Raw genomic sequence first — 126,608 nt, forward strand, 5'->3', positions numbered from 1 at the left:
ATTATCATCACTGTCCCCGATTGGGCTCACAATCTAGAATTCCTATCAGTATGTCTTTGGAATGTGGGAGGAAACCGGAGTGCCCGGAGGAAACCCACGCAAACACGGAGAGAACATACAAACTCTTTGCAGATGTTGTCCTGGGTGGGATTAGAACCCAGGACCCCAGCGCTGCAAGGCTGTAGTGCTAACCACTGCGCCACCGTGCTGCCCTCATTACAGCACATGAAGAAAAAAAGGCGATATAGTATCACTCTGCACAGTAACAGGACCGCCCCCCCATTTAAAACAGTATACTCAAAAAATAAAATAAATACATCACTGCAGTAATAATATCCCTTAATTAGCCCCTATGGTAATAATAATATCCCCCATCCTGGCCCTGTGTATCTCATTCCTGGCTCCGGCCATATGTTCTCCCATCCTGCCCTCATGAGTATCCATTCTACCCCATATGATCTCCCCATCCTGCCCCATCTGTCTCAATCATATCCATCCTGCCCCATGTCTCCAATCATGCCCCGTATTTACATTCTGCCCATGCCTCCAGTCCTGCCCCCAGTGTGTCCAGCATATTGCCACCAGTGTGTCCAGCAGTCTACCCCAGTATGTCCAGCATTGCCCCCAGTGTGTCCTGTCCAGCAATATGCCCCAGTATGTCCAATATTGCCCACAGTGAATACACACCGCTCACTACACATCCTGTTGACTAGGAGATTGCAACGAACCCCAGTTAGGGGCAGATCTCCTGACCGGCCATTTGCAAAAAGTCTGTACGGAGGGGGTGTAAGCGCTAGGCATGCGTCAGCTCACCGGCAGCATAAAAGAGTTGCATCGCTTTGGGACAGGAGGCTAGGATTAGGGCAAGTGATATCTAAGGAGGATTGTGATGGAAATATACATCATATAGATCTCACTTGCATATATACTCTTATATATACACTCATATATCCACAGCTAATATATACACTATAATCAATTGCTTAAAATGGCTGACATAAACTGATATAAGCCAGACAGATTGTTGGGGGATTTCCAGCCAAAAGCGGAACAGCACCAGATGTATTAAGTGATGATCAGATGTTTCAACTTTGTCCTAGATGCAGACAGTTACACTGTAGTTGCTTAATCAGCATTCATATGTGCATTAATCACAATATTCCATATATATTTAGGTAACCAATAACAGAGGGGATTGACAATATGGTAATTAACTAACCACCCCTTTTTATATGCAATTATAAATCCATGTATGTACAATCAATCAGTATTGGTGGAATGTTATTGTCACAATGGTGTGCAGTCTTATTCTTGAGCGCTCAAAATACTCAGTCTAATTGGGAACAGCCGCAGCACACACAGGGATAGATTTATCCAAACCAAATTTCCATAACACCCCAATGTTAACCAAATTAGTGTTTTCTATTAAAAACCACCCCGCTTCCCACACATTTTTCCCTCAGTCCCACTGTGTTCATTTTATGTATTAACCTTTTATGTTACACAAACTCCTTTGAAAAGTCCAAATAGAGGACAACCAATGCGTTTCCCTGGTCCAATATGGAACTTAGCTCCTCATTATTCCAACTAGATCATAATTTTCCTACTAAAATATTAATTCTAATTGCTCCATTTTGTAGGTAAGGCTTTGAGCATTTTTGTACATGCACTTTATATATTTTCTGTACCTATCCTGACTCCTACCCTCATAGTTAAAAAAAAACCAAACAACTTCCTAAATGCACCACTAGGAGGAGCTCATTACACGCAGACTTCTACTGAACATTTCCTCAGTGAGCTCCCCCTAGTGGTGGCTGCTGATCACACAATTCTGATTATTCTCTGCACCGTCATTTGAGAACAAAGCGCTAGAGACAAAGTGACATGACCGATATAGAAGAACAAAACCAAAAAAAAAAACAAAAAAAAAAACAAAAAAAAAAAAAACACACTTTCAGTTTTTATAGAAATATGTATTTTTGAGCACAGAACAATCCCGTCATTAGCATGGAAACAAGAGATACTATAGCAGCTACTTGGAATATTATTTTAAAAAGAGGATATCCATGATTTATGTATATATTAAAAAAAAAATTACATTTGTCAATAATTAGTACATTTCTGTCCTTGGGCTTTGTCGGATTTTGCAGTTTACTTAAAGAGCTGCAATACCAGGCACAACCAGTGGGCAGAAGTGGCGTTGTTTCTCAAGAAAAAAAATAAACTTATGGACCTCCCTTTTAAGTCTCAAGTGTGTAAAATAAAGTGAAGGTGACGCAGGGAAGCAGCGATGGAGGGATGGTGGATGGAATGTGTCTTTGGGTTGCCTGTGTCCTTTACTGCAGAGATGGTGTGAAGGTGGGACGGGGGGGGTCTGGAATGAGGTTGGGGATGATGTGGAAGTGAGGAACAAGGCGGCCGTCGGATCTAACTCTTCACAGTCCGTCTGGTTCCGTTCGCGGTCTTCTCTACGTCTGCTGCGAACAAAAGGAAAAAGATAAACGTTAGTGTGGGCCATTATGAAGGCAGGCACATGATGTACGTTCAGGCATCATCTTGTATCATCAGGAGCGCTCCCTGTTTTGCGCTCTTGAAAATTGACAGTCCAGACAGTCATGTCGATCTCTGTCCACATTGGGTCCAATCGAACCCATCAGTATGTTATTGGAGTATATACGTAGACAATTCTTCAGGTTCTATGTGATGCAGCAGGCTCAGGAGCTGAGCCCGCACCATTCCCAGCAGATGCTGGAGGTGTTACACAGCTGACATGTTCCTGTAACAGCAGTGACTGGAGCCAAGCGCCACTCGCTGCTGTTCACCCACTAAATGCTGCTGTCATTGTCTGACTACAACATTTAAGAGGCGCAATCTGGGGTCATCAGACCACCCGATCACAGAGTGCTCATAGATTTCCATAGCAGCCAGTGGGTTGACTGAAGGTTCCTTCACGCCTGCAATGGTGGCGCTTCACTACAGTCCAGTCTATGGCTGGGCCTAGCAGGAGAGTGCGATTCTCCCTATATAGATGTGATATAAAAAAAAAAAAAAAAAAAAAATTAATAATAATAATAATAATAATATAGTGCAAGCGATCAGACAATCACAGGTTTAAAAAATAAAATTAAAAAAAAAAAACGTTAAAAATAAAACTTGATTCCCTGGTCTTTCCCACCATTAAAAATAAATGAGAAAAAAAAACAAAAACACGCATTTATTATTGCTGCATCCTGAAAAGTCCAGAAAGCAGCAGGTGCACGGGACGTCCGATCTTATTCACTTTGGTATCTTTTCCTTGCAGATTTGAAGCAGTTTCCAATCTACAATAGGTCACTTTTGTTTCACCCAAATGACAGAACAAATGCATCACAACCACCCGCGCCTAGTGTTTTTCCTGCCAACGCTCCAGTATTTGCAGGTTTTTCTGCTGAAAATACTGACTGTGTGCACAGACCCAAAGGGAATCGGTCACCGGGATTTGGCCACCTAATCAGAGAGCAACATAACGTAGGGCCTCAGCGATGTGTCACTTACTGGGCTGCATGCTGCAGCTTTGATATAAATCAGAGTTTTATCAGCAGGAGATCACCACTAAAGGACTAGTAAACCTGCTGCCATGTAGTCCTCCATATTCATGAGCTCTCTAGAACCCCGCCCACACCACTGATTGGCAGCTTTCCACCTATGCATAGGGTACACAGCAGAAAACAGCCAATCAGTGTCGTGGGCGGTGTTATACAGAGCTCAGCATTCAGAGAACTGCTAGATCTGCAGCAGAGAAAACGGGGAGATTATCAAAACTGCCGCAAGCAGCCCAGTAAGTGACACATCGCTGGAATCAGAGTTTCAGCCCCTACATCATGTTGCATTCAAATTATCGGTGACAGATTCACTTTCACATTGAAACTAACTAAGAGATTTGGCTTCAGTCCAGTAAAAAACTAAGCGACCTCCCAGTACTTGCTTCTCTAACTTGTCAAGACTTTCGGTCCTCCAATGTTATACACTGGGAGTACGGGCAGTGGAGGGGGAGGCAGAGTCGGAGTGCCCAGGATGGCGCCGTGTCCAATATAAGCATTGCCACATCGCGTGTCTCTGGACTGCGCCATCAGCAGTAGCTCCTCCAGGACGGACTGCTGCCATGCCGGCTCTATGGGTCTGCCCCAGCGCTGCCAAGCCAGCTCTATGGGTCCGCCCCAGCGCTGCCAAGCCAGCTCTATGGGTCCGCCCCCAGCACCGCCATGCCTGCTCTATGGGTCCGCCCCAGCGCCGCCATGCCTGCTCTATGGGTCCGCCCCCAGCACCGCCATGCCAGCTCTATGGGTCCGCCCCAGCGCCGCCATGCCTGCTCTATGGGTCCGCCCCCAGCGCCACCATGCCTGCTCTATGGGTCCGCCCCCAGCGCTGCCATGCCTGCTCTATGGGTCCGCCCCCAGCGCCACCATGCCAGCTCTATGGGTCCGCCCCCAGCGCCACCATGCCAGCTCTATGGGTCCGCCCCAGCGCCGCCATGCCTGCTCTATGGGTCCGCCCCCAGCGCCACCATGCCTGCTCTATGGGTCCGCCCCAGCGCTGCCATGCCTGCTCTATGGGTCCGCCCCCAGCGCCACCATGCCTGCTCTATGGGTCCACCCCAGCGCTGCCATGCCTGCTCTATGGGTCCGCCCCCAGCGCCACCATGCCAGCTCTATGGGTCCGCCCCAGCGCTGAAGTACATGTACCCGATTTTGCACTAATGGATTATAGAAAAATTATCCAACCTCTTAAAACAGACCCAATATTATTGGCCTAGAGGGAAATAGCTGAACAATGGCGGTGTTGTGCTCCGGCCCCTTAGGTCTGGGTCAGCGCCCGTCCTGACCTGATGGAGGGACATATTGTGTTATGTGGCACCTGTTCTGCTGGTATCACAGCTCGTCATGCTCCTCCTGGGGGATGTCCACCGGCTGATGGCAGGCGGCCGGAGTGAAGAACTCCATGAGGTATTCGCAGCGACTGGGCTCAGAGGTCGACGTGACCACGGTCTCCTTCCCGCAGTACAGCTTCACCTGCAGAGCAGAAACCACATCATTCACGAGTCTCAGGGCGTCCATCACTGGCAGCAAACAGGAGGAGCACAGAGAACAGGTACAAGATGCTACGGCCGCAGTGCCCAGCTTACTAATATATACGGACGGGTCACTACAGAGGGAGGGGCAGACGCCATGTCCCATCATAGCTCCTCCCTTCGGATTCCCCAGTGGTGGGAGGGGCAGACGCCATGTCCCATAGCTCCTCCTCATTCCCCTGTAGTAGGAGGGGCAGACGCCATGTCCCATAGCTCCTCCTCTCATTCCCCTGTGGTGGGAGGGACAGACGCCATGTCCCATAGCTCCTCCTCTCATTCCCCTGTGGTGGGAGGGGTAGACACCATGTCCCATAGCTCCTCCTCTCATTCCCCTGTGGTGGGAGGGGTAGACACCATGTCCCATAGCTCCTCCTCTCATTCTCCTGTGGTGGGAGGGGTAGACACCATGTCCCATAGCTCCTCCTCTCATTCTCCTGTGGTGGGAGGGACAGACACCATGTCCCATAGCTCCTCCTCTCATTCTCCTGTGGTGGGAGGGACAGACACCATGTCCCATAGCTCCTCCTCTCATTCTCCTGTGGTGGGAGGGACAGACACCATGTCCCATAGCTCCTCCTCTCATTCTCCTGTGGTGGGAGGGACAGACACCATGTCCCATAGCTCCTCCTCTCATTCTCCTGTGGTGGGAGGGACAGACACCATGTCCCATAGCTCCTCCTCTCATTCTCCTGTGGTGGGAGGGGTAGACGCCATGTCCCATAGCTCCTCCTCTCATTCTCCTGTGGTGGGAGGGGCAGACGCCATGTCCCATAGCTCCTCCTCTCATTCTCCTGTGGTGGGAGGGGCAGACGCCATGTCCCATAGCTCCTCCTCTCATTCCCCTGTGGTGGGAGGGGTAGACACCATGTCCCATAGCTCCTCCTCTCATTCCCCTGTGGTGGGAGGGGCAGACGCCATGTCCCATAGCTCCTCCTCTCATTCCCCTGTGGTGCGAGGGGCAGACGCCATGTCCCATAGCTCCTCCTTTCATTCCCCTGTGGTGGGAGGGGCAGACGCCATGTCCCATAGCTCCTCCTCTCATTCCCCTGTGGTGGGAGGGGCAGACGCCATGTCCCATAGCTCCTCCTCTCATTCTCCTGTGGTGGGAGGGGCAGACGCCATGTCCCATAGCTCCTCCTCTCATTCCCCTGTGGTGGGAGGGGCAGATGCCATGTCCCATAGCTCCTCCTTTCATTCCCCTGTGGTGGGAGGGGCAGACGCCATGTCCCATAGCTCCTCCTCTCATTCCCCTGTGGTGGGAGGGGCAGACGCCATGTCCCATAGCTCCTCCTCTCATTCCCCTGTGGTGGGAGGGGCAGATGCCATGTCCCATAGCTCCTCCTACTCCATTCTGGGTCACATGTGAAGGGGGGCAAATACTTTCTATCACTCACCTGTGTCGATCGGTTTGGTCCCTGCCAACAGGCTGTGCCTTGTTCATATTTCATTGTACTGAATCGATCATTTTCAGGTCCTGACCAGAATCCCCATGATCTGTGGAAAAGAAGAATCATCAGAAAGACTTGGACCCAATATTTACATAATACTGAGAAAGAAAATTAAAAAAAACAAAACAAAACCTCTCACCCCAAATTAGTCTCCGAGCCTCCACCCTTCGGCTTCTGTGTCACACGACTAAATGGACACAAGCGATAAATATATCTAGAAAAGAAAAATCACAGGAACGTCCTAAAGTACAGTCTGAACACAACCATCCAATATCCAGAGATCCATAATACACGACCACTCAGGAACGTCTCCAGCTATACTTACTCGCTGGTCGATAGCTCGTAGCATTGTCCATAAAGGTAAGAAAACTCCCCGTGTGACCCAAAATTCAAGGAAATCTCCTTCTCCAGATTCCTAAACACAGATGAGCAAGACGGAAAGGTCAAAGCACAACAAGGAACCGAGGTACAAAATACAAGGGGTCATGAGAGGCTCAGGAGCCGGGTTACTGTAATAAGAGGTTACAGGGTAATAAGAGGATCAGGAGCCGGGTTACTGTAATAAGAGGTTACAGGGTAATAAGAGGATCAGGAGCTGGGTTACTGTAATAAGAGGTTACAGGGTAATAAGAGGATCAGGCCCCGGGTTACTGTAATAAGAGGTTACAGGGGTAATAAGAGGATCAGGAGCCGGGTTACTGTAATAAGAGGTTACAGGGTAATAAGAGGATCAGGAGCCGGGTTACTGTAATAAGAGGTTACAGGGTAATAAGAGGCTCAGGAGCCGGGTTACTGTAATAAGAGGTTACAGGGTAATAAGAGGATCAGGAGCCGGGTTACTGTAATAAGAGGTTACAGGGGTAATAAGAGGATCAGGAGCCGGGTTACTGTAATAAGAGGTTACAGGGGTAATAAGAGGGTCAGGAGCCGGGTTACTGTAATAAGAGGTTACAGGGTAATAAGAGGATCAGGAGCCGGGTTACTGTAATAAGAGGTTACAGGGGTAATAAGAGGATCAGGAGCCGGGTTACTGTAATAAGAGGTTACAGGGTAATAAGAGGTTACAGGGGTAATAAGAGGGTCAGGAGCCGGGTTACTGTAATAAGAGGTTACAGGGTAATAAGAGGATCAGGAGCCGGGTTACTGTAATAAGAGGTTACAGGGTAATAAGAGGATCAGGAGCCGGGTTACTGTAATAAGAGGTTACAGGGTAATAAGAGGATCAGGAGCCGGGTTACTGTAATAAGAGGTTACAGGGGTAATAAGAGGATCAGGAGCCGGGTTACTGTAATAAGAGGTTACAGGGGTAATAAGAGGGTCAGGAGCCGGGTTACTGTAATAAGAGGTTACAGGGTAATAAGAGGATCAGGAGCCGGGTTACTGTAATAAGAGGTTACAGGGGTAATAAGAGGATCAGGAGCCGGGTTACTGTAATAAGAGGTTACAGGGTAATAAGAGGTTACAGGGGTAATAAGAGGGTCAGGAGCCGGGTTACTGTAATAAGAGGTTACAGGGTAATAAGAGGATCAGGAGCCGGGTTACTGTAATAAGAGGTTACAGGGTAATAAGAGGATCAGGAGCCGGGTTACTGTAATAAGAGGTTACAGGGGTAATAAGAGGATCAGGAGCCGGGTTACTGTAATAAGAGGTTACAGGGGTAATAAGAGGGTCAGGAGCCGGGTTACTGTAATAAGAGGTTACAGGGTAATAAGAGGATCAGGAGCCGGGTTACTGTAATAAGAGGTTACAGGGGTAATAAGAGGGTCAGGAGCCGGGTTACTGTAATAAGAGGTTACAGGGTAATAAGAGGATCAGGAGCCGGGTTACTGTAATAAGAGGTTACAGGGTAATAAGAGGATCAGGAGCCAGGTTACTGTAATAAGAGGTTACAGGGGTAATAAGAGGATCAGGAGCCGGGTTACTGTAATAAGAGGTTACAGAGTAATAAGAGGATCAGGAGCCGGGTTACTGTAATAAGAGGATACAGGGTAATAAGAGGATCAGGAGCCGGGTTACTGTAATAAGAGGTTACAGGGTAATAAGAGGATCAGGAGCCGGGTTACTGTAATAAGAGGTTACAGGGTAATAAGAGGATCAGGAGCCGGGTTACTGTAATAAGAGGTTACAGGGTAATAAAAGGATCAGGAGCCGGGTTACTGTAATAAGAGGTTACAGGGGTAATAAGAGGATCAGGAGCCGGTTTACTGTAATAAGAGGTTACAGGGTAATAAAAGGATCAGGAGCCGGGTTACTGTAATAAGAGGTTACAGGGGTAATAAGAGGATCAGGAGCCGGGTTACTGTAATAAGAGGTTACAGGGTAATAAGAGGATCAGGAGCCGGGTTACTGTAATAAGAGGTTACAGGGGTAATAAGAGGATCAGGAGCCGGGTTACTATAATAAGAGGTTACAGGGTAATAAGAGGATCAGGAGCCGGGTTACTGTAATAAGAGGTTACAGGGGTAATAAGAGGATCAGGAGCCGGGTTACTGTAATAAGAGGTTACAGGGTAATAAGAGGATCAGGAGCCGGGTTACTGTAATAAGAGGTTACAGGGGTAATAAGAGGATCAGGAGCCGGGTTACTGTAATAAGAGGTTACAGGGTAATAGGAGGATCAGGAGCCGGGTTACTGTAATAAGAGGTTACAGGATAATAAGAGGATCAGGAGCCGGGTTACTGTAATAAGAGGATCAGGAGCCGGGTTACTGTAATAAGAGGATCAGGAGCCAGGTTGCTACAAACCTAATTGTATCCTCGATTTCTCGCAGCGACTTCTCCGCTTCGTCATACTGATTACGAGCCACTTGAGCAGCTGCAATAAAGACAATATTGCGATGATAATGAAGGATGATAGGGGTCGTAGTCATTAGTTGGAGGATGAATTACATCACTCACTGTCTATCAGAGCCTGGGTGGCCTCGTCATATGGGGGCATCTCCACTTCCTCGGTGGGTGACTTGCTTGGTGGAGCCTGTGATAACACAGTGGATCAGACACACGAATCCTTACGTTACACCTTCCCCCTCCCCCACATGCCACGCTGTACTATAATGAAGCCTATAATAAATCCCTTACACAGTAGCTCCCCCTAGTGGTGGCTCTGGGAAGGCAGAATTTTTTATGGACTCACCCTGTGCTCTTCATCAGAGTCGTCATCATCATCATCCTCATCTCCCTCAGCTACGTCATCATCATCCTCATCTTCCTCAGCGGGGATTTCCGGGTGGCTTTCTGTCCCTTCTTCCACTGGGGGCAATGGTGGGGCGTCGTTCTGGCGGACATTAACCACATGAATACCGGCCACGAGCAGCGCCCACAAAGCCTCCTGTCAGCACCAACCTCTGACTTGATTTTCTCTTTAATCTGTGGCCACACGGAGTCCAGGAAGGTGGCGGCGTCCACCGAGTACGACCCTCCGAGGAGATCCTGCAGGAAGGAATGCACGACACCCATGACATAGACCCCCTCACACCCCAGGACATCATGTATGTCACACATCCGAGAAATAGGACCCCAAGTGGCTGTGATAAAGGGGATGATTGCAGACTACCGCTTTCACCACTGCCCCCACTTATGGGGGCTTAGATCCTGTGACGCCCCCTTTACACCGGCTATGAATTGCCCCTCCACCCACGGGCCTCACCAGGGCTTCTTTATCGGACAACGATCCGTCCCCGTCTGAATCCAGCTCCATGTGAGAGAACAGCTCCGGGGTGGAAACCCTATAGACAACAGACATGAGAAGGCATAGCTGTGCATGGGAGCTGTGTACACAAAACGGCAGCAGCGCGGCCCTCTGATCTGCAGTACTCACATGCCGTCCGAGTCCTGGTCCAGCTCGGCGAACACTTCCAGGCAGCGTTTCTTCTCCATCGCGGCCTTCTCAGCGTCCCTCCGCTCTGCAAGAGGCAAACACACGTGTAAATGCCCCAGATCCAGGGCAATATGGCCGCGGGGGGACGGGCGAGCGGCACCTTCCCACTCCTTCTTGTGAGCATCTGTGGCTTCCTTCTCCGGCTTCTCGGCCGCCTCCTTCTCGGCGCGCAGGGCGTCCACCTGAGCCTGCACGCTCTGCCGCTTCTCCACCAGCTCCTGCAGCTGCACCTGGGCGGGAAACAGTCAGCATGGCGATCACAACTCGGGACTAACTATGACACGTACCCTCCTCCCCCTCCAGGAGCGGCCGATCTCCCCTGAACACAGACAGATCAGGCATATCTAAATCCATATGCCCAATCCCCTCGTCCCACCAGGGCTCATGTACAGCCGCGAGCCCCTCAGGGCCATCACCTGCTTCTCTTCTCGGCCTTTTCGGGCCTCCTCGATGAACCTCTGCTTCAGCAGCATGCCCTCCCGGGCCATCTCGGCCTTCTTCTCCAGCTCCTCTCGCTCCTGTTTGCCCATCTCTCTGAGAAAGACCAGAAAGCGAGAAGTGAAAGATCCCCCCAAAGACTACTAGCAATACCTCACCCTCTCCACAGGGGGCGCTGCTCACCGGCACGTGTTCTGGCAGCGCGCTCCGCTGTTATACTCGTCGGTGGTGTCGCAGCAATCTGCGGGGAGAGGAGACGACTGTCAGCTCTGCGGCTCCTCAATTAAAGGGATATGCCCATCTCATTAAGGAACAGCCTCTTTTTTCGCCAGGACCTGTGGCGGTCCGGTCCGACCCATCCCACGAATGAAGGGGATGCAGCACAGTGACCTCTTTACAGTCTTTCCACAATTTCCAGTGTGCTGGGAGTTGTAGTCCCACAAGGGCATGAGGGGCCCGGTTTCTTACCGCAGATGCCGTCGTTGACCCGTGATGCCAGGATGTACTGAGGCTTGAACCCGGCGTTGGTGCAGTGGAATTTGCCATTGGCGCACGCAGCGGTGCCTGATGGGAGGGAGAAGGCCTGGTCAGTAACAGGTTGGAGAGCATTGTGCAGTAATGGCCTCCAGCTCCCCCTAGAGGACGGACAGTGGTAGCACATGATTGGGCGCCGTGTGATGCCACATTTCTCCAGCAGAGGGCGCTCTGTCTCCTCACCGGGCTCGTCGGTTCCATCGGCGCAGTCGCAGTAGTCGTCGTTCACGCGGTCGAAGGGGATGGTCTTGGATCCGTCCAGGCAGGTGAAGGGTTTGGTCTCATCGTAGAAGCTGCGATCTGGGAAAGGAGGAGACGTTACACATCCGCCATGTTCTCAGCCACACGTCCCTTTAAGGCACAGGTCTCCCACGTCATCCATCACTACAGCCGGCACTGAAGTGGTCGCTGAGCCACAGAGCTATGGCTGTGTGGGGGATAATGCTAAGTGGTTTTGGCAGTCAGGAGTCTGGGAAAGCTGGGTGAGATGTAGTGGTGGCCATCCCAGACTGTGCAAATCAGATCAGTGTGACTGAAATTCATTTGCTGCATCCGTTCCTAGCAGACTTGCCATTCAGGAATCTGGGAAAGCTGGGTGGCATTGTAGGTTTCTTTAGATTGGCCACAGCTATTAAATGCCACCCAACTTTCCCAGACTACCAAATGGCACATCTGAGCAAAACTCCAATTGTAATTCATGTGCTGCATCCATAGCTGAGCAGATTTGCCACTCAGCAGTCTGGGAAAGCTGGGTGACACTCTGAAGTTAATAAATATGGATAACCAATGTATTGCAAGCACTACGACTAACGTAATATATTGTCACCCAGCTTTCCCAGACCCCTGAGCAGTAAGTCTGCTCCGCTATGGATGCAGCAGACATATTACAGTAGAATTACACCGATGTGATCGGCTTGGAAAGCTGGGTGACAATGCAGTCACAGCTATGGCCGATGCAGGAGTCGTCACCCAGCTTTTTCAGAATACATAACGGCAAGTCGGCCTAATAAAATATGTTGGATGGTTCTCCTGCAAATGTACTCAGATTTGACACTCAGGAGTCTGGGAAAGCTGGGTGATAACGTGTGACAGCTGTAGTGGAAGCTTTATATTCTCACCCAGCTTTTCCCAGACTGAGGAAGTCACATTAATTCTACTATAACCGAGCAGACTTGTCATTCAGGAGTCTGAGAAAGCGGAGTGGCATTAAAACCAGAGCTGTAAAGTGGAAGCCATGTATTGGTTACTTATGTTTCTGAACTCCGGCCCCCACCAACCACGGCTCTCCCATGTGATGAAACCCAGCTTTCCCAGACTCCTGCACGTCAACTTGCTCAGCTATGGAGGCAGCAGATAAATTACAATAGAACAAATCCAATTTGCTCAGTCTGGGAAAGCTGGGTGACAACAGTCACAATGACCTCTCTTGCAGGAGTCCTCACCCAGCTGCCTTTGATTTCTGCATAATAATAGATGCTTTTTTTAACTGCAAAAGTACTCAAGATTTGCCACTCAGGAGTCTGGGAAAGCTGGGTGACAAGACACGACACAGGACTAGTGGATGCCTTATATGGCCACCCAGCTTTCCCAGACTGAGCAAACAGAACAATCCTCCTGCTGCAGCCACAACAGAGTAGCCTTGTCTTTCAGAAGCCTGAGAGAGCTGGGTGTTATTTCATCACAGCTGGTGGCTAATTATTTGTTACACCTGTTCCTCTAAGGCTCTGCCATGCGATGTCACCCAGCTTTCCCAGACTGCTGAGCGGCCAGCAAGCAGATGAATTACAGAACTTATCTGATTTGCTCAGTCTGGGAAAGCTGGGTGACAACACGGTCACAATTACGCTCTTGTAGGAGTCATCACCCAGCTTTTTCAGACTTCTGAATGGCAAGTAGACATATTTATATCCATTTCTCCCATTTCTGCATATATGAGAATTGCATTTAGGAGTCTTCTATTGCTACCCAGCTTTCCCAGTGTCCTAACGGACAAACCTGCTTAGTTTTCTTATTATACGTACCACCAGAAACACTTCTGGGAAAGCTGAGTGACGACCGATGTGAGCAGTGGTCACTATGGACATCGCAACGACTCCGATCACCCAGCTTTCCCAGCATCTCACAGACATTTATGGCAAAAAAACACAGTATGAGCCTGGACAAGCCATGTGTGGGATGTAGAAAGACATAAATAAGCTTATTTGCCATTCAGGAGTGCGGGAAAGCTGGGTGAGACATTACTGACATATTACCGGCCCATACAGAAAAGTCTAGAATATGAGCAGCGCATTTATTTCTTGGTGCAGTTCACAGGACAGCCAGCAGAGAGCGCTGCACCCTACAGACAAGTGACTGGAATAAGGCACAGACCATTGAATGAAGCTTATAACTAGCAACTGTAGGAAAGGAGCCTGCGTCACAGCGCCACCCGGGGTCCCGGAGGAAGTATTGCATGCTGGTGTATCGCATAGCAGTGACAATGAATGAAGACAGCACTCACTGGACAGGGAGACGCCGCGGGGTCTCTTCACCTCCACCGCCCGGCAACCGAGCCCCGCCAGGAGCACCAGGAAAACAACCACGGGCTGCATCTCCGCACACCAGGAACTCAATATCCGCCTTCTGGAGCCTCTTTGACACCGTCAGTCGGGGGTAAAGTCTAATTGAAGTGACACTTCCGCTGACGTCACTTCCGGACGATGCGAGTGGCCATCTTGGTTGAGGCAGTTGGTTTAATGCTTTTTTTTTAAACGATTTCGAAGAATCATAGACATTAGATAATCAATGACTGTGTTATAAATTATCGTTATTTCTGTCATTTAGAGAAAACAGGAGTCATAACAAGGTGGATATGTCCCTATAGCCGGAAATTGTATGAGAGTACCAAGATGGCGGATAGGGCCCAACCAATGGGGAAGTGTGTCAGTCGTTGTTAGGGAAACAGTTGCTAAGCAGCTGAGTTGTTGCGGACAGAGGAGCAGCTGCTGGAGACGCATCAGAAGGTGAGCACCGAGTCCTGTGCATTGTGTGATACATACAGTAATGGCGCAGGGACGGGGAGATGGCACCAGGGCAAAATATGGGGAGCAGCCGTGTCCTGTGCATTGTGTGATACATACAGTAATGGCGCAGGGACGGGGAGATGGCACCGGGGCAAAATATGGGGAGCAGCCGTGTCCTGTGCATTGTGTGATACATACAGTAATGGCGCAGGGACGGGGAGATGGCATCGGGGCAAAATATGGGGAGCAGTCGAGTCCTGTGCATTGTGTGATACATACAGTAATGGCACAGGGACGGGGAGACGGCACCAGGGCAAAATATGGGGAGCAGTCGAGTCCTGTGCATTGTGTGATACATACAGTAATGGCACAGGGACGGGGAGACGGCACCAGGGAAAAATATGGGGAGCAGTCGTGTCCTGTGCATTGTGTGATACATACAGTAATGGCACAGGGACGGGGAGATGGCACCGGGGCAAAATATGGGGAGCAGTCGTGTCCTGTGCATTGTGTGATACATACAGTAATGGCGCAGGGACGGGGAGATGGCTCCAGGGTAAAATATGGGGAGCAGCCGTGTCCTGTGCATTGGGTGATACATATAGTAATGGCGCTGGGACGGGGAGATGGCACCGGGGCAAAATATGGGGAGCAGCCGTGTCCTGTGCATTGGGTGATACATACAGTAATGGCGCATGGACGGGGAGATGGCACCGGGGCAAAATATGGGGAGCAGCTGTGTCCCCAAGGAGGAGGACTAACGCTCCGGAGATCTCCTCCACGGTCCTGCGTGTTTTATTAGTGCAACGACTACATATTGTCTGAATGTCTGTTTAGAGGGGTTAATAAAATGGCGTTGTCAGTACGCACCACATACATGAGCGTGCACAGGCAAATATACCATATATGACCTATAGGGGGCGACATTACCTAGAGCCTCATATAAATACACCCCCCCAGAGGCCCTGATAAAAGGGACCCTCAACCAGACCATCCTAAATCCAGACCCTCAACCAAAACACCCTAAATCCGGACCCTCAACCAGACCACCCAAAATCCGGACCCTCAACCAGACCTCCCTAAATATCGACCCTCAACCAGACCTCCCTAAATATCGACCCTCAACCAGACCATCCTAAATACAGACCGTCAACCATACCACCCTAAATACAGACCCTCAACCAGGCCACCCTAAATACTGACCCTCAACCAGACCACCCTAAATACTGATCCTCAACCAGACCATCCTAAGTCCGGACCCTCAACCAAACCACCCTAAATACAGATCCTCAACCAGACCACCGTAAATACAGATCCTCAACCAGACCACCCTAAATACAGACCCTCAACCAAACCACCCTAAATCCGGACCATCAACCAAACCACCCTAAATCCGGACCCTCAACCAGACCACTCTAAATCCAGACCCTCAACCAGACCACCCTAAATACAGACCCTCAATCAGACCACCCTAAATACAGACCCTCAACCAGACCACCCTAAATACTGAACCTCAACCAGACCACCCTAAATACAGACCCTCAATCAGACCACCCTAAATCCGGACCCTCAGACTACCCTAAATACAGACCCTAAATCCTGACCCTCAACCAGACCACCCTAAATACAGACCCTCAACCAGACCACCCTAAATACAGACCCTAAATCCGGACCCTCAACCAGACCACCCTAAATACAGACCCTCAACCAGACCACCTCAAATACAGACCTTCAACCAGACCACCCTAAATACAAACCCTCAATCAGACCACCCTAAATCCGGACCCTCAACCAGACTACCCTAAATACAGACCCTCAACCAGACCACCCTAAATACAGACCCTCAACCAAACCACCCTAAATACAGACCCTCAACCAGACCACCCTAAATACAGACCCTCAACCAGAAAATCCTAAATACAGACCCTCAACCAGACCACCTCAAATACAGACCTTCAACCAGACCACCCTAAATACAAACCCTCAATCAGACCACCCTAAATCCGGACCCTCAACCAGACTACCCTAAATACAGACCCTCAACCAGACCACCCTAAATACAGACCCTCAACCAAACCACCCTAAATCCAGACCCTCAACCAGACAATCCTAAATCCGGACCCTCAACCAAACCACCCTAAATCCAGACCCTCAACCAGACCACCCTAAATCCAGACCCTCAACCAAACCACCCTAAATCCGGACCCTCAACAAGACCACCCTAAATCCAGACCCTCAACCAGACCACCCTAAATACCGACCCTCAACCAGACCACCCTAAATACAGACCCTCAACCAGACCATCCTAAATCCGGACCCTCAACCAGACCACCCTAAATACAGACCCTCAATCAGACCATCCTAAATCCGGACCCTCAACCAGACCACCCTAAATACAGACCCCCCCACCAGGCTACCCCTAAATGAATGACCCCAGGCCGGACTGCACCTTAAAAGAAACAAAATAGGAGGGTGTTCCAGCTTCTTAAAAAATTCTTATCAAACTTTACTGATCCACATTGGGAATAAATAAAAAAACTCCTAACCAAAAGTGAACCTCTGGGGGTAAAGTGACGTACGATCTTTATCAAAGCTTCGGTAACGCGTCGCTTTACCCCCAGAGGTTCACTTGTGGTTAGGAGTTTTTTTATTTATTCCCAATGTGGATCAATAAAGTTTGATAAGAATTTTTTAAGAAGCTGGAACACCCTCCTATTTTTTCTATTCGTCTCGTCCTGTCTTCACGAAGTTCCGTGCATCTGTGGGTCTGATGAGCTGGCTGTGGTCTTCTACCATTTTGTTCTTTTACCTAAATAGAGACCCCAGGCCAGACTACCCCTAAATACAGACCTCAGACTGGACTACCCCTAAATACAGACCTCAGACTGGACTACCCCTAAATACAGACCCCAGGCCGGACTACCCCTAAATACAGACCCCAGGCCGGACTACCCTGAAATACAGACCCCAGGCCGGACTACTCCTAAATACAGACCCCAGGCCGGACTACCCCTAAATACAGACCCCAGGCCGGACTACTCCTAAATACAGACCCCAGGCCGGACTACCCCTAAATACAGACCCCAGGCCGGACTACTCCTAAATACAGACCCCAGGCCGGACTACCCCTAAATACAGACCCCAGGCCGGACTACTCCTAAATACAGACCCCAGGCCGGACTACCCCTAAATACAGACCCTAGACCGGACTACCCCTAAATACAGACCCCAGGCCGGACTACCCCTAAACACAGACCCCCACACCGGAATACCCCTAAATACAGACCCCCGACTGAATTTCTTCTAAATACAGACTACAAACTGGACTGCCCTGATATAAAGACCGAGCTGTGAGACGTCAGTACAAGTTTTCCTGCTGCCTGTGCTCCCTCAGCGATGGCTGCCCCTACATGTGTGTGATCTTGCCTCATCTTCTCCCCTCTGCCAGGTAGCCATGCCTAGCACCGCCGCGCTCTCCGGGGTGAAGCCTCCCATTCATGAGCAGATCACGAAGCTGCAGAAGAAGATTCAGCTCCTGGGTAAGAAAGTCTGCGGTGGGCTGCACAACTGCTGGTGACCCGGATTTGGGGGCCGTGAGCAGTGCGGACCCAGTAGCCCCTAAATGTATTTGCCGACGTCGCAGCATCTCGTGGTAATGTAGTGCAGCGGTCGGGCATAATGCACATTGTAATGGACTGTTGGCAGATGGCGACCACAAGGCGTACCAGGAGAGCGCCAGCTCCACCATCCACAAGAACCGGGAGACCATTCAGTTCCTACGGCAGGAGAACAAGAAGCTGCACAAGAAGTTGGCCGACACCCTTGCGGTAAGGTCCAGGAGTGGCGGGCTGATGTGTAGCTCACCGTAAGCCCGATTTCATGAAAAGGCTCTGGGTGTGGTCGCTTGTTATGGAGTTGGCACAGAACGTTCTCAGCACCATCCATTTCCTTGCTCTGCTCCTCAGGGGGACGAGAAGGTGATTAAGGAGGCTTTCCACAGTCACGTGGTGGAGAGGGCGGCCATGAGGAGCAAAAGCGGACAAGTAAGTGATTATGTGGTGATACGTGGCATAGTCCATGGTCACTTAAAGGGACGCTCCAGTGAGTCCCTCAGGAGAAGAAGACATGCCAGACTGCAGTGCTGTATCTGCTGGCTGACATGCCATGGCTGACAACTGCACATCTCTATTGTCCTATTTAATCACACTGTTGTGTATATTATCTGAGCTTTGCTGTTCCAGCTCTTACAAGGTGACCTCCCAGCACTAGGTATCAGCTGTTCTGTGCGGGTGCAGGGTGTCTGACCCTCCCTGATCTGATGTTGATGACCTAGCATAAGTCTTCTGTCAGCCCTCATCCCCTGCACCTCTTCTGATTAGTATACCTGACACAACAATGTGTGTGCGTCTCACTGCAATGATGCCAGACCTACAAATCAGAATCCGGGAAGGAGGAGGATCTCAGGGCTCGTTTTCAGCAGGGAAGGAGGAGGATCGCAGGGCTCCTTTCAGGCAGGGAAGGAGGAGGATCACAGGGCTCCTTTCAGGCAGGGAAGGAGGAGGATCGCAGGGCTCCTTTCAGGCAGGGAAGGAGGAGGATCGCAGGGCTCCTTTCAGGCAGGGAAGGAGGAGGATCGCAGGGCTCCTTTCAGGCAGGGAAGGAGGAGGATCGCAGGGCTCCTTTCAGGCAGGGAAGGAGGAGGATCGCAGGGCTCATTTCAGGCAGGGAAGGAGGAGGATCGCAGGGCTCATTTTCGGCAGGGAAAGAGGAGAATTTCAGGGCTTGTTTCCAACAGGGAAGGAGGAGGATTGCAGGGCCAGTTTCCGGCAGGGATGGAGAAGGATCGCAGGGCTCGTTTCTAGCAGAGAAGGAGGAGGATCGCAGGGCTCATTTCCAGCAGGGAAGGAGGAAGATCGCAGGGTTTGTTTTGGACAGGGAAGGAGGTGGAATGCAAGGCTTGTTTCAGGCAGGGAAGGAGGAGGATCGCAGGGCAGATTCAGGTAGGGAAGGAGGAGGATCGCAGGGCTCATTTCCAGCAGGGGCGGAGGACAATCACAGGGCTCGTTTTCGGCAGAGAAGGAGGAGGATCACAGGGCTCATTTTTGGCAGGGAAGGAGGAGAATTTCAGGGCTTGTTTCCAACAGGGAAGGAAGAGGATTGCATGGCACGTTTTGGGCAGGGAAGGAGGAGGATTTCAGGGCTTATTTCCGGCAGGGAAGGAGGAGGATCGCAGGTCTCGTTTCTGGCAGGGAAGTAGAATTGCAGGGCTTTTTTTTCCATCAGGGAAGGAGGAGGATCTCAGGGCTCGTTTCCGGCAGGGAAGGAGAAGGATCACAGGGTTCGTTTTCGGCAGGGAAGGAGAAGGATCACAGGGCATATTTCCAGCAGGGAAGGAGGAGGATCACAGGGCATATTTCCAGCAGGGAAGGAGGAGGATCACAGGGCATATTTCCAGCAGGGAAGGAGGAGGATCACAGGGCATATTTCCAGCAGGGAAGGAGTAGGATCACAGGGCATATTTCCAGCAGGGAAGGAGGAGAATCGCAGGGCATATTTCCAGCAGGGAAGGAGGAGGATCACAGGGCACATTTCCAGCAGGGAAGGAGGAGGAGGATCGCAGGGCATATTTCCAGCAGGGAAGGAGGAGGATCCCAGGGCACATTTCCAGCAGGGAAGGAGGAGGATCCCAGGGCATATTTCCAGCAGGGAAGGAGGAGGATCCCAGGGCATATTTCCAGCACACAGGGTTCGTTTTCGGCAGGGAAGGAGGAGTATCCCAGGGCATATTTCCAGCAGGGAAGGAGAAGGATCCCAGGGCATATTTCCAGCAGGGAAGGAGAAGGATCACAGGGCATATTTCCAGCAGGGAAGGAGGAGGATCCCAGGGCATATTTCCAGCAGGGAAGGAGGAGGATCACAGGGCACATTTCCAGCAGGGAAGGAGGAGGATCCCAGGGCATATTTCCAGCAGGGAAGGAGGAGGATCACAGGGCACATTTCCAGCAGGGAAGGAGGAGGATCCCAGGGCATATTTCCAGCAGGGAAGGAGGAGGATCACAGGGCACATTTCCAGCAGGGAAGGAGGAGGATCCCAGGGCATATTTCCAGTAGGGAAGGAGGAGTATCCCAGGGCACATTTCCAGCAGGGAAGGAGAAGGATCCCAGGGCATATTTCCAGCAGGGAAGGAGGAGGATCCCAGGGCATATTTCCAGCAGGGAAGGAGTAGGATCACAGGGCACATTTCCAGCAGGAAAGGAGGAGGATCGCAGGGCATATTTCCAGCAGGGAAGGAGGAGGATCACAGAGCACATTTTCAGCAGGGAAGGAGGAGGATCCCAGGGCATATTTCCAGCAGGGAAGGAGGAGGATCACAGGGCATATTTCCAGCAGGGAAGGAGGAGGATCCCAGGGCATATTTCCAGCAGGGAAGGAGGAGGATCACAGGGCATATTTCCAGCAGGGAAGGAGGAGTATCCCAGGGCATATTTCCAGCAGGGAAGGAGAAGGATCACAGGGCATATTTCCAGCAGGGAAGGAGGAGGATCCCAGGGCATATTTCCAGCAGGGAAGGAGGAGGATCCCAGGGCACATTTCCAGCAGGGAAGGAGGAGGATCCCAGGGCATATTTCCAGCAGGGAAGGAGGAGGATCCCAGGGCATATTTCCAGCACACAGGGTTCGTTTTCGGCAGGGAAGGAGGAGTATCCCAGGGCATATTTCCAGCAGGGAAGGAGAAGGATCCCAGGGCATATTTCCAGCAGGGAAGGAGAAGGATCACAGGGCATATTTCCAGCAGGGAAGGAGGAGGATCCCAGGGCATATTTCCAGCAGGGAAGGAGGAGGATCACAGGGCACATTTCCAGCAGGGAAGGAGGAGGATCCCAGGGCATATTTCCAGCAGGGAAGGAGGAGGATCACAGGGCACATTTCCAGCAGGGAAGGAGGAGGATCCCAGGGCATATTTCCAGTAGGGAAGGAGGAGTATCCCAGGGCACATTTCCAGCAGGGAAGGAGAAGGATCCCAGGGCATATTTCCAGCAGGGAAGGAGGAGGATCCCAGGGCATATTTCCAGCAGGGAAGGAGTAGGATCACAGGGCACATTTCCAGCAGGAAAGGAGGAGGATCGCAGGGCATATTTCCAGCAGGGAAGGAGGAGGATCACAGAGCACATTTTCAGCAGGGAAGGAGGAGGATCCCAGGGCATATTTCCAGCAGGGAAGGAGGAGGATCACAGGGCATATTTCCAGCAGGGAAGGAGGAGGATCCCAGGGCATATTTCCAGCAGGGAAGGAGGAGGATCACAGGGCACATTTCCAGCAGGGAAGGAGGAGGATCCCAGGGCATATTTCCAGCAGGGAAGGAGGAGGATCACAGGGCATATTTCCAGCAGGGAAGGAGGAGGATCCCAGGGCATATTTCCAGCAGGGAAGGAGGAGGATCCCAGGGCATATTTCCAGCAGGGAAGGAGGAGGATCACAGGGCATATTTCCAGCAGGGAAGGAGGAGGATCCCAGGGCATATTTCCAGCAGGGAAGGAGGAGGATCACAGGGCATATTTCCAGCAGGGAAGGAGGAGGATCCCAGGGCACATTTCCAGCAGGGAAGGAGGAGGATCCCAGGGCATATTTCCAGCAGGGAAGGAGGAGGATCCCAGGGCATATTTCCAGCAGGGAAGGAGGAGGATCACAGGGCATATTTCCAGCAGGGAAGGAGGAGGATCGCAGGGCATATTTCCAGCAGGGAAGGAGGAGGATCGCAGGGCATATTTCCAGCAGGGAAGGAGGAGGATCCCAGGGCATATTTCCAGCAGGGAAGGAGGAGGATCCCAGGGCATATTTCCAGCAGGGAAGGAGGAGGATCACAGGGCATATTTCCAGCAGGGAAGGAGGAGGATCCCAGGGCATATTTCCAGCAGGGAAGGAGGAGGATCACAGGGCATATTTCCAGCAGGGAAGGAGGAGGATCACAGGGCTCGCTTCCAGCTGCTACTGACAACTAATGCAGCCAACGGACCCGGCTCCTGCAAATTGACTTACCGGTACTCATCTCTGGTCATCAGTATCACGGCCCCTTTAACCACTTGATAGAAGAGGAACAACCAAGTTAGCGGTGATAATAATATAATTGTGTCCCCAGGCTGCCGTCCAGCTGATGGACCAGAAACTCTGCGACAAGATCAAGCGTCTCAACGCCCTGCGCCACCAGACGGACGGACGGAGGAAGCGCTTGGAGGAGCTGCAGACTGTATATAAGCAGAGCTGTGGTGAGGAGGAAGACAAGCCCGAGAAAGATGGCGGAGCGGTACAGGAGGAGCAGGTGATTGCGGCCTAGGGGTCGGCTTGTGGACAAGGCAATGTTGTGGGTGATAGTACACTGCGTCCTTCCATCTGGCTGAGCAACCCAAACACTAAATCATGGGGTCGTTTAGACGCCCTTCATCCTCCCACCAGCATTTCTAAAGGCAATGAGTCTCCATCATTTCTATCCTCCCTGGTCCACCTGGTCAGGCAGATGTTCCCATATCTACATAATCATTTAGGACCATTTTGAGCTTGTGTCAGCAGCCATGTTGCTTTTCAGGAGTGGGAAGGACGTAGGTTAAGGGGGTCAAACAGAATTAAAAAAAAAGACATGGTGGCTTTCTTCCAAAAACAGCCGCTCACCCACCAAGAGGTTGTGTCTGGCATTGTAGCTCAGCCATCTTTACTTCCATGGAGCTGCGCTGCAATACCAGACACAACCCATGGACAGGTGTGGCACTGTTCCTGATTCTGTACCGCCCCTTTAAGCACTGCCTCCATATGATGGCACTATACATCCATATAATCCTGTGTCTTCATCTTCTACTTGTTTCATCCGCAGATTGAAGCCTCAGAACAGGAGGAAACTCCTCAGCAGGTTATTAACTAATTATCTATTAATTGCAAACCTTCTTGTGTCTCCTGTGCCTCTGACGGAGGCCGCTACATAATCCCATCTAATATATGTAGACAGCAGAAACTTGGACCTGACGTCTGAGAATCTTTATCACATCGGAGGATACATTTGAGGCATCTTGGCTGGCTTACATTGGGCTCATCTGCACCTAAATTCTGGCACAGATGGGGACATTTGGTCCATATGAGGCCCCTATATTACTGCCTATGGGTCTGAAAGGAACAAACAAGTCTCTTAGATGGGGTATCCAGGACGTAAATGGGTTGTCCAGACTTGGGGTTCAAGTCTGCAGTCAGGAGCAGCAGGTGCAAGACCGGTATGTGATTTCAGATCCATGCAGTCACGTGCCGACTAGACGTGCCCGGCCTCAAATGAGTGAGGATGGACACGTCTAGTCAGAATGTGACCGGAAGTCTGTGAATCACAAACTTGCGGTCCCATGAGCACCCGCTTCTGGCGCCGGGGAATCCTGACTAAGAGGATTCACAAGCCTGGACAACCCCGTCGATACCAACGAGTTTGCCCAACAGTCTGATATGTATGGTGGTCCTGGACAGATGATTGTCGAGGATATAAAGGATCCGGCGTGTCCCATTTCAGACTGATCCTTTTGTTCACGCAGGGATGTCCGGCAGCGACTCTCTCATGAACACAGGAGCGTACGTCTCCAGTGTATGGGAGAGACAGCCGGGATGTCTGCCAGCCGGTGACCCATCAACAACCATCCAAGGTGTATGAGGGCAGGGTGGGCTTTATCTAGGTTGATGATACCTTATATCAGTACTCAATTTTTTTTTTGCACTTTCATTTTATCCTCTTTTCTTCCAAGAGCCACAGCTTTTTATTTTTCTGTTGACGTTGCCAGTCAGTGATCAGGGAGATGCTTGTAGTCAGACCCCTACCCATATGATATTAAAGGGGGTGTCTTAACTTCATTTTTTCAGGAGCTAACTGCTCCCATACCTCGGCTCCCTGCTTCACCGCGGTACGGTGAATTCCTGACGTTTCACAGTTCATACCAGTAACATGGTGGCACCTCTGGTCCGAAATATGCTCTTTGTAGTTGAGGCAGCCTTGATCCTGCTCGTATTTTATAAGTCCTAAGGACGGGTCATCCCCTCTCCTGAGAACAGGTCATCCCTTCTCCTGAGGATGGGTCATCCCCTCTCCTGAGGACTGGTCATCCTCTCACCTGAGGATGGATCATCTCCTCTCCCGAGGACGGACCATCCCCTCTCCCTCCTGGAGACGGGTCGTCTTTTCTCCCTCCTGAAGATGGCTCGTCCCCCTCCCTGAAGACAGTTTGTCCTCTCTCCCTCCTGAGGACAAGTCATCCCCTCTCCTGAGGACTGGTCATCCTCTCACCTGAGGATGGATCATCTCCTCTCCTGAGGACGGACCGTCCCCTCTCCCTCCTGAAGACGGGTCGTCTTCTCTCCCCCCTGAAGATGGCTCGTCCCCTCTCCCTGAAGACGGTTTGTCCCCTCTTCCTCCTGAGGACGGGTCGTCCCCTCTCCTGAGGACGGGTCGTCCCCTCTCCTGAGGACGGGTCATCCCCTCTCCTGAGGACGGGTCATCCTCTCTCCTGAGGATGGGTCATCTCTCCTGAGGATGGACCATCCCCTCTCCTGAGGACGAGTCATCCCCTCTCTTGAGGACGGGTCGTCCCCTCTCTTGAAGACGGGTCGTCCCCTCTCCTGAGGACGGGTCGTCCCCTCTCCTGAGGACGGGTCGTCCCCTCTCCTGAGGACGGGTCTTCCCCTCTCCTGAGGACGGGTCATCCCCTCTCCTGAGGACTGGTCATCCCTACTCCTGAGGACGGGTCATCCCCTCTCCTTAGGACGGGTCATCCCCTCTCCTGAGGATGGGTCATCCCCTCTCTTGAAGACGGGTCGTCCCCTCTCCTGAGAACGGGTCGTCCCCTCTCCTGAGGACGGGTCATCCCCTCTCCTGAGGACTGGTCATCCCTTCTCCTGAGGACTGGTCATCCCTTCTCCTGAGGACTGGTCATCCCTTCTCCTGAGGACGGGTCATCCCCTCTCCTGAGGACGGGTCATCCCCTCTCCTGAGGACTGGTCATCCCTTCTCCTGAGGACTGGTCATCCCTTCTCCTGAGGACTGGTCATCCCTTCTCCTGAGGACGGGTCATCCCCTCTCCTGAGGATGGGTCGTCCCCTCTCCTGTGGAACAGAATATATTTTCCATTTGGTTGTGTGCCATTTGGGGTGGCAGAACTTATTTTTTGGGATACACCAGGAACCATTACCCCTCCTGTCTCCCTCTATAATTACTCCATTATTCTATACCTTTTAATGGACAGGTTTTAACCCTTTACATGCCCTCTTCCTCCAGTCCCTGCGCCTATTGGAAAATCGTCTGGAAAAAGCACAGCTGAAATTACAGGAATCAGGGCACATATACAGCGTGTACCAGAAGCTGAAGGACCATATGCAGGTGATGTACGGGACCCCCTCTCCTCCCCACCCCATGCCGTGTTATGTCAGAGGGTCCCGAGTTGTACTTTACTTGGCTACCATTTCTGCAGGAGGAAAGCCTGACGTTTCAGTCACAGCTGGATCTACTGGAGGCCGAGATCCTCCGACAGAGGAATGAACTGAAGGAACTCCAGATGATGAACAAAGATGCGGTGATGTCACGGGATATGGCCCGGGTATGTGGGGGGTGGCACGGGTATGTGAGGGTGGCCTGGGTATGTGGGGGTGGCCTGGGTATGTGGGAGGTGGTCCGGGTATGTGGGAGGTGGTCCGGGTATGTGGGAGGTGGTCCGGGTATGTGGGAGGTGGCACAGGTATGTAGGAGGTGGTCCGGATATGTGGGAGTGCCCGGGTATGTGGGAGGTGGCCGGGGTATGTAGGGGTGGTGGCCCGGGTATGTGAGGGTGGCCCGGGTATGTGAGGGTGGCCCGGGTATATGAGGGTGGGCCGGGTATGTGAGGGTGGCCCGGGTATATGAGGGTGGGCCGGGTATGTGAGGATGTCCCGGATATGTGGGGGTTGGACCAGATATGTAAGGGGTTACACAGTAAAATCCCATTTACACAGGCTGATTTCAGCGCATAAACGAGAGCCAGTTGACTGTAAAGAGGCGGATCAGAGCTCGGGTAATGGCCCGTAACGTCACTCTGTCCCCACACAGCATACATATGTTGTCAGCTCATCCCACTACACATGTAAATGGACCATTAATGTGCAAAAGGGGCAGTTAGGAGGTCTCTTATCACTCACCCAGTCCACGAATAGGCAAGTTCCTACCTCTGATGGGCAAACGGCTGTTTAGGGTTCTCCGACACCCACCATTGTTTCGTATTATCCTCCATTACAGACAGAGCTGCAGCAGCAGGAAGAGGAGTTTCACCGCGAGCGCAGGGAGAGGGAGCGGGTCCTTCAGGAGTACAAGCGTCAGGCAGAGGAGAGACGCATGTACGCCGAGCGCGCGGAAAGAAGAGTAAGTAGCCATTAGTGACCAGCAATGGCCCATCTTCTAAACCCACCGATGCTACTGCTAGCTCATCCACTAGGGGCAGCATTGGGCATTACTGCACATAAGCTCCCCCTAGTGGTGGCACCTGACAGTTATAATTTTGGCCATAGATTTTTTTGTAGGATCCGATAACTATCTACACGTTTTTAGGCTCAGCGTGTGACTTTGCCAGGAGAGGACGCTCCTACCGACATCCAACTGGTATCTAACGGACAGGAGGAAGAAAAGGCAATCAGGACCTATCAGGAGGCTTTTCAGAGGATAAAGGAGGCCACGGGGGTGACAGATACACAGGTGAGAGGCCACAAGGTTGGAGATGGATGGCAGGATGGAAGTAGCGAGGCCACCGAGGATGAAGGAACACGAAATCTAACACTCAATATAAGAAATAGTCAGTGTGCAGCATTGTCCACCGGAGCTGAAATCCTGCACAGAACAAGGTCAATCTCTTACTGATCTTTTCCTCGTGGCAGACTTAATCTAAGCCCCCCTAAGCTAGAGTAGATATAAAAGGTTGTTACAATGGCAGGTTTTTGTAATATAATAAAATCATACCCAGAAGAATCATGTCAGAACTTATCCCACCTTTAATGTCGCCCATAATCTACAAATCTGTTGGGAAACAAGATGCATAAATGTGCACACCCTTATACTAATACTTTTTTTCACCATTGAGTATCTGGTAGCATTCAGTCGTTTTGCGTCGGGCATGTACAGATTGAGATCTCGGGAGCCGAGATTTCAATCTGCACCTCCGGCGGCCATATTCCCGAAGTCCACCGCAGGTAAAACAGTGGGAAGTGCGGGAGCTCCGCTGACATTTTCTGAAAGCCCAGGGCAGCATCGCACACCCCCTCCTACCATCCCGAGGCCCGCAGCATCGCCCCACTCCTGCCGCCGCCAGCTTCCTGCAGCAGGAGCTTTACCGCCTGTATTCCCGCTCCACCACAGCCGCCACCTCTCCCCCCCCCCAGTAAGCTACATTCGGATTATAAGACGCTCCCCTATTTTCCTTACAAATTTTATGGGGAAAAGTGCTTATAATCCGAAAAATACGGTAGGTTTTGGTAAAACACAGCCGGACTTGGATAATTTTCTTTGTAAGAAAAGGCTTCTGTCTTGCCACCCTCTGTAACACTATTGGCCAGCACCCCTACATGGTTCCCCTTCCCCCTCCATGCAGGGACGCTGACATACTGCCCTGGTCACGCGGCGTGGTCCCCAGCGTGCTCCCTGTCTCCAGTTGTGTGAAGGCATTTAGAGTGCACTTGCAAGATGGCTCCCATTCAATAACTGGGAGGCATCTTGTTTAAAAGACACCCTCCCCAGTAGGGAGATGTCAAGCAACACAGTGAATCTTTAGTGAGAGAGGTGGTCTCCTAGTGAGTTGTGAGGTTCCGTGGTCCTGGTGTGGTCAGAGTCATGAACCCGAAGTCCTTGTTCCTTGTGTGGCCAGTCTTGAACCTGAAGTCCCTGGTCCTGGTGCGGCCACTCGTGAACCCAAAGTTCCTGGTCCTACATCGACCAGTCAGGAACCCGAAGTCCCTGGTATTGGAGCAGCTAATCTTGAACCCTTAGTCCCTGTTCCTTGTGTGACCAGTCCTGAACTCTTAGGTCCTTGTCCTTGTGCGGCCAGTCCTCCTGAACCCGAAGTCCCTGGTCCTAGTGCAGCCAGAGCCTGAACCTCGTTCCCCAGTCTTTATGAATGAGTATCCGAGACCTGTGTTTCTGAAAGTGTGCCTGAGTACCCCGTATATCTGGACTGCTACAACCGGCCTCCGAAACAGCCCTCTCTGAGACTCTGTGTCAGTAACCGCTCTGCAGAGGATCCTGAGCCTAGTAGTCTGAACAGAGCCTGTGTCAGTGTCAGTAACTGTTCTACAGCCAAGCCTGATTCCACAATAAGGAGCTCCAGTGAACAACAGATGGCCGCTTAGCTACGCCCCTCCTAGGTACGCCCGGCCCCATGGCACAGTAGGTCCGCTAAACCAGAGGTCCCCAACTCCAGTCCTCAAGGCCCACCAACAGGTCATGTTTTCAGGATTTCCTTAGTCTTGCCCAGGTAATAATTGCATCACCTGTGCAATGCAAAGGAAATCCTGAAAACATGACCTGTTGGTGGGCCTTGAGGACTGGAGTTGGGGACCTCTGCGCTAAACCACGTGCGCCACCTGCTTGCGTAACTATTTACTTGACCATGGGCCCCAGTCCTCCTTGCACTCAGAGCTGTGTCAGCAGCTGAGGTACCAGTGAGAGGTTCCATCTGCAGTCACTAGATGCCGATTGGAAGCCCTGACATCAGCTGTGCCAGCTCAAGTTGCTTTACTTATGTTTGTGCCTACTCAACCCGAAACTTATGCCTCTGGAGTGGAACCTGTCCTGACTGATCCACCTTGGCACTGTGGGGATTCAAAGCAGTGCCGTGAGTTCCTAGAGCAGTGCATGCAGCGCTATGAAGTTTTGGGCCATCAGTTTTCTTTTGATCAGGTTAAGTTGGGATTCCTAATGTCCTACCTGGCAGGAGATGCCCCGGCATGGCTCAACCCCTTATAGGAAAGAGGTTCACCCATCACCTCAGACTTGCAGGCCTTCCTGGTGGCCTTCTGGGAGGTCTTCGATGAGCGAAATCTGGAATCTTCTGTACCATCTTGCCTTCCCAGCTTCCAGGAGCAGCCCAGACAGGTGACGCTTTTTAGGAAACCGTCACATCTGGCTCTGCCCTTCCAAAGACCACTAGTTTCTGAACATGTTGAGGCAGCAACCCGTGCCGAATTTGTGAAGGTCAACAGTGTATAGCAGGCTAAGCCAAAGCCGGAACTCAGTAGTGAGAAGGGATTGCGGTATCACTGGAATTTCCTGATTGTCCCGAGAAGTCTAAAAAACTCCAAAGCCTTTGGCTAGTAGGAGAGGCTGTTCTTGGCTGGAGTATTCCCTCTCCACCGATGACTGTGACAATATCCATGGCAAGTGGAGGCTTCGGTTCGGCGGGAAAGTTCGTGCTGCAAACTTTGAAGAGTTGGTGTCAGGTACCTGTCTGACTGCTCCTGAATTCGGTGAGGGTGTTGTCAGATGAAGGACGAGCCCTATCACAAGGCAATCAAGTCATTTCCAAGCAACTAGAGCCCTCGATTGGAGCATTGTATATGGAGAAGCTAGCCTTCCATGTGCTGTCTACTTTTCCCATAGGTGTCCGTTCTAGCTTGGAAACCCCGTGTCCCGTGTGGTGCTTCGTTGGGAACAGTTGAGTCACGAGTAGTCTGGTCCCCATATGTCCAGGTCAATCAGCAGTGTCGCCATCTTCTCCGCCAGGGCTGCTAGTCACCGACTCGCTGTGAGCTGGCGACTCTGAAGGAACGGATGCAGAGGCGATGTCCACACTCAGTCCCAATTCTTCCAGTGATCTGCTCCCAGGAACCTACCTGCCTTGTGGACGCGTCATCTTGGAGACCAGGCTGAAGATGGACTCAGAGAAGGTATCTCTTCAGTTTTAAGATGGTCTGGTGAAGAGAACGTCAATGTGGTGGAATCTTCCAAGTCTCTGCGATCCACCAACCAGGCGGAGGAACTCCAGTTTGTCCTTGAATCTACCAGGGTGGTAGCTGATCAACAAATGGAGAGATATTTCCTAATGCCAAGTTCCTGGTACTACGCCCGCATTGTCCTATGCTGAGGATGACCTAGTCGTGAAGATGGTGAGATGGTCCTGAAGAAAAGTCGTGGGAGTCCGTGAAGAAGTGTCAGCCTCCAAATTCTCTGCAGAGAGTCCTCGGTAGCTTGAAGAAGAGGGAGCGTAAGGGGGGTAGTGTAACGGTATTTGCTGGCATCCTTGCACGGTTCCCCTTCCTCCTCCATGTCGGGACACCAGCATACTCACCGCCCCGGCCGCACGACATGGTCCATGGTGGGCTCCCTGTCTCCAGCTGTATGCACGCAGCACTTCTCGGTAGCGCGCCTGTGCACGCCCCTGCTCTTAAAGGGTCAGCGTGCACATAGTGAAATGCTCCCAGCCACTTTAAACAATGAGATCCCTTTGCTGTGTTGTCAGCTGTTTATGGACTATGGATTTTACTGTAAAATGCAACTGAGAAAATGTCAGGAAAATCCTAGAACAGCGACATTGGGGTAATCAGAATCCCTGTAAACGATGGTGGGCGAGCACTGACTGCTATGTAACATGAGGGTAAATGTGATTGGCTAATTCTGAACACAACCACATCCCCAAGTATAAGAGGGTGCTCACACTTATGCAACCACATCATTTTAAATTTGTTAATTTGTGTTTTCCCCTCAAAATGATTTCAGTTGATTTCTCCATGGATTTGTACAGATTATAGGCGACATTAAAGTTCTGAAGTGATTCTTCTCGGTTGGATTTATTTTTCCGTAAGAAAAGCCTGGCATGTGTAGACTTTTTATAGCCACTGTAAGTGCTGAAAGCTTTGCAATACTTTGTCCTCCTGCAGATAGGGGAGAGGCTCCTGCTGCAGGCCGCTCACAGAACAATGTGGGGAATATATTATCTGATGCACAGATCATGACACAATTTGATGACCGCTTTACAAAATAGACCCCATTAAAGTTAACCGATTCTTCTCTGTATCCCCCACTGATTAGGAAGTGGTGAGACGCTTCATTGCCCAGGGGGAGACCCACAAACACTTGGAGGAGCTGAAGAGCGAGAATGAGCGGACTTTGGTGAGGCTTAAGGAGGAAAAAGAAAGACTGCAGGACGCCTTCCAGGAGCTGAAGTATTCGGGGGAGGCCAAGCTATCTAGGTACCTACACACAAGTTAGACAGGTGCGGCAGTTAAAGGGATATTCCTACCATAGTTAGTGTTGGCATATCTTAGGGGTGTATCAAGAGAATACCCCAATAAAATGCTGTATTTGGGCATTTGTGGTTTATACAAGAGCAAAGACCCAACGTATTCCTGCGTGTCAAATGCTTAGACGTGAGCAATTTGTTTCGCCCATTCTGGTCCTCCTTATGATTGCATGGTGTTATTGACACCTCTGGTGCGTTTGAGGCCCCCACCATGACGTTCCAGGGCCAAAAAGCAGCAAACAATCCCAGTATACCAGGCACAACCTAAAAAAGCAACCTAAAAAAGACTAACGCTTCCTGTTATGTCCATTATCCTCCATATTGGCCCCCATCGCATTCGTTGGTGGGCGGCTGAGGAAAGCTGTGATACTTCAGAGTTGGGGCCCTGATGGTGGCCCCATATTGCTGGAGATGTCTAGAATAGTTTTTAGAAATATATCCAGACCTTACACCCGTTTTACTAGTCCTGTCCCATGTGCCGCAACCGCAGCGGTCAGCAGGTTTTAGAAGAGCTCCAAGCTCATCTACAGAAGGAAGAGAAGAGACGAGACAAGTATAAGGAGGAGCTGGAGAAAATGGCCAAAATCTTGGTGGCAGCAAAGTCTGGGGTGGAGCACCTATCTACCAAAGTGCAGCATGTCAAGGTGGTGAGTACTCAGATATGGAGGGGAGCGAAACCAGCGAATAGAGAATGCAGAATTCATTTGGTATGTTTACCGCTATTATTCTCCTTTATCAGCCCAGAAGCCATTTTCCTGCAAAGGATCTGTCTTCTCAGTCAGATGAGTATGTCCTGGACATCCTGCACACGACCGACCAGAAGCTGCAGAAACTCATGGAGGAGTTAGACGGGCAGAACATTGGAGAGATCATAAGGCAGATGGAGGAGGAGGCGGTAAGACGAAGGGTCTGGAAAAACCAAGATGGATGACATGTGCAAGATCAAAAGAGTCACCTTACACAGTGTTGTTTCCATGTAAAACCTTACTGATATATATACAGTACAGAGCAAAAGTTTGGACACACCTTCTCTTTTAAAGATGTTTCTGTATTTTCATGACTATGAAAATTGTACATTCACACTGAAGGCATCAAAACTATGAATTAACACATGTGGAATTATATACTTAATTTCAGTTGTTTCACACTTTTTTGTTATGTCTTATATTCTAGGTTCTTCAAAGTAGCCACCTTTTGCTTTGATGACTGCTTTGCACACTCTTGGCATTCTCTTGATGAGCTTCAAGAGGTAGTCACCGGGAATGGTTTTCACTTCACAGGTGTGCCCTGTCAGGTTTAATAAGTGGGATTTCTTGCCTTATAAATGGGGTTGAGACCATCAGTTGTGTTGTGTAGAAGTCTGGTGGATACACAGCTGATAGTCCTACCGAATAGACTGTTAGAAATAGTATTATGGCAAGAAAAAAGCAGCTAAGTAAAGAAAAACGAGTGTCCATCATTACTTTAAGAAATGAAGGCCAGTCAGTACGAGAAATTGGGAAAACTTTGAAAGTGTCCCCAAGTGCAGTGGCAAAAACCATCAAGCGCTACAAAGAAACTGGCTCACATGAGGACCGCCCCAGGAAAGGAAGACCAAGAGTCACCTCTGCTTCTGAGGATAAGTTTATCCGAGTCACCAGCCTCAGAAATCGCAGGTTAACAGCAGCTCAGATTAGAGACCAGGTCAATGCCACACAGAGTTCTAGCAGCAGACACATCTCTACAACTGTTAAGAGGCGACTTTGTGCAGCAGGCCTTCATGGTAAAATAGCTGCTAGGAAACCACTGTAAGGACAGGCAACAAGCCGAAGAGACTTCTTTGGGCTAAAGAACACAAAGAATGGACATTAGACCAGTGGAAATCTGTGCTTTGGTCTGATGAGTCCAAATTTGAGATCTTTGGTTCCAACCACCGTGTCTTTGTGTAACGCAGAAAAGGTGAACGGATGGACTCTACATGCCTGGTTACCACCGTGAAGCATGGAGGACGTGTGATGGTGTGGGGGTGCTTTGCTGGTGACACTGTTGGGGATTTATTCAAAATTGAAGGCATACTGAACCAGCATGTCTACCACAGCATCTTGCAGCGGCATGCTATTCCATCCGGTTTGCGTTTAGTTGGACCATCATTTATTTTTCAACAGGACAATGACCCCAAACACACCTCCAGGCTGTGTAAGGGCTATTTGTCCAAGAAGGAGAGTGATGGGGTGCTACTCCAGATGACCTGGCCTCCACAGTCACCAGACCTGAACCCAATCAAGATGGTTTGGGGTGAGCTGGACCGCAGAGTGAAGGCAAAAGGGCCAACAAGTGCTAAGCATCTCTGGGAACTCCTTCAAGATTGTTGGAAGACCATTCCCGGTGACTACCTCTTGAAGCTCATCAAGAGAATACCAAGAGTGTGCAAAGCAGTCATCAAAGCAAAAGGTGGCTACTTTGAAGAACCTAGAATATAATACATATTTTCAGTTGTTTCACACTTTTTTGTTAAGTATATAATTCCACATGTGTTAATTTATAGTTTTGATGTCTTCAGTGTGAATGTACAATTTTCATAGTCATGAAAATACAGAAAGATCTTTAAATGAGAAGGTGTGTCCAAACTTTTGGTCTGTACTGTATATATATATATATATATATATATATATATATATATATATATATATATATATATATATATATATATATACAGTCATGGCCAGAAGTTTTGAGAATGACACCAAAATTATATTTTCACATGATCTGCTGCCCTCTGGTTTTTATTAGTGTTTGTCTGATGTTTCTATCACATACAGAAATATAATTGCAATCATATTATGAGTACCAATAGGTTATATTGACAGTTAGAATGAGTTAATGCAGCAAGTCAATATTTGCAGTGTTGACCCTTCTTCTTCAAGACCTCTGCAATTCTCCCTGGCATGCTCTCAATCAACTTCTGGACCAAATCCTGACTGATAGCAGTCCATTCTTGCATAATCAATGCTTGCATTTTGCCAGAATTTGTTCGTTTTTGTTTGTCCACCCGTCTCTTGATGATTGACCACAAGTTCTCAATGGGATTAAGATCTGGGGAGTTTCCAGGCCATGGACCCAAAATCTCTATGTTTTGTTCCATGAGCCATTTAGTTATCACCTTTGCTTTATGGCAAGGTGCTCCAACATGCTGAAAAAGGCATTGTTGGGCGCCAAACTGCTCTTGGACGGTTGGGAGAAGTTGCTCTTGGAGGACATTCTGGTACCATTCTTTATTCATGGCTGTGTTTTTAGGCAAGACTGTGAGTGAGCCGATTCCCTTGGCTGAGAAGCAACCCCACACATGAATGGTTTCAGGATGCTTTACAGTTGGCATGAGACAAGACTGGTGGTAGCGCTCACCTCTTCTTCTCCGAATAAGCTGTTTTCCAGATGTCCCAAACAATCAAAAAGGTGATTCATCAGAGAAAATGACTTTGCCCCAGTCCTCAGCAGTCCACTCCCTGTACCTTTTGCAGAATATCAGTCGGTCCCTGATGTTTTTTCTGGAGAGAAGTGGCTTCTTTGCTGCCCTCCTTGAAACCAGGCCTTGCTCAAAGAGTCTCCGCCTCACAGTGCGTGCAGAAGCACTCACACCAGCCTGCTGCCATTCCTGAGCAAGCTCGGCACTGTTGGTAGTCCGATCCCGCAGCTGAAACAGTTTTAAGATACAGTCCTGGCGCCTGCTGGTCTTTCTTGGGCGCCCTGGAGCCTTTTTGACAACAGTGGAAGCTCTCTCCTTGAAGTTCTTGATGATGCGATAGATTGTTGACTGAGGTGCAATCTTTGTAGCTGCGATACTCTTCCCTGTTAGGCCATTTTTGTGCAGTGCAATGATGGCTGCACGTGTTTCTTTAGAGATAACCATGGTTAACTGAAGAGAAACAATGATACCAAGCACCAGCCTCCTTTTAAAGTGTCCAGTGATGTCATTCTTACTTAATCATGACTGATTGATCGCCAGCCCTGTCCTCATCAACACCCACACCTGTGTTAATGGATCAATCACTAAAACGATGTTAGCTGCTCCTTTTAAGGCAGGACTGCAATGATGTTGAAATGTGTTTTGGGGGTTAAAGTTCATTTTCTGGGCAAATATTGACTTTGCAAGTACAGTAATTGCTGTTAAGCTGATCACTCTGACATTCAGGAGTATATGCAAATTGCCATTAGAAAAAATGAAGCAGTAGACTTTGGAAAAATTAATATTTGTCTCATTCTCAAAACTTTTGGCCATGACTGTGTGTGTGTATATATATATATATATATATATATATATATATATATATATATATATACATACATACATATATACCTCACTGGTGTGTGTGTATATATATATATATATATATATATATATATATACATATATATAGATTAATAATAATAACAACAATAATAATATATACAACTCAAGACCCGCAGGCTGTGTTTGGTGTTACGGCTCATCTTCTCCATTGAAGGGAATAGGTTTTCTGCATGTCGGGATAAGCTTTATATACCAGGGAGGGTGTGAACACATTACTTCTTGTCTCCAGTTCCAGGCGTCCATCGAGGGTAAACTTCCAGCATTTAACGTTCGCATCCCGTTACCGGCACCGGCCAAGCAGGACACATTTGATGGTAAGCGTGGAACCAACAGCTCTTGATTAGTGAATATTTTTATTTTTGGTGACTCGCTACCTGTTAATATTTGTCTACAGATGACGAGGACAGCGGAGAGGACGAAGGCGATGTGGTGACACGCGCCAGTCTAAAGAAACAGTCCCAACAAATCATAGAGTCTAAGACCAAGAGAAAGGCCCGGCCCAAGAAGAAAAAGGGGAAGCAGTGAGGGATAGCGGTGACACCCCAGTCCTGCTAGAGATACACCTAGGTCTACACTCAACAACCTGATCCACTTTGTACAGCTGTCCGGTTCCCTAGATCTACAATAACCTACCAGTCCTGCTTCATAGATCTGTAATCATCTACCAGTCCTGCTTCATAGATCTGTAATCATCTACCAGTCCTGCTTCATAGATCTGTAATCATCTACCACTACTGCTTCATAGATCTGTAATCATCTACCAGTCCTGCTTCATAGATCTGTAATCATCTACCAGTCCTGCTTCATAGATCTGTAATCATCTACCACTACTGCTTCATAGATCTGTAATCATCTACCAGTCCTGCTTCATAGATCTGTAATCATCTACCAGTCCTGCTTCATAGATCTGTAATCATCTACCAGTCCTGCTTTATAGATCTGTAATCATCTACCACTACTGCTTCATAGATCTGTAATCATCTACCAGTCCTGCTTCATAGATCTGTAATCATCTACCAGTACTGCTTCATAGATCTGTAATCATCTACCAGTCCTGCTTCATAGATCTATAATCATCTACCAGTCCTGCTTCATAGATCTGTAATCATCTACCAGTCCTGCTTTATAGATCTGTAATCATCTACCAGTCCTGCTTCATAGATCTGTAATCATCTACCAGTCCTGCTTTATAGATCTGTAATCATCTACCACTACTGCTTCATAGATCTGTAATCATCTACCAGTCCTGCTTCATAGATCTGTAATCATCTACCAGTCCTGCTTCATAGATCTATAATCATCTACCAGTCCTGCTTCATAGATCTATAATCATCTACCAGTACTGCTTCATAGATCTGTAATCATCTACCAGTACTGCTTCATAGATCTGTAATCATCTACCAGTCCTGCTTCATAGATCTATAATCATCTACCAGTACTGCTTCATAGATCTGTAATCATCTACCACTACTGCTTCATAGATCTGTAATCATCTACCAGTCCTGCTTCATAGATCTGTAATCATCTACCAGTCCTGCTTCATAGATCTGTAATCATCTACCAGTACTGCTTCATAGATCTGTAATCATCTACCAGTCCTGCTTCATAGATCTATAATCATCTACCAGTACTGCTTCATAGATCTGTAATCATCTACCACTACTGCTTCATAGATCTGTAATCATCTACCAGTCCTGCTTCATAGATGCAATTGTCTACCTGTTCTGACTTTGTACATCTACAATCCTCTATCCGCTTATCTACCTGCCTTATTTTATAGGACTAGGCACACACATCTACATGACTTGCTTAGGGTTAGTCATCTACCAGTCCTCCTAGATCTACAATCTACTACTAGTCCTGTTTCCTACATCTACAATCATCCACCTGTCCTTCATAGATTTACAATCATATCCTGCTTCGGAGATCTACAATCATTTACCTGTTCTGATTACTAGATTTACAGTCGTTGACCAGTCCTACTTCATAGATTTACAGTCTGGTCTTCTTCAGATATCTACAATCATCTATCTGTCCTGCATCATAGATTTACAATCGTCTACCTGTCCTGCTTCATAGATCTACAGTCGTCTACTTGTCCTGGTTCATAGATCTACAGTTGTCTACCTGTACTGCTTTATAGATCTACAGTCGTCTACCTGTCCTGCTTCATAGATCTACAGTTGTCTACCTGTACTGCTTTATAGATCTACAATCGTCTACCTGTCCTGCTTCATAGATCTACAGTCGTCGACTTGTCCTGGTTCATAGATCTACAGTTGTCTACCTGTACTGCTTTATAGATCTACAGTCGTCTACCTGTCCTGCTTCATAGATCTACAGTTGTCTACCTGTACTGCTTTATAGATCTACAATCGTCTACCTGTCCTGCTTCATAGATCTACAATCGTCTACCTGTCCTGCTTCATAGATCTACAGTCGTCTACCTGTCCTGCTTCACATATTTAGTCGTCTACCTGTCCTGCTTCATAGATCTACAGTCGTCTACCTGTCCTGCTTCATAGATCTACAGTCATCTACCTGTCCTGCTTCATAGAGCTACAGTCATCTACCTGTCCTGCTTCATAGATCTACAGTCATCTACCTGTCCTGCTTCATAGATCTACAGTCGTCTACCTGTCCTGCTTCATAGATCTACAGTCGTCTACCTGTCCTGCTTCATAGATCTAGTCATCTACCTGTCCTGCTTCATAGATTTAGACATCTACCTGTCCTGCTTCATAGATCTACAATCATCTACCTGTCCTACTTCATAGATCTACAGTCATCTACCTGTCCTGCTTCATAGATCTACAGTCGTCTACCTGTCCTGCTTCATAGATCTACAGTCGTCTACCTGTCCTGCTTCATAGAGCTACAGTTGTCTACCTGTCCTGCTTCATAGAGCTACAGTCGTCTACCTGTCCTGCTTCATAGAGCTACAGTCGTCTACCTGTCCTGCTTCATAGATCTACAGTCGTCTACCTGTCCTGCTTCATAGAGCTACAGTTGTCTACCTGTCCTGCTTCATAGAGCTACAGTTGTCTACCTGTCCTGCTTCATAGAGCTACAGTCGTCTACCTGTCCTGCTTCATAGATCTACAGTCGTCTACCTGTCCTGCTTCATAGATCTACAGTCATCTACCTGTCCTGCTTCATAGATCTAGTCATCTACCTGTCCTGCTTCATAGATCTACAGTCATCTACCTGTCCTGCTTCATAGATTTAGACATCTACCTGTCCTGCTTCATAGATCTACAGTCATCTACCTGTCCTGCTTCACATATATACAGTCGTCTACCTGTCCTGCTTCATATATTTACAGTTGTCTACCTGTCCTGCTTCATAGATGTACAGTCATCTACCTGTCCTGCTTCATAGATCTACAATCGTCTACCTGTCCTGCTTCATAGATCTACAGTCATCTATCTGTCCTGCTTCATAGATCTACAGTCATCTACCTGTCCTGCTTCATAGATGTACAGTCATCTACCTGTCCTGCTTCATTGATCTACAGTCATCTACCTGTACTACTTCATAGATCTACAGTCATCTATCTGTCCTGCTTCATAGATCTACAATCGTCTACCTGTCCTGCTTCATAGATCTACAGTCATCTATCTGTCCTGCTTCATAGATCTACAGTCATCTACCTGTCCTGCTTCATAGATGTACAGTCATCTACCTGTCCTGCTTCATAGATCTACAGTCATCTACCTGTCCTGCTTCATAGATCTACAGTCATCTACCTGTCCTGCTTCATAGATCTACAGTCATCTACCTGTCCTGCTTCATAGATCTACAGTCATCTACCAGTCCTACTTCATAGATCTACAGTCATCTACCTGTCCTGCTTCATAGATCTACAGTCATCTACCTGTCCTGCTTCATAGATCTACAGTCATCTACCTGTCCTACTTCATAGATCTACAGTCATCTACCAGTCCTGCTTCATTGATCTACAGTCATCTACCTGTCCTGCTTCATAGATCTACAGTTATCTACCTGTCCTGCTTCATAGATCTACAGTCATCTACCTGTCCTGCTTCATAGATCTACAGTCATCTACCTGTCCTGCTTCATAGATCTACAGTCATCTACCTGTCCTGCTTCATAGATCTACAGTCGTCTACCTGTCCTGCTTCATAGATCTACAGTCGTCTACCTGTCCTGCTTCATAGATCTACAGTCATCTACCTGTCCTGCTTCATAGATCTACAGTCATCTACCTGTCCTGCTTCATAGATCTACAGTCATCTACCTGTCCTACTTCATAGATCTACAGTCATCTACCAGTCCTGCTTCATTGATCTACAGTCATCTACCTGTCCTGCTTCATAGATCTACATTCATCTACCTGTCCTACTTCATAGATCTACAGTCATCTACCTGTCCTGCTTCATAGATTGTCATCTACCTGTCCTACTTCATAGATTGTCATCTACCTGTCCTACTTCATAGATTGTCATCTACCTGTCCTACTTCATAGATCTACAGTCATCTACCTGTCCTGCTTCATAGATCTACATTCATCTACCTGTCCTACTTCATAGATCTACAGTCATCTACCTGTCCTGCATCTTAGATTTACAAGTCTACATGTGTAGTGTCTTTCAGTCCTCCCCTTGCCGGACCTCACTGTCCGCACCCCATGTCAGCCCCCTTTCCTCTCTGTAAGTGGCGCAGACAGGGGGCAGAGGATCAGACTCTGACTTCTCATGAGGCCGCCAAGATCAGAAGTGTTGTGGGAACAGCTGCTTTGTGACGTTATCCTGAGACACGAGCGACGCTGAAATGTGACCTCTTATGTTTTCCCTATAACAAATAAATAATTCTCTAAAAAACTTGTCTCCCTCCCTGCGTTAATAACCAGAGACCTCCCTCCTGTGTATCGTGTGCCACTACGTATTGGACGTTTCCACCAGATATCGCTTTACGTATTCTCTGATTTGTTACATTTGCAGCCAAGCGAAAGCAAAATAGAAATGTATGTGACATGGTCGTCACCAGACTGAGGATCGTACACAGTGACCGCAGACACAGACCGAGCTCCACAGGTCATGGCAAAGGGCAATTCCCAAAGAAGAACTCTGATACTTCCAGGCCCATTGCTTAGAAGTGGGGATGGTTATTTGCTATCATGTCACCTATGTATTTCACTTCCTAAAGCAGGAGATTGTGCTTCTATGCTGTCCTCCTTTCAGGAGTTAGGAACATGATATTGGAACCAAAGTTACTAGTGATGAGCGAGTATACTCGTTACTCGGGTTTACCCCAGCACGCTCGGGTGACCTCCGAGTATTTGTTAGTGTTCGGAGATTTCGTTTTCATCGCCTCAGCTGAATGATTTACAGCTACTAGACAGGCTGAACACGTGGGGATTCCCTAGCAACCAGGCAACCCCCACATGTACTCAGGCTGGCTAATAGTTGTAAATCATTCAGCTGAGGCGATGAAAACTAAATCTCCGAACACTAACAAATACTCAGAGGACACAAGAGCGTGCTGGGGTAAACCCGAGCAACGAGTACACTCCTCATCACTAATAGTTACCCATTTCTTAAATTATGAAGAACTGCTCTGTGTCACCGGATCACCGAGCTCAAAAGGAACTACACTCATTCCTGCCCTAATTATTCCAACTCCCCTACCATCTCTCGTACACCTTTACAAGAAATGTAGTTACAGCAGTGCGTACCATGTAACCTCTTATTACAATAACCCGGCTCCTGATCCTCTTATTACCCTGTAACATCTTATTACAGTAACCCGGCTCCTGAGCCTCTTATTACCCTGTAACATCTTATTACAGTAACCCGGCTCCTGATCCTCTTATTACCCTATATCCTCTTATTACAGTAACCCGGCTCCTGATCCTCTTATTACCCTGTAACCTCTTATTACAGTAACCCGGCTCCTGATCCTCTTATTACCCTGTAACCTCTTATTACAGTAACCCGGCTCCTGATCCTCTTATTACCCTGTAACCTCTTATTACAGTAACCCGGCTCCTGATCCTCTTATTACCCTGTAACCTCTTATTACAGTAACCCGGCTCCTGATCCTCTTATTACCCTGTAACCTCTTATTACAGTAACCCGGCTCCTGATCCTCTTATTACCCCTGTAACCTCTTATTACAGTAACCCGGCCCCTGATCCTCTTATTACCCTGTAACCTCTTATTACAGTAACCCGACTCCTGATCCTCTTATTACCCTGTAACCTCTTATTACAGTAACCCGACTCCTGATCCTCTTATTACCCCTGTAACCTCTTATTACAGTAACCCGGCTCCTGAGCCTCTTATTACCCTGTAACATCTTATTACAGTAACCCGGCTCCTGATCCTCTTATTACCCTGTAACCTCTTATTACAGTAACCCGGCTCCTGAGCCTCTTATTACCCTGTAACCTCTTATTACAGTAACCCGGCTCCTGATTCTCTTATTACCCTGTAACCTCTAATTACAGTAACCTGGCTCCTGATCCTCTTATTACCCTGTAACCTCTAATTACAGTAACCTGGCTCCTGATCCTCTTATTACCCTGTAACCTCTTATTACAGTAAACCGGCTCCTGATCCTCTTATTACCCTGTAACCTCTTATTACAGTAACCCGGCTCCTGATCCTCTTATTACCCCTGTAACCTCTTCTTACAGTAACCCGGCTCCTGATCCTCTTATTACCCCTGTAACCTCTTATTACAGTAACCCGACTCCTGATCCTCTTATTACCCCTGTAACCTCTTATTACAGTAACCCGGCTCCTGATCCTCTTATTACCCCTGTAACCTCTTATTAAAGTAACCCGGCTCCTGATCCTCTTATTACCCTGTAACCTCTTATTACAGTAACCCGGCTCCTGATCCTCTTATTACCCCTGTAACCTCTTATTACAGTAACCCGGCTCCTGATCCTTTTATTACCCTGTAACCTCCTTACAGTAGCCTGGCTCCTGATTCTCTTATTACCCTGTAACCGCTAATTACAGTAACCCGGCTCCTGATCCTCTTTTTACTCCTGTAACCTCTTATTACAGTTACCCGGCTCCTGATCCTCTTATTACCCGTGTAACCTCTTATTACAGTAACCCGGCTCCTGATCCTCTTATTACCCCTGTAACCTCTTATTACAGTAACCCGACTCCTGATCCTCTTATTACCCCTGTAACCTTTTATTACAGTAACCCGGATCCTGATCCTCTTATTACCCTGTAACCACTTATTACAGTAACCCGACTCCTGATCCTCCTATTACCCCTGGAACCTCTAATTACAGTAACCCGACTCCTGATCCTCTTATTACCCTTTAACCTCTTATTACAGTATCCCGGCTCCTGATCCTTTTATTACCCCTGTAACCTCTTATTACAGTAACCCGGCTCCTGATCCTCTTATTAACCTTTAACCTCTTATTACAGTAACCCGGCTCCTGATCCTCTTATTACCCTTTAACCCCTCTGTGACCTTAGACGTACTATCCCGTCGAGGTGCCCTGGGCTTATCTGACCCTGGACGGGATAGTACGTCATAGCCGATCGGCCGCGCTCACGGGGGGAGCGCGGCCGATCGCGGCCGGGTGTCAGCTGCTTATCGCAGCTGACATCCGGCACTATGTGCCAGGAGCGGTCACGGACCGCCCCCGGCACATTAACCCCTGGCACACCGCGATCAAAGATGATCGCGATGTGCCGGCGGTGCAGGGAAGCACCGCGCAGGGAGGGGGCTCCCTGCGGGCTTCCCTGAGACCCCCGGAGCAACGCGATGTGATCGCGTTGCTGCGAGGGTCTCCTCACCTCCCTCCCTGCTCGAGCCCCGGATCCAAGATGGCCGCGGATCCGGGTCCTGCAGGGAGGGAGGTGGCTTCACAGAGCCTGCTCAGAGCAGGCACTGTGAAGGCTGCAGCGCTGCATGTCAGATCAGTGATCTGACAGAGTGCTGTGCAAACTGTCAGATCACTGATCTGTGATGTCTCCCCCTGGGACAAAGTAAAAAAGTAAAAAAAAAATTTTCCAAATGTGTAAAAAAAATAAAAAAAAATATTCCAAAATAATGAAAAAAAAAATATATATTATTCCCATAAATACATTTCTTCATCTAAATAAAAAAAAAAAAACAATAAAAGTACACATATTTAGTATCGCCGCGTCCGTAACGACCCGACCTATAAAACTGTCCCACTAGTTAACCCCTTCAGTAAACACCGTAAGAAAAAAAAAAAAAAAACGAGGCAAAAAACAACGCTTTATTATCATACCGCCGAACAAAAAGTGGAATAACACGCGATCAAAAGGACAGATATAAATAACCATGGTACCGCTGAAAGCGTCATATTGTCCCGCAAAAAAAGAGCCACCATACAGCATCATCAGCAAAAAAATAAAAAAGTTATAGTCCTGAGAATAAAGCGATGCAAAAATAATTATTTTTTCTGTAAAATAGTTTTTATCGTATAAAAGCACCAAACCATAAAAAAATGATATAAATGAGGTATCGCTGTAATCGTACTGACCCGAAGAATAAAACTGATTCATCAATTTTACCAAACGCGGAACGGTATAAACGCCTCCCCCAATAGAAATTCATGAATAGCTGGCTTTTGGTCATTCTTCCTCACAAAAATCGGAATAAAAAGCGATAAAAAAATGTCACGTGCCCAAAAATGTTTTCAATAAAAACGTCAACTCGTCCCGCAAAAAACAAGACCTTACATGACTCTGTGGACCAAAATATGGAAAAATTATAGCTCTCAAAATGTGGTATTGCAAAAAATATTTTTTGCAATAAAAAGGGTCTTTCAGTGTGTGACGGCTGCCAATCATAAAAATCCGCTAAAAAACTCGCTATAATAGTAAATCAAACCCCCCTTCATCACCCCCTTAGTTAGGGAAAAATAAAAAAAAATGTATTTATTTCCATTTTCCCATTAGGGCTAGGGTTAGGGCTAGGGTTAGGGCTAGGGCTAGGGTTAGGGCTAGGGCTAGGGTTAGGGCTAGGGTTAGGGCTAGGGCTAGGGTTAGGGTTAGGGCTAGGGTTAGGGCTAGGGTTAGGGCTAGGGCTAGGGTTAGGGCTAGGGCTAGGGCTAGGGTTAGGGCTAGGGTTAGGGCTAGGGTTAGGGCTAGGGTTAGGGTTAGGGTTAGGGCTAGGGTTAGGGCTAGGGTTAGGGCTAGGGTTAGGGTTAGGGCTAGGGTTAGGGCTAGGGTTAGGGCTAGGGTTAGGGTTAGGGTTGGGGCTACAGTTAGGGTTGGGGCTAAAGTTAGGGTTAGGGTTTAGATTACATTTACAGTTGGGAATAGGGTTGGGATTAGGGTTAGGGGTGTGTCAGGGTTAGAGGTGTGGTTAGGGTTACCGTTGGAATTAGGGTTAGGGGTGTGTTTAGATTAGGGTTTCAGTTATAATTGGGGGTTTCCACTGTTTCGGCACATCAGGGGCTCTCCAAACACGACATGGCGTCCGATCTCAATTCCAGCCAATTCTGCGTTGAAAAAGTAAAACAGTGCTCCTTCCCTTCCGAGCTCTCCTGTGTGCCCAAACAGGGGTTTACCCCAACATATGGGGTATCAGCGTACTCAGGACAAATTGGACAACAACTTTTGTGGACCAATTTCTCCTGTTACCCTTGGGAAAATACAAAACTGGGGGCTAAAAAATAATTTTTGTGGGAAAACAAAAAGATTTTTTATTTTCACGGCTCTGCGTTATAAACTGTAGTGAAACACTTGGGGGTTCAAAGTTCTCACAACACATCTAGATAAGTTCATTGAGGGGTCTAGTTTCCAATATGGGGTCACTTGTGGGGGGTTTCTACTGTTTAGGTACATTAGGGGCTCTGCAAACGCAATGTGACGCCTGCAGACCAATCCATCTAAGTCTGCATTCCAAATGATGCTCCTTCCCTTCCGAGCCCTCCCATGCGCCCAAACGGTGGTTCCCCCCCACATATCGGGTATCAGCGTACTCAGGACAAATTGGACAACAACATTTAGGGTCCAATTTCTCCTGCTAACCTTGGAAAAATACAAAACTGGGGGCTAAAATATAATTTTTGTGGAAAAATAAATATTTTTTATTTGCATGGCTCTGCGTTATAAACTGTAGTGAAATACTTGGGGGTTCAAAGCTCTCACAACACATCAAGATGAGTTCCTTAGGGGGTCTACTTTCCAAAATGGTGTCACTTGTGGGGGGTTTCTACTGTTTAGGTACATTAGGGGCTCTGCAAACGCAATGTGACGCCTGCAGACCATTCCATCTAAGTCTGCATTCCAAATGGCGCTCCTTCCCTTCCGAACCCTCCCATGCGCCCAAACGGTGGTTCCCCCCCACATATGGGGTATCAGCGTACTCAGGACAAATTGGACAACAACTTTTGGGGTCCAATTTCTCCTGTTACCCTAGGGAAAATACAAAACTGGGGGCTAAAAAATAATTTTTGTGGGAAAAAAATTTTGTTTTATTTTTATGGCTCTGCATTATAAACTTCTGTGAAGCCCTTGGTGGGTCAAAGTGCTCACCACACATCCAGATAAGTTCCTTAGGGGGTCTACTTTCCAAAATGGTGTCACTTGTGGGGGGTTTCAATGTTTAGGCACATCAGTGGCTCTCCAAACGCAACATGGCGTCCCATCTCAATTCCTGACAATTTTGCATTGAAAAGTCAAACGGCGCTCCTTCCCTTCCGAGCTCTCCCATGCGCCCAAACAGTGGTTTACTGCCACATATGGGGTATCAGCGTACTCGGGACAAATTGGACAACAACTTTTGAGGTCCAATTTCTTCTCTTACCCTTGGAAAAATAAAAAATTGGGGGCAAAAATATAATTTTTGTGAAAAAATATGATTTTTTATTTTTACGGTTCTGCATTATAAACTTCTGTGAAGCACTTGGTGGGTCAAAGTGCTCACCACACCTCTAGATAAGTTCCTTAGGGGGTCTACTTTCCAAAATGGTGTCACTTGTGGGGGGTTTCAATGTTTAGGCACATCAGTGGCTCTCCAAACGCAACATGGCGTCCCATCTCAATTTCTGTCAATTTTGCATTGAAAAGTCAAACTGCGCTCCTTCCCTTCCGAGCTCTCCCATGCGCCCAAACAGTGGTTTACTGCCACATATGGGGTATCAGCGTACTCAGGACAAATTGGACAACAACTTTTGAGGTCCAATTTCTTCTCTTACCTTTGGAAAAATAAAAAATTGGGGGCAAAAATATAATTTTTGTGAAAAAATATGATTTTTTATTTTTACGGTTCTGCATTATAAACTTCTGTGAAGCACTTGGTGGGTCAAAGTGCTCACCACACATCCAGATAAGTTCCTTAGGGGGTCTACTTTCCAAAATGGTGTCACTTGTGGGGGGTTTCAATGTTTAGGCACATCAGTGGCTCTCCAAACGCAACATGGCGTCCCATCTCAATTCCTGTCAATTTTGCATTGAAAAGTCAAATAGCGCTCCTTCCCTTCCGAGCTCTCCCATGCGCCCAAACAGTGGTTTACTGCCACATATGGGGTATCAGCGTACTCAGGACAAATTGGACAACAACTTTTTGGGTCCAATTTCTCCTGTTACCCTTGGTAAAATAAAACAAATTGGAGCTGAAGTAAATTTTTTGTGTAAAAAAGTTAAATGTTCATTTTTATTTAAACATTCCAAAAATTCCTATTAAACACCTGAAGGGTTAATAAACTTCTTGAATGTGGTTTTGAGCACCTTGAGGGGTGCAGTTTTTAGAATGGTGTCACACTTGGGCATTTTCTATCATATAGACCCCTCAAAATGACTTCAAATGAGACGTGGTCCCTAAAAAAAAATGGTGTTGTAAAAATGAGAAATTGCTGGTCAACTTTTAACCCTTATAACTCCCTAACAAAAAAAAAAATTGGTTCCAAAATTGTGCTGATGTAAAGGAGACATGTGGGAAATGTTACTTATTAAGTATTTTGTGTGACATATCTCTGTGATTTAATTGCATAAAAATTCAAAGTTTGAAAATTGCGAAATTTTCAAAATTTTCGCCAAATTTCCGTTTTTTTCACAAATAAACGCAGGTACTATCAAAGAAATTTTACCACTATCATGAAGTACAATATGTCACGAGAAAACAATGTCAGAATCACCAGGATCCGTTGAAGCGTTTCGGAGTTATAACCTCATAAAGGGACAGTGGTCAGAATTGTAAAAATTGGCCTGGTCATTAACGTGCAAACCACCCTTGGGGGTAAAGGGGTTACCCTCTTATTACAGTAACCCGGCTCCTGATCCTCTTATTACCCTGTAACCTCTTATTACAGTATCCCGGCTCCTGATCCTCTTATTACCCCTGTAACCTCTTATTACAGTAACCCGACTCCTGATCCTCTTATTACCCTGTAACCTCTTATTACAGTAACCCGGCTCCTGATCCTCTTATTACCCTGTAACCTCTTATTACTGTAACCCGGCTCCTGATCCTCTTATTACCCTGTAACCTCTTATTACAGTAACCTGGCTCCTGATCCTCTCATTACCCTGTAACCTCTTATTACAGTATCCCGGCTCCTGATCCTCTTATTACCCCTGTAACCTCTTATTACAGTAACCCGACTCCTGATCCTCTTATTACCCTGTAACCTCTTATTACAGTAACCCGGCTCCTGATCCTCTTGTTACCCTGTAACCTCTTATTACAGTATCCCGACTCCTGATCCTCTTATTACCCTGTAACCTCTTATTACAGTAACCCGGCTCCTGATCCTCTTATTACCCTGTAACCTCTTATTACAGTAACCCGGCTCCTGATCCTCTTATTACCCTGTAACCTCTTATTACAGTAACCCGGCTCCTGATCCTCTTATTACCCCTGTAACCTCTTATTACAGTAACCCAGCTCCTGATCCTCTTATTACCCTGTAACCTCTTATTACAGTATCCCGACTCCTGATCCTCTTATTACCCTGTAACCTCTTATTACAGTAACCCGGCTCCTGATCCTCTTATTACCCTGTAACCTCTTATTACAGTAACCCGGCTCCTGATCCTCTTATTACCCCTGTAACCTCTTATTACAGTAACCCGGCTCCTGATCCTCTTATTACCCTGTAACTAGTGTTGAGTATTCCGATACCGCAAGTATCGGGTATCAGCCGATACTTGCGGTATCGGAATTCCGATACTGAGATCCGATATTTTTGTGATATCGGGTATCGGTATCAAATCAATAGGGATGTGTAAAATAAAGAATTAAAATAAAAAATATTGATATGCTCACCTCTCCGGCGGCCCCTGGACTTCACACTGCTAATCGGGAGGCTTCTTTGTTTAAAAAGCGCGCCTTTCGGACCTGTGAATGACGTCCCGGCTTCTGATTGGTCGCGTGCCGCCCATGTGACCGGCACGCGACCAATCAGAGGCCGCGACGTCATTCGCAGGTCCTCAATTCCTAGAATTAGCAGTTTTGTGAATGAGAATGACGTCGCGGCTTCTGATTGGTCGCGTGCCGGTCACTTGGGCGGCACGCGACCAATCAGAAGCCGGGACGTCATTCACAGGTCCGAAAGGCGCGCTTTTTAAACAAAGAAGCCTCCCGGTTAGCAGCGTGAAGTCCAAGGGCCGCCGGAGAGGTGAGCATATCAATATTTTTTATTTTAATTCTTTATTTTACACATCCCTATGGATCCCAGGGCCTGAAGGAGAGTTTCCTCTCCTTCAGACCCTGGGAACCATGAGAATACCTTCCGATACTTGATGTCCCATTGACTTGTATTGGTATCGGATATCGGTATCGGTGATATCCGATATTTTTCGGGTATCGGCCGATACTATCCGATACCGATACTTTCAAGTATCGGACGGTATCGCTCAACACTACCTGTAACCTCTTATTACAGTAACCCGGCTCCTGATCCTCTTATTACAGTAACCCGGCTCCTGATCCTCTTATTACAGTAACCCGGCTCCTGATCCTCTTATTACAGTAACCCGGCTCCTGATCCTCTTATTACACTGTAAGCTCTTATTACAGTAACCCGGCTCCTGATCCTCTTATTACCCTGTAAGCTCTTATTACAGTAACCCGGCTCCTGATCCTCTTATTACCCTGTAAGCTCTTATTACAGTAACCCGGCTCCTGATCCTCTTATTACCCTGTAACCTCTTATTACAGTAACCCGGCTCCTGATCCTCTTATTACCCTGTAACCTCTTATTACAGTAACCCGGCTCCTCATCCTCTTATTACCCTGTAACCTCTTATTACAGTAACCCGGCTCCTGATCCTCTTATTACCCTGTAACCTCTTATTACAGTAACCCGGCTCCTCATCCTCTTATTACCCTGTAACCTCTTATTACAGTAACCCGGCTCCTGATCCTCTTATTACCCTGTAACCTCTTATTACAGTAACCCGGCTCCTGATCCTCTTATTACCCTGTAACCTCTTATTACAGTAACCCGGCTCCTGATCCTCTTATTACCCTGTAACCTCTTATTACAGTAACCCGGCTCCTGATCCTCTTATTACCCCTGTAACCTCTTATTATAGTAACCCGGCTCCTGATCCTCTTATTACCCCTGTAACCTCTTATTATAGTAACCCGGCTCCTGATCCTCTTATTACCCTGTAACCTCTTATTACAGTAACCCGGCTCCTGATCCTCTTATTACCCCTGTAACCTCTTATTACAGTAACCCGGCTCCTGATCCTCTTATTACCCTGTAACCTCTTATTACAGTAACCCGGCTCCTGATCCTCTTATTACCTTGTAACCTCTTATTACAGTAACCCGGCTCCTGATCCTCTTATTACCCTGTAACCTCTTTTTACAGTAACCCGGCTCCTCATCCTCTTATTACCCTGTAACCTCTTATTACAGTAACCCGGCTCCTGATTCTCTTATTACCCTGTAACCTCTTATTACAGTAACCCGGCTCCTGATCCTCTTATTACCCTGTAACCTCTTATTACAGTAACCCGGCTCCTGATCCTCTTATTACCCTGTAACCTCTTATTACAGTAACCCGGCTCCTGATCCTCTTATTACCCCTGTAACCTCTTATTATAGTAACCCGGCTCCTGATCCTCTTATTACCCCTGTAACCTCTTATTATAGTAACCCGGCTCCTGATCCTCTTATTACCCTGTAACCTCTTATTACAGTAACCCGGCTCCTGATCCTCTTATTATCCCTGTAACCTCTTATTACAGTAACCCGGCTCCTGATCCTCTTATTACCCTGTAACCTCTTATTACAGTAACCCGGCTCCTGATCCTCTTATTACCCCTGTAACCTCTTATTATAGTAACCCGGCTCCTGATCCTCTTATTACCCCTGTAACCTCTTATTACAGTAACCCGGCTCCTGATCCTCTTATTACCCTGTAACCTCTTATTACAGTAACCCGGCTCCTGATCCTCTTATTACCCTGTAACCTCTTATTACAGTAACCCGGCTCCTGATCCTCTTATTACCCTGTAACCTCTTATTACAGTAACCCGGCTCCTTATCCTCTTATTACCCCTGTACCCTCTTATTACAGTAACCCGGCTCCTGATCCTCTTATTACCCTGTAACCTCTTATTACAGTAACCCGACTCCTGATCCTCTTATTACCCTGTAACCTCTTATTACAGTAACCGGCTCCTGATCCTCTTATTACCCCTGTACCCTCTTATTACAGTAACCCGGCTCCTGATCCTCTTATTACCCTGTAACCTCTTATTACAGTAACCGGGCTCCTGATCCTCTTATTACCCCTGTAACCTCTTATTACAGTAACCCGGCTCCTGATCCTCTTATTACCCTGTAACCTCTTATTACAGTAACCCGGCTCCTGATCCTCTTATTACCCCTGTACCCTCTTATTACAGTAACCTGGCTCCTGATCCTCTTATTACCCTGTAACCTCTTATTACAGTAACCGGGCTCCTGATCCTCTTATTACCCCTGTAACCTCTTATTACAGTAACCCGGCTCCTGATCCTCTTATTACCCTGTAACCTCTTATTACAGTAACCCGGCTCCTGATCCTCTTATTACCCCTGTACCCTCTTATTACAGTAACCCGGCTCCTGATCCCCTTATTACCCTGTACCCTCTTATTACAGTAACCCGGCTCTTGATCCTCTTATTACCCCTGTAACCTCTTATTACAGTAACCCGGCTTCTGATCCTCTTATTACCCCTGTAACCTCTTATTACAGTAACCCGGCTCCTGATCCTCTTATTACCCCTGTAACCTCTTATTACAGTAACCCGGCTTCTGATCCTCTTATTACCCCTGTAACATCTTATTACAGTAACCCGGCTCCTGATCCTCTTATTACCTCAGTAACCTCTTATTACAGTAACCCGGCTCCTGATCCTCTTATTACCCTGTAACCTCTTATTACAGTAACCCGGCTCCTGATCCTCTTATTACCCTGTAACCTCTTATTACAGTAACCCGGCTCCTGATCCTCTTATTACCCTGTAACCTCTTATTACAGTAACCCGGCTCCTGATCCTCTTATTACCCTGTAACCTCTTATTACAGTAACCCGGCTCCTGATCCTCTTATTACCCTGTAACCTCTTATTACAGTAACCCGGCTCCTCATCCTCTTATTACCCTGTAACCTCTTATTACAGTAACCCGGCTCCTGATCCTCTTATTACCCTGTAACCTCTTATTACAGTAACCCGGCTCCTGATCCTCTTATTACCCTGTAACCTCTTATTACAGTAACCCGGCTCCTGATCCTCTTATTACCCTGTAACCTCTTATTACTATAACCCGGCTCCTGAGCCTCTTATTACTTTAGTGATCTATTAAATAATCCAGAGACCGAAAATTTTAATGTAAATCAGTATTTTTTCATTTTGTTAGTTTTGGTTCTGTGGATTGATGAAATCTCATTTGAGTTCATTGTAATCTCTGAGCTTTTGATAACAACAAAAATCTGGCATTGTTTTTGTGGTCTGGGAAAAGGCAAGAGAGGGGTCAGAGGAAGTGACATTCCGCCCCACCACACCACCCTCTCCTGAGTCTGCAATATTCAGAGTAGGGGGAGCAGGATGTAGGAGGACGGCTTCCAGCTAGTGGGATAGAGGGAGGAAGGGAAGAGAAAAAGTGAGACAAGTAAAAAACGGGGATCAAAGGTAACAGGGACATCATCTAAATTTCCTTCCATACACTGGCTCACACAGCTGCGTCTCTGTGGGGTGTAAGAGTGGGGGACACGTTGCCGTCTGTTCCCACCCTTGTCATGGATTTTTATTAACTTCCTTGCAAACTTTTCTAATTCTGGAGGGTGATTTTGGGAATTGAAGTTATGAGGTGAGGAAAGAGTATGTATTATATGCAGGGTTATATACCATATGCATTATTGTGTTTTGTAAGGTACAGAGACTTCTGTGTCTGTTAATGCCTGTATTTATACCCTGCATGGATATGCAACATTCGATGCTCGTTATAGGCATCCTGTAACCCTAGATGTTCCCATAGGCACCCAGTAACCTAACATGTTCCCATAGGCACCCAGTAACCTAACATGTTCCCATAGGCACCCAGTAACCTTACATGTTCCCATAGGCACCCAGTAACCTTAGATGTTTCCATAGGCACCCAGTAACCTTAGATGTTCCCATTGGCACCCAGTAACCTTACATGTTCCCATAGGCACCCAGTAACCTTAGATGTTCCCATAGGCACCCAGTAACCTTACATATTCCCATAGGCACCCAGTAACCTTAGATGTTTCCATAGGCACCCAGTAACCTTAGATGTTCCCATAGGCACCCTATAACTTTACATATTCCCATAGGCACCCAGTAACCTTAGATGTTTCCATAGGCACCCAGTAACCTTAGATGTTCCCATTGGCACCCAGTAACCTTACATATTCCCATAGGCACCCAGTAACCTTAGATGTTCCCATAGGCACCCAGTAACCTTAGATGTTCCCCTAGTCACCCAGTAACCTTAGATGTTCCCATAGGAACCCAGTAACCTTAGATGTTCCCGTAGGTGCCCAGTAACCTTAGATGTTCCCATAGGCACCCAGTAACCTTAGATGTTCCCATAGGCACCCAGTAACCTTAGATGTTCCCCTAGGCACCCAGTAACCTTAGATGTTCCCATAGGCACCCAGTAACCTTAGATGTTCCCGTAGATACCCTTATCCAAAAAGTGACATTTCTCCTTGCGGACATCGACATGCTGTAACCTTAGATATTTCCATAGGTATTATTATTATTATTTATATAGCACCATTAATTCCATGGTGCTGTACATGAGACGGGGTTACATCAAAATACAAATATCACAGTAAACAAAACGAACAATGACAGACTGATACAGAGGGGTGAGGACGCTGCCCTTGCGGGCTTACATTCTACAGGATTATGGGGAAGGAGACAATAGGTCGGAGGTTGCAGAAGCTCCAATGGTGTTGAGTTGGCCGTGTGGTCATTACAGGTTGTAAGCTTCCTTGAAGAGATGGGTTTTCAGGTTCCGTTTGAAGGATCCAAATGTGGTGGATGACCGGACGTGTTGGGGCACAGAATTCCAGAGGATGGGGGATATTCGGGAGAAGTCTTGGAGGCAATTGGAGAGGAGCGAATAAGCGTGGAGGAGAGAAGGAGGTTTTGGGAGGACCGGAGATTACGTGAGGGAAGATATTGAGAGATTAGTTTGGAAATATATGGAGGAGACAGGTTATGGATGGCTTTGTAGGTCAGTGTTAGTAGTTTAAACTGGATACGCTGGGAAATTGGGAGCCAGTGAAGGGATTTGCAAAGAGGGGAAGCGGAGGAGTAACGACGATAGAGATGAATTAGTCAGGCAGCAGAGTTAAGGATGGACTGGAGAGGTGCGAGAGTGTTAGAGTGTAGGCCACAAAGGAGGATGTTTCAGTAGTCAAGGCGGGAGATGATTAGGGCATGCACGATCATTTTGGTAGAGTGAGGGTTGAGGAAAGAATGGATTCTGGAAATATTTTTGAGACGGAGGCGACAGGAGGTGGCGAGAGCTTGGATGTGCGGTTTGAAGGACAGGGCAGAGTCAAGGGTTACTCTGAGGCAGCAGATTACCGGGATGGCGGAAAGTGTGAATTCATTTATTTTGATAAATAGATCAGGTAGGGAAGATCTGTGAGATGGAGGAAAGATGATGAGTTCAGATTTGTCCACATTGAGTTTGAGGAAGCGAGAGGAGAAGAAGGAGGATATGGCTGATAGTCACTGCGGGAGAGCAGAGAGGTGACATCTGGGCCGGTAGATCTGAGTGTCATCAGCATATAGATGGTACTGGAAGCTATAGGACCTTATGAGTTGTCCCAGGTCAAGGATATAGATTGAGAAGAGAAGAGGTCCTAGGACAGAGCCTTGAGGGACTCCAACAGAGAGTGGGCGAGATGAAGAGGTAGTATGGGAGTAGGAAACACTAAATGTGCGGTTGGTGAGGTATGAGGAGATCCTGGATAGGGCGAGGACATTGACACCAAAGGAAGAGAGGATCTGAAGTAGGAGGCAGTAGTACTAGGTACCCTGTAGCCTTACATGTTCCCATATGCATCCTGTAACCTTAGATGTTCCCATAGGCACCCTGTAACCTTAGATGTTCCCATAGGCACCTTGTAATCTTAGATGTTCCCTTAGGCACCCTGTAACCTTAGATGTTCCCATAGGCACCCTGTAACTTCAGATGTTCCCATAGACACCCTGTATCCTTAGATGTTCCCATATGCACCCTGTAACTTTAGATGTTCCCATAGGCACCCTGTAACATTAGATGTTCCCATAGGCACCGTGTATCCTTAGATGTTCCCATAAGCACCCTGTATCCTTAGATGTTCTCATATGCACCCTTTAACTTTAGATGTTCCCATAGGCACTTTGTAACCTTACATGTTCCCATAGCCACCCAATAAGCTTAGAGGCTCTGTATAGGCACCCTGTGACGTTAAATGTTCCTATAGGCATCCTGTATTCTTAGATGTTCCCATAGGCACCCTGTAACCTTAGTTATTTCCATAGGCACCCTGTAACCTTAGATGTTCCCATATACACCCTGTAACCTTAGGTGCTCCTGAAGACATCCTGTATTTTTAGGTGCTTGCATAGGCATCCTATAAGCCTAGGTGCTCCAATAGGCAATCCTTAAACTTAAATGCTTGCTATAGGCAGCAAACAGCCTTAAATACTTTCCATAGGCACCCTGTATCCTTCCTTAGATGTTCCTTTAGGCACCCTACAACCTTAATTACTCCCATAGGCATCCTTAACTTTAGATGTTCCCATAGGCACCCTGTAACCTTCAGTGCTTCCATAGGCCCCCTGCAATAGATGCTGCAATAGGCACTCTGTAACCTTAGAGGTTCCCTATAGGCACGCTGTTACCTTAAGGCTCCCCATAAGTATCCTGTAATCTTAGATGTTCCCATAGACATCCTGTAACCTTAGGGGTTCCTATAGGAGCCCTGTAACCTTAAGTGCTTCCATATGTACCTTGTAACCTTAGATATTTCCCATAGGTATTCTACATCCTTAAATGCTCTCATAGACACCCTACAACCTTAGGCACTCCCTTAGACACTCTGTAACCTTAGGTGCTCTCCTAGGCATCCAATAATTTTAGGTGCGCCTATAGGCACCCTAAAACCTGAAATAGTCCCCATAGGCATCTTTTAACTGTTCCCATAGGCACTCTGTAACTTTAAATGCTTCCATGGGCATCTTGTAACCTTAGCTGCTCCCATAGGCACCCTGTAACCTCATGCGCTCCCAAAGGCACACTGTAGTATTAGGCTATATTCACACGTTGCGGTTTTTACCGCGGAACCGCAGCGGGTCCGCTGCAGTTTCCATAGCGTTTCCATTTACATGTAAACCCTATGGAAACCGCAAACCGCTGTGCACATGCTGCGGGAAAAACCGCGCGGGAACGCAGCGGTTTAAAACCCGCAGCATGTCACTTCTTTGTGCAGAATCGCTGCGATTCTGCACCCATAGGAATACATTGAACCGCTTACTTCCCGCATGGGGCTGTGCCCACGTTGCGGGAAGTAAGCGGATAATGTGCGGATGGTACCCGGGGTGGGGGAGAGGAGACTCTCCTCCAGGCCCCGGGAACCATATTTGGGGTTAAAAAAAAGAATAAAAACAAAAAATCATGTTATACTCACCCTCTGAAGTCAGCGCTGCACGCGGCCGTCCGGTCAGAGTTGCTGTGCGATCAGGACCTTCGGTGACGTCGCGGTCACATGACCGTGACGTCACGAAGGGTCCTTCTCGCACAGCATCTCTGGAACCGGACCGCCGGGTGCAGCGCCGAGGGATCGGGACGTCAGAGGGTGAGTATAACCAATTTTTATTATTTTTAACATTACTATTGATGCTGCATATTGCTGCATATGCAGCATCAATAGTATAGGCGGAAACCCGCAGCGGAAACCGCGGAACAAACCGCGATAAATCTGCAGGGAGAACCGCAGTTGTTTTGCCCTGCAGATTTATCAAATCCGCTGCGGGAGAACCCGCAGGGACAGGACGCTATGTGTGAACATAGCCTTAGATGTTCACATAGGCACCTTGAAAACTTAGATAATCTCATAGATATTCTTTTGCCTTAGGTTCTCCCATAGGCACCCTGTAACCTTATATGCTCCCATAGGCACCCTGTAACAGGTGCTCCCATGGGCACCCTGTAACCTTAGGTGCTCCCATAGGCAATCTATACCTTAGGTGCTCCCAAAGGCACTCTGTAGTTTTAGATGTTCACATAGGCACCTTGAAAACTAGATAATCTCATAGACATTATTTTGCCTTAGGTGCTCTCATAGGTACCCTGTAACCTTTTATGCTCTCATAGGCACACTGTAACATTAGGGGCTCCCATAGGCACCCTGTAACCTTATTTGCTCCCAGAGGCACTCTGTAACCTTACATGCTCCCATAGGCACCCAAAAACCTTAGGTGCTGCCATAGGCACCCAGTAACCTTAGGTGCTCCCATAGGCACCTTTTAACTTTAGATGTTCCCATAAGTTCCCAGTAATCTTAGGTGCTCCCATAGGCACCCAGTAACCTTAGGTGCTCCCATAGGCACCCTGTAACCTTATCCTTAGGTGCTTCCATAGGCACCCTGTAATCTTAGGTACTCCCAAAGGCACCCTTTACTTTTAGGTGCTCGCATAGGCTCCCTGTAAGATGTTAGATGTTCTCATAGATATCTTATAACTTAGATGCTTCCATATGGATTCTGTAACCTCAGATACTCTTGATAGGCACCTTGTAACCTTAAATGCTCCCCATGGACACCTTTTTACCTTAGATGCACCCCAGAGATGCTCCCATGGACAACCCTGCTTTTGTACAAATGTGGCTGTTGCTACAGAAAAGATCAGATTTTTATGATGTGTTATCTTCCTCTGAGCCCTCACCATTTACTAGAGCGATGGATAAGTTTGGGCCATCTTGAAGCTCCTACCCAACCACCATCAAACAAAAAAACGTTAGGGGCCCACATCTTTGTTGTAGGCATAAAACGGGATGCCAAAAAAAATGTATGTCTATTGTTGCAAAAAAAATCCAGTGTTACTGTGACAAAATTAATTTTGTTTGTACAAAAATTTAACAATCACAAATCTAAATTTTCGCCAAATCGTAGAACGCTGTGGGTGTGATCCTTCCAGGTGTATGTGTCGCTAGATGTTTCCTATACGTACTACAGAGTCAAGTATTCCTATAATGAAGGCTTCACTACGTCTTCAAACAAGGCAGGAAACACTTCCATCTGGGAAGTTCGAGAAGCTTCAAGCCCCGTCCATATAAATGTCATTGCGTATTTGTGTATTTAGAGTGCCTTGAAAAAGTATTCACACCCAGTGAAATTTTCCACGTTTTTTAATATTACACCCACAAACCTAAATGGATTTTATTTGGATTTTATGTGATATACCAACACAAAGTAGCCAGTATTTGTGACGTGTAAAGGAAATTATACACGGTTTTCTAAATTCAATTACTGCTGCAGTCTTTTGGGGTATGTCTCTATCAGCTTTGCACATCTAGAGGTGACATTTGTGCCCCTTCTTCTTTGCACACTCGCTATCGCTCAGCGAGATTGGATGGAGGCGTCTGTGATCAGCAATTTTCAAGTCTTGTCAATTTAAGTCTGGGCCATTCACACACAGATCATGCGTTGATCTAAACCATCCATTGTAGAACTACCAGGATGTTTAGGGTCATTGTCCTGCCGGAAGGTGAACCTACACCCCAGTCTTGAGTCTTTTGAAGACTCTAACAACTTTTCCTCCATTATCACCCTGTATTTAGCTTCATCCATCTTACTATCAACTCTGACCAGCTTCCTTCTCCCTGCTAAAGAAAAGCCTCTCCATAGCATGATGATGTTACCAACATGTTTGACGGTGGGGATGGTGTTTTCAGGGTGACGTGCAGTATTAGTTTTCTACCACATATAGCGTATTACAGTTAGCTCAAAACGTTCCACGTTAGTCTCATCTGACTAAAGCACCTTCTTCCACATGCTCGCTGTGTCCCCTACATGGACTTTTGTAAACCACAAATGGGACTTCTTATGGCTTGCTTTCAAAAATGTCTTTCTTTCCATCAAAGGCCAATCTGTACAGGCTCAGATTGACTCCCCCCCCCCCCCCCCCACAAGTTCCAAAGCAGGTTCAAAGTCCAAAAGAATTCGAAGCACCAGGAAAAAAAAACATCTCATCGGGATAAAACATAATGTTTTAGTATAGCTGACTTTTTGTATACTTGTGATTTTTGGCTTGAAAAAGGCCTATCATGGTGAAAACGTTGCTTGATTCTTCTACCTCATTTGTAACGAATGCCATATGTTCAATCCCAATGTGAATTTTTTTTTCTGTTGTCCTGTGGGTAGATTTTCCCAACTGATCTGTGAATCTCTGCAGCTTTTCCAGAGTGACCATAGAGCTATTGGCTGCTTCTCTAATTAGTGCTGTCCTTGCTTGGGATGTCGATTTAGGTGGACGGCCATGTCTTGGTAGATTTGCGGTTGTACTATACTCCTTCCATGTTTGGATGATGGATTGACGAGTGCTCCGTGAGATGTTCAGAGCTTGGGCTATTTTTTTTTTAACTAACCCTGATTTATTCTCCTCCACAACTTTATCCCTGACCTGTCTGGTGGGTTCCTTGGTTTTCATGACGCTATTTGATCCCTAATGCCCTCAAACAAACCTCTGAGGCCTTGTCACAGAACAGCAGTAGTTATTCTGAGAATAAATTACACACAGGTCAACTCACTTTACTAATTATGTGACTTCTGAAAGCAATTGGTCATTCAGGAATTTATTTAGGGTTTTCAGACTACAGGCGATTGAATGTAAATGCACGTCACAATTTTCAGATTTATATTTTTTAAATATTTAGAAAAGCTGATATCATTTCCTTTACACTTTACAAATACTTGCTACTTTGTGTTGGTATCACATAAAATCCCAAGAAAATACATTTAACGCTGTGGCTCTGACGTGAAAAAATGTGGAAAACTTCACTGGGTATGAATACTTTTTTTTAAAGGCACTGTATATAGTATACCATATGTGTATAATATTTTTTGCCATAAAATGGCATTGAATATACATAATATGGTATACACAAAATGGCCAGAGAAAATAGCATACATTACTTATGATGAGTTAGTATGCAGATGAAACAGCAGGGGCTTGCAGCTGCTGATTTCTGAGGTAACACATTTTTCCTTCCTGTTTTATCACAGGATGTACAGTGGGGCAAAAAAGTATTTAGTCAGTCAGCAATAGTGCAAGTTCCACCACTTAAAAAGATGAGAGGCGTCTGTAATTTACATCATAGGTAGACCTCAACTATGGGAGACAAACAGAAAAAAAAATCCAGAAAATCACATTGTCTGTTTTTTTAACATTTTATTTGCATATTATGGTGGAAAATAAGTATTTGGTCAGAAACAAAATTTCATCTCAATACTTTGTAATATATCCTTTGTTGGCAATGACAGAGGTCAAACGTTTTCTGTAAGTCTTCACAAGGTTGCCACACACTGTTGTTGGTATGTTGGCCCATTCCTCCATGCAGATCTCCTCTAGAGCGGTGATGTTTTTGGCTTTTCGCTTGGCAACACGGACTTTTAACTCCCTCCAAAGGTTTTCTATAGGGTCGAGATCTGGAGACTGGCTAGGCCACTCCAAGACCTTGAAATGCTTCTTACGAAGCCACTCCTTCATTGCCCTGGCGGTGTGCTTTCGATCATTGTCATGTTGAAAGACCCAGCCACGTTTCATCTTCAATGCCCTTGCTGATGGAAGGAGGTTTGCACTCAAAATCTCACGATACATGGCCCCATTCATTCTTTCATGTACCCGGATCAGTCGTCCTGGCCCCTTTGCAGAGAAACAGCCCCAAAGCATGATGTTTCCACCACCATGCTTTACAGTAGGTATGGTGTTTGATGGATGCAACTCAGTATTCTTTTTCCTCCAAACACGACAAGTTGTGTTTCTACCAAACAGTTCCAGTTTGGTTTCATCAGACCATAGGACATTCTCCCAAAACTCCTCTGGATCATCCAAATGCTCTCGAGCAAACTTCAGATGGGCCCGGACATGTACTGGCTTAAGCAGTGGGACACGTCTGGCACTGCAGGATCTGAGTCCATGGTGGTGTAGTGTGTTACTTATGGTAGGCCTTGTTACATTGGTCCCAGCTCTCTGCAGTTCATTCACTAGGTCCCCCCGCGTGGTTCTGGGATTTTTGCTCACCGTTCTTGTGATCATTCTGACCCCACGGGGTGGGATTTTGCGTGGAGCCCCAGATCGAGGGAGATTATCAGTGGTCTTGTATGTCTTCCATTTTCTAATTATTGCTCCCACTGTTGATTTCTTCACTCCAAGCTGGTTGGCTATTGCAGATTCAGTCTTCCCAGCCTGGTGCAGGGCTACAATTTTGTTTCTGGTGTCCTTTGCCAGCTCTTTGGTCTTCACCATAGTGGAGTTTGGAGTCAGACTGTTTGAGGGTGTGCACAGGTGTCTTTTTATACTGATAACAAGTTTAAACAGGTGCCATTATCACAGGTAATGAGTGGAGGAAAGAGGAGACTCTTAAAGAAAAAGTTACAGGTCTGTGAGAGCCAGAAATCTTGATTGTTTGTTTCTGACCAAATACTTATTTTCCACCATAATATGCAAAAAAAATGATAAAAAAAACAGACAATGTGATTTTCTGGATTTTTTTTTCTCAGTTTGCCTCCCATAGTTGAGGTCTACCTATGATGTAAATTACAGACGCCTCTCATCTTTTTAAGTGGTGGAACTTGCACTATTGCTGACTGACTAAATACTTTTTTGCCCCACTGTAAGTGTTTCTGTCAGGTCTCCATCCATCTGAACTCATTATATATCAAGTCGGTCATGTAGGAGCTCTGGCAGCCGCTGAGCTTATATGTTACTAACTTGATTTATGATAAGCTCACAGGACTGGTGATGTAGCAGAAACGCTCCTGTGATAAAACAGGCAGGGCAAATGTGTTACCTCAAAAACGTGCTCGACGTTTGATAACGTGTCCATACAACTAGGAAATAGACGCTCCGGCATTAATGATACACCTTTATCATGGACATGAACGAAAGATGAAGATGATAAAAAAAAAGTTGATTCTTGTCCAAATCAAGAACCTCATAGACTGAAGATTAAAGTCCAGCATGTTATAAGTAGACCCAACAATATTTTTATGTTTTATGTGCTATAAAATGTTGAGTTTTAAGACAACCATTACCAAGATTTGGGTCACATGTTCCCATCAAATGACGCCCAAGTAGCTTCCTCTACCCCATCATAAGAAGTTACACGCACTGCAGCCTCTTAAGTCTGAAATGCTTTCTTTTCTAAAAGATCAAAATGTTTGGTGATCCTGGCTCACGCAGCAGTCTGTCTCTGGACCTTGACATGAGTTGGGGGATCGTCTTACAAGCGTATCGCTGCCTCGCCAATGATGATGAAGCTTCCAGATACAAGGTGAGTCTCGAATTTATCTGTAATGTAAGTTGTATTCCTCCTAAAGTCACAATTATTGACAGCTTATGTGACAGGTAGAAGCTGCGCTGTTGATTTAGAATCATCCAGCAACTATAGGGGTTCACATGTTTATAGCAGACAGGGAGTGGTTAGCTCAGCCCCAGGTGGTACTAGGAAAGTTGTTACTGTGCCCTGGACGTCTAAGAGTAGGGTGTGTGCTAGAGAGTCTCCTATCAGACTGAAATCAGACAAGCTGTAAAGAACAGTTCATCCTGGGAAGTGATTGCTGTGATCATAGAAGCAGTCAGGACAGCAATAAGCATCTTTATTACATCAAGATAGAAGTGAGAGAGCTACAGCACCAGACTCATTCTCCCTCCCCCCCCATCCCCCACACTACATGATAAAGGTACAGTTCTGCTTAGGTTAATACACTGTGTGAAGTTATCTGTAAAGAGATTTGTTGATGAAGCATTGCATGAAGAGAAGTGATTTTGTGTGATGAAAAGAAACTTGATTAAAACCCCTGTGATCAACTCCAGCTCAGAACTGTGGCATAGTTGTGTGCCTGTAAACTGTTACCTCCCCTCTACTGTGAACAATTATAATTAATGTTCTCCCTGAGTAAGGTTTCCCCAGGATTCCAAAAAGTACTTATGTTTCCTTTGTATTGCCCTCATTCTTCCCTACATGCAACCCTAACATGGCAAACATCCCATTGTCCCAACCAGTCCAAGATGTTGTGGAAAGTTGCGGCCAAGTATCACAACTATTAGGTGGGTTGAAATGACGTTTTAACAGGTCTACAACTGTATTGAGATTGGTCATGTTGGCTCATCCTGAGGGTGGTCAGTTCCTTGTGATTTACAAGACACCTTTTCAGACATTGCTCGGTGTCCAAGTTTTTGTCTTTCCTATGGAAAGTGAAACATCCCTTACTCTAAAGCTGCACTTTCTACCAGTAAAGGTACCTTCACACATAACGATTTCGTTAACGATATCGTTGCAACGTCACGCTTTTTGTGACATAGCAACGATCCCGCTAACGATCTCGTTATGTGTGACAGTGACCAACGATCAGGCCCCTGCTGGGAGATTGTTGGTCGTTGGGGAATGATCAGGACCTTTTTTTGGTCGTTGATCACCCGCTGTCATCGCTGGATCGGCATGTGTGACGCCGATCCAGCGATGTGTTCACTTGTAACCAGGGTAAATATTGGGTTACTAAGCGCAGGGCCGCGCTTAGTAACCTGATATTTACCCTGGTTACCATTGTAAAAGTTAAAAAAAAAAACAGTACATACTCACATTCCGATGTCTGTCACGTCCCCCGCCGTCAGCTTCCCGCACTGACTGTGTCAGCGCCGGCCGTAAAGCAGAGCACAGCGGTGACGTCACCGCTGTGCTCTGGCTCTGCTTTACGGCCGGCACTGACTCAGTCAGTGCGGGAAGCTGACGGCGGGGGACGTGACAGACATCGGAATGTGAGTATGTACTGTTTTTTTTTTTTAACTTTTACAATGGTAACCAGGGTAAATATCAGGTTACTAAGCGCGGCCCTGGTTACCAGTGAAGACATCGCTGGATCGGTGTCACACACGCCGATCCAGCGATGTCCACGGGAGATCCAGCGACTAAATAAAGTTCTGGACTTTATTCAGCGACCAACGATCTCCCAGCAGGGGCCTGATCGTTGGTCGCTGTCACACATAACGATTTCCTTAACGATATCATTGCTACGTCACAAAAAGCAACGATATCGTTAACGATATCGTTATGTGTGAAGGTACCTTTAGAGTTCTTCCATTAGACAAGTGTGAGTGTTCCTACTAGAAGTGTATATAATATGTAAACTCTGTACTCACCAGTAACAATACCCCAGAGCAGGATGGGCAACACATTTGAGTTTCCTCTGTAGATTCTCTTTAAAAAAATAAAAAAGAGAGATATACAACACAGAGCACTATTGCAGTCCGCCCCTGGAGGGCCCACCTAATGTTATAGCAGCGCTTGGGGTGATGCTTCTCTAGATTATTTATTTTCAAATATCTGATGGGACTCAAACCTAGAACCTTGGCTACAGGAGGCAGAAACACTAACAGTGAGCCACATACTTTCATTAATTAATTTAATTTTCAGTTTATTTGTACATCAGGTCTGTGATTTGACTTAAAAGTAAAGTCAGAAACACCTACTTGAGGCAGAAACACTAACAGTGAGCCACATACTTCCGTTAATTAATTTAATTTCCAGCTTCTTCATACTATATATCAGGTATCTCATGGGACTCAATCTCGGAGGAACCTTGTCTACATGAGGCAGAAACACTAACAGAGAGCCACATACTTTAATTTCATTTTCAGCTTCTCTGTATATCTGGTCTTTGATGGGAGTCAAGCGTAAAACCTTGTCTACAGGAGGCAGAAACACTAACAGTGAGCCATAAAATGTAATTAATTTCAATAATTTTCAGCTTTTTCGCATATCAGGTCTCTGACGGGGCTCAAACCTAGAACCTTGTCTACTGGAGGTAGAAACACTAACAGTGAGACACAAACTTTCATTAATGTAATTTTCATCTTCTTCGTATATCAGGACTCTGATAGTATTCAACTCTAGAACCTTGTCTACAGAAGGCAGAAACACTAATAGTGAGCCATGGACTTTCATTAATTAATTTAAAGAATTTTCAGCTTCTTCTTATATAATGAATCTGATGGGACAAAAACCTAGAACCTTGTCTACAGGAGGTAGAAACACTAACAGTGAGCCACAGACGTTCATTAATTAATCCATTTTCATCTCCTTTGTATGTCATGTGTCTGATGGAACTCAAACGTAAGACAAAAATGGAAAGAAAATATTGTGAACCCGGAGTCGTCCCTGAACCTCTTCTTACCGCTCGTTCCCGTCCGGCCTCTGTGATCTGTGCAGAACATTTACTGATCACAGAGCGACTTTGGTTTTGCTTTGAATTTTTATGTTTTGGCAACACCTAAGATGAGCTTTATGTGTATATATAAAATAAGGCAGAATTCAGGTGTCATCAGTCACCGGCCGACAGCAAGACGAGGTGGTATGTCCTCTTTAAGGGGATTTGGGGCGATGAGGTTGTCTTTGGTGGTGGTCCATATGCGTATAGGTACCGACATTAATTAATTTCTTGATCCTCCGATTGAGGGAACTAGAGATTGCACCTACTTCAGTGTAGTCCCCTTTTAGTCCTCTTGGTGGTTTTGATTGGCTGAGAAGGATTTGGAACACCGTGAAAGCATTTTCAGGGGTTGTCACAATGACAGCCCATCTTTATGAACTATTAGGGCACACGGACATGATAGGTGATCATTGTGTTATAGAACTGTGCAGCATTCGCTCTGCAAGACTCTGTCCTTGTAATACACGGTCAATAAATGATTTGAATGGACGCGGTGTAATACTACATTTGCCCTGTAGTGGCCACTGCAGGGTAATGCATGGCCGGGTAGAACTGTGATCCCAGATCTGCAGCAATCAACTGATTAAGGCTACGTTCACATTTGCGTTGTGCGGGGCTGCGTCGGCGGCGCACCGCACAACGCAAACAAAAACGCAACAAAACGCACGCTAAAACGCTGCGTTTTGCGACGCAGGCGTCCTTTTTTGCCGAAAAATGGACGCAAAAAAAAATGCAACTTGCTGCGTCCTCTGCGCCCTACGCTTGCGGCCAAAAAAACGCATGTGTCGCAAAATGCAGCACAATGCATGTCCATGCGCCCCCCATGTTAAATATAGGGGCGCATGACGCATGCGTCGCCGCTGGTGCGCCCGACGCAACCGCTCAAAACGCTAATGTGAACGTAGAGTTACTGAGCCAGGTTCTTTTTTTTAAAAACTTTTTTTATAGTGAGACGACCCCTCACAGAAACATTCTATTCACAGTTCTGTGCTGGGGTATCAGAACTTATAGACTATTGGACGTTGGATTAAAATAATTTTATGGTATATAAATATGAGGAATTTCTATGCTAATTTATATAATATGCACATTTCCTGGATTGTTGGATACTGAATATATATATATACTAGATGTTGGCCCGATTCTAACGTATCGGGTATTCTAGAATATGTAGGTAGTATATAGCACAGGCTACGTACTATATTGCACGTTAACGTAATGTATAACACAACCGACGTAGTATATAACACAGCGTACATAGTATATAGTAGAGCTACGTAGTATATAACACAACCGACGTAGTATATAACACAGCGTACATAGTATATAGTAGAGCTACGTTGTATATAACACAACCAACGTAGTATATAACACAGCGTACGTAGTATATAGTAGAGCTACGTAGTATATAACACAGCCACGTAGCATATAACACAGGCCACGTAGTGTATTGCACAGGTATGTAGTATATTGGTCAGCCACGTAGTTTACAGCAGAGCCGCATACTATATTGCACAGCCAGGTAGTATATTGGACAGTCATGTTGTATATTGCACAGTCACATTGTATATTGCCCAGCTACATAGTATATAGCACAGAGATGTAGTACTGTATATAACAGAGCCCACGCAGTATGTAACACAGCCCACATAGTATATAGCAATGTGGGCACTATATGCGTGGTTAAAAAAGAGTTAAAATAAAAAAAATACATATACTCACTTTCCGAAGGCCCCTTGTAGTCCTGGCGCCTGTGTGCGGTGCACACGGTAGCTTCCAGGGTTGGTATGAGCGCAGGACCTGTGATGATGTCGCGGTCACATGACCGTGACGTCATGGCAGGTCCTTCTCGCATAGCATCCTTGGCACCGGAACCTGCTGCTTGCACTGCCGAAGACACCGCACCACGTCGGAGGGTGAGAATAACCTTTTTTTTTATTATTATTATTATTTGTAACATTAGATCTTTTTACTATTGATGCTGCATACGCATCATCAATAGTAAAAAGTTGGTCACACAGGGTTAATAGCTATGTTAACGGAGTCCATGACACCATGGTCCATTAACGCTGGCATTAACCCTGTGTGAGCGCTCAGCGCTGACTGCAGGGCAGTAAAGCAGCGGCCATTTCCCTGCCAGACTATGGCCGTCGCTGATTGGTCATGGCAATGGTCGTGGGCGTTTTGCCACGACCAATCAGCGACTTGGATTTCCATGACAGACAGAGGCCGCGACCAATGAATATCCATGACAGACAGACAGACAGAAAGACAGACAGAAAGACAGATGTGACCCTTAGATAATTATATTATTAACTAGATTGTGGCCCGATTCTAACGCATCGGGAATTCTAGAATATGCATGTCCCCGTAGTATATGGACAATGATGATTCCAGAATTCGCGGCAGACTGTGCCCGTCGCTGATTGGTCGAGGCAACCTTTATGACATCATCGTCACCATGGCAACCATTATGACATCTACGTCGATACTGTGCCCGTAGCTGAATCAGAGACGCGGGATGTCTACGTCCTTTATGACATCATCGTCGCTGTGCCCGTTGCTGATTGGTCGAGGCCTGGTGACCTCGACCAATCAGAAACGTGGGATTTCTACGTCCTTTATGACATCATCGTCGCTGTGCCCGTTGCTGATTGGTCGAGGCCTGGCGGCCTCAACCAATCAGAGGCGCGGGATTTCTACGTCGATACCGTGCCCGTCACTGATTGGTCGAGGCCTGGCGGCCTCGACCAATCAGAGACGCGGGATTTCCAGGACAGACTGACAGACAGAAAGACAGACAGACAGATAGACAGACGGAAAAACCCTTAGACAATTATATATATAGATATTATTATTATTTATTGTTATAGTGCCATTTGTTCCATGGCGCTTTACATGTGAGGAGGGGTATACATAATGAAAACAAGTACAATAATCTTGAAACAATACAAGTCATAACTGGTACAGGAGGAGTGAGGACCCTGCCCGTGAGAGCTCACAATCTACAAGGGATGGGTGAGAATACAGTAGGTGCGGGTAGAGCTGGCCGTGCAGTGGTTTGGTCGATCGGTGGTTACTGCAGGTTGTAGGCTTGCCGGAAGAGGTGGGTCTTCAGGTTCTTTTTGAAGGTTTTGATGGTAGGTGAGAGTCTGATGTGTTGTGGTAGAGGGTTCCAGTGTAGGGGTGATGCGCGAGAGAAATCTTGTATACGATTGTGGGAAGAGGAGATAAGAGGGGAGTAGAGAAGGAGATCTTGTGAGGATCGGAGGTTGCGTGCAGGTAAGTACCGGGAGACGAGGTCACAGATGTATGAAGGAGACAGGTTGTGGATGGCTTTGTACGTCATGGTTAGGGTTTTGTACTGGAGTCTCTGGGCAATGGGGAGCCAGAGAAGGGATTGACAGAGGGGAGAGGCCGGGGAATAGCGGGGGGACAGGTGGATTAGTTGGGCAGCAGAGTTTAGAGTAGATTGGAGGGGTGCGAGAGTGTTAGAGGGGAGGCCACAGAGCAGGAGGTTGCAGTAGTCAAGGCGAGAGATGATGAGGGCATGCACTAGGGTTTCTGCAGATTATTGGTTTAGTAATGAACGGATTCGTGAAATATTTCTGAGTTGAAGTCAGCAGGAAGTGGAAAGGGCTTGGATATGTGGTTTGAAGGAGAGATCACCGTCAAGGATTACCCCGAGGCAGCGAGCTTGTGGGACTGGGGAGAGTGGGCAGCCGTTTACTGTAATGGATAGGTTCATTGGGGGGGTCGCGTGAGATGGGGGAAAGATGATGAATTCTGTTTTGTCCATGTTAAGTTTCAGAAATCTAGCGGAGAAGAAGGACGAAATAGCGGACAGACATTGAGGGATTCTGGTTAGTAGGGAGGTGATATCTGGTCCAGAGATGTAGATCTCTGTGTCATCAGCATAGAGGTGATACTGAAAGCCATGAGATTCTATGAGCTGTCCCAGGCCAAAGGTGTAGATGTAGACAAAATGTTGATTCCAGGGTTCTCATTTAGTCCCATTGCCCCCGATTTGACCCTTACCCCCCGTGGATTATATCCGCCCCCCCCCCCCCCCCCCGCTGTATAACATCCGACTCCTCACCCCCCTATGTATAACATCCGTACCCTCACCCCCCCCTCCCATGAATAGCATCCGGCGGCCCCATCTCCTTCCCCCCAGTTGTATAATATCCTGCCCCATCATTCCCCCCCCGGTGTAGAACATCCGTACCCTCATCCCCCTATGTATAACATCCGTACCTTCACCCCACCATGTATAACATCCAGCCCCATCTCCTTCCCCCAGTTGTATAACATCCGGCTCCTCACCTTCCAGTGTATAACATCTGAACTGTTGCCCCCCGATGTAAAACATCCGGTCCCTCACCCCAAGTATATAACATCTGAACCCTCACGCCCAGTGTATACGCTCCGGCCCCCCACCATGCTGTCTGCCTTTGTAACATGTGACAGAACGGTCGGTGGTGCAGAGCTCACTGATACCAGCGCAGTCCTGTAATATGGGCCACCGGGGTAACAAGTCCATCCATGATGTTCTTCCTCCTAATCTTCCTCCATCACCTGTGAGTCGCATTAGTGAGAAGTTGAAGAAACGGCAGCAACTCAACCACAAAGTGGAGATCCCGTAACGTTATGGAGTGTGAGGCCGAGTGCTGAGGAACAGAGAGCAGAAAAGTCACCACCGCTCTTTTGACCACATAACTGCAGAGTCCAGACCTTCTCTGGTATTAACATAATCACAAACCCTGCGCCCCCACCAGGAGTTTCATGCATGCAGCCTTACATCACCAAGCACAATGCCGAGGGTGGGATGGAGTGGTGTAAAGCCGCCACTACTGGAGTCTGGAGGAGACATGTTCTGTGCAGTGACGGGTCACACCTCTCTATCTGCGTCTGATGGAGGAGTCTGGGTTTGGTGATTCCAGGAGAACGTTACCCCTGATTGCATTGTGCCCCCTGTACCGATGGTGGAGGAGGATAACGCTCTGGGCTGTTATCAGGGGGCGGCCTCGGTCCCTTAGCTCCACTAAAGGGAAATCTTAATGATTCAGCACAAGACATTGTGGCCAATTGTAGCCTCCATCTTTGTGGGAACAGTTTTGGTGAAGACCCTTTTCTGTTCCTCATGACTGCGCCCAGTGCACGAGGTCCATATTTGTAACTTTTATACGCTCAGATATAAGACCCGGAGTTTCTGGACTATCGGATACCAGATTAAAAAAACATATTTTTTTCTGTTACTGTATATATGTGGAATATAATCTGCAGACCTTCTGGATGCTGAATTAAAGGAGTTTCACTGCATTAACATTTTGAGACACTCAGATAAACGATGCAGACTTTCTGGATTAACGGCATTTTTATATACATAAGTAAATGTTTTTATATTAGTGCCCATGATACGCAGACTTTTTAGGCTATTGTACACCGCAGTAATATATAATACGCACACACAATAGGGTATTATGAGCGTCTTCATTCCCCCTCCCCCCACTAAGTCTCCTTAGCCTACTGAGTTAACTATTTCTCAAGACGTCTGTAACCTTGTAATGAACTTTGAGATCTTGGAGCAGCACTGTCCTCCTTTTCTCCCTCTTGCTCAGGTGTCCTGTGTCCTCCTCCTATACCCTCCTGCTTATGTCCTCCTGCCCAAATGTTGCTCCACTCCCAGGATCCCTCAGCATTGTCTCTGATCTCTCTTTTCCTCTGTCTCTTATCTCCTACCCCTATGTTCTCCTCTCCTCCCTCCTCCCAACTTCCCAGGTCTCTCCTCCCAACTCTCCTCCCTTCCCTCTTTCTCTGGAGGGCAGGGATTTAATCCCTCGATTATATCAGTCTGAGGATTTCAAAAGAAAGAAACTTTCCACAACACACAAGGCTGACCACAGAGAAGGAAGGAGAGACAGGGGAAACCAAGGACGGTAGGCAGGAGAAAAGTCCTGGAGAAAAGTTTCTGCTGGAGACATTATCAAGGTTGGTGCTATCTGGATGACGGAAGAGAAGTGAGAAGAAACAACAAAGAACAAACAAGGCAAGGAAAAGTCAACCAGAAAGAGAAGATAGTAAGCAAGTGACACATGGAGGACCCACTTATTGTCAGGAGTCGTAGGATATAGACAGCTTGGAGATATTGATATCCGAGGGATGGATATCTTCATCTTGGAGTGATCCAGATTTATGGGTGGTGGCATCTCGAGTGAGTTTACGAAGGAATATAACTTTGGGATTTGCCAAAAATTCCCATCTGTAATACAATTTTAGTGGTCTCGCTTTTAACTTCACCCTTCTGCCCCCATCTCTTTCCTGAGCTATCAGGATGTCTTCGCCGGGGCAGGTGGTCCTATATTACTCATATACGTTGATCCTTTCGTTGTCACATGGTGTCTGAAAATAGACATTGAGATCCAAAAATGTCAGACGAAGAGGAACTCCGCGAGACGAAGCCCTCCCGTGCCATGGGCAAAGAGATCACTATGGTAGGTTTGATCACTTGGGCATTGTGTATGAATAGTCAGTGGCCTTCAGAGATAGCTTAGACCCTGGAGGAAAGAATGGTGGTGTAACCCCTGGATGGGCAAACCATCAGGGTCCAACCCTTCCCCAGGATCACGGATGAAGCAGAAGAAGGCTCGTCTACTATCTACCTTAGTCCTCCTGAATCCAGGGTCCAAGCCCTTTGCGTGAGGAAATTTTTAAGGAAAGGAGGATGTTCCTCAAAGTGCACTTGTCATAAGATAAGTGCATTGTACATAGGGGCAGAGACATGATACACCTAAAGAGTTAATCTTGTAAATCTGCTTTATAGGGGTATTTTAGTTCTTTAATATTGATGTCCTATTCTTAGGGTAGACCACCAATATCTTATATTTGAGGGTCTGGATCTGATCAGCCAGCCACAGTGATTACTATTTTCAATCAGAACCTAATCCATGACCGATATGCTACTTTCATGAAGTTTCATCATTTTGGACACAGGAACAATTCCCGAGGTACGAGGAACATGGTGCCTCCTTCTCAGAGGAATTTTCAGTTTACAACAGTCTCTTTTTGCTAGAAAGGTTCCTCGATAATAGGATGATCACAGATTGTCCTGCTGAAGACATTCTCATGGGTCAGCTGTGAGGGAAGCTGACAGTAAATGCTCAGATTCCCTGCAGCGCTTCCGCAGGAGAGACGAGGAATTACAATGGTACACATTAAATCAAGATGTGCCTGGTCTCTCTGGATGATAGAAAAATAAGGTTCCTGATAGGAGACCAACCGTCCCCATGTAATAATGAACGGCAGATTGCATTGTGCTATAGGTGACAATATACAGTGATGGACGAGTCTTCTCAACCTCTTAAAAACCATTTTTGTGCTTCACTTTTTCCTCCAAAGTATTTTTTTGTTGCCAATTTCTGAGACCCGTAAATTTTTCATTTTTTGCTTGATGGAGCTGTGCAAGGGCTTGTGTTTTGCAGTATTATTGATATAATTTTGGAGTAGATACGACATTTTGATCACCTCTTATCATTTTTTTAGATTTTTTTATTGAAAAAAAAAACTTAAATTTGTAAGAAAAAATTGGGATGGGGGGGATGTCGCCATTTTCCAAGACTTTCCAAAAACCATTTATGTTTTTCCATTGATTAGCTGGGTGAAAACTAGTTTTTTTTTTTTTTTTTGCTTGATTAACTTATGGTTTTATTGATACCCTTTTTGGCTATATACAATATTTTTAGTATACCTATAATGTTAAGAATCCAATATATATAACACCAAAAAAATAATAAAGCCACAAAGTAATAAAGTTTGATTTAATTTATTTTACTTTGTGGCTTTATGTTTTGGTGTATTTTATTATGTTTTATTGTAGGAGTAATAACCTAAAAACCTCACATTTCTGACATTTCTGGTGTTTTTTTTTTCTGTTTATGATGTTTACCGTACAGGATAGCGTAATTCATTTTATATTTTGATATATTGGAATTTTATGGATGCTATGACAAATTAATGTTTATTTTTTTTAATGTTTTTAGTTTTAATTTGAGAAAAGGAAAGTGGTTTATATAGTGTTTTTTTTTAATATATATTCTTCACTATTATTTTTTTTAGTCCCCTAAAGTATATAGTGTAAATCACTGTCTCTATGTAGCTCAGTCTATGGCGGAGCTTCACAGGACTACCAAGATGGCAGTGATGTGGGCCTTCAGTAGACCCCTGACTGCCACGTTTGATCACTGAAATGGAGGTCCAGAGACCCCCATGACTCCTCACAACCTCCAGGGTAAGGAGGAGCACTGTAAGGCCCTTAGACTTGTATGTGGCATGTATGATGGACACCATACCAGTGAAAAGGTTGAGTTTGGGGCGTGAAGGGTGGAACAGGCCGAAACTTCTTCGTTGAGCCCAGAAATACACGATCTTCTCTAATGTATAATTTAGTTTACGGATCCGGGCCTGGTGACTTAATAGGGCGGCCGAGAGATAGAGGAGAAGGAGGAGGAGTGGTGGTGGGGGACCTGACCAAACCGGACAAGTGACTTTAGATTTGGAAAGATGAAAATTAACCGCTTCATCACCAAGTGAGACTTGTACAAAAACCTGAGGAGGGAGGACACCTATCATGGATACAAGAGCCTCGGGGAGGATATTCACCCTGAACTTGTTCTCTCCTCTTCTCAGAATCCTCTGCAGGAATGGGGGGAAGAGGTGGAAGACGGAGCGATCTACGGAGTGACCCTGAGGAGAGTCAGGACAGAGAGACCCTGCAGAGACCTCCTGGTAATAAATAGGGGGGAGCGTGCGCCGGATCTGACTCTCAATATGAAAAACTCTATTGTTTATCCTGTACCATAAAAAATATACATAACGTGTCCACGGTAGAGATGATAGATACATGTATGATCGATGGGTATCCTGCTGCTGAAACCACCACCCTTCCGGGCCTAAAATCCCTTTTGTGAATGGGGCGGTAGTGACCATGTGCAACAACTCCTATAGAAAGTGAATGGAGCAGCGGTCGCACATGCTCACTACCGCTCCATACACAGTCATAATCAGTGAGCTTCCCAGAGGCTGGACCCCAAGTGATCACACATTTATTACCTATCCTGTGGATATATACCAGTAACCCACTTTATTTCATGTGTATCTTTTGTACAACACTTCATGTACCTGTAACCCATTATAATAATACTGTAATCTGTCCATGCCGCTTTATATTTGATGAATACCCATGCTGTACCCTTTTATAATAATACCATGATCTCTCCATGCCCCTTTATATTTGATGAATACCCATGCTGTACCCTTTTATAATAGTACCATGATCTCTCCATGCCTCTTTATATTTGATGAATACCCATGCTGTACCCTTTTATAATGTCATGACTTGTCCGTGCCCCTTTAAATTACTTGTATAGCCATCCTTTACCCCTTTATGATATCAAGACTTGTCCATCCCTCCTTATATTTCATGTATACCCATTCTGTACCCCTTTATAATGTCATGACTTGTCTGTGCCCCTTTAAATTTTGTAACGCTAATGTCAGCACCCCTGCATGGCTCCCCTTCCCCCTCCATACAGGGACGCCGGTATACTCACGGCTCCGGCCACGCGGCGTGGTCCCGGCGTGCTTCCTGTGTCTTCCCGGCATCGCGCCTAATGCGCGTGTGCGCTCACCTGCTCTTAAAGGGGCAGAGTGTGCACATGGTAAAATGCTCCTAGCCAATAGCTGGGAGGCATCCGAGTATAAAAGGCACCGCCCCCATTATGGAAGTGCCTGAGCAGTCCCTATAGTTTCCTAGTACTTGTTAGTGTGTGCAACTGTATGTTGTCAGGTCCTCCCATGTCCTAGTATCCTGAAATTAGCATCTGAACCCTGGTCCTTGTGCGGCCATTGCGTGAACCCGAACCCCTGGTCCTTTTGTGGCCTATGCCTGAACCCGCTCCCCTGGTCCTTGTGCGGCCATTGTCTGAACCCGAACCCCTGGTCCTTGTGCGGCCAGTGCCTGAACCCGAACCCCTGGTCCTTGTGCAGCCAATGCCTGATCCCGAACCCCTGGTCCTTGTGCGGCCAGTGCCTGAACCTGCTCCCCTGGTCTTTGAGCGGCCAGTGCCTGAACCTGCTCCCCTGGTCCTTGAGCGGCCTTCCTGAACCTGTTCCCCTGGTCCTTGTGCGGCCATTGCCTGAACCCGAACCCCTGGTCCTTGTGCAGCCAGTGCCTGAACCCGAACCCCTGGTCCTTGTGCAGCCATTGCCTGAACCCGAACCCCTGGTCCTTGTGCGGCCAGTGCCTGAACCCGAACCCCTGGTCCTTGTGCGGCCAGTGCCTGAACCCCAACCCCTGGTCCTTATGCGGCCTATGCCTGAACCTGCTCCCCTGGTCCTTGTGCGGCCATTGCCTGAACCTGAACCCCTTGTCCTTGTGCGGCCAGTGCCTGAACCCGAACCCCTGGTCCTTGTGCGGCCATTGCCTGAACCTGCTCCCATGGTCCTTGTGCGGCCATTGCCTGAACCCGAACCTCTGGTCCTTGTGCGGCCATTGCCTGAACCCGAGCCCCTGGTCCTTGCGCGGCCATTGCCTGAACCCGAACCCCTGGTTCCTTGTGCGGCCAGTACCTGAACCTGCTCCCCTGGTCTTTGAGCGGCCAGTGCCTGAACCTGCTCCCCTGGTCCTTGAGCGGCCATTGCCTGAACCCGAACCCCTGGTCCTTGTGCGGCCATTGCCTGAACCCGAGCCCCTGGTCCTTGCGCGGCCATTGCCTGAACCCGAACCCCTGGTTCCTTGTGCGGCCAGTACCTGAACCTGCTCCCCTGGTCTTTGAGCGGCCAGTGCCTGAACCTGCTCCCCTGGTCCTTGAGCGGCCTTCCTGAACCTGTTCCCCTGGTCCTTGTGCGGCCATTGCCTGAACCCGAACCCCTGGTCCTGTGCGGCCAGGGCCTGAACCTGCTCCCCTGGTCCTTGTGGGGCCATTGCTTGAACCCGAACCTCTGGTCCGTGTGTGGCCAGTGCCTGAGACCCATGTGTGTGAACGTGTACTTCGTGTATCCAGACTGTTCTAGTAGTCTCCGAATACTGCTCTGTGTGTAATTCCGTATCAGTATCCTTCCTGCCAAGAAGTAGTCTGAACGGAGGCCAAGTCCAGTCCGTGTCTGTGTACCTGATCCCTGGGGTCAGCAGCTCTAGTACTGGGGACTACCTAGGAGTGGTACCTGGCGGCCACCTGCAGCCTAGTCTGTCTCCACCATCAGGAGCTCCAGTGAACACCAGGTAGCCACATATCTACAACCCTCCAAGGTAGACCCGGCCCCATGGCACAGTGGATCCACAAACTACGTGCATCACCTTCTTGCGTAACATACTTCCTATATACCCATCCTGTACCCCTTTATATCCTGTCCTGTCCGTGCCCTATATATCTCTTGCATACCCATCCTGTACCCCTTTATATCATGTCCTGTCCGTGCCCTATATATCTCTTGCATACCCATCCTGTACCCCTTTATATCATGTCCTGTCCGTGCCCTATATATCTCTTGCATACCCATCCTGTACCCCTTTATATCATGTCCTGTCCGTGCCCTATATATCTCTTGCATACCCATCCTGTACCCCTTTATATCATGTCCTGTCCGTGCCCTATATATCTCTTGCATACCCATCCTGTACCCCTTTATATCATGTCCTGTCCGTGCCCTATATATCTCTTGCATACCCATCCTGTACCCCTTTATATCATGTCCTGTCCGTGCCCTATATACCTCTTGCATACCCATCCTGTACCCCTTTATAATATAATGACTTGTCCGCGGCCCTTTATATTTCTTGCATACCCATCCTGTACCCCTTTATATCATGTCCTGTTCATGCCCTAAATATTTTGTGAAACCCATCCTGTACCCCTTTATAATAAATGTCCGCCCTGTACCCCTTTATATTTCATAAATAACCAGTCTGTTTCCATTTTTCTTATACCCTGCCTGTCCACTTTCTGACTTATGTTTATCCTGCTGACTGTTTCCCCTATAAATCTACACAACGCTAATAGGATGCAGTATGATGTAAGCCCCCCAGGTGTGATGGCGCCCTCTGCCCCTTTATAATCCTGTCATCGCATCTGTCCTCCGTGATTATTAGCTCTGTATCCGGTAACACATGGCATCTGCTGGAGATCCTGCTGTTTGGCCGGACATAGAAGCCAAATGTGCCAGATTGGGGCGAGTCCTACATGGCCCAGGCATCGTATCTGATAGTTACATAGAGCTCTGCACCCAAAATTAAACTTGTATGGACCCGTAAAGTAAAAGATCATCAATAGGGCCTGATAGAATTCCCATATATTCTGTAGAAAATAAAGAATCACGCTTTCTGGATTACTGAATGCCAGATTAAAGGAATTGTACTGTATGTGAATAGTTTACATCCTGCCTTGACCAAGTGTCAATGAAATACAAGTAGGAAGACTGACACCCCTACCTCAGGGCTCCTTTATTCTGCTTTTACTGGTCTTTCCTGACTGTTATCTGTTTTCCCCCCCTTCACCATCTCTGAGGTTCCTCCTACCTCCAGCCTTAATTATTCCATGCTGTTCCAACACGTCACCTGCTTTCACTTTCTTAAAGCTTACCTGTCACTATTTGTACTAAAATCGGTAGTTCTTATGAATAAATGGGAAAAGTATTAATTAATACTGTAATATATGAAGAGAGAGGGAGGAGGGAGATGAAGCTGCAGATTCTCTCTATTGGTGTCTAAGGGACTACTTGCTGTGAGACATCTCACTGGCTTAACGTTACATGCACAACACTTTAGTGTATGTGGAGAAGGACAAACATCACATCAGGAAGGGGCTGTCTATACCGAAAGAGTGCAAGGAATAAAACTGACTATGCGAGTGATTAAAGGGGACTTTTTACCAGATTTTTAAAATGTAAACTGTGTGCCTCCTCCAATTGGTGCTGCTTCACTGATTCTGGAACATTTTTTCTTTTCTTTCTGTGCCCCTCCATTCCAAATTTATGCCTCTGGTAATAAAGAAGCAAATTTTCCCTTCAACAACTTCTCTGTGGGCGGGGCCGTGTTTTGATTGGCCAGATATTCTGTGGTACATGCCCAGTCGGTTGATGGGAAAATTCTCTTTTTTATTACTGTGGGCATATCTTTGTAACGGAGTGGCACAGAAAGAAAAGAAAAACTGTTCCAAAATCAGTGGAGCAGCAGCAATTGGAGGAGGTACTCAAGTAATAAAGAAAAAATCCACCGAAAGGTTCTCTTTAACACAAAGGCATTGTAGGGTTATAATAAAACATAGCTGATTTCTTCCTACAAATTTCCCCACTTTTCCATACTATGGGGGTGGTATTGCAGCTTCATTAACATCAATGAATTGCAGCACAACAAACTACCCATGGACAGGTGTGCTCCTAATACTTAATCCTGAACAGCCCCCTTAAAGGGAGTGTATAATCAGAAAATTCGGAAAATTGCCTATTGCTTAAATCAGGTTTTTGTGTTACATGTATTAAAAAAAATGTGGTAATTTTTTTTGTAATCCTGCAATTTTTCAGTCCTCCAATTTTTAGACTGTTCTTTCAGGAAGAGTTTTCAGCAGGCTCCTTATCACCAGAGGCAGGATTACAATGACCGATATCACCTCTATACACCACTGATAACACAGAATCTACCAATAATAATAGGCGATTTTACAGCTGACCCTGCTCCTCCTCCCTTCACAATGACTTGGGTATACGCTTATTTGACACTGAACGGGTCAAGAAAACATAGAAAATGAAAGGTCATACACCATACAATGTAACTCCAATATATACGGGGCAGAGGCTCCAAATAACAAATATATATCCTACAAGAACAAGGAGTAATGTATCCACCAAAAGTATATATTTTATAAGAAAAGCAAAAGATGCAGTAATAAACATGAATTGATAAAATCCGAATCAAAGGTGAAGACTCAAGCTAACAACACTATTGTATTATACACAATGTATGGAGGGGCAAAAGCAGCAGATGAATTAAACATAAATCCGTGGGGATTTTAAGCCCATAGTTTGTAGAAAAAGAAAGGCCCAGAATAAGTACCGTAATATAGTACTGAGTTGGTATATAATTCACAGAAACAATGTATTGTCAGATGACTGTTGCTTACACTTTGTTTCATGTACAAATACCATGTGTGTGCAACCCCGACGCGCGTTTCACGTGGGCTTCCTCTGGGGGGTCATCATATTTTGTATTTTGTGTGCAGGACCATTTAAAATAGTATCCCCCACACAAAATATGACAATTCCCCCCCCAGAGGAAGCCCACGCGAATTGCGAGTCAGGGTGGCATACATATCTACTGCTTTTGCTCCTCCATACAATGCATATGATACCATGTTGTTGTTAGCTTGACTCCTCACCTTTGATTCAAATTTTATCAACATAGGTTTATTATTGTATTTTTTGCTTTTCTAATAAAATTTGTACTTTTTATATAATTGGTGGATACATGACTCCTTGTTCTTGTAGGATATATATCTAAATTTAGTATTTATCGTTCTCCTTTTTCCACCTATTGGCTCATCTTCTACTTTGTTTAACCTGCTCCCATTGCCCTCAGGATGTCGCATCCTCTCCTGGATATGTCCATTATAAGACGTGTAAGGTCCGCTGTCTCCGTGCTGGGACTCTGGAGAAGCTGGTGGAGAACCTTCTGGTGGAGTATCAGGGAAGTGATCCTGGGTATGTGCCCACCTTCTTGAGTACCTACCGTGCCTTTACCTCACCTGAAAAGGTCATGGAGCTTCTACTTGACAGGTGGGGACAACAACATTTAGACCATACTCCTTCTCTAGACTTTTTTTCTTTGGCCTTCTAATGTTACCTGAGATGTCCTTCTCTCATCTATACCATTTTCATACTTTCTTCAACATCTTTCTTCTCTGTCATCCACATACTAGTGTCGGAATGGGATTATTTGAGCCCATCAGAAGAAAAACTATCCTGAGGGACTAACATCAATAAGATATAATAGGTTTTCAGGGAATCAGCCCTTAAGAAATAGACCCTAATGGCAAGTAATTGGCTCTAGCCATGTCGAAATTGTGGTGGCTTATGCTGGACCTTTGAGGCCTATTATTGTGTCACAGTTCGGGACCACTGGAAAATCCTTTGTTGAGGTTGACCAGTCCAACTGGATACCCTGTGGTTTTTAGGTCATAATGTGTTTAGGGTTGTAGTAAGAGGAGACCTTGTGTGCTTGGACAGGGTATTTAGATTAGGCGCCAGGGTAGCGTGACAAACATGATGCACTAGGGTAACCTGGGGCAAATATTTCAATGAGGCACAAGGGTAACCTGGGGCAAATATTTGCCACCGGTGAAGAAAAGTGTAGCTACAACTCAGGGTCTACAGTTCTTTACACCTAACGTTTTTGTAGCAAATTTTTCATTTTGACCTTAATCAAACCAAGCCATCCACTTTTTTATTGTTTTTTATTTACAGTATATACTGTACATTGGTCAGAAGCATTTTATTGGTCAACAAATTGGCTACCAGTGTGGACTATCCATGTCTAGCCCCTTTATGATGAAGCGCAATGGACCTCATTCATCAAAACTGTCTTAGTAAAAATTATTCTGTTCTCATGCCCAAAGAAAGCATAGCCCAAAAAGGTCCACGTAGTCAAAAATGGGGTCTAAATAAAAACAAACTTCAAATGCTCTTGGAATACTCTTTATTGCACTTCAAAATCCACCCAAAAACATGTGAACATGTCCCTAGGAATTTTTTTTTACTTCAAGACTCAAACCCTCCCTTTGAGAACACAAGGGTTATGCATAGAATTTTTGGAGTTAGAGTTTTCCCATATTGAGCCATTTTTTAAGAAACCTCTGCCTAACAAGTTTTCATAATTTCTTCTTTAGGCGTCTTGAAAAGGTTGGTGATAAGGAACCTACGATACCTGGTAGCCCTGTTCCAGATGCTCCATCTGTGCAGAGGTCAGTGCCATGCCGTCACATATTGTGTATTCCTCTACCATGCTAGGGTTAGTTGATTTTTCTGTGCCGGAAATTAGTTGGTTTTCTTAAAGGGGAAATCAACATTCAGATTTTTCCAAACAGGTCAGTGATCACTGCTGATCCTCAAATGAAAGGGGTCAACTAAATCCATAATCCTGTAGGCAAAACTTCTTTGATTTAGGGTCAAATTAAGGTTGGTGGAAAAATGGGTAAAAAACGATTAATAGGAAGCCAATTTGTAAAACATTTTGTGGAGTGGGTGGTCTCTTTCGACATCCTGGACCCAGACATACAGTATAGTAGAAGTCGCTAAGTCCATGGAACTTATGGTGCAAGCCAAGCCTGTGACTATCTTAGACCTCAAATAGTGGCAAGAGAAGCGTGCGTGGTCCATGGCAGTTATGGAATAAGCCAAGACTGTGACTATCTTTCACCTCAAATGGTGGCATCCCAAGCATGCCTGGTCAACTGTCCACCATCTCTGGTTGAATGGGATTATCGATCTGTCATCGTGGAAGGTAGAGGTCCTATATATGGCCTCTCTATCTAGGATTCAGGACTATAATCAGTTTCTCATTTTGGTTGGAGGAGACACATTAAAAATGGTCCTGGCTAAAGGAACCAATTTTACCAAAAAAAGACCATCTTGTTCCTTTAGAGTGGTACGTGGTGTCCTACAGAGCTGGTTAGAAAGACACCCTCAAGACTTCTGCGATTCTCCGCAATGTGTGCAACTCATCTCCTCCTACTTAACCCAAGACAGCCGGGAGAACCCCAGCCAGCTCCTTCGTCTGGTCAAGAGCTTAGAAGAACAGAGAGAGGACAACTCTCCACCAAAAGGTAAGACCAATCTTCTCATATATCTCCGGTTTCTCTGAATCTCTTCCATGAGACTGACCATTTCTTCTCAACCAGATTGGACATCTATAATCCGACCAGCAGAAGGTGACTGTGACAGCTCAGTAGATACCACATGTTTATTGTCATACCCTCCTCAGGATGTGGCGGAACAATTGACGCTGATAGATGTGGTAAGTGCGTACAATATCGGTACTACGAGGTCAGGCCCGATGCTTTATACTCAAGATGCTCACGGATGTGCGCAGCCAACTATAGTCACACATCATTTGTCATAAACTTTGACCCAGACATTTGTATATACAGTATATATGAGGTCCTTCTTTGAGAAATGCTGGATCTCATCCCACTGATGAATATCTTATCCCCTGTCTTGCTCCAGGATCTCTTCCAGAAGTTGCAGTCCTGTCATTGTCTTGGGAGTATTTGGTCTCAACGTGACAAGAAGGAGAACAGACATGTTGCTCCGAGCGTCCGAGCCACTGTAGCCCAATTCAATGCAGTGGCAGCCTGTGTGACCGCGTCCGTTCTGAACGACATCCAGATGAAGCCACAGATGAGGGCCAGAGTGCTTGAGAAGTGGATCTCTATCGCACAGGTGTGACCAATATATAAACCGCCACAGGACGGAGGAGCTATGTGAAATGATGTCTGCTCAGTAGTGATGAGCGAATATACTCGTTACTCGAGATTTCCCGAGAACGCTCGGGTGTCCTCCGCGTATTTTTTAGTGTTCGGAGATTTAGTTTTCATCGCCGCAGCTGAATGATTTACATCTGTTAGCCAGCATAAATATATGTGGGGGTTGTCTGGTTGCTAGGGAACCCCCACATGTAATCAAGCTGGCTAACAGATGTAAATCATTCAGCTGCGGCACTAAAAACTAAATCTTCGAGCACTAAAAAATACTCGGAGGACCCCCGAGCATGCTCGAGAAATCTCGAGTAACGAGTATATTCACTCACCACTACTGCTCAGCCCACCACAGGGTGACAACAGTCATGAGAGAGGAGCTTTGTTACAAGGAGTCTGCTCCTCACACCACAGGGTGACACAGTCAGGAGGGAGGAGCTATGTGATATGGAGTCTGCTCCTCATACCACGGGGTGACCCAGTCATGAGGGAGGAGCTGTGTGACATGGAGTCTGCTCCTCCCACCACAGGGTGAGACAGTCAGGAGGGAGGAGCTCTGTGACATGAAGTCTGCTCCTCCCACAACAGCGTGACACAGTCAGGAGGGAGGAGCTATGTGACTTTGAAATCTGTTCTTAATACCATGGGGTGACAGAGTCAGGAGGGAGGAGCTATGTGACATGGAGTCTTTTCTTTTTCCAGTACTGCAGATTTCTACGTAACTTCTCCTCTCTTAGAGCCATATTGTCGGCCCTTCAGTCAAATTCAATCTATCGGCTGAAGAGATCATGGGCGGCAGTGAGCAGGTAATTACTGTAATGCCCAGACTTACTAATATTACAGTTATAACGGTTTACACTGGAAGTGTTGAAATAACTGTGGAAGCTTCACACTTAGGAATATTCCTAGGGCTCTACAATTCTGGACAATCAGACGCTACCTGTGCTTCAAGATATTGAGGCGATACAAAGAAAGCTCCATTAGGCTATGTTCACACGTTGCATTTTTTGCAACATTTTTTAATGCAAATAAGAAGCTACGTTTTACAGTACCAGAAAAAGCTATGAGATTTCAGAAATCACATGCACTCGCTTGTGTTTTTTTCTTGACTGAATTTGAGATCCGCATACTTTGAGTAAACATGTACTGTGTGCAAATCACACTTGCAATCCGCACCGAAAAAAGCAGCTGCAAAAACCTGTGTTTTACCATCAAGAAAGCAGATTTCAAACTTCTCGATTTTTTTTTTTTTGCTGAAATCTTGCATAAAAACTTGGAAATAAGAGTTAGATATTATTATGTGTTTTCTTATTATGTGTCTTCCTGGAGCAGAACAATATTGTATCATACAATTATTAGGTTCTGTAGAAGGACGTAGATCTGGGGATTTATTATGATGGAATATAGGCTGAACTGGATGGACAAATGTCTTTTTTCGGCCTTACTAACTATGTTACTATGTTCTTACTTATTATTTTTCGATCACGTTTTTTTCATGTAATTATTTTCTTATCCTAGCCCAATACCGATTGCTATCTAGTGTAATCCATTTTTCCTGAAAATGTTCACGTTGTCCTAGAACTAGTCTTATGTCTACCTCTAGGTCTAACCCTAACACTATTCCTAACCCTAGAACTTTCCCTAAACCTAGGTCTAACCCTAAGACTAGTTCTAATCCTGGGATAAACCCTAACCCTAGAACTATCCCTAACTCTAACCCTGGGACAAACCCTAACCCTAAAACTATCCCCTAACTCTAGGTCTTACCCTAACACTATTCCTAACCCGAGAACTTTCCTTAAACCTAGGTCTAATCCTAACCCTGGGACAAACCTTAACCCTAGAACTATCCCCTAACCCTATATCTATGTGTAACCCTGACCCTGGGATAAACTCTAACCCTAGAACTAGCCCTAAATCTAACCCTGGGACAAAACCTAACCCTAGAACTTTCACTAAACCTAGGTCTAAACCCTAACACTAGTTCTAATCCTGGGATAAACCCTAACCCTAGAACTATCCCTAACTCTAACCCTGGGACAAACCCTAACCCTAAAACTATCCCCTAACTCTAGGTCTTACCCTAACACTATTCCTAACCCGAGAACTTTCCTTAAACCTAGGTCTAATCCTAACCCTGGGACAAACCTTAACCCTAGAACTATCCCCTAACCCTATATCTATGTGTAACCCTGACCCTGGGATAAACTCTAACCCTAGAACTAGCCCTAAGTCTAACCCTGGGACAAAACCTAACCCTAGAACTTTCACTAAACCTAGGTCTAAACCCTAACACTAGTTCTAATCCTGGGATAAACCCTAACCCTAGAACTATCCCTAACTCTAACCCTGGGACAAACCCTAACCCTAAAACTATCCCCTAACTCTAGGTCTTACCCTAACACTATTCCTAACCCGAGAACTTTCCTTAAACCTAGGTCTAATCCTAACCCTGGGACAAACCTTAGCCCTAGAACTATCCCCTAACCCTATATCTATGTGTAACCCTGACCCTGGGATAAACTCTAACCCTAGAACTAGCCCTAACTCTAACTCTAGGACAAACCCTAACCCTAGAACTTTCACTAAACCTAGGTCTAACCCTAACACTGGTTCTAATCCTGGGATAAACCCTAACCCTAGAACTATCCCTAACTCTAACCCTAGGACAAACCCTAACCCTAGAACTATCTCTAACCCTATCTCTAAGTTTTACCCTAACACGAGTCCTAACCCTGGGACAAACCCTAACCCTGGAACTTTCTTTAAACCTAGGTCTAAGCCTAATGCTAGTCCTAACCCAGGGAAATATCCCAAACCTAGAACTATCCCTAACTCTAGGTCTAACCCTAACACTAGTTCTAATCCTGGGATAAACCCTAACCCTAGAACTATTCCTAACTCTAACCCTGGGACAAACACTAACCTTAGAACCATCCCTTAACCCTATATCTAGGTGCAACCCTAAAGCTGGGACAAAACCTTACCCTAGAACTTTCCCTATACCTAGGTCTAACCCTAATGCTAGTCCCAACCCAGGGACATATCCTAACTCTAGAACTATCCCTAACTCTGGATTTAACCCTAACGCTAGTCCTAATATTGGGACAAACCCTAACCCTAGAATTACCCCTAACTCTAACCCTGGGACAAATCCTAACCCTAAAACTATCCCCTAATCCTAACTCTAGGTCTGATCCTAACACTAGTCCTAACCCAGGGAAAAACCCAAACCCTAGAACTATCCCCTAACCCTATATCTTGGTGTAACCCTAACTCTAGTCCTAAGCCTGGGATAAACCCTAACTCTCTCTATCCCTAATCCTATCTCTAGGCCTAACCTAAATAGCATTTTTTCTGCATTTTATCCGTGTGATTTCTAAAATCGAATTCACACTGTGCTTTTTTTCCTTTTGTTTTTTTTTGCACTGTAGTGAGTTATCTTTTTAAACTACAGCATGTCAATTCCTTCAGCGTTTTTTTAACCATTCAACAGAAAACATGGTAATAAAAAATAACACATGAAAAACGCATTAAAAAAAGTGCTTGATGTACGCCACATTTTTCTGCGGTACAAAAAAGCACAGTGTGAACATACCCTTGCCTTAACACTAGTCCTATTAACTATAGTTAGGGCAAGAAAAAAAATAGGCAAAAAACTAGTTAGAGCGCAGTGCAAAATTTGCCATCTCACCTGCTTCCTATGCAGAGCGCAGCAACCGATGACAAACTCATCCTTACTGCTGCGCTCTGCATGGGAACCTGAAGGTGTCGATACTCGGCGGGGCCCGGCGCCACTCCGTGAAGGTGGGGAAGGCAAAATTTAGGGGCTCCCCATGGACTTTGGCATCCCTGTTACTCCCCCCTCATTGGTAATGAATTTCTTCTATCCCGTAGAGACAATCTGAACGTCTTCCACAAGTTATCGGCCATCTTCTCAGATGAAAACAACCACGAGATGAGCCGGGAAATCCTGACCAAGGTAAATCTATACGTAGCGATGGCCGGAGGCGGCATGGAAGGAGGGCAGAGAATCTGCGTTTTTCCATGGATAGCGCCACTTTTTGGTTGGGTGAGGGGTCGTCATTACAAGACCGCTCTTTATGAGCAGGGACCCCTTTAACGCATTAATTTCTATGTGGGTCAGCATTGCAAACACGAGGTGCTGTACTGAAAGGAAACCGTCAGCAAGGATGAAGACTGTCCCCGGACTCCTCGTAATCTAGTGTCCGGTCTCCTTCTCGGATATGATCCTTCTTATGTTTTTTTTTTAACCCCTTACACCAGGATGAGATCCCGCTTCGCAGGTCCAACAGCGCACGTAACGAGCCCCGGCCACTTCAGAGATCGGCGTCGCAGGTCCGCTCCACGGTAAGTTTTCAGGAACGACCTGGCTCTTCCACGCTTGGCTGCCGTGTGACATGGAAATGAGTAACTAGTCCTGCGGTATAATATTAACCCCGCGAGGAAGCCGAGGGTTTACAGAAGGGCAGCCTCCCATTACATAATGCACCCTGCTGCAATATTCCAACACTCGATGCCGGACTATCGGAATTTCTAAATAGCGTTTTTACTTCTTTACGGCGATTTTCTAACTCCTTTATGTCCACCGTCGCCACATTTTTTATCGCTCGAAAAAAAAAGGAAATTGAAGCAACTTTGGAAATGGTTTTTGATTAAAAAATTTTTGCTACCGTTTTGTGCCCGCAGCTCCTATGCATAGCAATGGTAAAAAAAGAAAAAAAAAATACAAATAAAACAAACCCCTATGTAATCTGACCCTACAGTCGTATTCTCTTCCAACCGTCTCCTGCTTCTTGCTAATTTAACAACTGTATTTTAACCCTTTCCCAACATTCGGGGTACTGTAAAAAGAAAAAAAAAAGTTTAAAATTAGGAACCCTCCCCCCCAAAAAACATAGAAATTCGTATCCACCATCAAAAATAAAGTCCAAATATACTTCAATTTATACTTTATTTTTTCAGAATTTTAAACTTTTTTTTAATACATACGATTGTAGTGAATGCACGATGTACGGGGGCAGAGAGCCTGATTCTAGCAATGTGTCACTTACTGGGCTGCTTGGTGTAGTTTTGATAGAATCCCTGTTTTGTCTGCTATAAATGGAGCACTGGTCAGAATGCTGATCTGTGTATAACCCCGCCCACACCCCTAATTGGAAGCTTCCTGTGTACACTGTCAGGAAGCTTCCAATCAGAGGCAGGGGCGGGGTTACACAAATTAGCTGGACTGCCTGGCACACGACACCTAGTCCTGCAGTGATAATATCCTGCTGATAAAACACTGATTGTATTAAAACTAAAAAAGACAGCCTAACAAGTGACACATCGCTGTAATCCAGGTCTCTGCCCCTCCTTCATGCTGCTCTCAAATTATAAATAGTAAAAACCTGCTGATCTTTAGTTGTAACATCAATACAGTCCTTAACTACGTCAGGATCGGACAATTTTTTTTTTGCGCTTTCGTTTTTTTTTTTTTACTTTCCTTCTTCTGAGATCCATTTTTATTTTTTTGTCAATATAGACGCATGAGGGCTTGTATTCTTGTATTTCTTGCCGAACGATTTCTGGTTCTGAATGACACCATTTAATACGCCATATAATGCTGTATGCCCCTAATAGGTAATCTGAGTGCAGCATAACATAGGGGCTGAGACCCTGATTCCAGCCATGTATCTCTTACTGGGCTGCTTACTGTTATATAATTTTTAATAATTTTTCTCTGCTGCAAATCTAGCAGAGCTCAGAATATGGAGTCCTGTATAACCAAGCCCACACCCCTGATTGGCAGCTTTCTGTGTACACAGTGCATAGGCAGAAAGCTACCAATTAGTGGAGGGAACGGGGTTACACTGAGCAGAGGGACTAGGAAGCACGAGACACCTAGTCCTGTTGTGATAATCCACTTCTGATAAAACACTGATTTTATTGAAATGACAACACACAGCAAAGTAAGTGATACATCACTATAATCCTTTGCCCCTACATCATGATTACATAGCAAAAAAATTTAAATGACATGATTGATACTGACCAGAGCTCACTTTTCCTGCCCCCCTGCATAGACCTAAAATTAAATGGTAATTTTTTTTTTCTTGCCTGCAGTCACCACTAGAGGGAGCACACTGTACGCAGTTTGTTGGACAGTATGCAGTAAGCTCCGGAGCTCCCTCTAGTGGTAGCTGCAGGGAAGCAGAGTTTTTTTGTTTATGTATGTGCAGAAGGTTTGGAGCTTTGTATTAGAATAATGATAGATATAAAAGAAGTGATAGAAAGTAAAATAGGTGTCTTATTTCAGAGACCAGCTCAAGGGACCGTGCCGTATCTTGGGACATTTCTGACAGACCTTGTTATGCTGGACACAGCACTGCCCGACTTTGTAGAGGTGAGACCCCTTTGATTGACCCTTGTACACACCTGTCCTTCAGCGCTTCCTCCTTTTACCTTTTTCTCTTCTCTGCAGGGTGGGCTCATAAACTTTGAGAAAAGGAGGAAGGTAAGTCTTGTCTCACACCCCCCTAACACCACTATATCAGATCCCCTATAGTCACTACCATCTTGTCCCCAGAGCTCACACTCTTCTTTTTCTAGGAGTATGAAGTCTTGAGTAAGATCCAGAAACTTCAGCTCACGTGTCGTCACTATGTTCTGACGCCAAAGCCGGAAATCTTACAAGCTTTTTACACCCATCGGCAGCTGACTGAGGACCAGAGGTGAGGAGATCCGATGGTAATGTTGGGGATAAAAATGACACATTCTGCCGATCAGGGACCCCCACTGATCAGCAGGTTATCACCCATCTTGTGGACAACCGCTTTAACTCAGCACTACAATATCTAGAATGAGTGTAGGCTTTTATCTTTACGTGATCCAACACAAACGAGAGCGACGTTTCGGTCCACAGTCCAGGACCTTCGTCTGACCAAACTGCGACAAAGAAACAAAGATATGACGTATGTAACGGAAACGTGCCAGATCCTATAGACATACGGCAGGAAATAAATAATTGGATGCATTACAAGATCACAATATCGCAACTTCCATTACAACTATAGTGTTAATGTGTGAGAATAGCGTCAGACAATTCATCAAAGGAAAGATATAAATAGAGAAGACCTGGGAGATAATATGGTGGTAGGTCGGCAAATACTAATTCCAAAGTTCTAAAGACTAATGAAGAAACTCTATAGACCGCCATTAACATTAATGACAGGGTTATTTCATCCTGCCGGAACCTAGGGCAACAGGAATCATAGGCTGACCACACAATTGCAGACAGGTATTTTATTTTCTGAAATGCTCTGGTTGAAGTTTGAAGATCTGGTCGGGGACAATATCTGAAGAGGAGACTAAACCGGTGCCTCCCCCGGTCTGGAACCCAACTATAGGAACTGGCCACTTTGACCTGATGACAGGTCCTCTGAGACTAATCCGGTGCCTCCCCCGGTGTGGAACCCAACTATAGGAACTGGCCACTTTGACCTGATGACAGGTCCTCTGAGACTAATCCGGTGCCTCCCCGGTGTGGAACCCAACTATAGGAACTGGCCACTTTGACCTGATGACAGGTCCTCTGAGACTAATCCGGTGCCTCCCCAGTCTGGAACCCAACTATAGGGACTGGCCACTTTGACCTGATGACAGGTCCTCTGAGACTAATCCGGTGCCTCCCCCGGTCTGGAACCCAACTATAGGAACTGGCCACTTTGACCTGATGACAGGTCCTCTGAGACTAATCCGGTGCCTCCCCAGTCTGGAACCCAACTATAGGAACTGGCCACTTTGACCTGATGACAGGTCCTCTGAGACTAATCCGGTGCCTCCCCGGTGTGGAACCCAACTATAGGAACTGGCCACTTTGACCCGATGACAGGTGCTCTGAGACTAATCCGGTGCCTCCCCAGTCTGGAACCGAACTATAGGAACTGGCCACTTTGACCTGATGACAGGTCCTCTTTGAATGTTTTGAGTGTGCAAGCAGAGGATTCAGAACGTCTCACTAAAACTTGAAACCTTAGTTGGGCAACTGTGTAAATAATTTTCTGAAACTGGTAAGGGAGTGGTAGATGTAACCTCTTGTATCTTATGTAATGTTGAGAAATCCTGTTCCAAATTTGTTGGGTTGTTTCACCTACGTGTACTAAGCCACAGGGGCACTTGTTAACATAGGCTACAAATGTGGACTCTGATTGGGATAGCCTTTCATTGTTACTTTGAATACAATGTAGACATGGGAACATGTCTTTCTTTCTTGTCTGTAAGAATGTCTGATTAGGAACTCTTTATATGGAGCTCTTATCGGCTCTCACAAGTTTGCTTCTGAAACTTGGTGGTCGCCTAAAGCATTGAGGAAAGGGCATTTGGAATGCCTCCTTCAAAAGATAACCGTTACTCTGGGTGTACCATTATCTATTGTGTATATTGTGGATACAGTAAGAAAATGGATGGAATGTACAATATGTACAAACTGAACTCTTTTGTGTAATATTCACTCTTTTGGGTAGACGCTGTTCTCTCCCTTGCTTAAGAAGTTTCTCAGAATACCCCATTGGTAAATCTCTGTTATATCTCATGTAAACGGATTTATTGTATGTGATCATTCGATACATTTTTAGTGCCACTCTCGAATTGTGCAATGGGAATCAACTTTGTAGTGACTGTGGGGTGACAACTTGTACAGTGAAGTAATTTATTGTAGACTGCGCCTTCACGAATAGATCAATGGATAAAACCTCTTGTATGTTTTATAATTGTCGTATCTAATAATCTAATGCTGTTCTTCTATGCGTGACTGGTAAACTGGAGTTCTGGTCATATGCTGTTGAGATGAGTATACAGAAATGTCATCTATATAGCGATGCAGTATCATGGAGTGTATCAAAAAGAGTTAATTGGAGAAAACATAGTGTACCTAGAAAGATGACATATAACAATTTGCATGTGTGTGGGGGTACATTGGACCCCATCGCGGTGCCTTGTGTTTGAAGGTAATATGTATCCTGGAATATAAATTTTACTTCAGGACTAATATAACAAATCCATACAGAATTTTCTAACTTTATCATCTGTATCAGACTACACAGGGGCTATTTGTAGTCTTTTACCATGGAAACTTGTAGGATTATATTTGAGCTATAGACACAAAACGGTAGATAATTTTTATCAAGATTTATTCATGTTTATTCATTGGAGCTATAAAAAAACTAGTTGCAAAAGTTGGCATACCCTTTACCTTTATTTTGGGTGCCGACACTACATGATCCCTTACTTTTACTAAAGTAAAAAATATCAAATATCAGTCATTTTCTGTTTAGTTAAAAACATATTTTCAGGTCTTTCTTCCTTATCTGGACCTGAAAAAGCTGGGCAATTACTAGTATGACTTCTTTTGCTGCTCCTACACAGCGAAAGGGGAACTAAGGTTAAAGCAGTTATTCATGAGTCTGTGTCCATATTATTGTCCAGTGACTCCCATCTTAAGTCTATGGACATCTTCCTTTTATGAAATAGGTCCTGTGCTGTAGACTTTGAGGTTTGGAGTCTGTATATCAACAATAACATATTCCTCTTTATTCTTGCAGTTACAGGATATCTCGCAGCATTGAGCCGCCAGCAGACTCCTGTCCAAATTCTCCACGAATCCGCCGAAAACTGACCAAGAGATTCAGCTCGTGAGTGTTCACTGTGGCACTATTGTAACAATCCCATGGTTCTCTGGGTGCATAGCCCCTCCCCTTTCGCTAACCACACCCTGTGCCTTGCTTTCCTTCTTACTGTAAAATGTACTGATGCGCCATTTTAACTGCTCAGGTATACTGTCATCTATTTAAGGTTATTATTAGGCTCAGAAGTGTTCAGTCCGAAGATGAATGGAGACCGTGTGTCGCCATCTGGTTCCTGCAGCAGCTGTGAGATGGATGAAGGGCTTATTGCTGCACTGTGTCATGCGGAGCCTCTTGTGGCTAAGGTAATGCCATATACCTCTCCACCACAAAGTAGCTGATATACACTCATAAAAACCTCATACACTACCACATATCTGGTATACCTCCCTATAACCTCGTACACCACCATATGACCAATAGACCTGAATTTATCGAATATACACTATATGGAGAAAAGTATTGGGCCCTACATCTTACCTTCCGTACCATTGCCCCCGATGTATAACATCCGGTCCTTCTTCACCCCAGTGTATAACATCCGGCCCCCTGATGTATAAAATCTGGTCCCTCTCCCCACCGGCGTATAAAACCCAACACCTTGCCCCCGTGGTGTATAAAATCCGGCCACTTGCCCCAGTGTATAAAATCTGGCCAATCACCTCATTGTATAACATCCGACCTCTCGCTTCCCGCTGCCTTGTCCCGGTGTATAATATCTGGCCCCTCACTCTCCGGAGTATATCATCCAACCCATTTCCATATTCCATGAAATCTGGCTCATCACCCTCCTCGTGCATAACTTCCGGCACCTCACCTCCCTATTATAACATCCGACTCCTCGCCATGCCGTTTGCCTTTACTAACATGGGACAAAATGGCTGTTAGTAAAGAGCTTATTGATACAAGTACGGTCCTGTATCAGGAGCCACCGGGGGTAACGAGTCCGTTCATTACATTTCTTCCCTCCTAAATATTCCCTCATAAATTGTTAGTGATATTATTGAGAAGTGGAAGGAACCGCAGCAGCTCAGCCTCAAAGTTACACAGCGGGAGGCCGAGTCCTGAGGAGCTGAGGGCAGAAAAGTCTGCTGACTTCATAACTACATGGCTGGTTTATCACGGTGCGGCCTCGACCCCTTAGTTCCAGTGAAGGGAAATTTAATGCTTCATCACAAGACACTGTGGACAATTGTGAATATTGTACCACAACTGTTGACTGCATTAAAAATCTACTTCAGTTTCTCCTAAAGTTGAGTGCCAAGTTTCTTTATCTCACTGTGGACAGTTGTAGCTTCCAGCTTTGTGGGAACAGTTTGATGAAGGCCCTTTTTTGCTCTCGTTGACTGCTCCCAGACATGAGGGGGTAGAATATGACCGGTCGTATAGAACCTGGACCTCCGTCCCACCCACTAAACTGTCAGGTTGATTACACTGTTCTATATATTTTCAACAGTTGTCAGGTTCAGTTATGACATGAGCCATTTCTTGATTTTGACCTCCTGAATTCAAATCGGTCAATGAAAATTTATAGTTGGTTCCTGTTTCTATGATATCAAAGAGTTGAGCTTTCCTTTTACTGCTACACATAGTTAATTTGAAACATTATTTTTTTTGCAAATATAAAGATGCAGAAATTGCACTACAAAATGTGCTCCTCGTTCCGTGACAACTCTTTTTTTGCTTGTCTCTTGTACTCCTGCATCGGATCATCTCTTACAATTGCCCAACAGTAATCTGCAAGTATTGATGGATTCCATTTTCCTTGATACCTTCTCTTCATAGACGCAATATCTTGGTGAAATCTCTCACCATGCTCGTTGCTCACTTCTCCACAGTTTGGTGGAGAAAAGTCTAGATGCGAATGTAAGAAATTAATCTTTAAAGGGAACCTGTCACCCCGTTTTTTGAGATTGAGATATAAATACTGTTAAATAGGGCCTGCGCTGTGCGTTACTATAGTGTATGTAGTGTACCCCGATTCCCCACCTATGCTGAGAAATAACTTACCAAAGTCGCCGTTTTCGCCTGTCAATCAGGCTGGTCAGGTCGGGTGGGCGTGGTGACATCGCTGGTTCTTCCTCAGCTTTACGTTGGTGGCGTAGTGGTGTCTGCATGTTGAGGTGACTAATCCATGTGGGCACGTGAACAAGCAGCGCGCGATCTGCGCTGTCATCCCTTTCGTCGGTGGGGGCGGCCATCTTCCTGGGGCCGCGCGTGCGCAGATCGAGTGCTCTGCTGCACGGGGCTTCAGGAAAATGGCCGCGGGATGCCGCGCGTGCGCATTAGAGATCGCGGCGGCCATTTTCCCAAAGCCAAGATGCAAACTCTGCTTTGGGAAAATGGCCGCCGCGATCTCTAATGCGCACGCGCGGCATCCCGCGGCCATTTTCCTGAAGCCCCATGCAGCAGAGCACTCGATCTGCGCACGCGCGGCCCCAGGAAGATGGCCGCCCCCACCGACGAAAGGGATGACAGCGCAGATCGCGCGCTGCTTGTTCACGTGCCCACAGTGGATTAGTCACTTCAACAGGCGCACACCACTACGCCACCAACGTAAAGCTGAGGAAGAACCAGCGCTGTGAACACGCCCTCCCAACCTGACCAGCCTGATTGACAGGCGAAAACGGCGACTTTGGTAAGTTATTTCTCAGCATAGGTGGGGAATCGGGGTACACTACAAACACTATAGTAACACACAGCGCAGGCCCTATTTAACAGTATTTATATCTCAATCTCAAAAAACGGGGTGACAGGTTCCCTTTAAGGACATGTTACAGGCCAAGATCCTTATATGGCTTAAGGAGATTTTTCTCCAATTGTTAATAGTTTGCAAAAAAAAAATGAATTACTACTAATGTGAAAGCTACCCATGCTGCCTTTTCCTTACCCTGCCACAAGTGGAAAAACTCGTCATCTTGAATTAGCTTACGAATCTCATTTCCAATAAAGACTCCTTCCTTTATCTTTGCTTCACTCAACTTTGGAAATTTATCAGTGAGATACCTGAATGCTTTTGCATTTTTATCCATTACCTTTACAAAGTTCTTCATTAGGCCCAACTTGATAAACAATTGTGGAAACAAAATCTTATGTGGGTAGGCCATTGCTGAATGATAAGACATTTTTACTCCCTGGCAAAAGTGAATGTCGGAGAGGCCAGTCTCTTTTATTGTGGTGATATTCTCTTGCACGACTATCCCACTCACACAAAAAGCAGCAATACTTTGTGTATCCACCCTGGAGACCAAGTAAGATGGCAACCACCTTTATGTCACCACAGAGGGGCCACAAATGTTGGTCATAGGTCAGGCACCTCAACAGCTGTTTCATGTTCATGTTCTCATGGGTTTCTATCATGTGGACTGCATAACCATCTTGAATTGAAGGTAGCGCATTGCCATTATAGAGCAAGATGGCTTTTAGGTTTGTTTTGGACGAATTGATGAAGAACCTCCAATCTTCTGGATTACGACTTATCTTCAGAACTTCCATTAAACTGATGATGTTGCAGCAATGCCACAAGATCGCCCTCCATGGAGTGGTATTGGACAAGATCACAGTTGTGGAACAAAGAAATCAGAACATCGCCCGCTAGGAGATTCCACTGCTGTAGCCAGGAACCTAAGAGCTCAGCCTTACTGCTGTAGCCGGGAACCTAAGAGCTCAGCCTTACTGCTGTAGCCAGGAACCTAAGAGCTCAGCTTTATTGCTGTAGCCAGGAACCTAAGAGCTCATCCTTACTACTGTAGACAGGAACCTAAGAGCTCAGCCTTACTGCTGTAACCAGGAACCTAAGAGCTCAGCCTTACTGCTGTAACCAGGAACCTAAGAGCTCAGCCTTACTGCTGTAGACAGGAACCTAAGAGCTCAGCCTTACTGCTGTAGCCAGTAACCTAAGAACTCAGCCTTACTGCTGTAGCCAGTAACCTAAGAGCTCAGCCTTACTGCTGTAGACAGGAACCTAAGAGCAGCCTTACTGCTGTAACCAGGAACCTAAGAGCTCAGCCTCACTGCTGTAACCAGGAACCTAAGAGCTCAGCTTTACTGCTGTAACCAGGAACCTAAAAGCTCAGCCTTACTGCTGTAGCCAGGAACCTAAGAGCTCAGCCTTACTGCTGTGGCCAGGAACCAAAGAGCTCAGCTTTACTGCTGTAGCCAGGAACCTAAGAGCTCGTCCTTACTACGGTAGACAGGAACCTAAGAGCTCAGCCTTACTGCTGTAACCAGGAACCTAAGAGCTCAGCCTTACTGCTGTAGCCAGGAACCTAAGAGCTCAGCCTTACTGCTGTAGCCGGGAACCTAAGAGCTCAGCCTTACTGCTGTAGCCAGGAACCTAAGAGCTCAGCTTTACTGCTGTAGCCAGGAACCTAAGAGCTCATCCTTACTACTGTAGACAGGAACCTAAGAGCTCAGCCTTACTGCTGTAGCCAGTAACCTAAGAGCTCAGCCTTACTGCTGTAGCCAGTAACCTAAGAGCTCAGCCTTACTGCTGTAGCCAGTAACCTAAGAGCTCAGCCTTACTGCTGTAGCCAGTAACCTAAAAGCTCAGCCTTACTGCTGTAGCCAGGAACCTAAGAGCTCAGCCTTACTACTGTAACCAGGAACCAAAGAGCTCAGCTTTACTGCTGTAGCCAGGAACCTAAGAGCTCGTCCTTACTACGGTAGACAGGAACCTAAGAGCTCAGCCTTACTGCTGTAACCAGGAACCTAAGAGCTCAGTCTTACTGCTGTAGCCAGGAACCTAAGAGCTCAGCCTTACTGCTGTAACCAGGAACCTAAGAGCTCAGCCTTACTACTGTAGACAGGAACCTAAGAGCTCAGCCTTACTGCTGTAACCAGGAACCTAAGAGCTCAGCCTTACTGCTGTATCCGGGAACCTACAGTAAGATCTCAGTCTTACTGTTGTAGCCAGGAACCTAAGAGCTCAGCCTTACTGCTGTAGCCAGGAACCTAAGGGTACCGTCACACACTGCCATTTCGATCGCTACGACGGTACGATTCGTGACGTTCCAGCGATATCGTTACGATATCGCTGTGTCTGACACGCAGCAGCGATCAGGGATCCTGCTGAGAATCGTACGTCGTAGCAGATCGTTTAGAACTTTCTTTCGTCGCTGGATCTCCCGCTGTCATCGCTAGATCGGTGTGTGTGACACCGATCTAGCGATGCGATCTAGCGATGCGTTCGCTTGTAACCAGGGTAAACATCGGGTTACTAAGCGCAGGGCCGCGCTTAGTAACCCGATGTTTACCCTGGTTACAAGCGTAAAACTAAAAAAAACCAAACAGCACATACTTACATTCTGGTGTCCGTCAGGTCCCTTGCCGTCTGCTTCCCGCACTCAGTGACTGCCGGCCGTAAAGTGAAAGCAGAGCACAGCGGTGACGTCACCGCTGTGCTGTGCTTTCACTTTACGGCCGGCAGTCACTGAGTGCGGGAAGCAGACGGCAAGGGACCTGACGGACACCAGAATGTAAGTATGTGCTGTTTGTTTTTTTTTACGCTGGTAACCAGGGTAAACATTGGGTTACTAAGCGCGGTCCTGCGCTTAGTAACCCGATGTTTACCCTGGTTACCCGGGGACCTCGGCATCGTTGGTCGCTGGAGAGCTGTCTGTGTGACAGCTCCCCAGCGACCACACTACGATTTACCTACGATCACGGCCAGGTCATATCGCTGGTCGTGATCGTAGGTAAATCGTATAGTGTGACGGTACCCTAAGAGCTCAACCTTAGGGTACCGTCACACTATACGATTTACCTACGATCACGACCAGCGATATGACATGGCCGTGATCGTAGGTAAATCGTAGTGTGGTCGCTGGGGAGCTGTCACACAGACAGCTCTCCAGCGACCAACGATGCCGAGGTCCCTGGGTAACCAGGGTAAACATCGGGTAACTAAGCGCAGGACCGCGCTTAGTAACCCGATGTTTACCCTGGTTACAAGCGTAAAACTAAAAAAAAACAAACAGCACATACTTACATTCTGGTGTCCGTCAGGTCCCTTGCCGTCTGCTTCCCGCACTCACTGACTGCCGGCCGTAAAGTGAAAGTGAAAGCACAGCCGCTGTGCTCTGGTTTCACTTTACGGCCGGCAGTCACAGTGCGTGAAGCAGACGGCAAGGGACCTGACGGACACCAGAATGTAAGTATGTGCTGTTTGTTTTTTTTTAGTTTTACGCTTGTAACCAGGGTAAACATCGGGTTACTAAGCGCGGCCCTACGCTTAGTAACCCGATGTTTACCCTGGTTACAAGCGAACGCATCGCTGGATCTCATCGCTAGATCGCTAGATCGGTGTCACACACACCGATCTAGCGATGACAGCGGGAGATCCAGCGATGAAAGAAAGTTCTAAACGATCTGCTACGACGTACGATTCTCAGCAGGATCCCTGATCGCTGCTGCCTGTCAGACACAGCGATATCGTAACGATATCGCTGGAACGTCACGAATCGTACCGTCGTAGCGATCGAAATGGTATAGTGTGACGGTACCCTTACTCTCAGGCAGATCTAAATCTCTAACAAGATGGTTCAGTTCACTTTGTGTTATAAGGTGTGGTTCAGTTGAGATTGCTGACAGGAAGTCTCGGTTGTGAGAGGGAGATGCTTCACGACACCAAGCGCCCTCTTCTTCCTCACTTGACTAGACTGAAAATGTTTCTGGTGCTTTTGCAACCGGCAGTCCTTCTGTATGTGATACTGAGCGTAATGCAGATGGAAGGTTAGGATACTGTAAAGTCCAATTTTTCTTCCTTGAAACTCCTTTACTAATGCAAATATATGCAGATATAGCAATTGTTAGTGTGAACCGTTGGCTCTCTCCAGATCATTGGGACTGTAAAAGGCATAGATTACCTCTTCCCATGCAATCACTGGGTAAGATGTGATGTACATCTATTGCAACGTATGTGTGGAGCCCAACTCTTGTCCTGATCCCCTATTCTGCAGCCAATATACAGGTTGTAGGCTTTCCTTATCATGGTAGTCAAGTTTTGCCTTTGTAAAGCATATCTAGAAAACCTGCTTTGTGAATGCAAGAACGAGGCATATCTGAAAAAAACGATATGTCCATATGCTAAGAAACTAAGCTAAGGAATCCAAAAGCTGTATACCTTACACAGAGAGCATTTCTAAAAGTAGGTGATGCCACTGTAATTAGGGTCATCGGAGCTGAGTTGGCGTTTTTTTTTATTGGTTGCCCTAAGATGATAGAATACCGAAGGCTCAATAGAGTAAACAGACAAAGTAATAGACGAGCTACTAACAATGCAACAATGATAAAGACGCAATTTTTCTATAAGCTGCATAAGCGGAATCATAAGTAATTACAACCTTCTTTGGATCTCGAAAATTAGAGCCAATCAGCAAATATAAGCATCAGATTTACTTCAGGAAAATTATTCAAGTTCCACTGTTTTTGTCCCTGAACCAGTTTGGCTGTAGAACACCAGTGTTATCAGATGATATTGTCTTGGTGGTGATTCCTTTGAAATGTGGAGGTAAAGTCACAGGGCCGGACACTCAGGTTTAGGTATTCGCCCTATGCAAACAGTAAGATTTACAGTAAACAATAATAGGGTTTACCTCATAGACATCCAACAAAGTAAAAAAAAACTGTCCCCAGCAGCCGGGGCGTTAGTTTTTCATTTTGCATGATAAGGAATGATACAGCCTATCTGTAAGTTCTTAAATAGAATTGAAGATTTTATCCTTTCCTGCTTTCATCTACTTCAATATAAGCCCTGGTAAGCGTCATAAAAAACTGCTCATTGTTATGGGAAGATCAAAAGCCAGGTGGCTGCGGAAAGCCCAGTTTATTGTATTATGATATAAAGACAAAAGTAAATATCCTCCATTGTAGATGGCTGTCAGCTGGAGAAAAGTCCGTCGGGCAGCTGTCTGTCCCAGTGTTACTGCTAGGGTCGCTGCCAGAAGTCACTCTGAGAACAAAAGGATTGGTTGTCCGAAACTGGATGTGCCGGTTCCTTCTCTCCCCCAACATCTTCTGTCGGGGGAGAGTCATGAAGTTTATTTTTACACATTAGACTTTCGGCCGAGTCCACCGATATCGAGGGTACAGCCAATGTGTATGGGGGGCTTTAGATCAATGTGTATAATGTATACACTATATATTCCTGCACATACAATCTCATATACCTCTGTATAACCAATACTCCTCCTCATGACTAGGATACCATCATATAACATCACAAGAAAACACTTCCATAGTACATTATACATCGTGTAGTCAATATACCTCCAAATAACCTCACAAATCAGTATGTAACCTGTATACCTCCACTTCATACACCACCATATTACCAGTATACCTCTACATAACCGCGTACACCACCATATTACAGCCATATTACTTTATAGTGGCTTGAAGTTGTGAAAGTATTCACCCCCTTGGCGTTTTAACTATTTTGTTATATTACTACCAGTGTTTAAATATTTTTGTAATACGATTTGTGTGTGATGCATCAGCACTAAATAGTCTAAGTTGGTGAAATGAAGTGAGGAAAAATATAAAGGATACCATAAATTAAATGTATGGGATCAAATAATAAAAAATTGGTATGTGCATATGTATTCACCCCCTTTTACAATTTTCTGGTGAAAGCAATTCCCTTCATAAGTCACATACTTAGTGACAGGACGCCCCCTGTGTGTAATCTGTCACATGTCTGTCAGTATATACACGTTACCTTTTCTGAAAGGCGGTAACACCATTAACGAGAGGCACCACTAACCAAACATCATGAAGGGAGAGGCACCGCTAACCAAATTACACCATTAACAGGAGCCACCACTAACCAAACACCACCATTAACAAGAGGCACCACTAACCAAATACCACCATTAACAAGAGGCACCACTAACCAAACACCAGCATTAACAAGAGGCACCACTAACCAAACACCACCATTAACAAGAGGCACCACTAACCAAACACCACCATTAACAAGAGGCACCACTAACCAAACACCACCATTAACAAGAGACACCACTAACCAAACACCACCATTAACAAGAGGCACCACTAACCACCATCAACAAGAGGCACCACTAACCAAACACCACCGTTAACAAGAGGCACCACTAACCAAACAACATAATTAACAAGAGGCACCACTAACCAAAAACCACCATCAACAAGAGGCACCACTAACCAAACAGCACCATTAACAAGAGGCACCACTAACCAAACAACATTATTAACAAGAGACACCACTAACCACCATCAACAAGAGGCACCACTAACCAAACAACATCATTAACAAGAGACACCACTAACCAAACACCACCATTAACAAGAGGCACCACTAACCAAACGCCACCGTTAACAAGAGGCACCACTAACCAAACACGACCATTAACAAGAGGCGCCACTAACCAAACACCACCATTAACAAGAGGCACCATTAACCAAACCACCACTAACAAGAGGCACCACTAACCAAACACCACCATTAACAAGAGGCACCATTAACCAAACCACCACTAACAAGAGGCACCACTAACCAAACACCACCATTAACAAGAGGCACCACTAACTAAACAGTACCATGAAGACCAAGGAGATCTCCAAAAAAGTCAGGGACAAAGTTGTTGAGAAGTACAACTTAGGGATAGGTTATAAAAAAAATGTCCCAATCTTTGATGATCCCCCAGAATATCATCATTTCCATTATCTTTAAATGGAGAGAACATGGTACCACAGCAGACCTGAATAGAGAGGGCGTCCTCTAAAACTCTCAGCTCGGGCAAGGAGGGCATTAATCAGAGAGGCAGCTCAGAGACCACAGGTAACCCTGAAGGAGCTGCAGAGTTCACAAGCAGATACTGGAGTGTTTATACATATAATCATAATAAGCTGCAAACTCTATAGAGGTGGTCTTTATGGAAGAGTAGTCAGAAAATAAGCCTTTATTTACACACAAAAATTGTAAGACACGATATGTCAGGCGCCAAACCAACACAGCTCATTACCCTAAGAACATCATCCCCACAGTGATACATGGTGGTAGCATCATCATGCTGTGCTGATGTTTTTTGACAGCAGGGACAGGGAAAATGGTCCAAGTCAAGGGGAAGATGGATGTTGCGAAGTACAGGGTTATTCTTGAGCAAAACCTTTTCCAGTCTGTCAGTGATGTGAGACTGGGATGGAGGTTCACCTTCCATCAAGACAATGACCCAAATCATATTGCTAAAGTAACACTCGAGTGGTTTATGGGGAAATGTGTAAATATTTTGGAGTGGCCTAATCAAAGCCCAGACCTTAATCCAGTTGAGAATCTGTGGCCAGACTTGAAGATTACTATTCAGCAGAGGAAACCATCTAACTTGATGGAGCTGGAGCAGTTTTACCTTGAGGAATGGGCAAAAATCCTAGTGGCCAGATGTGGAAAGTTCAGAGACTTACAGTATCCAAAGCGACTTGCAACTAAAATTACCGCAAAAGGAGGCTCTACAAAGTACCGACTTTAGGGGGGTGAATAGTTACGCACACTATTCACACTTTTGTTCTATTTGTTGTTTGCGTCACAATAAAAAGAAAAACAAATATTCAAAGTTGTAGGTATGTTCTTTATTTGAACTGATGCAAACCCCCAAAGAAAAAGTGAAATTTCAGGTACAAAAAATGCCAAGGGTGTGTGTGGGGAATACTTTCGCAAGCCACTGTATATGCCACCGTATAACTCCAAAAAACCCTCATACACCAACATATTACCTTAGTATAGCTCCATATTATCAGTGTACCTCCATATAACCTTACATGCCACGTCATAAGCAGCACACCACATATTACCAGTATACCGCCATATCCCCCCATATACACCCGCAATATACATGTCTATGAGCTCACTAATAATCAAGATCAGGGATGATAGGTATTATAGGGTTAATTTGATCTGCTATATATATATATATATATATATATATATATATATATATTTAATTTATGACTCCTGCAGGATCGGGGCAGTATGATCGAACCTCTCACTCCGCCCAGCACTCCGGTCAGAGAAGACGCACCGCGATGTATTTCGTCACCGCGCTCCCCAGTCTCTCCCTCCCTCCCAGTATACAACCAGCAGATTGCAGATCTCTGTATTATCCGAGTCAGTATGGAAAACACTCATGGAAACCTGTATAAGAGCATACTGGTAAGAGGCAACGTGATCGTAGGGAAAGATGGATGACAATCAGTATGGCTGCCAATACAGCTACGATGGGGCTTGTCATCCAATATACATTAAGATTTTTTATTTTTTATTTTTATGTCAGATTACATTTTTGCATGACATCACCCACACAAGAGGTTGCTACACAAAATGAGAATGCTTGGTCTGGGGGAAAATGTGTGTAAATGGGTTAGTAACTGGCTTAGTGATAGAAAGCAGAGGGTGGTTATAAATGGTATAGTCTCTAACTGGGTCGCTGTGACCAGTGGGGTACCGCAGGGGTCAGTATTGGGACCTGTTCTCTTCAACATATTCATTAATGATCTGGTAGAAGGTTTACACAGTAAAATATCGATATTTGCAGATGATACAAAACTATGTAAAGCAGTTAATACAAGAGAAGATAGTATTCTGCTACAGATGGATCTGGATAAGTTGGAAACTTGGGCTGAAAGGTGGCAGATGAGGTTTAACAATGATAAATGTAAGGTTATACACATGGGAAGAGGGAATCAATATCACCATTACACACTGAACGGGAAACCACTGGGTAAATCTGACAGGGAGAAGGACTTGGGGATCCTAGTTAATGATAAACTTACCTGGAGCAGCCAGTGCCAGGCAGCAGCTGCCAAGGCAAACAGGATCATGGGGTGCATTAAAAGAGGTCTGGATACACATGATGAGAGCATTATACTGCCTCTGTACAAATCCCTAGTTAGACCGCACATGGAGTACTGTGTCCAGTTTTGGGCACCGGTGCTCAGGAAGGATATAATGGAACTAGAGAGAGTACAAAGGAGGGCAACAAAATTAATAAAGGGGATGGGAGAACTACAATACCCAGATAGATTAGCGAAATTAGGATTATTTAGTCTAGAAAAAAGACGACTGAGGGGCGATCTAATAACCATGTATAAATATATAAGGGGACAATACAAATATCTCGCTGAGGATCTGTTTATACCAAGGAAGGTGACGGGCACAAGGGGGCATTCTTTGCGTCTGGAGGAGAGAAGGTTTTTCCACCAACATAGAAGAGGATTCTTTACTGTTAGGGCAGTGAGAATCTGGAATTGCTTGCCTGAGGAGGTGGTGATGGCGAACTCAGTCGAGGGGTTCAAGAGAGGCCTGGATGTCTTCCTGGAGCAGAACAATATTGTATCATACAATTATTAGGTTCTGTAGAAGGACGTAGATCTGGGTATTTATTATGATGGAATATAGGCTGAACTGGATGGACAAATGTCTTTTTTCGGCCTTACTAACTATGTTACTATGTTACCCACTCCCCAGTGTTATTTTCTAATATTTTGTCTCTTCTCCAGCTCACCAGCCAAGATAAATCCCGCATTGTAATACAGAAAGCCTTACATAAACACAACATTGAGTCGTGCAAACCGGACGATTTCCAGCTGGTGCAGCTATTATCCGAGGGTAGAGGTGAGGACGGATACGTCTCCGGTTTTTATTTTCTTTACTTTATTATCATACATCATTTTCTTCCTTTTTATTTTTTTTTATTTTCACCATATACTACCGTATGTTTCAGACTATAAGACACAACTAGGTTTTAGAGGTGGAAATTAGAAAAAAAAATGAAGTAAAAAATGTGGTCAATTCTGTACTTTATATCAACTACCTGTTATATATAGTTCCCCCATCCCCATCCTGGTATACATGGCCCCTCATCCCCATCCTGGTATACATGGCCCCTCATCCCCATCCTGGTATGCATGGCCCCTCATCCCCATCCTGGTATACATGGCCCCTCATCCCCATCCTGGTATGCATGGCCCCTCATCCCCATCCTGGTATACATGGCTCCTCATCCCCATCCTGGTATACATGGCTCCTCATCCCCATCCTGGTATGCATGGCCCCTCATCCCTATCCTGGTATACATGGCCCCTCATCCCCATCCTGGTATGCATGGCTCCTCATCCCCATCCTGGTATACATGGCTCCTCATCTCCATCCTGGTATGCATGGCTCCCTCATCCCCATCCTGGTATACATGGCCCCTCATCCCCATCCTGGTATGCATGGCTCCTCATCCCTATCCTGGTATACATGGCTCCTCATCCCCATCCTGGTATACATGGCCCCTCATCCCCATCCTGGTATGCATGGCTCCTCATCTCCATCCTGGTATGCATGGCTCCCTCATCCCCATCCTGGTATACATGGCCCCTCATCCCCATCCTGGTATGCATGGCTCCTCATCCCTATCCTGGTATACATGGCTCCTCATCTCCATCCTGGTATGCATGGCTCCCTCATCCCTATCCTGGTATACATAGCTCCTCATCTCCATCCTGGTATGCATGGCTCCCTCATCCCCATCCTGGTATACATGGCCCCTCATCCCCATCCTGGTATACATGGCCCCCTCATCCCCATCCTGGTATGCAAGGCCCCTCATCCCCATCCTGGTATGCATGGCTCCTCATCCCTTTCCTGGTATACATGGCGCCTCATCCCCATCCTGGTATACATGGCCCCTCATCCCCATCCTGGTATGCAAGGCCCCTCATCCCCATCCTGGCATGCATGGCTCCTCATCCCTATCCTGGTATACATGGCTCCTCATCTCCATCCTGGTATGCATGGCTCCCTCATCCCCATCCTGGTATGCATGGCTCCTCATCCCTATCCTGGTATACATAGCTCCTCATCTCCATCCTGGTATGCATGGCTCCCTCATCCCCATCCTGGTATACATGGCCCCCTCATCCCCATCCTGGTATACATGGCCCCCTCATCCCCATCCTGGTATGCAAGGCCCCTCATCCCCATCCTGGTATGCATGGCTCCTCATCCCTTTCCTGGTATACATGGCGCCTCATCCCCATCCTGGTATACATGGCCCCTCATCCCCATCCTGGTATGCAAGGCCCCTCATCCCCATCCTGGCATGCATGGCTCCTCATCCCTATCCTGGCATACATGGCTCCTCATCTCCATCCTGGTATGCATGGCTCCCTCATCCCCATCCTGGTATACATGGCCCCTCATCCCCATCCTGGTATACATGGCCCTCTCATCCCCATCCTGGTATGCAAGGCCCCTCATCCCCATCCTGGTAATCATGGCTCCTCATCCCTATCCTGGTATACATGGCCCCTCATCCCTATCCTGGTATACATGGCCCCTCATCCCCATCCTGGTATGCAAGGCCCCTCTTCCCCATCCTGGTATGCATGGCTCCTCATCCCCATCCTGGTGTGCATGGCTCCTCATCCCTATCCTGGTATACATGGCTCCTCATCTCCATCCTGGTATGCATGGCTCCCTCATCCCCATCCTGGTATACATGGCCCCTCATCCCCATCCTGGTATGCATGGCCCCTCATCCCCATCCTGGTATGCATGGCCCCTCATCCCCATCCTGGTATGCATGGCTCCCCATCCTGGTGTGCATGGCCCTTCATCCCCATCCTGGTATGCATGGCCCCTCATCCCCATCCTGGTATACATGGCCCCTCATCCCCATCCTGGTATGCATGGCCCCTCATCCCCATCCTGGTATGCATGGCCCCTCATCCCCATCCTGGTATGCATGGCTCTCCATCCCCATCCTGGTGTGCATGGCCCCTCATCCCCATCCTGGTATGCATGGCCCCTCATCCCCATCCTGGTATACATGGCCCCTCATCCCCATCCTGGTATGTAAGGCCCCTCATCCCCATCCTGGTGTGCATGGCCCCTCATCCCCATCCTGGTATGCATGGCCCCTCATCCCCATCCTGGTATACATGGCTCCTCATCCCCATCCTGGTATGCATGGCCCCTCATCCCCATCCTGGTATACATGGCTCCTCATCCCCATCCTGGTATGCATGGCCCCTCATCCCCATCCTGGTATGCATGGCCCCCTCATCCCCATCCTGGTATCCATGGCCCCCTCATCCCCATCCTGGTATGCATGGCTCCTCATCCCTATCCTGGTGTGCATGGCCCTCTCATCCCCATACTGGTATATATGGTCCCCTCATCCCCATCCTGGTATACATCGCCCCCTCATCCCTATCCTGGTATACATGGCCCCTCATCCCCATCCTGGTATGCAAGGCCCCTCATCCCCATCCTGGTATGCATGGCTCCTCATCCCCATCCTGGTATACATGGTCCCTCATCCCCATCCTGGTATGCATGGCTCCTCATCCCCATCCTGGTGTGCATGGCTCCTCATCCCCATCCTGGTATGCATGGCTCCCCATCCCCATCCTGGTGTGCATGGCTCCTCATCCCCATCCTGGTGTGCATGGCTCCTCATCCCCATCCTGGTATGCATGGCTCCCCATCCCCATCCTGGTGTGCATGGCTCCTCATCCCCATCCTGGTATGCATGGCCCCTCATCCCCATCCTGGTGTGCATGGCCCCTCATCCCCATCCTGGTGTGCATGGCTCCTCATCCCCATCCTGGTATGCATGGCTCCCCATCCCCATCCTAGTGTGCATGGCTCCTCATCCCCATCCTGTTATACATGGCCCCTCATCTCCATCCTGGTATGCATGACTCCTCATCCCCATCCTGGTGTGCATGGCCCCTCATCTCCATCCTGGTGTGCATGGCCCCTCATCTCCATCCTGGTGTGCATGGCCCCTCATCCCCATCCTGGTGTGCATGGCCCCTCATCCCCATCCTGGTGTGCATGGCCCCTCATCCCCATCCTGGTATAGATGGCCCCTCATACCCATCCTGGTATACATGGCCCCCTCATCCCCATCCTGGTATGCAAGGCCCCTCATCCCCATCCTGGTATGCATGGCTCCTCATCCCCATCCTGGTATACATGGCCCCTCATCCCTATCCTGGTATACATGGCCCCTCATCCCCATCCTGGTATGCAAGGCCCCTCATCCCCATCCTGGTATGCATGGCTCCTCATCCCCATCCTGGTATGCATGGCTCATCCCCATCCTGGTGTGCATGGCTCCCCATCCCCATCCTTGTGTGCATGGCTCCCCATCCCTATCCTGGTATACATGGCCCCTCATCTCCATCCTGGTATGCATGACTCCTCATCCCCATCCTGGTGTGCATGGCCCCTCATCCCCATCCTGGTGTGCATGGCCCCTCATCCCCATCCGGGTGTGCATGGCCCCTCATCCCCATCCTGGTGTGCATGGCCCCTCATCCCCATCCTGGTATGCATGGCCCCTCATCCCCATCCTGGTATGCATGGCCCCTCATCCCCATCCTGGTATACATGGCCCCTCATCCCCATCCTGGTATGCATGGCCCCTCATCCCCATCCTGGTATGCATGGCCCCTCATCCCCATCCTGGTATGCATGGCTCCTCATCCCTATACTGGTATGCATGGCTCCTCATCCCTATACTGGTATGCATGGCTCCTCATCCCTATCCTGGTATGTATGGCCTCCTCATCCCTATCCTGGTATGCATGGCTCCTCATCCCTATTCTGGTATGTATGGCCTCCTCATCCCTATCCTGGTATGCATGGCTCCTCATCCCTATCCTGGTGTGCATGGCCCTCTCATCCCCATAATGGTATATATGGTCCCCTCATCCCCATCCTGGTATGCATGTTTTAAGATGGTGTACTAAGTTGGTGTCCTAAGATGGTGTAGTAAGCACTTGTCCTTAGATGAGGTCTCAAGATAACATGCTAACGTGATGTATTAAAATGGTATTTCAAGATGTTGTACTAAATCAATATAACAAGGTTGTCTTTGGATGGTGTCGTAAGGTCATATGCTTATATGAAGTTATAACATGGTGTAACTAAGATTGTGTTCTTAGATGGGTCTCAAGATGGTGTATTAAAGTTGAGTCCTTAGTGTCTCAAGATGGTGTATTAGGGTTATATCCTTAGATGGGGTCTCAAGATGGTGCATTAAAGTTGTGTCTTTAGACGGTGCCTCAAAATGGTATACTAAGGTCCACTGATAACGTTCTAAGATGGTTGTGTCCTTAGGTTATGTCCTATAGTGGTGTACTAAGGTTGTGTTTTCAGAAGGTGTACTAAGGTTGTGTTCTTACATGATGTAACAAGGTTGTGTACTAAGATGATAGAGTGGTGTACTAAGGTTGTGTCTTTAGATGGTGTATTAAAATGGTTTTCTAAGATAGTGTGCTAAGATGGTGTACTGACGTGTTGATGATTATCGTGTGAATTGACCCACTGTTTAGTATTAGTATCTCTACATATCCAACTTTGTTTGGTTTCGACCATAATTTTCTTTCTCTCCAATTCATTACAGAACTGACCATCCCGGACACTGCCAACGTATATTATGCCATGAATACTTCTGCCAACTTTGACTTTGTGTTACGCAGGAGAGTCAAAATCAGCTGATTTTAAGAGCTGCCAAAGGCCAATACCGCAGGACTGCCACTGAGGACTACATCTCCATTAATATAACACTTTATTCATGTATATTTATTATGACAACGTAGACTGTATCAACTGGAAAGTCCATCTTCTAAACCTGTCTTCCTTCAGATTTTCTTGACCCACGCTCCGTTACAAAGGTTTCTGGTGGTTACCCCTAAATTATGGCTACTAATGTGCGTCCAATATTCAACATGTGTATTCCTCTGAGACAATTTATTTAGAAGGACCCTAGAAAGTTCTCGCACCTCATATTTTTGTTCTCGATTGGATGGCATAACCCAATTTATGGATCCAGAAAATGGATGAGATAACTGGAAAGCTGGTGATCATTTTATTTTTCAAAAAAAGGAACCTGACAAAATGGAATGGGAAAGTGATTGGGACGTGACACTTTTCCTGGGTAAATTTCAAGGCGTGTGGACCGGATGGACGGACTGGCTGTGGGTCTCCTGACCCAAATTAAAGGGCTCCATAGCCGTATTTGAAGCTGTTGAGTACATGTCACGAGACCCGTGGTCAGTACAAACATCGTGGTCCATACTCGGACCGTGTTTCACACTCATGTGGATTCGGACAGAGGCATACGGCCTGTGATTTATTACTTAGGCTATGTTCACACGCTGCGGATTTTGCTGCGGATCCGCAGCGGTTTCCCATGCGTTTACAGTACAATGCAAACCTATGGGAAACGCAATCCGCAGTGCACATGCTGCGGAAAAAAAAACGCGCCAAAATGCAGCGGTTTACATTCCGCAGCATGTCAATTCTTTGTGCGGAATCCGCAGCGGTTTTACACCTGCTCCATAATAGAAAACCGCAGTAGAATCCGCACAAAAACCGTGGTAATTCCGCAGGTAAAACGCAAAGCCTTTTACCTGCGGTTTTCACAAATCCACTGCGGAAAAATCCACAGATCTCAAGAATACGTGTGTACATAGCCTTAGAGGGCAATTCCAGACTTATCTAAAAATAATTCTACTTGTGCAGGACCACATTTTTGTCTACAGGGTGCAGTATTATAATAGTTATAGTTGTGTGTATAGGGGGTGGTATTATAGTGACTATATTCGGACCCAGAGAAGGCAGTAAAATAGTAGCTTTATTCTTGTCCTTAGGAGGCCGTCCTGCAGTATATTTTAGTTCATAAGGGACAGTATTATACTAGTTACATTCTCATCCTCAAGGGACCACGTTTTGTTGTCTAGAGGGATAGTGTTACACTTGTTAATCAGCAGGTGGCAAAGGTCAGCGCATAATATAGCTCCTCCCAGGCGACGGAATATAACATTTGAGTTCTATTCCGAGGCATAGAATTAAAATGATGTTTATAAAAATTACTTTGAATCGATTTGTGGCAGGAATTGCTCTTAAGATAATATATTTTAATCATATTGCTATATATTGGAAATTACTCATAAAATTTTATGAATACCCTCAGATTAATGAGGACCGGTCACTTACCCTAAATGATTTTTTTCTCTCCCCGGTATGAATGCCGCTGTTCTCCTGAATCCGGCACTGTTTTTCTTTTGTTCCTGCGCCTCTCCGTTCCCGAGATATCGCCCCTTTCTTTACTGTCTGTAAATTTAGTCTTGTTATACAACTGGGAGGGGACATAAACGTTACAAAGTAGGAGTCTACTTGAGGACCACGCCCACTTTTCTGGATACAGAGGGTTAGAGGAGGCCATATCTTGGGAATGGAGAGGCTCAGGAAGAAAAGAAAAACAGCGCCGGATTCAGGAGAACAGCGGCATGTACGCCAGATAAATAAAGTGAGCTATTTATCGCAACTCACAAGTCCTCTTTAAGTATTTAGGCCTGAAACTGAAGCACAAAATGAAGGTACAGACGCTCACAATTCACATGGATATCTCGTCCACATTGTAGGTCAGGAGATCTGGAGGCAGTAAGGAATCCCCTTTAATTGCTTATGACATTTCAATTATTGACTGTGGTGCGGACTGAGCCAAAAAAAAATGGGCATGGTGGGGGGAAATTGTGAGATGAAAGGACAGAACTCATCTTTTCAATATGTAAATATACTTCTCTGCTATGATTTATTATTTCCGAGCTAATAAGATGCTCTGGGCAACAGGCCAGGTGTATTGTAGACGTTGACTTCATCTTGTATAATGAGTTTTGGATACAATTGATGAATCTATAATTATTTCCTAATTTAATTCTTCCTCAATTTATTGGAAATTCAGGCTAACGAGCACCTGACTTCCTGTTTGGGTGATCACCATTTTTACTGTACATGTAGAGATCTGAAAGTAGTCACAGGAAGGTGTATCTGCTGTACAATAGACTGGCTTGTATTAGCTTTCTCCTATCCAAATATTAGACAAAAATGTATATGACAAGGGCGAAAGCGAAGCAAACACCTGACTCCGTTGTTTGGGTGACCACCATTTATGCCCATACATGAAATTAGTCACAGGAAGTTCTGTCTGCTATACAACAGACTGGCTTCTCCATGCTACAAGAGTGCTAAAAATCCAAATCACAAAAAGCCCTAAAAATCTATTTATTTCTCATCTTTACAACAATTGCACCATGCGTAGCCAGGCGTGCACCCTATGACCAAAGGGTTACTTAACCACCAAACAATGTACATTAATTTTGCAATTATCATCCTATGGACCAATACGACGGACATCCAAAATAATGTGACCACTAACTACTTGATTCGTAAAATAAAAAAAAAAAGCACTTTAGTATGTGATTTCATGTCATTTTTGTGGGTGGGACATTGTCTGGGGTGGTCCTGGGGGACGGTGGGAATTTGGGAATGATAATTTCACTGGTGGGATGCAGTATGGTGGGGTATGCAGACAACTATGCCTCAAATATATGTGGATTTACCACAATTTTCCAAACGTTAATCAATACACAAGACCTGGTCCAGAGGCCACATTAGTAATCTTCTGCCACCAGATGGGAGCCCTGTGACGGCATCCCTGGCTCTGGTGAGATGCATTATGGTGGGGTGTGCAGACAACTGCATCCCAAATATATATAGATTTACCACAATTTTCCAAGCGTTAATCAATGCACAAGACCTGATCCAGCAACCACATTAGTAATCTTCTGCCACCAGATGGGAGCCATGTGAACAACCTCTTGCCTGATGGTATCCCTGGCTCTTGTGGGATGCAGTATGGTGGGGTGTGCAGACAACTGCGTCCCAAATATAAGTGAATTTACCCCAATTTTCCAAGCGTTAATCCATACGCGAGACCGGGTCCAGCAACCACATTAGTAATCTTCTGCCACCAGACGGGAGCTGTTATGACCTGGTGGTCAGGACAATAATGGACCTGGTGGTTAAGAGCACACGGAATGACCTGATAGTTACTGATAATAAGGACGAGCTCTGGGACGTGGGAACTCTGCTGACCGCAATCCCTAAACCTATCAAACACACTAGAAATAGCCGTGGATTGCGCCTAACGCTCCCTATGCAACTCGGCACAGCCTAAGAAACTAGCTAGCCCTGAAGATAGAAAAATAAAGCCTACCTTGCCTCAGAGAAATTCCCCAAAGGAAAAGGCAGCCCCCCACATATAATGACTGTGAGTAAAGATGAAAATACAAACACAGAGATGAAATAGATTTAGCAAAGTGAGGCCCGACTTACTGAACAGACCGAGGATAGGAAAGATTACTTTGCGGTCAGCACAAAAACCTACAAAAAGACCACGCAGAGGGCGCAAAAAGACCCTCCGCACCGACTCACGGTGCGGAGGCGCTCCCTCTGCGTCCCAGAGCTTCCAGCAAGCAAGACAACAAATTAAATAGCAAGCTGGACAGAAAAATAGCAAACCAAAGAAATACAAGCTGGAACTTAGCTTCTGATGGGAAGACAGGTCACAAGAACGATCCAGGAGTGAACTAGACCAATACTGGAACATTGACAGGTGGCATGGAGCAAAGATCTAAGTGGAGTTAAATAGAGCAGCAGCTAATGAATTAACCTCGTCACCTGTGGAAGGAAACTCAGAAACACCCACCAGAGGAAGTCCATGGATAGAACCAGCCGAAGTACCATTCATGACCACAGGAGGGAGCCCGACAACAGAATTCACAACAGTACCCCCCCCCCTTGAGGAGGGGTCACCGAACCCTCACCAGAGCCCCCAGGCTGACCAGGATGAGCCAAATGAAAGGCACGAACCAGATCGGCAGCATGAACATCAGAGGCAAAAACCCAGGAATTATCTTCCTGACCATAACCCTTCCACTTGACCAGGTACTGGAGTTTCCGTCTCGAAACACGAGAATCCAAAATCTTCTCCACCACATACTCCAACTCCCCCTCAACTAACACCGGGGCAGGAGGATCAACGGATGGAACCACAGGCGCCACGTATCTCCGCAATAACGACCTATGGAACACATTATGGATGGCAAAAGAAGCAGGAAGGGCCAAACGAAATGACACAGGATTGATAACCTCAGAAATCTTATACGGACCAATGAAACGAGGCTTAAACTTAGGGGAGGAAACCTTCATAGGAACATAACGAGACGACAACCAAACCAAATCCCCAACACGAAGTCGGGGACCCACACAGCGCCGGCGGTTAGCGAAACGTTGAGCCTTCTCCTGGGACAATGTCAAATTGTCCACCACATGAGTCCAAATCTGCTGCAACCTATCCACCACAGTATCTACACCAGGACAGTCTGAAGACTCAACCTGCCCTGAAGAGAAACGAGGATGGAAACCAGAATTGCAGAAAAACGGCGAAACCAAAGTAGCCGAGCTGGCCCGATTATTAAGGGCGAACTCAGCCAACGGCAAAAAGGACACCCAATCATCCTGATCAGCAGAAACAAAGCATCTCAGATATGTTTCCAAAGTTTGATTAGTTCGTTCGGTTTGGCCATTTGTCTGAGGATGGAAAGCCGAGGAAAAAGACAAATCAATGCCCATCCTAGCACAAAAGGATCGCCAAAACCTTGAAACAAACTGGGAACCTCTGTCAGAAACGATGTTCTCCGGGATACCATGTAAACGAACCATATGATGGAAAAATAATGGCACCAAATCAGAGGAGGAAGGCAATATAGACAAAGGTACCAAATGGACCATCTTAGAAAAGCGATCACAAACCACCCAAATGACCGACATCTTTTGAGAGACGGGGAGATCCGAAATAAAATCCATAGAAATATGCGTCCAGGGCCTCTTCGGGACCGGCAAGGGCAAAAGCAACCCACTGGCACGAGAACAGCAGGGCTTAGCCCGAGCACAAGTCCCACAGGACTGCACAAAAGAACGCACATCCCGCGACAAAGACGCCCACCAAAAGGATCTAGCCACCAAATCTCTGGTACCAAAGATTCCAGGATGCCCAGACAACACTGAACAATGAATCTCAGAGATAACTCTACTAGTCCATCTATCAGGGACAAACAGTTTCTCCGCTGGGCAACGGTCAGGTCTATCAGCCTGAAATTTTTGCAGCACCCGCCGCAAATCAGGGGAGATGGCAGAAAAAATTACCCCCTCTTTAAGAATACCCGCCGGCTCAGGAACACCCGGAGAGTCAGGCACAAAACTCCTTGACAGGGCATCAGCCTTCACATTCTTAGAGCCCGGAAGGTAGAAAACCACAAAATCAAAACGGGAGAAAAATAACGACCATCGAGCCTGTCTCGGATTCAACCGTTTGGCAGACTCAAGGTAAGTCAAATTCTTGTGATCTGTCAAGACCACCACGCGATGCTTGGCTCCTTCAAGCCAATGACACCACTCCTCGAATGCCCACTTCATGGCCAACAATTCACGATTACCAACATCATAGTTACGCTCAGCAGGCGAAAACTTTCTAGAAAAGAAAGCACATGGCTTCATCACCGAGCCATCAGAACTTCTTTGCGACAAAACAGCCCCTGCTCCAATCTCAGAAGCATCAACCTCAACCTGAAACGGAAGCGAAACATCTGGCTGGCACAACACAGGGGCAGAAGAAAAACGACGCTTCAACTCCTGAAAAGCCTCTACAGCCGCAGAAGACCAATTGACCACATCAGCACCCTTCTTGGTCAAATCAGTCAACGGTTTAGCAACAGTAGAAAAATTAGCGATGAAGCGCCGATAAAAATTAGCAAAGCCCAGGAACTTTTGCAGGCTCTTCACAGATGTCGGCTGAGTCCAATCGTAAATGGCCTGGACTTTAACAGGGTCCATCTCGATAGTAGAAGGGGAAAAAATGAACCCCAAAAATGAAACCTTCTGAACTCCAAAGAGACACTTTGACCCCTTCACAAACAAGGAATTCGCACGAAGGACCTGGAACACCATTCTGACCTGCTTCACATGAGACTCCCAATCATCCGAAAATACCAAAATATCATCCAAATACACAATCAGGAATTTATCCAGGTACTCTCGGAAGATGTCATGCATAAAGGACTGAAATACTGATGGAGCATTGGAAAGCCCGAATGGCATAACCAGGTACTCAAAATGGCCCTCGGGCGTATTAAATGCTGTTTTCCATTCATCGCCTTGTTTAATACGCACAAGATTATACGCCCCTCGAAGATCTATCTTGGTGAACCAACTAGCCCCTTTAATACGAGCAAACAAATCAGACAGCAACGGCAAAGGATACTGAAATTTGACTGTAATTTTATTAAGAAGGCGGTAATCAATACAAGGTCTCAAAGAACCATCCTTCTTGGCCACAAAAAAGAACCCTGCTCCTAACGGTGATGACGACGGGCGAATATGGCCTTTCTCCAAGGATTCCTTTATATAACTCCGCATAGCGGCGTGTTCTGGCACAGATAAATTGAACAATCGGCCCTTAGGAAACTTACTACCAGGAATCAAATTAATTGCACAATCGCAATCCCTATGAGGAGGTAGGGCACTGGCTTTGGGCTCATCAAATACATCCCGATAATCCGACAAAAACTCTGGACCTTCAGAAGGAGTGGAAGACGAAATAGACAAAAATGGAACATCACCATGTACCCCCTGGCAACCCCAGCTGGACACAGACATAGATTTCCAGTCCAATACTGGATTATGAACCTGTAGCCATGGCAACCCCAAAACGACCACATCATGCAGATTATGCAACACCAGAAAGCGGATATCCTCCTGATGTGCAGGAGCCATGCACATGGTCAATTGGGTCCAATACTGAGGCTTATTCTTGGCCAAAGGCGTAGCATCAATTCCTCTCAATGGAATAGGATACTGCAAGGGCTCCAAGAAAAAACCACAGCGCCTAGCATACGCCAAGTCCATCAAATTCAGGGCAGCGCCTGAATCCACAAATGCCATAACAGAATAGGATGACAAAGAGCAAATCAGAGTAACAGACAATAGAAATTTAGACTGTACCGTACCAATGGTGGCAGACCTAGCGAACCGCTTAGTGCGCTTAGGACAATCGGAGATAGCATGAGTGGAATCACCACAGTAAAAACATAGCCCATTCCGACGTCTGTGTTCTTGCCGTTCAGCTCTGGTCAAAGTCCTATCACATTGCATAGGCTCAGGCCCATGCTCAGATAGTACCGCCAAATGGTGCACAGCTTTACGCTCGCGCAAGCGTCGATCGATCTGAATGGCCAAGGACATAGACTCATTCAGACCAGCAGGCATGGGAAACTCCACCATGACATCCTTAAGGGCTTCAGAGAGACCCTTTCTGAAGATTGCTGCCAGGGCACATTCATTCCACTGAGTGAGCACAGACCACTTTCTAAACTTCTGACAATATATCTCCGCTTCATCCTGACCCTGACACAGAGCCAGCAAGATTTTCTCTGCCTGATCCACTGAATTAGGTTCGTCATAAAGCAATCCAAGCGCCAGGAAAAACGCATCAACATCACACAATGCCGGATCTCCTGGCGCAAGGGAAAATGCCCAGTCTTGAGGGTCACCACGTAACAAAGAAATAATGATCTTTACTTGTTGAACAGGGTCACCTGAGGAGCGAGGTTTCAAGGCAAGAAACAATTTACAATTATTTTTGAAATTCAAGAACTTAGATCTATCACCAAAAAACAAATCAGGAATTGGAATCCTAGGCTCTGACATCGGATTCTGAACCACAAAATCTTGAATGTTTTGTATCCTTGTAGTGAGATTATCCATCCAAGAGGACAGACCTTGAATGTCCATGTTTACACCAGTGTCCTGAACCACCCAGAGGTAAAGGGGAAAATAGAGACAAAACACACTGCAAAGAAAAAAAAATGGTCTCAGAACTTCTCTTATCCCTCTATTGAGATGCATTAGTACTTTGGGCCACCTGTACTGTTATGACCTGGTGGTCAGTACAATAATGGACCTGGTGGTTAAGAGCACACGGAATGACCTGATAGTTACTGATAATAAGGACGAGCTCTGGGACGTGGGAACTCTGCTGACCGCAATCCCTAAACCTATCAAACACACTAGAAATAGCCGTGGATTGCGCCTAACGCTCCCTATGCAACTCTGCACAGCCTAAGAAACTAGCTAGCCCTGAAGATAGAAAAATAAAGCCTACCTTGCCTCAGAGAAATTCCCCAAAGGAAAAGGCAGCCCCCCACATATAATGACTGTGAGTAAAGATGAAAATACAAACACAGAGATTAAATAGATTTAGCAAAGTGAGGCCCGACTTACTGAACAGACCGAGGATAGGAAAGGTTACTTTGCGGTCAGCACAAAAACCTACAAAAAGACCACGCAGAGGGCGCAAAAAGACCCTCCGCACTGACTCACGGTGCGGAGGCGCTCCCTCTGCGTCCCAGAGCTTCCAGCAAGCAAGACAACAAATTAAATAGCAAGCTGGACAGAAAAATAGCAAACCAAAGAAATACAAGCTGGAACTTAGCTTCTGATGGGAAGACAGGTCACAAGAACGATCCAGGAGTGAACTAGACCAATACTGGAACATTGACAGGTGGCATGGAGCAAAGATCTAAGTGGAGTTAAATAGAGCAGCAGCTAATGAATTAACCTCGTCACCTGTGGAAGGAAACTCAGAAACACCCACCAGAGGAAGTCCATGGATAGAACCAGCCGAAGTACCATTCATGACCACAGGAGGGAGCCCGACAACAGAATTCACAACAGTACCCCCCCCCTTGAGGAGGGGTCACCGAACCCTCACCAGAGCCCCCAGGCTGACCAGGATGAGCCAAATGAAAGGCACGAACCAGATCGGCAGCATGAACATCAGAGGCAAAAACCCAGGAATTATCTTCCTGACCATAACCCTTCCACTTGACCAGGTACTGGAGTTTCCGTCTCGAAACACGAGAATCCAAAATCTTCTCCACCACATACTCCAACTCCCCCTCAACTAACACCGGGGCAGGAGGATCAACGGATGGAACCACAGGCGCCACGTATCTCCGCAATAACGACCTATGGAACACATTATGGATGGCAAAAGAAGCAGGAAGGGCCAAACGAAATGACACAGGATTGATAACCTCAGAAATCTTATACGGACCAATGAAACGAGGCTTAAACTTAGGGGAGGAAACCTTCATAGGAACATAACGAGACGACAACCAAACCAAATCCCCAACACGAAGTCGGGGACCCACACAGCGCCGGCGGTTAGCGAAACGTTGAGCCTTCTCCTGGGACAATGTCAAATTGTCCACCACATGAGTCCAAATCTGCTGCAACCTATCCACCACAGTATCTACACCAGGACAGTCTGAAGACTCAACCTGCCCTGAAGAGAAACGAGGATGGAAACCAGAATTGCAGAAAAACGGCGAAACCAAAGTAGCCGAGCTGGCCCGATTATTAAGGGCGAACTCAGCCAACGGCAAAAAGGACACCCAATCATCCTGATCAGCAGAAACAAAGCATCTCAGATATGTTTCCAAAGTTTGATTAGTTCGTTCGGTTTGGCCATTTGTCTGAGGATGGAAAGCCGAGGAAAAAGACAAATCAATGCCCATCCTAGCACAAAAGGATCGCCAAAACCTTGAAACAAACTGGGAACCTCTGTCAGAAACGATGTTCTCCGGGATACCATGTAAACGAACCATATGATGGAAAAATAATGGCACCAAATCAGAGCAGGAAGGCAATATAGACAAAGGTACCAAATGGACCATCTTAGAAAAGCGATCACAAACCACCCAAATGACCGACATCTTTTGAGAGACGGGGAGATCCGAAATAAAATCCATAGAAATATGCGTCCAGGGCCTCTTCGGGACCGGCAAGGGCAAAAGCAACCCACTGGCACGAGAACAGCAGGGCTTAGCCCGAGCACAAGTCCCACAGGACTGCACAAAAGAACGCACATCCCGCGACAAAGACGCCCACCAAAAGGATCTAGCCACCAAATCTCTGGTACCAAAGATTCCAGGATGCCCAGACAACACTGAACAATGAATCTCAGAGATAACTCTACTAGTCCATCTATCAGGGACAAACAGTTTCTCCGCTGGGCAACGGTCAGGTCTATCAGCCTGAAATTTTTGCAGCACCCGCCGCAAATCAGGGGAGATGGCAGAAAAAATTACCCCCTCTTTAAGAATACCCGCCGGCTCAGGAACACCCGGAGAGTCAGGCACAAAACTCCTTGACAGGGCATCAGCCTTCACATTCTTAGAGCCCGGAAGGTAGAAAACCACAAAATCAAAACGGGAGAAAAATAACGACCATCGAGCCTGTCTCGGATTCAACCGTTTGGCAGACTCAAGGTAAGTCAAATTCTTGTGATCTGTCAAGACCACCACGCGATGCTTGGCTCCTTCAAGCCAATGACACCACTCCTCGAATGCCCACTTCATGGCCAACAATTCACGATTACCAACATCATAGTTACGCTCAGCAGGCGAAAACTTTCTAGAAAAGAAAGCACATGGCTTCATCACCGAGCCATCAGAACTTCTTTGCGACAAAACAGCCCCTGCTCCAATCTCAGAAGCATCAACCTCAACCTGAAACGGAAGCGAAACATCTGGCTGGCACAACACAGGGGCAGAAGAAAAACGACGCTTCAACTCCTGAAAAGCCTCTACAGCCGCAGAAGACCAATTGACCACATCAGCACCCTTCTTGGTCAAATCAGTCAACGGTTTAGCAACAGTAGAAAAATTAGCGATGAAGCGCCGATAAAAATTAGCAAAGCCCAGGAACTTTTGCAGGCTCTTCACAGATGTCGGCTGAGTCCAATCGTAAATGGCCTGGACTTTAACAGGGTCCATCTCGATAGTAGAAGGGGAAAAAATGAACCCCAAAAATGAAACCTTCTGAACTCCAAAGAGACACTTTGACCCCTTCACAAACAAGGAATTCGCACGAAGGACCTGGAACACCATTCTGACCTGCTTCACATGAGACTCCCAATCATCCGAAAATACCAAAATATCATCCAAATACACAATCAGGAATTTATCCAGGTACTCTCGGAAGATGTCATGCATAAAGGACTGAAATACTGATGGAGCATTGGAAAGCCCGAATGGCATAACCAGGTACTCAAAATGGCCCTCGGGCGTATTAAATGCTGTTTTCCATTCATCGCCTTGTTTAATACGCACAAGATTATACGCCCCTCGAAGATCTATCTTGGTGAACCAACTAGCCCCTTTAATACGAGCAAACAAATCAGACAGCAACGGCAAAGGATACTGAAATTTGACTGTAATTTTATTAAGAAGGCGGTAATCAATACAAGGTCTCAAAGAACCATCCTTCTTGGCCACAAAAAAGAACCCTGCTCCTAACGGTGATGACGACGGGCGAATATGGCCTTTCTCCAAGGATTCCTTTATATAACTCCGCATAGCGGCGTGTTCTGGCACAGATAAATTGAACAATCGGCCCTTAGGAAACTTACTACCAGGAATCAAATTAATTGCACAATCGCAATCCCTATGAGGAGGTAGGGCACTGGCTTTGGGCTCATCAAATACATCCCGATAATCCGACAAAAACTCTGGACCTTCAGAAGGAGTGGAAGATGAAATAGACAAAAATGGAACATCACCATGTACCCCCTGGCAACCCCAGCTGGACACAGACATAGATTTCCAGTCCAATACTGGATTATGAACCTGTAGCCATGGCAACCCCAAAACGACCACATCATGCAGATTATGCAACACCAGAAAGCGGATATCCTCCTGATGTGCAGGAGCCATGCACATGGTCAATTGGGTCCAATACTGAGGCTTATTCTTGGCCAAAGGCGTAGCATCAATTCCTCTCAATGGAATAGGATACTGCAAGGGCTCCAAGAAAAAACCACAGCGCCTAGCATACGCCAAGTCCATCAAATTCAGGGCAGCGCCTGAATCCACAAATGCCATAACAGAATAGGATGACAAAGAGCAAATCAGAGTAACAGACAATAGAAATTTAGACTGTACCGTACCAATGGTGGCAGACCTAGCGAACCGCTTAGTGCGCTTAGGACAATCGGAGATAGCATGAGTGGAATCACCACAGTAAAAACATAGCCCATTCCGACGTCTGTGTTCTTGCCGTTCAGCTCTGGTCAAAGTCCTATCACATTGCATAGGCTCAGGCCCATGCTCAGATAGTACCGCCAAATGGTGCACAGCTTTACGCTCGCGCAAGCGTCGATCGATCTGAATGGCCAAGGACATAGACTCATTCAGACCAGCAGGCATGGGAAACTCCACCATGACATCCTTAAGGGCTTCAGAGAGACCCTTTCTGAAGATTGCTGCCAGGGCACATTCATTCCACTGAGTGAGCACAGACCACTTTCTAAACTTCTGACAATATATCTCCGCTTCATCCTGACCCTGACACAGAGCCAGCAAGATTTTCTCTGCCTGATCCACTGAATTAGGTTCGTCATAAAGCAATCCAAGCGCCAGGAAAAACGCATCAACATCACACAATGTCGGATCTCCTGGCGCAAGGGAAAATGCCCAGTCTTGAGGGTCACCACGTAACAAAGAAATAATGATCTTTACTTGTTGAACAGGGTCACCTGAGGAGCGAGGTTTCAAGGCAAGAAACAATTTACAATTATTTTTGAAATTCAAGAACTTAGATCTATCACCAAAAAACAAATCAGGAATTGGAATCCTAGGCTCTGACATCGGATTCTGAACCACAAAATCTTGAATGTTTTGTATCCTTGTAGTGAGATTATCCATCCAAGAGGACAGACCTTGAATGTCCATGTTTACACCAGTGTCCTGAACCACCCAGAGGTAAAGGGGAAAATAGAGACAAAACACACTGCAAAGAAAAAAAAATGGTCTCAGAACTTCTCTTATCCCTCTATTGAGATGCATTAGTACTTTGGGCCACCTGTACTGTTATGACCTGGTGGTCAGTACAATAATGGACCTGGTGGTTAAGAGCACACGGAATGACCTGATAGTTACTGATAATAAGGACGAGCTCTGGGACGTGGGAACTCTGCTGACCGCAATCCCTAAACCTATCAAACACACTAGAAATAGCCGTGGATTGCGCCTAACGCTCCCTATGCAACTCTGCACAGCCTAAGAAACTAGCTAGCCCTGAAGATAGAAAAATAAAGCCTACCTTGCCTCAGAGAAATTCCCCAAAGGAAAAGGCAGCCCCCCACATATAATGACTGTGAGTAAAGATGAAAATACAAACACAGAGATTAAATAGATTTAGCAAAGTGAGGCCCGACTTACTGAACAGACCGAGGATAGGAAAGGTTACTTTGCGGTCAGCACAAAAACCTACAAAAAGACCACGCAGAGGGCGCAAAAAGACCCTCCGCACTGACTCACGGTGCGGAGGCGCTCCCTCTGCGTCCCAGAGCTACCAGCAAGCAAGACAACAAATTAAATAGCAAGCTGGACAGAAAAATAGCAAACCAAAGAAATACAAGCTGGAACTTAGCTTCTGATGGGAAGACAGGTCACAAGAACGATCCAGGAGTGAACTAGACCAATACTGGAACATTGACAGGTGGCATGGAGCAAAGATCTAAGTGGAGTTAAATAGAGCAGCAGCTAATGAATTAACCTCGTCACCTGTGGAAGGAAACTCAGAAACACCCACCAGAGGAAGTCCATGGATAGAACCAGCCGAAGTACCATTCATGACCACAGGAGGGAGCCCGACAACAGAATTCACAACAGTACCCCCCCCCTTGAGGAGGGGTCACCGAACCCTCACCAGAGCCCCCAGGCTGACCAGGATGAGCCAAATGAAAGGCACGAACCAGATCGGCAGCATGAACATCAGAGGCAAAAACCCAGGAATTATCTTCCTGACCATAACTCTTCCACTTGACCAGGTACTGGAGTTTCCGTCTCGAAACACGAGAATCCAAAATCTTCTCCACCACATACTCCAACTCCCCCTCAACTAACACCGGGGCAGGAGGATCAACGGATGGAACCACAGGCGCCACGTATCTCCGCAATAACGACCTATGGAACACATTATGGATGGCAAAAGAAGCAGGAAGGGCCAAACGAAATGACACAGGATTGATAACCTCAGAAATCTTATACGGACCAATGAAACGAGGCTTAAACTTAGGGGAGGAAACCTTCATAGGAACATAACGAGACGACAACCAAACCAAATCCCCAACACGAAGTCGGGGACCCACACAGCGCCGGCGGTTAGCGAAACGTTGAGCCTTCTCCTGGGACAATGTCAAATTGTCCACCACATGAGTCCAAATCTGCTGCAACCTATCCACCACAGTATCTACACCAGGACAGTCTGAAGACTCAACCTGCCCTGAAGAGAAACGAGGATGGAAACCAGAATTGCAGAAAAACGGCGAAACCAAAGTAGCCGAGCTGGCCCGATTATTAAGGGCGAACTCAGCCAACGGCAAAAAGGACACCCAATCATCCTGATCAGCAGAAACAAAGCATCTCAGATATGTTTCCAAAGTTTGATTAGTTCGTTCGGTTTGGCCATTTGTCTGAGGATGGAAAGCCGAGGAAAAAGACAAATCAATGCCCATCCTAGCACAAAAGGATCGCCAAAACCTTGAAACAAACTGGGAACCTCTGTCAGAAACGATGTTCTCCGGGATACCATGTAAACGAACCATATGATGGAAAAATAATGGCACCAAATCAGAGGAGGAAGGCAATATAGACAAAGGTACCAAATGGACCATCTTAGAAAAGCGATCACAAACCACCCAAATGACCGACATCTTTTGAGAGACGGGGAGATCCGAAATAAAATCCATAGAAATATGCGTCCAGGGCCTCTTCGGGACCGGCAAGGGCAAAAGCAACCCACTGGCACGAGAACAGCAGGGCTTAGCCCGAGCACAAGTCCCACAGGACTGCACAAAAGAACGCACATCCCGCGACAAAGACGCCCACCAAAAGGATCTAGCCACCAAATCTCTGGTACCAAAGATTCCAGGATGCCCAGACAACACTGAACAATGAATCTCAGAGATAACTCTACTAGTCCATCTATCAGGGACAAACAGTTTCTCCGCTGGGCAACGGTCAGGTCTATCAGCCTGAAATTTTTGCAGCACCCGCCGCAAATCAGGGGAGATGGCAGAAAAAATTACCCCCTCTTTAAGAATACCCGCCGGCTCAGGAACACCCGGAGAGTCAGGCACAAAACTCCTTGACAGGGCATCAGCCTTCACATTCTTAGAGCCCGGAAGGTAGAAAACCACAAAATCAAAACGGGAGAAAAATAACGACCATCGAGCCTGTCTCGGATTCAACCGTTTGGCAGACTCAAGGTAAGTCAAATTCTTGTGATCTGTCAAGACCACCACGCGATGCTTGGCTCCTTCAAGCCAATGACACCACTCCTCGAATGCCCACTTCATGGCCAACAATTCACGATTACCAACATCATAGTTACGCTCAGCAGGCGAAAACTTTCTAGAAAAGAAAGCACATGGCTTCATCACCGAGCCATCAGAACTTCTTTGCGACAAA

General features: G+C 46.4%; 3 protein-coding genes across 9 annotated transcripts; 2 read left to right on the forward strand and 1 right to left on the reverse strand.

Moving 5' to 3' along the window:
- Window positions 1-1,952: 1,952 nt before the first annotated feature.
- Window positions 1,953-14,089, reverse strand: PRKCSH (PRKCSH beta subunit of glucosidase II). Of its 2 annotated transcripts, none has more exons than XM_069767205.1 (17): window positions 13,904-14,088; window positions 11,587-11,703; window positions 11,338-11,433; window positions 11,053-11,110; window positions 10,848-10,965; window positions 10,532-10,661; window positions 10,372-10,456; window positions 10,201-10,279; window positions 9,897-9,983; window positions 9,688-9,828; window positions 9,453-9,528; window positions 9,300-9,369; window positions 6,881-6,970; window positions 6,695-6,769; window positions 6,502-6,601; window positions 4,894-5,048; window positions 1,953-2,477 (listed from the first exon to the last, which is right to left on the reverse strand). In XM_069767205.1, exons 1-16 carry the CDS (start codon window positions 13,992-13,994, stop codon window positions 4,908-4,910), a joined length of 1,554 nt encoding a protein of 517 aa, XP_069623306.1. In that variant the 5' UTR covers window positions 13,995-14,088; the 3' UTR covers window positions 1,953-2,477; window positions 4,894-4,907. The 2 variants fall into 2 exon arrangements, with proteins under 2 accessions (XP_069623306.1, XP_069623307.1); XM_069767206.1 differs by having other exon boundaries at window positions 2,339-2,474; window positions 13,904-14,089.
- A 187-nt stretch (window positions 14,090-14,276) lies between these two features.
- ODAD3 (outer dynein arm docking complex subunit 3) lies at window positions 14,277-40,834 on the forward strand. 4 transcript variants are annotated; one of them, XM_069767201.1, is made up of 16 exons: window positions 14,277-14,405; window positions 17,854-17,944; window positions 18,111-18,232; window positions 18,371-18,448; window positions 22,543-22,722; window positions 23,269-23,304; window positions 25,696-25,797; window positions 25,889-26,014; window positions 26,686-26,808; window positions 26,995-27,138; window positions 31,459-31,619; window positions 32,160-32,316; window positions 32,409-32,564; window positions 36,226-36,310; window positions 36,391-36,563; window positions 40,486-40,834. In XM_069767201.1, exons 2-15 carry the CDS (start codon window positions 17,860-17,862, stop codon window positions 36,519-36,521), a joined length of 1,686 nt encoding a protein of 561 aa, XP_069623302.1. In that variant the 5' UTR covers window positions 14,277-14,405; window positions 17,854-17,859; the 3' UTR covers window positions 36,522-36,563; window positions 40,486-40,834. The 4 variants fall into 4 exon arrangements, with proteins under 4 accessions (XP_069623302.1, XP_069623301.1, XP_069623303.1 ...); XM_069767200.1 differs by having other exon boundaries at window positions 36,391-40,834; XM_069767202.1 differs by lacking the exons at window positions 23,269-23,304; window positions 40,486-40,834 and having other exon boundaries at window positions 36,391-36,671.
- Window positions 40,835-53,149: 12,315 nt separating this feature from the next.
- RGL3 (ral guanine nucleotide dissociation stimulator like 3) lies at window positions 53,150-113,401 on the forward strand. 3 transcript variants are annotated; one of them, XM_069767208.1, is made up of 19 exons: window positions 53,150-53,285; window positions 62,875-62,997; window positions 74,618-74,716; window positions 80,559-80,755; window positions 81,865-81,939; window positions 82,619-82,800; window positions 82,876-82,991; window positions 83,201-83,416; window positions 84,154-84,257; window positions 87,349-87,433; window positions 87,739-87,822; window positions 89,771-89,857; window positions 89,936-89,968; window positions 90,064-90,185; window positions 93,054-93,143; window positions 93,304-93,439; window positions 104,128-104,319; window positions 105,666-105,780; window positions 110,573-113,401. In XM_069767208.1, exons 2-19 carry the CDS (start codon window positions 62,881-62,883, stop codon window positions 110,665-110,667), a joined length of 2,145 nt encoding a protein of 714 aa, XP_069623309.1. In that variant the 5' UTR covers window positions 53,150-53,285; window positions 62,875-62,880; the 3' UTR covers window positions 110,668-113,401. The 3 variants fall into 3 exon arrangements, with proteins under 3 accessions (XP_069623309.1, XP_069623310.1, XP_069623311.1); XM_069767209.1 differs by lacking the exons at window positions 53,150-53,285; window positions 62,875-62,997 and adding an exon at window positions 71,791-72,426; XM_069767210.1 differs by lacking the exons at window positions 53,150-53,285; window positions 62,875-62,997; window positions 74,618-74,716 and adding an exon at window positions 72,223-72,426 and having other exon boundaries at window positions 110,573-110,816.
- The last annotated feature ends 13,207 nt before the right edge of the window (window positions 113,402-126,608 follow it).

The sequence above is a fragment of the Ranitomeya imitator genome, chromosome 4 (genome assembly GCF_032444005.1).
Source record: "Ranitomeya imitator isolate aRanImi1 chromosome 4, aRanImi1.pri, whole genome shotgun sequence".
NCBI lineage: Eukaryota > Metazoa > Chordata > Amphibia > Anura > Dendrobatidae > Ranitomeya > Ranitomeya imitator.

Excerpts from the sequence above, each read along its gene's own strand:
- PRKCSH (XM_069767205.1), bottom strand. The coding sequence starts at position 13,994 with ATGCAGCCCGTGGTTGTTTTCCTGGTGCTCCTGGCGGGGCTCGGTTGC. Across the intron at positions 11,434-11,586 it reads CGATGGAACCGACGAGCCCG|GCACCGCTGCGTGCGCCAAT; the intron begins GTGAGGAGACAG and ends CCCTCCCATCAG. Across the intron at positions 11,111-11,337 it reads GGTCAACGACGGCATCTGCG|ATTGCTGCGACACCACCGAC; the intron begins GTAAGAAACCGG and ends CTCTCCCCGCAG.
- RGL3 (XM_069767208.1), top strand. The coding sequence starts at position 62,881 with ATGTTTGGTGATCCTGGCTCACGCAGCAGTCTGTCTCTGGACCTTGAC. Across the intron at positions 87,823-89,770 it reads CGTCGCAGGTCCGCTCCACG|AGACCAGCTCAAGGGACCGT; the intron begins GTAAGTTTTCAG and ends GTCTTATTTCAG. Across the intron at positions 104,320-105,665 it reads ACCTGTATAAGAGCATACTG|CTCACCAGCCAAGATAAATC; the intron begins GTAAGAGGCAAC and ends TCTCTTCTCCAG.
- ODAD3 (XM_069767200.1), top strand. The coding sequence starts at position 17,860 with ATGCCTAGCACCGCCGCGCTCTCCGGGGTGAAGCCTCCCATTCATGAG. Across the intron at positions 22,723-23,268 it reads GAGCGGTACAGGAGGAGCAG|ATTGAAGCCTCAGAACAGGA; the intron begins GTGATTGCGGCC and ends TTTCATCCGCAG. Across the intron at positions 36,311-36,390 it reads CAAGCAGGACACATTTGATG|ATGACGAGGACAGCGGAGAG; the intron begins GTAAGCGTGGAA and ends ATTTGTCTACAG.